Source organism: Medicago truncatula, chromosome 5 (assembly GCF_003473485.1).
Source record: "Medicago truncatula cultivar Jemalong A17 chromosome 5, MtrunA17r5.0-ANR, whole genome shotgun sequence".
NCBI classification, from domain to species: Eukaryota; Viridiplantae; Streptophyta; class Magnoliopsida; order Fabales; family Fabaceae; genus Medicago; species Medicago truncatula.
This window is the reverse complement of record NC_053046.1, coordinates 14,770,133-14,872,339: the sequence shown is the minus strand read 5'-3', so window position 1 is coordinate 14,872,339 and position 102,207 is coordinate 14,770,133. Positions and strand designations below refer to the sequence as shown.

The 102,207-nt window shown below is 33.3% G+C and overlaps 9 protein-coding genes and 2 long non-coding RNA genes across 20 annotated transcripts in view; 2 read left to right on the top strand and 9 right to left on the bottom strand.

Annotated features, from left to right (window-relative positions):
• LOC11413526 (uncharacterized) overlaps positions 1-1,215 on the bottom strand; it is a 2,261-nt gene extending 1,046 nt beyond the window's left edge. Inside the window, exons 1-4 of one of the 4 annotated variants that reach the window (XR_005646327.1) lie at positions 1,004-1,215; positions 796-895; positions 501-657; positions 1-31 (exon numbers count right to left, since the gene is read on the bottom strand). The exon at positions 1-31 is cut by the window's left edge and continues 29 nt beyond it. This is a non-coding gene — a long non-coding RNA (uncharacterized lncRNA). Of the gene's footprint in view, positions 32-500; positions 658-795 lie in introns of all 4 variants that reach the window. The other 3 variants (XR_005646328.1, XR_005646326.1, XR_003012531.2) reach the window with 3 other exon arrangements.
• A 1,856-nt stretch (positions 1,216-3,071) lies between these two features.
• Positions 3,072-8,182, bottom strand: LOC11405952 (spermidine synthase 1). The gene is made up of 9 exons (XM_003613198.4): positions 7,914-8,182; positions 6,319-6,395; positions 6,112-6,234; positions 5,362-5,466; positions 4,795-4,867; positions 4,625-4,696; positions 4,330-4,525; positions 3,680-3,806; positions 3,072-3,393 (listed from the first exon to the last, which is right to left on the bottom strand). The coding sequence occupies exons 1-9, from the start codon at positions 8,104-8,106 to the stop codon at positions 3,328-3,330; spliced, it is 1,032 nt and encodes a 343-aa protein (XP_003613246.1). The 5' UTR covers positions 8,107-8,182; the 3' UTR covers positions 3,072-3,327.
• Positions 8,183-16,730: 8,548 nt separating this feature from the next.
• On the top strand, positions 16,731-19,147 carry LOC11406349 (U-box domain-containing protein 19). The gene has a single exon (XM_003613196.4). It carries the CDS (start codon positions 16,818-16,820, stop codon positions 18,885-18,887), a length of 2,070 nt encoding a protein of 689 aa, XP_003613244.1. The 5' UTR covers positions 16,731-16,817; the 3' UTR covers positions 18,888-19,147.
• Positions 19,148-21,715: 2,568 nt separating this feature from the next.
• On the bottom strand, positions 21,716-29,515 carry LOC11405951 (RNA-binding protein 25). 4 transcript variants are annotated; one of them, XM_039834364.1, is made up of 9 exons: positions 28,892-29,030; positions 28,195-28,281; positions 27,925-28,086; positions 27,191-27,644; positions 26,809-26,961; positions 25,178-25,592; positions 24,376-25,041; positions 23,683-24,287; positions 21,716-22,467 (listed from the first exon to the last, which is right to left on the bottom strand). In XM_039834364.1, exons 4-9 carry the CDS (start codon positions 27,413-27,415, stop codon positions 22,216-22,218), a joined length of 2,316 nt encoding a protein of 771 aa, XP_039690298.1. In that variant the 5' UTR covers positions 27,416-27,644; positions 27,925-28,086; positions 28,195-28,281; positions 28,892-29,030; the 3' UTR covers positions 21,716-22,215. The 4 variants fall into 4 exon arrangements, with proteins under 4 accessions (XP_039690298.1, XP_003613243.2, XP_024640131.1 ...); XM_003613195.4 differs by lacking the exons at positions 27,925-28,086; positions 28,195-28,281 and having other exon boundaries at positions 27,191-27,447; positions 28,892-29,515; XM_024784363.2 differs by lacking the exon at positions 28,195-28,281 and having other exon boundaries at positions 27,191-27,972; positions 28,892-29,031.
• Positions 29,516-31,261: 1,746 nt separating this feature from the next.
• On the bottom strand, positions 31,262-37,454 carry LOC11406348 (deoxynucleoside triphosphate triphosphohydrolase SAMHD1 homolog). The gene is made up of 19 exons (XM_003613194.4): positions 37,247-37,454; positions 36,282-36,319; positions 36,142-36,164; positions 35,334-35,440; positions 35,190-35,241; positions 35,025-35,109; positions 34,367-34,457; positions 34,098-34,136; positions 33,922-33,980; positions 33,760-33,822; positions 33,496-33,551; positions 33,334-33,407; positions 33,151-33,243; positions 32,973-33,074; positions 32,730-32,810; positions 32,519-32,607; positions 32,406-32,421; positions 31,801-31,911; positions 31,262-31,696 (listed from the first exon to the last, which is right to left on the bottom strand). The coding sequence occupies exons 1-19, from the start codon at positions 37,361-37,363 to the stop codon at positions 31,565-31,567; spliced, it is 1,428 nt and encodes a 475-aa protein (XP_003613242.2). The 5' UTR covers positions 37,364-37,454; the 3' UTR covers positions 31,262-31,564.
• A 5,734-nt stretch (positions 37,455-43,188) lies between these two features.
• Positions 43,189-44,013, top strand: LOC112421908 (uncharacterized). The gene is made up of 2 exons (XR_003012298.2): positions 43,189-43,504; positions 43,624-44,013. It is a non-coding gene; the product is annotated as an uncharacterized lncRNA (long non-coding RNA).
• A 6,844-nt stretch (positions 44,014-50,857) lies between these two features.
• LOC112422042 (uncharacterized) lies at positions 50,858-51,439 on the bottom strand. The gene has a single exon (XM_024784759.1). The coding sequence runs from the start codon at positions 51,437-51,439 to the stop codon at positions 50,858-50,860; it is 582 nt and encodes a 193-aa protein (XP_024640527.1).
• A 7,575-nt stretch (positions 51,440-59,014) lies between these two features.
• On the bottom strand, positions 59,015-62,380 carry LOC11411989 (uncharacterized). Of its 2 annotated transcripts, none has more exons than XM_003613190.4 (4): positions 61,476-62,380; positions 60,306-60,512; positions 60,044-60,135; positions 59,015-59,926 (listed from the first exon to the last, which is right to left on the bottom strand). In XM_003613190.4, the coding sequence occupies exons 1-4, from the start codon at positions 62,232-62,234 to the stop codon at positions 59,269-59,271; spliced, it is 1,716 nt and encodes a 571-aa protein (XP_003613238.1). In that variant the 5' UTR covers positions 62,235-62,380; the 3' UTR covers positions 59,015-59,268. The 2 variants fall into 2 exon arrangements, with proteins under 2 accessions (XP_003613238.1, XP_024639148.1); XM_024783380.2 differs by having other exon boundaries at positions 60,306-60,515; positions 61,476-62,379.
• Positions 62,381-66,036: 3,656 nt separating this feature from the next.
• LOC11415684 (uncharacterized) lies at positions 66,037-69,633 on the bottom strand. Of its 2 annotated transcripts, XM_013598273.3 has the most exons (4): positions 69,380-69,633; positions 69,167-69,288; positions 68,171-68,210; positions 66,037-66,358 (listed from the first exon to the last, which is right to left on the bottom strand). In XM_013598273.3, the coding sequence occupies exons 1-3, from the start codon at positions 69,553-69,555 to the stop codon at positions 68,197-68,199; spliced, it is 312 nt and encodes a 103-aa protein (XP_013453727.1). In that variant the 5' UTR covers positions 69,556-69,633; the 3' UTR covers positions 66,037-66,358; positions 68,171-68,196. The 2 variants fall into 2 exon arrangements, with proteins under 2 accessions (XP_013453727.1, XP_013453726.1); XM_013598272.3 differs by lacking the exon at positions 68,171-68,210 and having other exon boundaries at positions 69,380-69,631.
• A 14,224-nt stretch (positions 69,634-83,857) lies between these two features.
• On the bottom strand, positions 83,858-88,095 carry LOC11410659 (uncharacterized). The gene is made up of 3 exons (XM_003613188.4): positions 87,897-88,095; positions 87,694-87,815; positions 83,858-84,199 (listed from the first exon to the last, which is right to left on the bottom strand). The coding sequence occupies exons 1-3, from the start codon at positions 88,049-88,051 to the stop codon at positions 84,180-84,182; spliced, it is 297 nt and encodes a 98-aa protein (XP_003613236.3). The 5' UTR covers positions 88,052-88,095; the 3' UTR covers positions 83,858-84,179.
• A 5,855-nt stretch (positions 88,096-93,950) lies between these two features.
• On the bottom strand, positions 93,951-96,892 carry LOC11410657 (polygalacturonase 1 beta-like protein 3). Of its 2 annotated transcripts, none has more exons than XM_003613186.4 (3): positions 96,742-96,892; positions 96,222-96,452; positions 93,951-96,107 (listed from the first exon to the last, which is right to left on the bottom strand). In XM_003613186.4, the coding sequence occupies exons 2-3, from the start codon at positions 96,276-96,278 to the stop codon at positions 94,272-94,274; spliced, it is 1,893 nt and encodes a 630-aa protein (XP_003613234.1). In that variant the 5' UTR covers positions 96,279-96,452; positions 96,742-96,892; the 3' UTR covers positions 93,951-94,271. The 2 variants fall into 2 exon arrangements, with proteins under 2 accessions (XP_003613234.1, XP_039690339.1); XM_039834405.1 differs by lacking the exon at positions 96,742-96,892 and adding an exon at positions 96,604-96,628.
• Between the last annotated feature and the right edge of the window lie 5,315 nt (positions 96,893-102,207).

The following is a 102,207-nucleotide window of genomic DNA, read 5'->3' as shown; positions in this document are numbered from 1 at the left end:
TGACCAAGATCACCAAACATTGCTTCTGAACCTGCAGAAGAAATGAATAACGTGTATATAATGTAGCTGATTCTTGTACTAATTACTAAAGGCTATTTCCATGCATCACATTTCTCATTTATATGCACAAGCATGCATGACTTATTTTCTAAAGAAAGCTATGGCTTTAAGAAGTTTTACACAAGTGCTTATCCCTATAGATGTGACTGAAACTCATTCACGTATGACACAATATCATACACGATACTAACACGTAGATGTCAACACATGTAACATGTTAGTGTCTGATATTAGCACATCTTAGACACGTCAGCACATGTACTGGTGTCGTATTGGTGCCTGACACCAACACATTGGACACCGGATACACCTTCAATCTAAAGTGTCAGCTCTGCGAAAAGATATGGACAGTATTGCAAACCGACTAATCAAATGTGTGAAGAAGCAAAGGTCATGTTCATTTTCATGGTACATAAAAAAGAAACTTCAAATAGTGTTACCAAGTAAATATGTCCATAAGTAAGTTAGCCAACTGCAGTACTCATGATTGGGAACCATTCAACCATGAATTGATTGCTCTCAGAACAACAATGAACCATAAACCAAGTATGCTGAATAAAGCTACAAAGACCACTATTGAAACAATAACCACTGTATCTGCAAACAACAACAGTAACAGATGAAAAAAAAATTAAATTATGGTGTGCAAAATTCTATCTTGTTCATTTCTGTAGTTTCCACAAGAAAAATAAATGTTAGCATTCTTGAGAAAATGAAGAATGAAAATATACTCACTTTGATAAATGCAGTTTATTTCACCCTGCAGTCCACTTAGGCTGACATCACTGCATTAAAGCAGCATTATGGTTATGAACTCAAACTCCACATGACATCACTGATGTGGGAAAAAAGTAAGTTAACAAGACTGCCAATTCTATATAGTAAGTTTGAATAAATAGCTTAATTAAGAACTTAGAGCTTGTTTGGATTGAATTATTTGAACCTGACATAAGCACTTGTGGGACTGTTTGAGAGAGTTTGTGGCATCAACTTATGACATGTTAAGGGGCTTTTCTTAGCTTATTTCCATACATAAGCTCTTAAAGATAGCTTACGTAAATAGCTTATATAAAAAATGGTTTTTATCTTACAGCTGTTATAGAAATACCCGTATACATAAGCTTGAGTTATCTTATAACCGTTATAGAAGTACCTTATACGTAAATACTTATGTTATAAGTGTTTAATTAAGTTGTTTATCCCAACAGGTTCTAAGTCATGTCCAATGTTTAACACTTGAACTTTGAACATTAACCTTGACTTTTAAAGACCAGCTCTTCTCTATATTTGTCAACATGATTTTCATCTCAAAAAGTTGTGTATTAGGTACTTGACATTGCTGGTGGATGATTTGGAAGCATATTCACATTTGCGTAGCTGCAATCAACGAGTATAGTGAAAATGTTCCTCCTATAGTTGAACCTTTAATGTACGAAGTTAGTACTATTAACAAATTGTAGCAACAAAACTTCAAATTAAAAGACATGTCATGTATCTGACACATGTTTGGTCTCTGATGCCAACACTTTTGATTGCATGTGTGTCTAATTTCTTAAATTAGTATCCCCGTCTTGGTTCCAATATCTAGTGTCCGTGTTAATGGTTTATACATATGGTCTCAACCAAAATAGAGTAAGAGAATTTTTGGATATTATAGTACCTCTTATAAAAATACTTGACTTGACTCGAGTTAGTCAGGTCCAAGTCCAACATAATTTTTGGATATTGATGATCTAGACAAAAGAAAAAGTTTATATTGTTTGAAAATAAAAACTATAGTCAACCAACGCAACTGGTAAGAGTCTGACTGAAATGTGACTTCTTAATACATACTCTTTCAAGTCTCATTCATAAGCAAAAAACATCTTTTTAAATTCATTGAATAACTAATGTATATGACTTATTTGATCCAATAGAATCACCTTTCTATGAATTTGTTTTAGGTGATACAATGAAAGTGACAATTGTTTCAATATTTAGTATAAAAAACTAATAAAATAAATTCAAATAAAAACATTAATAAGTACATTTCACTTATCAATAATATATAAAAAATATGGGAGAAATATTTATCACTGATACTTAACAAAACATGAGGAAAAAAATTCACAGGACAAAGTTTTTGGCATTTTATAATATTTTGACAGATTTTTAGTCTATTACTTTATCATTTGATCAAATATCAATTGTGGTCCTTTAAATTATATGATTATAACAAATCATTCTTTTAAGTTTTTTTTTTTTACAAATTGATCATTTAAGTCATAAATTATCTGCATCATTATCCTATTCATCATTATCCTATTCATCAAACTCTGTAAAAAAATGTACAAGTAAATGTTTAATTCCTCTAAAAAAATGTATATGCACATCTAAGATTATTTAATTCCTGTAAAAAAAACCTCAGATTATTTAAGTGTCATGCGCAAAGTTATGAGTTTAGTGACCTTATTTTATAAACTACACATGCATGCAAGCGCGCACATACGTGTATACTTTAACGTAAAAAAAATGTATCTATCATGGGTTATGTGTGTTTTTCAATGGGGAAATTTTTGAATGTACCTAAAAAGGAGTCAAGTGAGTCAGTGAAGAAGTTTGGAACAAAATTAATTTTGAAATGTTGAATACCTAGTGAGCATGCACTGCTGTTGATTAATGATTACTTGCATAATGGAAACCACTTGGTTGAGTATTTGACTCGGAAAACATATGATTTAACTGAACAACTAACTGAAGAAATAGATGTTTCAAATAGCCGACCATATATGTCGGATATTGATTATATTTGTCAACTTGTAACGAGAAAAAGGGTTGATGTTTGGTATAATTATGGATGGTGATAAGATCTTATATATCTAGTGCTCTTCATGGCTTCAAGTATAAGGTCAAAAAATCTTATAGCCTTGTACTAATTGTACGCAACAACTTTATATACACACTGATATAATATGTGTAAATTAATTTAGTTAAAATACTTGAACAATCAAAACATAATAGAGAATTTTAACTTCAAAAAATAGGTAAAGAGCAAGCATATGCATTAAACAAAAAGTTCCATATTGTCAATAATGTTTGAGATAAGTTCCTAAGAACTGAATCCATCAACTACAACTCATTTTCATGAAATAAAAGTTACACTTCAATGTCAACTTGAAGTACTACTTTATTCCACGTTCATTGACGGGGAGATGGATCGATTGACCAATAAAAGGATAAATAAACGACAACATCCATAAGCACCCTTTCAATCCCATGAAAATGTTCTCAATTTGATTTAGAAGCAATTGCTCTCTTGGCAAAAGATGGCAAACAGAAAGCTGCTGAATGGATCTGAAATGAAGAACCAAAATTGAAGAATTAATATTCGGAGAAGAAAAGGAGAAAACAAAAACACAGTTTGAGTGTTGGAGTTGAAAAGACCCACACACGAGCCAGGACCGGCCTAAGTCCTATGTCACTAAAGCCCTTGTTTTAGATTCTAAAAAATAACCATTATGTATCAGTGTTAGGGTTATCATCTTAAGAGTTTGTTTTAGGCCTCATTAGAGTTTGGTTTGGGCCAACGCTGAGGGAGTTTTGGGGTAAGGGAAAGCAAACATGTGTTCGAGCAGCCTACCTCAGAGTTGTAAAATTTCAATGGTCTTCCAGCATGCTGGCTATCATTCTCATCAATAGGATTCACCGGATGCTTGAAATCGACCGAAGGCCCCTCAGTTGAGCAAAGCATAAAACCAATCATCCCACTGAAACAAAAAATAAAAGCACCATCAACAAATAATTATATCCCTAATTGAAACACAATATTGCCAAATTGGCATGTAGAATACACAACCAACACAATTGGTCTACAAGAGGGTACCAAAAAAAAAAAAGATGAAATAAAATATGGAGTTGCCATTACGACTGATGATGATTTGATCAAGGCCATTTTGCAGTTTCAAATAAACCATTTACTGGAGGAATAAATCCAGGTGCAAAAATGTTACGACATGTAAATTGTGACCAGTGTTGTCAAATAACAGCTATAGTGCCACAATAGTATTGTAGCATAGTAATTTGAACAAATCACTATTATTCTGTGATATTCTATTTAGCACTATGTGTTGTCAAATAGCATCTATAGCATTGTCGCATAGAGGAATTTGAACAAACCGTTATTTTCCGCAATCTACTATCAACAACACTGTAATCTACGGAAACGATCACAGGTGTGTGTTTTGCAGAGTGTAAATGGGAAAGCGAAAATAAAATTATGAAAGAAAGTACCTTGGGTATGTAGGAACCGTGGTCCAGGCATAATTGACAGAGCCTTTGAATACTTGGCGACAATTCACTACGATGTCCTCGATGATATGCATATGAAGCCATATACTTTCTGCCTGAGTGCATACAACACCTCCTGGACGAAGAGCCCTTGCAACCGACTCAAAAAAGGGCTTTTCGAAAAGCTCTTGAGCAGGACCTAAACAATATAAAAACATAATATTAAAAAACAACAAAAAATGCATTATATAAACTGGAAAGACCGTAAAAATTATAAGGCGATTCAGATGTATCATACCGATAGGATCAGATGAATCCACAATAACTGCATCATAAGTTCCTTCTGGGGCTGCCTTCAAAAATGCAACTCCTATATCATTGAAAGACAAACCATCATTAGAAATGCCATCCCTAAACAGTGAAGTGGTAAAGAAACATCAAGAAACATGGAGAGTCGTGTTATCGTACCATCACCAATATGAAGTGTCACACGTGGATCTTCAAAACCTACTGCTATATCAGGGAAAAATTGTTTGGAGACCTGCAAAGAATGAAAACTTCAATTTTGATATTGAGCATATACTTCACTTTGTACTAGTTATCTTTGCGCAAAATAGATTCTAGGCCGAGTGATGAAGAGAAAAAGAACACAGCAATAACCAGTTTCAAAAAGAGATACCCACTCAACTTGAAGGAAAAAAAAAAAAAGTGGGGGGGAGAGAGGCAGACTAAGCGCTTGTTTGAATTGACTTATTTGAGTTTAACTACTAGCATAAGCCCTAATGAAACAATTTGGAAGAGTTTATGGACATGTCCAAAAACACATTATATCTTGTATGAAAACAATATCACTATATTTTATCTTTTCTTTCAAATAGCTTGTACATAAGCACATACATGATAAGCGTTTATGCTATAACTGTGTTAAATTAAGTTGTTTATCCAAACAGGGCCTAAGTAAGATGATAGTATGTCAATAGAATTACTTAGCTTTTGATAAGAGACAATGAAGGAACAGAGTTTAAGTGTACTTACATCGACAACCATCTTGTCTATTTCACAAATGTCTATCTTTTCAACTGAAGCATGGCGTGAAACTTCCCTCAGGACTCCCCCATCTCCTCCACCAATGACCAAAACCTAACAGAAAATAGAAGAAGTGAGGAAAAAAACAATTAACTCCGCAACTTGGAAAGCTACGCAAGGAATCGTCTAATATTTTCCTTGTAATGATCCAACATTCCATTCTCAAGATTGGTTCAAATAAGTCATCATATCTCAGAGTCAGATGCCTTCCTACTCTCCTCAACATATAAGATCCCAGTGTTGTCAAATAGCAAAAACAGCAGCGCTATAACGTAATGAAATTTTAATAAACCACTATTATTCTGTGGGACGTGATTTCGTACAGAGTGTTGTCAAATAACGGCTTTAGCACTGTAGCATAACAGGATTTGAAAAGACCGCTATTTTCCACAACCCGCGATAGACAACATTGTAACGTTCTTCACTCTTCTAAATAAACGTCAAAACAACTTAAACTTAAATAAATAATCTACTGCAGATAAACTTATGCTGCTATGTTGAATATAAAACAACTGTGCAGCAGGAGTCAGCATGGCGACGGGCACATTAACAATATGAGTAACCAAGAGATTCAATATAGACATATACACTGCCTTGCAATTATTGAAAATTTTGCCAAACTGCATAAGAAATTCAATAACAATAAAACCAAACTAGACATATACCAAATTCTTAAGAGGGATTCAAAGTATCAAATACCTTTTTGGGGTTTGGAATTGAGCAAAGAGGAAGATGAGTGATCATCTCTTGGTACGCACACTCATCCCTTTCCGTGAGCTGAATGACCCCATCCAAAACAAGAACCTTGCCATATGTTGCTGACTGCAAAATGAAAGCATACGTTGTAAATAGAACTAGGATTATGAAGGGGATTAAAATTTCAAATTTAACTGAGGCTACATGTACCTGGAAGACCATAACATTCTGATAATCAGATTTTCCTTGAAACAAAATCTTTTCCACCTTCAAGGAGTGAGCCTCCCCTGCAAATTACAGCAAAATTCAAATTCACGAGTACTTTTACAAAAGACAAAGTACATGCGTTTTCTTAGCTATTAAAAGCATGCAAGTGTTTCTAATAAGACATTTTTTGGTTTTGTAAAACTTGGTGCTATAAAGAACACCAAAATCTCAAAGATGTACTTCTGTTACCGCCAGCAGATGCATATTCAACCAAAACATAAACCACACTAAATGTTAGCAGCGAAAAATAAAATAAAATAAAATTATAATAATGAGAAAGCATGGGAACTGGGAAAGTTCAATCATCTAAGACAATGTTGTAATTAGTAAATTTCCATGAGAAAGAACCTACAACTGATCAAAGAGCTAATTGCTCCACCACTGAGCTACTTAAGAACAAAAGGTAATTGAATTTTCAGGGACAGTTTTGGAGGGGGGGTTCGGAGGGCTAAGTCTATATTTTGATATAAATATGTTATATTTTGAAAAACATTAAAAGGAAATGTGATTAATGATGGTTCAATCACACTTAATTGATTTTAAAAACATCTTATAGTGTCCGTAATTTTATTTTATTTTTTAAAAAAAAAGGTAAGTTCACCCCTACCCTCCTAAACATACCCTCAGAGTTCAATCCCTAACCCATGACTAATATGAGATTCAATGTTTCTCTCACAAGACATGGAACATCTTTCAGCTTTCAACCTCAAAAGTGACACTATACTATTAAATCCAATATTTAAGTAAAGACAGTAACAACTGGTCATTTAAATTGTTCAATTAGTGAAAATAAATTTGAGAAATGGACATCTATAAACCATCGGCTGTTCAAACTACAAAGCAAAAACAAACCAATCAAATTTCTACTATCTATCTACTGAGCCCTTGAAATCTCACACTGTGTTGTAAAATAGCGACTATGGCGGCACTGAAGCACTATAGAATACCAGAATTTTAGTAAAAAAATTGTCAAATAGCAGCACTATTATAACATAGCCGAATTTGAACAAACCACTGCTTTCCAAAATCCATGATTGACAACACCGGTCACATGAATATGTGTCCGAATATTACATACAATCAAGAAAATATATAAAATCTCAACTCAAAGCAAAAAACAACCAATCCATTTACAGCACAAATTAAATTAAAAAAATTAACATAAAAGGGTTTAGTTCTAGCTTCCCTAAATTCAAGACAAAAGGGCTATGAACCCCAAAACCTTAAAAAAAAAATAAAAAAAAATCATAACATAGATAACAGAACCTAAAAACACAATCATAATCAAAACAGAACCACAGAGAATTGATACTTTCATGATGACATACAGTAATAAGATTTTATCCAAACACAACTAACAGCTAACAATCAATTAAAAAACATAAAAACCATGACCCAACAAACAGCAAAAAACAACAATTAAACCTAAGTTTCATCAAAAGATAAAAATCCAATTTTTATTATGACAAATGAATAAGGGAGACAGAAAAATGGAATTTTTGAGAAAATGAACAAAAGGGTGATGAGAGAAAACGAACCAGGCCACATTGGGCTAATTTCAGAGAACCAGCCAGGAATAACAGAAGATAAACCATTTGGTTGAGGGTCTTTTGGAACAGTTTCAGAGAAACCGTTGTGAGGTAATTGATCTTCATCTTCTTCTTCTCTTTGCCTCTTCAAGGGAAAATCTGTGGACTCAAGAAGGGTGGTGTTTTCTGGTGCTGCCGCCATGTTTGTTTTGGTTTGGTTTGCAATGAAGTAGGGAAGTCACTTGATTCGTGTGGGTGTAAGTGTGCCCTTCTTTTCTATGCTTTTGTATTTATATATACTCACATTCACACACACCTCGAGATTCATTTCTTTTGAGTCATCATGTAAATTATAATAGTGTCATCATTATCAAGTTTAACCTTACATAATTTTCGTAACATAAAAAAAAATTAGGTCAAATGCATCTAAAAAGTCTTTTTTAAGTTTTTCGTTTTTCCTAAAGTGGTCTTCAAATTTCAAAAGTCTCAAACAAGTTCTTTTAGTTTTTGAATCGTTTCAAACAAGTCTTGTTGTAGATAACATAGTTGGTAATTGCTTCCTTGAACTCATCTTTGGTATCAAATCTGGCTCCTAACACCCACTTAAAATTAGTCATCTTTTTAGGCATGGCAAATGGTGGATAATGTTCTTTGTTGCTATCATCTGAATCAACACCATCATCCTCTAAAAGGACTTGTTTGAAACGATTCAAAAACTAAAAGGACTTGTTTGGGACTTTTGAAACTTAAAGGACCACTTTGAAAAAAATGAAAAACTTAAAGGACCTCTTTAGATGCATTTGACCAAAAAATTATCCTATAAGTTTAGTTGAGTTGGCATATTAATACCGAAGTATGTAAAAAAAATCATCGAAAATAAAAAATGTTTAATCATGTTCATAGAATCTAACTGAATTGATAATATCAAAATTATTAGATTAAACGTTAAACAACAATTATTTTTAAATATTAAACGACAATTATGTGTGTAAGCTTTAGTAATGTTTAACAATAGATGAAAAATAAAGTTTTTTTTTTGGTGCAATTTTTTTTTTGGTGGTGAAAAGAAAGGTTTATTTATTACTCATATTTTTCTTCGAAGGTTTATACTTTTTTTTTTTTTTTTTAAAGATTTGAAGGTCATGTGAATGTTCTCTTTGCCCACAAAAAGATTGTCCAAAAATTAAGTACACTTTCAATTTTTACATATAATAATAGTAGTTACTTATAGTCAAATAAAACATCATTGTCATATCCTCGTGAGTTTAACTCAGTTAGTAGGATAATGCATACTATATGTATGGTCTGAGGTTCAAACTCCGACCACCACAAAAAAAAAAAATCACTCCCCTCGCCCTAAATTTAAATTCTAAAAAAACATTAAAGATATATTTAATTATATTATCTAATTGATATTGTATCACTCAAAAGTTAGTAATATTCTATTTTACATTTATAAAAATGATAAATAAATCAAAATTTATTAGAATAATTTAAAAAATATAGTATTTTATCCCTCTCATTGATGATTTTAATATACGAGAAACAAAAAAATGTATTTTTTATTGTGAGGAGAAATATTTTATTTATACACATAACATATATACAAAGAATAAATAATTTTGTCAAAAAAAAAACAAAGAATAAATAATTTTCACTACCAAAAAAAAAGAATAAATAATTTTGGATTGACTTTTTATTTTCTAATTATTATACCATTTATTTAAACAGTAATGATGCACTATTTATCCCTGTAAATTTAGCTCAGTTAGTATGGACATTGCATAATATATGTTCGTGGGGTTTGAACCTCCCACACCTCATTTATTCATCTTAAAATGATGAATTTATATCTACTAGACTACTCGACAAAAAAACATTAATGATGCATTAATATTGTAAAGTGACATAATAAAACATAGAAATAACTTGTCAACAAAAAAAAACATAGAAATAAAAAAAAACATTAATGATACACTGGTATTGTAAAGTGACATATTATAAAACATAAATAATTTTTCAAAGTGATGTATAATAAAATACAGAGGGAGTACTTGATTGAAAAAAAATACGAAGGAAGTGTTATTGTATAGTGACATATAATAAAGCATAAATATTTTTTCAAAGTGATGTATAATAAAATACGAAGGGAGTACTTGACCGAGAAAAAAAAAGGAAGAATTTTAATTATAAAAATTAGTTTTTTTTAAAAGATAAAAAAGAGATATATAACTACCAACAAACTGTCTTCTTGACACCAAGCCACTTACGAACAACTTGCCATGGAGAACCGAAAAACTACAATCCAAAAACAAATTGTGCGACTGTTTTTTCGGTGGGTTTGAGCGTTTCTCCAAATCGTGTTGGTGCGTGTTCATCCACCATTCATGTAAGTCGTTTCATCTTCATAGCTGCTGTTAACGCCTCCATATACGGCAGGAGATGCGACTGTTTTTCGTTTTTGGAACTGGTTTCAAAACCCTCTTTAAGGGTTTGTTCGTTTGCTGATTTGGTTCTGTCAACAAGCTTGTTCAGTTCATCGGCTTGCTATCTGCCTCAAAAAATTTGGCAAGATCTGTTCGTTGATCCATATTTGTTGGTTTGGTTCGCTGGTTTTAAAAAAAAAAACGGTGTTGCTGCCTCCAGTGGCCGCACCGTTCTTCTGATGTCTTATAAGACTCGTTGTGCTGCCTTGATGATTCATCTGGATGTAGTTCAGATGTCTCTACGTAGCTGTCAGAGTTTGTTGTGCTCGAAAGGGTCGTGCTTGCTGTGTTTTGTTACAGGGGTTGTTGGTACATGAATCTTGTCCGTGTTAGCGGTCGGTTAAGAAACCATCCTCAAAAGATTGTCCTGATTTTACTCAGGCTTATCTCTGCTTCGTTTTGTTCCGTTTAATGTTTGCGGAATTTTATACATCAGCTTTTTTGCAATCTGGTTTTGAGTCCCGCGTTGGGCTTGTTGGTTTGCGCTTTTGGTATATATTTTTTTGCAAGACATTTGGGTTAATAGTTCGATTATGTCCAGTTCTTTGCTCTACCACTATTTGTTACTATACGATGTATTACCCTTTTAGGGATGATTTGTGGTTGTTGAGTCAGGTTTATGTCCCCTCATCATTGTGAATTTCTTTTTTATTTTAATATATTTTCTTTGCTGTATTCTCAGTGTATCGTCTACAACCTACAAATTGAAGGTGAGAGATAGGTAATTGCTGCTCCCGACAAACCTTATAATCTGAGAAAATATTATTGTTAACCATAGTCTCCATCATCACATGAAACCCTTCAACCGCTAGAACAAAAAGGGGGAAAGGGATCACGCTTAGGGGTGGGAATAGGTCAGGCCAGGCCAGGCTTTGATAGGTCTGAGCCTGGCCTACGAAAAAATTTACAAGCCTGAGCCTGGCCTGTGGCCTATTATAGGCCGTTTTTCTTGGCCTGGTCTGACCTATTTAAAAGTCTGGACTGACCTGAAAGCCTACTTACATGCCTACTTTATATTAAGGCCATCAAATAGTTCATTTGGCATACTAAATAAGCTAAACATGTCTTAAAGCCTACTTAAAAGCCTATTTAACTACAAGTAAATTTTAACTAGATTAAAGCCTACTTAAAAGTCTATAACAACAAAGCCTATTTAGGCACTAATAGATAGAGAAAAAGATGTTTATATTTTTAATGTATGCAATTATTTTAATATAAAAAATATTTTTTAATAAATAAGTATTAATAGGCCAGCCTATTAGATTTAACAGGCTTTTCTGGAAGCCTAAGCCTGACCTATTTAACTAAACAGCCTTTTTAAAAAGCCTAAGCCTAAGTCTATCTACTAAACAGGCCAGGCCAGGCCAGGCCAAAACAGGCCAGGGCGTAGGCCCCTGTAGGCCAGCCTGGCCTATTCCCAACCCTAATCACGCTGACGCAATCCCCGAGCCAAAGGGAACTCCTTAGTGGGACTGCCATTAACTAAAACAAAAGCAATGGTCCATTTCCTCCAAAGATTCGTAAACGACATTTACCCATAACATCATTCAAGTATTTCCAATCTATAGAATCATATGTCTTTTCAAAATCAACCTTAAATAATAATAACCCTAAACTAGATAATAATAATAACCCTTTTTCCATTTTTGTTTTGCCTCATTAATCGCCTCATCAGCAACTAGATTCCATCAAGAATCTGTCTACCTTTCACAAATGTTGATTGAGTGTCTGAGATGACACTACCAATAACACTTCGCAATCTATTAGCTAACAATTTCACCAGCACCTTATAAAAACTTCCCACCAAAGAAATAGGTCTAAACTCATTTAAAATATGCGGACTATCTTTTTTCAAACTGAGAGCAATGAAAGTACTATTTATACGTTTCAGAAGTTTGTCGTTTCAAAGAAAATCTGAAACAAACCTCATAATAGCTTCCTTCATATCAATCCAGAAATCCTTAATAAAATCAAAATTGACCTCATCCGATCCGAGACACTTAAAATTGTCCCAGTCCCAATCCGCAATTTTAACCTCTTCCAAACAAAAAAGCCTAATAAGATCTGCCCCCTCCCCATTAATGGAGTAGTAATTATCCTTAATTAAAAAATGTGTCAGTAAATGAGAAGTGTGAATGCATATAAACTGGCTTTGTCCTTGTGAACATAGCTCAGTTGATATGGACAATGTATAAAATATTCAAGGCCCGAGGTTCGAACCCCGACCACTAAAAAAAACTGGCTTTAACCTTGATCGACAAAAAATGTAGGATTTTTTTGGTATTATATGGGTCTTCGTATGCCCCTCTGATTTTGGATTAAAAAAGGAAAAAAGGTGAAAGTGAGAGTGGATTATAAGATGATATTGATTAGCTATGAAAATAGAATATAAGAGAGCTAGGTAGATTAGATTGAAACTACAAAGAATTCAATTGGAAATGATCTTAGAGCATGATTATCGGTGGTGTCTTTGCCGAAATGTACACTTTGTGTCAGTTTGGACATTGCTTAGACACTGCTAATTGATATTGTGGTGGTGGCAATTGTTTACTACGGTGCCATTCTCTTCCTTTTTCACCTTTTATCAATATTTTATTAGTTTAAAATACAAAATTGAAGTATATTGTAAGATTAGTGAGTCCTATTTTAAAGTTTTGGAAGAGTGGTATGAATATTTAAAAAATATAATTGAGTAGTTTTGTCATACCCCAATTTTTTATCTCCGAAAAATGACGCGACAGGTTTAAATAATTGAAAAGTATAAAGTAATATAAAATATTATGTGGGATCCATTTATACCATCTATATGGATGACATGGATGTGGGTGCTCAGTCATGGGGTAGACTCTAATTTGGTGACACAAATAGCGCATAATCTATACATATTTTTCTTTCTTATTAAACTCACTTTGTACCTTTTTTAAGCCAAAGAAGTCTAAGATGGTCACCAACACGGTGGCATTTAGCATGCACAAGTATAAAATTTGTGCACCATGCACAAGTTTTATTTCAACCACTAGATTAAGTAGGTGCATTGATTTTATTGTGGTCTATCCACATCATATCTTTTTTTCACTTTATCTTCAACCTTAGTATCATACTATCATCAACTTCATGAGAGATCCACCACCACCACTCACTTTAATCTTTAGACTTAGACACTTAACCTTATTATCAAAAGACATAAAGCTTAAACTTAGACATTTAAATGCATTCAGCTTCCAATTATAATTAAAAATCAATCGCTATAAGACAATACCCTGATCTGGAAATAAAAATAATTGAACGGGCCATTGATTTTCGCATAAGTGCCATGATTAAGGAAATTGAATGGGAGAATAAGGTCCTGATTTTTCGCAAATAAAAGTTGTTAAATGCCTTCCAAAAACAGTTAAAGCTTTACACCATACATGTTTGATGCTCGGGTACTGTCCACGACATTAATACCTAACAAGTTGTCAAGGACCTAGTGGAAATATATCTAGAAAATGAAAAAGAAACTAGCTAGATCTGGAAAATGAAAAATATAGATCGGACAATGAATACTGAGAAAATTTCAATTTGGAAATTCGGAAGATAGGAGATTATGGAGGAGAGTGTGGAAAAGGGCATGGTGTTGTTGATGGTGGGTGAGAGAGAATGGTTGGAGAAGATAGTGTAAAAAAAGATCTAGTGGTGAGAGTGTGTGATAATAGTGTGTTTTTTATTTCATCCAATGGTAGAAATAAACTTTTCCATGGTGCACAAGTTTTACGTTTGTGCACCCTAAATGCCATCCACAAACACAAATAAAATATAGGGTTAATAGTGTTTTTCACCCTTGTAATATATATCATTTCCGGTTTTCGCCCCTATAAAATTTTCGGTTTGATTTGCACCCTCGTAAAATTTTTATATTCCAGAAAACACCCCTAATAGGCCATTTTCAGAATATTTTTTCAAGAAATTTTTGTTTTTGAATGGCCTATTAAGGGTGTTTTTTGGAAAATAAAAATTTTACGAGGGTGAAAATCAAACTGAAAATTTTATAGGGGCGAAAACCGAAAATGACATATATTACAGGGGTGAAAAGCACTGTTAACCCTAAAATATATTTAGACACACACATTTATAAAATTTAAAGATAAAAGTAAAAAATAACGTGATTAATTTATTTTCCATTTAAATTTTTTTCATTTATTTATGTGTCTGAATATTTATAATTTGAGGTTGTGTCTATGTAAAAGTTTCTCCTAATAAACACTCATCGTATATTTTATATATATTAAGAAAGGGTGGTTGTATAATTAAGGGTTAAATATGCTTTTGGTCCCTATGAATATACCAACTTTTCGTTTTAGTCCCTCTAAAATTTTCCTTCAACTTTTAGTCCCTATATAATTTTCAATCACTACTTTTAGTCCCTATTTTCAAGTTAATTTTTGTATTTTTTAATGAAATTGTGCAGAAATGTGTAGAATATTGTAAAAAAAAATTCATGAAAAAAGTTAGAATTTTTTAACAAAACACAAATTAAATATGAATTTTTAACCGTAAACATTATAAAAATTCATATTATATTCTTGTTTTGTTGAAAGATTCTAACTTTTATAGGGAGAGATTCTTATAATATTATGAATTTTTCTGCAAAATTTTATTCAAAAATATGAATTTTTCGTATGAGTTTACTTTAAAAGATGGATCAAAAGTAGTGATTAAAAATTTTATAGGGACTAAAAGTTGAAGGAAAATTTTAGAGGGACTAAAACGAAAAATTGGTATATTTATAGAGACTAAAAATATATTTAACCCTATAATTAATGTATATCTTGTGCATAACAATTTATAAAAGTAGGAATCTAAATTTGTGGCAGCAAGTGACAGTGAATACAAGCAATATATTTGAAAAAACTAAGCACTTGCTTGAGGATTGTAGGACTGCCAACAAGAAGCAACAACAGCAAAACATGCAGTTTGGAAACCATAATGCGTGGAAGAAACCACAGCAACAACTGTTGTCACGCTGCAATCTGCAGAACAGGTCAACGACCAGCTGGAATGTTGGGCATAGGTGGAAGAAACCGTGGAAGATTTAAATGCAACATAGATGCTTCTTTTTCAGCTTTCACAAATAGGTTGGGTATAGAGATGTGCATCCGTGACAAAGAGGGACGTTTTGTATTCGCTAAAACAATGTGGTTCATCCCTATATATTTAGTAGATGTAGGAGAAGCATTTGGTTTGTATCATGCTATTCAGTGGATACATGATTTACGACTACCAAATGTTGATTTTGAAGTTGATTCGAAACAAGTAGCTAACTATGGATAGTAACATGCATTATTGTTCCCTTTATTTAACAAATTCTTGAGTTGAGTTTACTTGAAAACAGACGAATGAGGTTGTCCATGAATTAGTAAAAACATTCACTTTCTTAACTAGCTTTCATATACTTATACATTTTTTTTTTTCAATAAATGGACGTGCATGTATTAACTATTTGATTGTTAATGAAATGCTATAAACAAATTTTAATTTTTTTATTTTATAAATTATCTTTGCGCAAGTACTATGAAAGACATTTTTATGTTTTGAAAAGATCAAAGATCCAAAACATAACGGAACTCTTGTTTTTAGAAAGACTCGATACTTTCAAATTCATTTTTGTGTTTTAAAAAATATATTTTATTTATAGTGACAACATCCTTAAATAGAAACCAACTTTTTTCCCTTAAATATATGATCTTTTAAAATCATATTTTTATGTATGAAACTTCTGATAGTTTTAATGGATCTTTCGTTTATGAAATTTCTGATAGTTTGGTACGTAGGGGGCATGTGAAAGGTATTATTTTTGGAAATTCATATTTTAGGAGGGGAGTCCTTCTCTATGAGCTCAAGGTCAAATAGTCACTTGCCATTAATTTTTTATTAACTTAAAAACCAAACAATGATTCAACCAAAATGTACTTACTTACTATATTTGCCTAAAAAACTTGACTTAGTTTAATAAATCGAAAACCCAAATAATTTAGCCAACCCAAAGCCAAATTTTATTCATTTCCTCCAATCTCAACGTTGAATCTTAATAATTCCACGTTGTCATCATCAATGCATGTCGACACACACTTTCTTTCTCTGACTCTACGTACCTTCAAAAGCACCTTCCCTTTCCATATTTATCGTCCACGCGTCACTTTCTCAGCACCCACCTTTCACACGATCCAAAAATCACACGTGTCGCCATGTAAAAATCTCACACACTAAATCTTCATCAAATCATCTTCCAACACGTGTCCCTCCTTTTCCCTTCCTATAAATACCCGAAACCTACGTAACATGAAACAAACCAAAACCAAACATAGTACAAACTACAAAGTTTCAAAACACAAAAAATCCAAACACAAACCTTTTAACTATTTTCTTTTTGTCGTTTTCCATTTTCTACATGATCCTAACAGAAAACGGGTCGGGTCGTCGGATATTGAACTTTCCGGCGGTTCATCCATGTATAAACATTGCTTCCTCCACCCTTCTATCTTCCCTCATCAATCTCTCCGACAAGATTTCCAATTTCCAACACAAATTCTTCTCATCCAACAAACGAAATGCTAGAAAAGCCATTCGTTTGATTGGTCTTCTTCAACCTTTCCTCCATGAGATCTTAGAGAATCATTCAAATCTTCCGGCTCCGGTGACCCTTTGTTTTTCTGAGCTTCATGTTATCTTCCAGAAGCTTTTTTTCTTGATGGAAGATTTGACTTGTGAAGGTGGTAGGTTGTTTATGTTGATGGAGTCGGGTCGGGTTGCAACAATGTTTCGGGTCTTGTTTAGATCCGTTGCAAGTGCTCTTGATGTTTTGGATTTTGATTCTGTTGAGGTGGGTTTGGAAGGTAAAGAGGAGGTTTTGTTGGTGATGAAGCAAGTGAGGGAGGGGAGATTTAAATTTGAGGTTGATGATGAAGAGGTTGTGACGTGTGTTAAGAAGGTTTTGAACCTTTTTGAGAAAAGGGTTGCTCCAAAAAAGATTGATTTGAAGAGGGTTGTTGATTATATTGGGGTTTGTGAGTGGAATGAGATTAATAAAGAGGTGAAGTTTTTGGATGGTGAAATTGGGTTTGAGTGGTTGAATGAGGAAAAGGAAAAGGTGGGTTTTTTGAGTAGTTTGATGGGGTTTATGTGTTATTGTAGATGTGTGATGATTGAAATCGTGGATTGTGAAGAGGGTAAGAGTGGGAAGAAATTTGATGCAAGAAGGGAAAGTGAGATGATTTTGAGTTGTTTGAACTCCGATGATTTTCGATGTCCAATCTCTTTGGAATTGATGAGTGATCCTGTGACTATAGAAACAGGTCATACTTATGATCGATCATCAATTCTCAAATGGTTTAGAAGTGGAAATTCAACATGTCCAAAGACAGGTAAAAGTCTTGGCAGTATAGAATTGGTACCTAATTTGGTGCTAAGGAGGTTGATTCAGCAATATTGTAATGTCAATGGCATTCCTTTTGCTGATTCGAGTCGTCGGAGTCGGGACATTACTAGGACGGTGGAGCCGGGAAGTGTAGCGGCAGAGGGAGCAATGACACTCTTGGCTGGTTTTCTTTGTAGAAGTCTTGACAATGGAAATGTGGAACAGAAGAACCATGCTGCATTTGAGGTAAGGGTTCTTACAAAAACAAGCATTTTTAGTAGGTCTTGTTTTGTAGAATCTGGTTTAGTTCCTCTTTTGTTGTTGCTGTTGGCATCAAGTGATTCATCAGCACAAGAGAATGCTATTGCAGCTCTTTTAAACCTCTCAAAATACATCAAAAGTAGAAGTGAAATGGTTGAGAATTGGGGACTAGAAATGATTGTTGGTGTCTTAAACAAAGGGATAAATATTGAAGCAAAACAACATGCTGCAGCAGTCTTGTTTTACCTTGCTTCAAACCCTGAACATGCTAACTTAATAGGTGAAGAGCCAGAAGCAATTCCCTCATTGATCAGTCTCATCAAAGATGACAACAAACGAAGTGTAAAGAATGGTTTAGTTGCAATTTTCGGCCTCCTAAAAAACCATGAAAATCACAAGAGGATACTTGCTGCTCAAGCAATTCCTTTGTTAGTTAACATCTTAAAAGCATCTGAAAAAGAAGACCTTGTCACAGACTCACTAGCAATTCTAGCAACTCTTGCAGAGAAAAGTGATGGAACATCGGAAATCCTTCGTTTCGGAGCTTTGCATGTAGCTGTTGAAGTTATGAGTTCTTCTTCCACTACTTCAAGATTAGGGAAAGAACATTGTGTGTCATTGTTGCTTTCTCTATCAATAAATGGTGGAGAAAATGTGATTGCTCATTTAGTAAAGAGTTCTTCACTTATGGAATCTTTATATTCACAACTAAGTGAAGGAACTTCGAGAGCAAGCAAGAAAGCAAGTTCTCTCATAAGGGTCCTCCATGATTTTTATGAAAGGAGATCCTCTAACTACAGGACATCAGTTATTCCACGAGAAAGATTCATTCATGTATGGTAAATTTATTAAACCCAGTATATTTTTTCAACCTGGGTATTCTTTGATTTTTTTTAGTGATGTGAATTGTAGATATTGTATAAAATTTATTCACCTTTTGTTATTTGTACCTGATATTAGCTCATGTTTTAAAGAGCTAGTATTTTTATCAGCTTCTGTTTTTAATGATGAAGCTTGTACAAATTATTGTAATTTCTTTTGTATTATCAAATACAATTGTATGATCTCTATTAAATATTAATCAATATTAATATTCATCTTAATCTCTTCTTTGCTTGCATACATAGCAAAAGCTTTATTCTCTTTCTTTTCTCCTCTTATTTTCCCGTCCGTGTTACTGTAAAACCATTCCAGGACGAAATGACTCAGTTAAGTGGCTTGAATTGAGTTTGAAAAGCCTGAAATCTTTAATGTAATCAGTTAGTTATTGAGTTGTCATCATAAGAATAACGGCGTATCCAGAATTCGAAGTGTCATTTTTTATGAGTTGGACGTCGGGGAGATGGAATGGTAATCTTTATAGTAAATTAGAGTTGAATGTATATGTACTTTATCCTTTCAATAGCATTTACTATATGTTATACAAGGAAAAAGTTTTACAGTTTAGAACTGCATCTTGCTTGACTGCACCACCATATTGGAGGGTATACCATCTTTAGAGAGGTTATTTCAATCGACACAAGATTGAGGAATGAGGACCGTTCTATTCAAAATCAAACAAAACAGAAAGAACCAGTAGTCCAGAACAGTCATCAACAGATCAAAGATCTGACTATTCACATGCCAAAAATCACCACCGGATTCTCATCAATAAAGAAAACGGGGTTTTATCAAAGATAACCGATTGAATCTTGAAGAAATACATACTGTAAAAGGTATATGGATATGATTATGCAGCCATCTTATAGTTTAAGGCAGCCACATACAAAGAGATGTTTGTAAAAACATAAATCCAGCAGAAACAGAAAAGGGGTGGAACATACGAGTTCAACGACCAACAATTCATGATTCAGAACTCCAAGCAAGCTCTGTCAAAGCAAGCCCCGCCTCCACCATCTTTATTTCAAAGATAAGTTTCCTCCACATCTTGAGAACAAACATTTCAGCCTCTTCATCTAAAATGACCTGAAGACGCTCTATCATTTGAGATGCTTTCATGTGTTCTTGTGTGCATGAGACAATATAATCTGTCAATGTATTTTCTTCTTCACCTAAAAACTCTTTGATTTTCTTTGAAATCCACGGTCTCATTCTTTCATGTATTCGATGCTGAAAATGAAAACATCATATGTGAAAAAGTTAAAGCATAAAACTGCATTCTCTACTTTATAAACTACACAAGCCAGCATAATCAAAGCATGTACTGATAGCACAGCTAAAACATGCATAATGTTTTTTTGAGGAAAAACATGCATAATGTTAAAAAGTACTATATGGTAACATAATCCTAAGTTCTAACATACTTATCAATTGGCTGGTTTTGTTTTGGTGGCTTGGAAAGGTTTACCTACTAGGAGCTAACCAAAAAGGTCGAGTGAAGCGTCATAGAGTGTATTTGCCAGGACATTGGCTCTTAAAGTTATGGTGCATAAGTTATTTCCTTATGCACCGTGCATAAACACATCACAACCATCAGATTTCTTTTATTTTGAACAAAAATGGTTTTGGCTCACTTTGGGGGTGTAGGAAGCAATTATGTTGGGATTTATGCACGGTGCATAAGGATTTCCTTATGCACCATAACCACTCCCTTCAATGAGATTAGCGTCTAAAGGAGAAAATAGAAGACTCAAAACTTGCATACAATTGATAGGGTTCGGAGAAAGTTTTCTCTTATTATAGCTTTATATAGTTCTCTTATGTACTTTGAACCAAATTTTCCTAAATTGCATCCACTTTAATCCACGATTTTTATTTTTCACACTATTTAGTTATCATCTAATTTATTTTGTCAAGTAGTGTAATCTTTTTTTTTTTTTTTCAGTAGTCATTATATAATTTATTTTTTTGTCAAATAGTCTGCCTGGTAAATTCATCTTTTGAATCCCTCAAAAAAAAAAAAATCATCTTTTGAAGTTAATAAGTGGGTAACCAAAAACAAGTGGAGCATTTCCAACCCCATATATAATGCAATGTCCCTATCAATATAAACTTAGCTAAGCCAATGTCTAATTTTTTTCCTCACGATCATTCCTTTTTTTCACACGCTCTACTGAATATATATATCCAGTCAGAAAAATATTAGTTACGGTCGATGATACCAAGCTCAAATACTAATTTATAACAACTAAAGTGTAAAGCATGGCTAAAGAATAATCTCTCTATAATTTTCAAAGGATCTAACGAGGAGACTCCCACACAGTAAGTGTGGACAAGAGTGTGTTTGTCTCCTCTTAAATTATCTTGGTTGCACACTTGCACGTTTCAGATGTCATCCATATAGGATTGTCGTCAATTTTTAACTCACGTAACCGGTCTTTGAAAGATCCTGAAAACAAAATGCAAAAGAGACGTCTGTATTGAATTCCTTTGTCTAGATGAAAAAATATAATGACGTGATTTTCATAAAATTGTTTTAACTCATTTGGATACAACATTTATATCTCACGAAAAGTCCATTTGTTTTAGTTATTAAAGATACAAGCTTCTATTAAAAAGAAGTTAATCAAACAACATGAAGATTCTGTTGAAGAGGGAGCTTCCTTCACAAGAGAATTTTTTGTTTCACTTAATAATGTGGGGAAGTCTACAAAACACAGATACAAGATTACGTTCATTGGAAGCAGTACTTTACACAAAACATCTAACAAATTACAGCAAATTTATCCAACTTCACAAAATTTCAAGAAAAACTTTTTGGTACAGACAATGGGTGTTTTCATAGATTGGAACTTTTCACTAAACATACAAATATAACATTAACCGCATTCCTTTATTAGATGTTTCACGGTTTAGAACTAAATCTTGCTTGACTGCACCATATTGGAGGGTATACAATCTTTAGAGAGGCTATTTCATAATGCAAGATTGAGAACTGTTCTCTTCAAAACCAAACGAAACAGAAAGAGCCGGAAGTCCATGACAGTCATCAACAGATAAAAGATCTGACTATTCACATGACAAAAATTACCACCAGATTCTCATTAATAAAGAAAACGGGGTTTTATCAAAGATAACTACTTGAATCTTGAAGCAATACATACTGTAAAAGGTAGATGCTTATGCAGCCATCTTATATTTTAAGGCAGCCACATGTGAAGAGATGTTTGTAGAAACATAAATCCAGCAGAAAAGGAAAAGGGTGGAACATACAAATACAACGACCAACAATTCATGATTTGGACTTCGAAGCAAGCCCTGTCTCTACCTTCTTTATTTCAAAGATAAGCATCCTCCACATCTTGAGAACAAACATTTCAGCCTCTTCATCTAAAATGACCTGAAGACGCTCTAGCATTTGAGATGCTTGCACGTGTTCTTGTGTACTTGAGACAATATAATCTGTCAATGTATTTTCTTCTTCCCCTAAAAACTCTTTAATTTTCTTTGAAATCCACGGTCTCATTCGTTGATGTAATTGATGCTGAAAAAAATAACATCATAAGATGAAAAAGTTGAAGCATAAAACTGCATTCTCTATTTTTTACACTACACAAGCCAACATATTCAAAACCTTACACAACTAATGTAATTCTTCAATCTTTATGTCCAAAACCTTACACAACTATAATAATAGCCCCATAACAACGAGGTACTCGGTGGTGTATTTAAATGGCTTAGTTCTTCCCCCTTGATAGCAAGCTTTTAAGGGAGTGTTACTTAAGTTCTTATCTACTTATCAATGAACTGGTTTGTTTGGCTGGGAAAGGGTTACCTACAGAAGAGCAAACCAAAAAGGCCGAGTGAAGAGTGCATTCGCCGGGACATCAGTTCTTAGAGGCAGTGCTATGATAGTGAGCAGGGACTAGGGTATTGTGAGGTGCATCAAGTTGTATGGGATGCTTGGTTAAGTGGCTTGATTCTTCCACCTTAATAGTTGATTTTATGGGAGGTCCCCAAGATCTTACATACTTATCAAATAGTTAATCCCTCAGACTGAGTGCCAAATTTAAAAACAAACAATAAAAATGTCCCAAAATGAGTGTCATTTTCAGTTTTTATAATCACTCTCAAATCATTCTATCCCACTTTGTGTTTATGATAATGGTGAATACACCAAAGCTTAGTATGGTTAATTAGGTAAATTGTTATTCTTTCTTTCATTTATAATCTTTCACCTTACATTAAATTGTGTGAAATAGCCTAGTGTGACACCATTAATAAGGACTGAGGGAGTATTGAATTATACAAATATGGCTCATTACGCCAAACAAAAGATAATAGACATCGACATTTTAATTACTTCAAGACCAAAAGTATTGAAACCCAGGTAGCAGTCGATCCTAAAAACACCAGTGAGGACGGTGAAACGTAGCAAGAGTGAGAGACAAAGTGAGAGAAGGGAAGCAGTAATATTATATTTGTGTTTTATAATTGCAAAATTTATCAAATACCCCAACCAAAAGTCCCTAAAATTAAAATTATTAAGTTTTATTTTTGGAATGCTATATCATTTTACATACGGTGTGGTGTTATCTCGACAATACAGCTGCTATTTCAGCCACTACACAAAACTGCTACCCTACTGCGTGTCGTGGTCAGAGGCCTGCTCTGCTACGCCATTCTAGTGTGCTATTGACTACACTATCAAGACAAAATGATTACTAAATTCAAAATCCACAGTTAAAAAACCAAGTACCTTGTCGTACGCTGCCCAGTCTATCTCATATGAGAACAACTCCTCCTTGGTCTTTGGTATCATATCAATCAACTGTTTTGCATCCAAGAGCCTCCTGCTGTTATCATAAGTCTTGTGTTTCTCCAACCCATGATCTCGATCCCTGTCACGGTCAGAATTTCTCTCCCTGTGTTCATCTCTGTGGTTAGTGCCGTCTTCATCACTCCTATCCCTGTCCCGGTGGTTGGACTTCTCATTTGAATGCCTACTTCTATCCCGTTCTCCATCCAGCCTCTCTTCCTTGAAATTGGTACTAGATATACGCTTTGCAAACTCTGCAGCTGCAGCCAAATTGGGTGGTGTTGGCCCAGAAGGAGTAGATTCAACAGCCTGCAACTCTTCTGTTGAGTAATCAATTGGAACCAAAGGCCTCAGTTTTTTATCCTTGTGTGCATCATCGTCTTCATCTTCATGGAAAACAGAAGGGACAGTTGTTCTTTTTCCAGAGCCAACCAGACCAAATCCCAACTTCTTCAAAGGAGCATTTCCACTTGACTGGGTATCAGTTGTGGCTACAGATGCCATGGTGGATTCATCGTGGGTAGTATTTAGTACATTAGCATCACCTGTCACATAAAGCATGAACCCCATTAGTAACGAGAAAGAGAAAGAAAATCACAGATTTGGAGTAATTACAAAAATTGCCAATACGACCTTCATGATTAAAATCAGCTACAGTGTCTTGTACAGCAACAATATTGTTCATTTCATTAGTAATCTCTCTGGTAGCCATAGTTTCGTCCCTGCCATTTACAATATGCTCTGTCAACAGCTTCAATGCATCTCTCTGCCGCTTCAGTTGTTGATCCTCCTCAGTTCTCTTCTTGGCCTCGGCAATTTCCTCCTCTTCTTTTTGTTTGTCAGCCAGGTCATCTTCCTTTTCTCGCAGCCTCTTATTTCTCTTCTCCTCTATCGCATTTCTACGCCACCTCTTCCTAGAATCCCCATCATCATCCTCTTCATCATAAAGTATTTCCTTTCTTCGTTTGCGTTCTCTGTCCTTCTCCTTCTCTTTTTCATATTGACGTTCTTTTTCTTTCTCTCTTTCTCTATACTCCCATTCCTTCAATTGTAATTCAAACTGACGCTCAACTTCCTCAATCCTCCGTTTTTGTTCCCTCTCTTTCCGAATACGATCCCGCTCAGCTTCTCTTTCATATCTCTCAAGTACTCTTTCCTTTTCTCGTTTCAGTTCCCGTTCCCTGTCTCTCTCCCTGCTTTTCCTGTCATGCCTTCTATCAGGGGTTTCGGGTCTATCATGTTCACTGGTTGGTTTCTTATCACCGTTTGTCTCTCTCTCATTTTTCTCTTCACCCGATTCTACAGAATTTGAAAAGCAAAGCAGATTAATAATAATTTTAATAATTAAAAAGTATCCTGATAATAGAATATAGCCCTGCTGAGAACCACTCTCAACTGATAATAGAGATAGCAACCAAAGTGTTTCACCCCTTACCATTCTTTGTATCCACATCAGAGTCTCCTTCTCTTGTTTTAGTAGGTTGTTCGGAAGTTGAATCCACAGAACCATCACCAGTTGGCAGTGGAGGTGGTGGAGGCAAAGGTCTTGAGTTCAGCCTCTCCTCTATCATCTGCTTGATTTTTTCTAAAGCATCTCGATCAACTTCCCTATCTTCATCTGTAACAATCCCAAAAGTTGCCACATCATGGGTTTTCTTGTTCACTGAATCATTACCCTCCTCCTTATTTGAGTGCTCCACATCAGGCTTTGCTTCCTCATTTACATCAGAAGTTTTCGCAACTTGATCTTTTCCAACTTCTGCTGCCTGAGTTTCCTTTTCCTTTGAATTGTCAGTTTTCTTTTGTACATACCGCTCCAGATAGTTTCTCATAGCTTCATCTACATTGATCTGTCAACAAAACATCGAAGATAAAATGGCTAAAAGCCTCAAATGCAAAACCAATGAAAAGGAAATATTTGTGCCAAATGGTTATTAGTATGAGAATATTGTGCCTCATTCACAGAAATTTAATACATTTTTTTACCAGGAATATCGTTGATGCATTTACAAATGCCCAAAATGATCTGAAAGTGTGATCGAATTATTATATGATCATATATCATGGTATTGTTTCAAAAAATTAGTTTCAAATATATATTAAAATATGAACCTAGCCCTCTAAATCCTCCCCCCAAACAGACTCTTGGAGTCATCAAAACTTCAAACTGTTCCTACTCCCAAAAAAACAACACCAAAAACTGAGTAACACATAGAAAAAGCAAAAGTTGGCATTAGAAGATATAAAAAATCTTGCCAGCATCTTATTGTAATTTAATATCTTAGATTATCCTATAGAATTAGATTTATTATCTTAAAATAATTTAGATTCTCTATTAAGGTTAGTTTCAATATTTCGTTGTTGCTATCATGATTCGTTTCCCAACTTAATTAGGCATTGGAGTCTTGCATTAGTATAAATATTGGTTAGTGGTTATTCTTTTCGTATAAAACCATAATCAACCGTCATATTAAAACATATTCATAATTCACATTCTTGGTTCTTTCATTTCTCTGTTGACCTAAACCCTAGAAGGAATGCAAACTTATATGCAAAACGAGCAAAAAGACCATCAAGAAAATAATGAATTTAATAAAAAAGTCAGAAAGTAATAAATTAAATAAAAATGTCAGAAAATAATGATGACTAGTTTATACCGAAATTTAATACTAGAATGACTTGGACTCATGACAAATGAAGGTTTTATATATCTTCTCTATACAAACCCTCACATCTTTGGTAATGAGGGGGAGGGGGGAAGGGAATTGGGCAGGAGTGTGAAACATATACTATAATGTCAAGTAGATGTCAAGAAACAACGACATGGACACAAATGAGTACCAAACTTTTTATTCGTGCATCAGTAGCAAACTTAATTATCAAGAAATTCAATCACATTGATTTTCAAATTCATTAAAATAACTCAGATCCTTGACTAAAAGTATAGTTGTTTCCAAAAGCATATATCATGTTCAAACCCTTAACCTCACAATATAATTAAAAGGTAGACTTATATGCCATGTAACATCAAATACAAATAAAAAGTAGTCGGAGATGAAGACATACCACTAATTCTTGGCCATCAATATTCAATTTGGTAAGGAGACGTAAAGCACGGAGAACCCCTTCAGCAGTATCGAACTCATAAAACCCAAAACTTTTAGGCGTCCCACTCGATAAATCCTGAGGTCTTTTCCAGCTCTTGATATTCCCACACAACTTAAAAGAAAATAACAGAATAAGAACACTATAAATATACCAAAACATACCAATTGTCTAGTAGTTACAATAAGAGGCTAAAAAGACAATAAATGACTAAAAAGACAATAAGAACACTATTGATGGCTAAAAAGACAATAAATGACTAAAAAGACAATAAGAACACTATTGATGGCTAAAAAGACAACAAATGACAAAAAATTCAAAGATATCAAACTTAGAAATTTACTTTAAGGAGAGAAAGCATGAACTCATTCTCCACGGTTGGTGCAATCTTGCCAATGTAAACAGTGGTATGTTGCTTCTCAGCTGGAGTAACACTAGGAGGAACCACAGGTCTGACAACAGGAGGAATAATAGGGCGAATTGAAGGGATCCCTGCAACAGGCGGGCGTGATACTGGAAGTACATTGATTGCTCCAGGAAGGCGAGGAGGATATACAGGACGAACCATGGTTCCATAAGGAGGTGGATAACGAGGAATTCCTGTACATGGCAGAAAACATCTATGCAAATATATTAGAGCAGATCATGAACGAGTGTACACAGTAAACAAATAAAATATATACAACAGTGAAGATATATACAGAAAATATGTGACGAACAATGGAATGCTGTTACCACACATCAAAAGCATAACAGAGATGGCAGCACAGCTAATAATCACCAGCTGAAATGACAACCTGAAGAAAACAATAAAAAATACTATCGAGTTTGAAATTCACGGATGTCCAGAAAGTGCTTACCTTTGACTGACAATTTGAAACATAGCAGGCTTCTCAAACCCTCCCATCCACCAATGGAAAATAGTAACTTTCATAATCTCATGCATACATGATTTACTAAGAAGGGAATTCTAGTTGAATTATAAGTTCTTTTCTATATATATGAACCCTTGTTGCAGCATAAAAAATGGAATGAAACTGCATTTGAGAGAAGAGAGAATTGAAAAGATTGCAATACCTCATGACAAAAGGCCAACGTGCATTCAGTTGCAAACATGGTCGGCTTCTGGAATTCATAAAGCCATTCAAGGTAAAGTAGTATCCTTATAACTAGCAGAAAGTGGCCAACTAAAATGAACATGACACAACCATACATTATGTAGATCGACGATAGAACAACCTGTTTTTATTTATTTGAATTAACTTTCGATTACCAAGATCACTCTTCGTTTCGAAATCATCATTTTAGTAAAAAGACAATCAATAAACTAGGCAGATATATGCATACCAAAAATGAGTTGTAGGAGGGAGGGTGGGTGTGTCTTTAACCAATATGGAAGCCTTCCAACCTTTTGTCATCGAATTGAACAAGAAACTGTAGGAGAATTGAGAAACAATCCCGTCATCGATACCCTATCTAACCATCAATAACTATTTTTCTAAATCTCTCCTAACTCATCCAAATTGAAACCCCTCACCATTACAAAACAGAACACAGTAGTTATCAATACAAAACTAAGAGTATGTTTGGATTGACTTATTTGAGCTTATCTACTGACCTACGTTGTTAAGATTGTTTGGGAGAACTTGTCAAAACAACTTATGACATTGGCCATAACCTGTTTTCAATTTTCAGCTTATTTTAAATAAGCTTTCCATGATAACTTATAACAACAGCTTATAGCTTATACAAAACAATTTAACTTTATTTTATCTTTTGCTATAAAAATAGATTATACATGAACACTTATCTTATCATGATATTAAGCGTTTAAGCTACAAATAAACTGTTTATCCAAACAAGGTCTAAATAGGTGTTCTTTTCGCACTACTAAACACTGTCAACAACAAATCTTCACAAAATTCACAGCACCAATATAAATATACAATCAACAATCAAAGAATAAGCATTAATTTAAATGAATGCATAATTTCACACTCAAGAAATCACAAAAACAATGAAATAAAACAAACGAATGACCCACCTGCAGGGTTAATAGTTCCTTGAGGATGCATAGCATAACCATTCGGCATCGGAGCAAAAGGTCTCATTGCAGGATTACTCCCGGGAATTTGATACGACATCATAGGTTGCATCTGCGGCATCGGAACCGGAACCTGCACCGAACCGGATACACCAGGAGGTTGATTAGGGTTTTGATAACCACCAGGTGGATTCGGCAGAGGAGTGAACTGCGGTAATTGAGCACCAAGCGGTCGGAAGGACGGTGCAGAAGGAGGAAGAACACCGGGAATTTGCGGCGGAGCATATAAAGTAGGCGGTGGAGGTAGCGACTGTGGATTGGGATTAAGGTTTGTAACGATGGGGACTGGTGATGGTGTTGAAGATTGTGATTGCGATTGGGATGATTGGGGAATTGGATCGGGTGGATTGAGGATTGGGTTAGGAGGAGAAGGTTCTGAATTGGTTTGAGGATTGGGTTGTAGGGTTGCGGGAGAAGATGAATCCGCCATTGTTGAAGATGAATGAGTTTTTTTGAAGAGGGTTAAGAAATTTGAAGAGTGAGAGGTGAATTAGGTATTTTGGTTTGAGATGGTTCGTTCGTTGTGTTTGGGTGACCTAGATTGAGTTTGATTGCGTACGTGTGTACTATTGTATAGGGTTCGTAAGTAACTATGGTACTGGGCATGTTATTTTTAAATTAAAAAATATGGGCGTGGATTTTAATTCATAAAACAAAATAAAATTTTATTTTTTTGTTACCACTGAAAGTGACAGATTATCACTTTTTTCCACAAATTATTATTATCTTAATTTTTTTTCTGGATATTTCATTATTTTAAAACAAATTTGTTTTTAAGAATAGTATATTGGAGTTGTTATTAAAAAAAAAAAATTAGTATATTTGTTATATTATTGATGAAAGATAAACAAAATTTGTTACTATTTAAAAGTCACAAACATTTTGTACGTATAATTTTAATCAAAATCAAAATTTTATAAAAAAATAGTGTTTTCAAATTTACATGTGTTAGCGCAATATGTGTCAATCTTTTTGCTTTGTTTATTGTGGTAATATTTGTGAATTATAAACAATGTTTTATATGAAATTTTAATTTTGATTAAAAGTATAGAAATTAGATGTTTGTGACTTTCAAATGATAACAACACAATAAACCATCTTGTTAAAAATAAAAAAAACAATAAACCATGTTTATCTTTTTAATGACACCAATAATATCTTCATAAATATAATACAAATTCTTATATTTTTTAATAATACCGACGATATACCATTATTATGGGAAAAATTGTTTAAGAGTATAATTGTAATAATAATAAAGTCATCCCAAAATCCATTATTTCTTAGCGTTTAGACGGGCATGTCGTGCTCGTCTATTCGCTTTATTTTATTGCGTTAATATGTATAAATTATGAACAATAACTTTTATAAAATTTTGATTAAAATTATAGGTATATATAATTTATATTTTATATGTTCATATTGTAACAAATTATACTTATCTTTTTCATATAATACTAATAATATAAAGAATATAATCTAAATTTCTATATTTTTGAATGATACCAACAAAATAATATTATTTTACAGTCAAATTTATTTAAAAGTACAATTGAAAGTGAAAAAGACAATTATTTTTTTGACAAAAAAGTGAAAAAGACAATTAAAAACCGTGTATTCTCTTTATTTCAAAAAAAAAAAAAAAAACCATGTATTCTCTTTAATTACAATATAGATATTGATTTGGAATATAGATTTCTTTAAAGATAAAATTATAGCCATGAGATATAACATGTAAGAAAAAGAAATTGAAAGGATCATCTCAAAATATTATTGTTCAAAAAATACGTCAATTTTTTAATAATCAAACAATTATTCCCTTAAAAAAAGTCAAATATTTATGATTGACTAAAATACATATGAATTAAATCTTCTAAACAAATCATACAACACAAGAAGAAGAAGAATAAGACACTTTTTTTTTATAAAGAAGAAAGAATATACAAGACTAAAGCATATGATTGAATGTATATATACTTACTCTTATCAGTACAATGCAGATTTTTTTTGAAGGAATGCATAAATGTTTATTCTTACTTTTTTTTTTTAAATAGTCTAATGCGCTCACATTTTAAATATGAAAAAACGATGGTTAGAATCCCAACCCAACATATTTTATTATGAATGAATTCCAACATAAATAAAAATGGTTTAACCAAGAAGTTCCATCAAATTTGATAAGTAATATTGGGGTACTAAAACATCTACAGAGTCAAATTAATTAAGCCCCAACGTACCATCTACAGAGTCAAATGAAAAAATTGGGGTACTAGAACATAACCTTTGAGACTATTCTTCTACATTAGTAAGTAATATCATCATCCATTTTATACGAATCATATGTTGCTAACAAAAATTCCAACAACCCAAGAAATACACATAAATTTGGTCACTATTGAGTACCAAGTAGTATCTTTCATTTTATATACTACATTTTCCCCTAAATATACCCCTCATTTGACTAAATAACAAGAGTTAAGAAACCGGCAGTCTTTTCACCAAAAGCAAAAAGAAACAACTAGTAGACTAGATGGGTTCTGTGACGTATGAACCATCCACTGCGTTATTACATATGGTAAAGATTATTTTGGCCAACTAGTTGATATCTAGTATCTACATGTTAAAGTCAGTAGGGTGGGTCTCATGCGTAAGACGCTGCTTCTTCTTAGGAGTTTCGTGCACTTGTGCTTCCCTTCCAAATGTCTTGAGCTGATAATTTGCAAAGGCAGCAGAAACAGCTTCCACCTATGATTATGTAAAAAAAATCAGTGCATGGGCATAGTGTGCATATATTCAAAATTTCCAAATTATGAAAATACTTTTTTGGTTGTTGTTTCTTTGTCACTAACCAGTTCAGGCTTCTTGCTGTACACTCTCACTATGATGTCTTCGTAGAATGCTGGCAACAAATGACTGATTCGCTCATTTTCGATTGGAAATTTTTCTTTACTCCCGTAGTCCTGACACAATAATATAATGCAGTTGAACTCTCAGTCATGTAAACTATAACAAGAAAACTAAATAATTTTGGGAAACAATAATTGAACAATCATAAAAGGTAGAAGCCATAAAGATGTATTTGACTAATTTGGAATATGATGACTTGATGACAGCTATTTCAAGAAGGCAAATTGGTACACACGGAAATTTTCAAAGGCATTATAAAATACGTATTTCACAATGACAGGTAGTCTCCACTCTCAATAATATCCGTTACCTAACCAAAATAACATTTAACTACTTTCATCTGCTTTTTGCACAATATGGTACTTTATCAGAAATAACATTTGCCGTTAGTTGCCATGTTCATACACTAACTTGCAATATAACTTCTTGAAGACAATCAAGATTTCAGATAACTACAGTTCATAGCTAAGAAATGTAATTGCTATTTATTAATCAAAATAATAAAATAAACAAAGGAAAAACTAAAAAATATAAGTGAATTTAGTACCTTGAAAAATTTAATTCTGGATCAGGAAATGCATGCAAAAAGAAGAAAGATGTGTCAGCCTACTGTTAGCAGTCAACAAATGATTAGGAACAGTTAAGTTCTTCAACATGCACCTTTCAAGAGGGTTTTCCATTCCACGTGTTAAATCAATTTTAACGTTGCTCACAGCGACATCATCTTCTTTCAAATTGGTCCCATTGATCTGTTTAGAAAAAAATGACATTGAGATAGAATGAGTATCTCAATCAGTCCCCAGAAAAGAAGATAGGCAGGCATGTACATATGCTGAATGAAAAGGACACTTATTACTATAGTTTTTTCAACCTGGGAACAGACAATGTCTTGGGGTGTGATGCTTTTGAAGTTGTCTAGTTTTTCCTTTGGAACAGAAAATTCATTGCATAACTACAAAATGGAGTAAATGTTTGTGTCAATTTGTCAGCACATGGTATTTATGTATATCATTACTGTTTGCACAAATATTAAATTCTCTCTACCTATCAGAAATAGTGTCACCAAAATAAGAATAGGTCAAAAATTTATCAGTTACTTCACTGTATGGCTGACCTGGTATAGATCCCTTCTGCGAATGCGTAGAACCAACTTTCTGGATTCCTCCAGTTCATGATTGGAAGAACATTCAATTGTTTTGAGAACTGAGTCGTCTAACTGAAATATAAGAGTGTCAGTTCCATAATGCCAAATGAAAATTTCCAACATCAAAAGCCTGCAATTTACTCAAGACCTTCCAAAATTCAGATGGTTGATGAATTGAGGATGCAATATGAAGATATGGATCTGCTTTCACCAGTGCATCCAGAACCATCAACTCAATTGCCTGACAAAGGAAACAAGAAAAATTAGTGTTTTCTCTCTGAACACAAATATAATTTGTTTTGCCATTAATAAATTTGTTGAAATCGCTCACCTTTACTTTTGCATGTGTGTAGACTGTTCTATGCAAATCAGCACGGGTTGCAAATAACTTGTGAGTTGTCAGATCTGACCAACATGTCAAACAATGATAATGTACTATAATTTACGGTCTTCCGCACTAACAATGATAGCAAAGTTTTTAGTAAGCACTAACAATCTGTAGAGCGATAACAAATTTCGTCATCCATAACTTGCATGGTCTCCATCAATCTGAAAAGTCAATAAAAAATTAAAATCAAGTTATGATTAATTTCCAACCTCATTGGAAAAAAAAAGTTATGGAATGAAGTATGTTCTATATTTCAATAAGAAGCAAAAATATTGCTGCACTGCTGTACAATTGTGTTGTCACAACTCACAAACTGTCAGAACACCCAACCCAACAAAATAATGCGACCTAGATAATAAAAATGAACACCTCTCTGGCTGAAAGTTGCACCCTAGGCCACAAGCACGTGAATCACGAACAATGTAGTCAAATCTGCAAATTCTTGAATTTGTTATGGTTCTATGATCACGAGATTCGGTATCAATAACAGTGGCACATCAGGAGGAAAAAAGGTGAAAAGTATCAACTTACTTGTCAACGTCAATTCCATTGCGACCGTTTGCAACAATATCATATAAGAACTTCTTCTCCTGTTATGTAGGAGAAAATTTTGAAGCAAATCAGTATAATAACATTGTTAAAGAAAGTGGTATGGCATAAATGAAGTTATTAAAAGAAATTAAATTTTGGACAATTAGATGACAGACTCTTTGGGGAGGATGGACAGAGCTAGAAGTGATCATTTCCTGCAAAATGAATTGAAATTATCAAAGCTCTTTGTCCACAAACTGAAATCAGGAACTCGGTCACTAGTTCTTATTCTTAAGAAACATCAAAATAAAATAAAATGGAATATGGATATGGAACAAAATAAAAGTTGCGACCAAACTTAAAGGTAATCATCAAGAATATCAAGGAAATTCAGTTTGAAAAAACGCAGAAAAATTGAAGATTTAATTGATAATTTGAGTCTAACCTTCACTTTTTTGAGGAGTTGAGAATCCAAATCAATATTGTGTTCATCAACAATGTAATCTATCATTTTCTCAGACATTTCCTCATGAGACCTGAGGGTATAAATAAGAATATATCAAAACGGTGAATTCTACACAATCAAATGATTGTAGTTTGGCAAAACTCTAATCAATACCAAAAATCATAACAGAGTAATACATTGTTGAGGAAGAGTTGTTGTGGAAGAGTCTTATCTATCTAGTAAAGTATGAAACACAATAGGCAAGAGTGGAAATTCCAATTGTTTTATGACTTGATTGGAAAGTTTCAAAAAGATATTAAGAGTTATAAGTTATAACCAATACCAGAGATAACATTTGGGTACAGTACACAAGTAACCTTTGTATTCCATCATGAAAGTGATCTTTCAATTTAATAACTAATGAAAAATTAATGAGGAAGAGTAAAGAACCCAATAATATCATGTGGTGCGCCAATGTGATATTCTAAGAAGTATAAAGTTTTAAACTATACTCAGTGTTTGTTTTTTTGATGAATACATTTTAAGAAAATAATGAAAAACATATATATTTGTTTCATTTAAAACGAAAAAATGAAAAAAGTATTATTAAAAGCAGAAAATCAACATGTACTTTCTTTTAGCATTACACTAAAATTACCAAGTGGGGCCATTAAGAACCAGGGGAAGGAACCCGCGCTCAAAAGTGTGGCTGAAGGGCCCATGACCAACATCATGCAGTAATCCTGGACACAGATGACAAAGGATAAAGTAGTGGAATTAGAACAGTTAAAACAGAACTAATTTGGTAGAAGATGGCAATTACCAGCAAGTTTAACTGCCAATACGTCAAATCGATCAATACCAAGCTCAGGGCCCTGAAAGGATGGCAAGACCGCATGACTGCTTAGCACTATAATCTCACAACTGATAGAGCATTTATATAAGACCATTTAAAAAGTATATATACCTGGTATTTTTTAATGATATCAATAGCTTTCCCAGCCAGGCAATAAACACCTAGTGAATGCTCAAAACGAGAATGGACAGCCCCAGGGTAAACCATGTGACTTAGGCCTGGATTACATAAGTGACAAGGTTAAGTCTGTTTAAAATGAGATTGATTATATTACTTCAAAAAAATGTAACCAATATCTCTACTTTTATCACATTGCATTTTTGGATATAAACTGACAAAATTTCACATTAACTCACATGCTAAATAAACACCAGTAACAATTTAATATTGGAAAAAAGAGGAACAGAAACCTGCTTTATAATATGACATCAAATAGTAAAAAGAGATTTGTTATATCTATCCTAATGGTTTGCTACTTTACGATTTTCACGCATACAGTCAAGTCAATCTAACCACAAACGGCAATGTAGCATATTTATAATATTAGAAAGAAGCTAAGGGAAGCTAAGAAGTTGAATATGAAGTGTGCATGATAATAAATCATGTGGTAACATGCTAGAAACACACCAATTTATTGTTACAAATTAAGAGACACGAGACTCATTACAAATATAATGCAAGAAGCATGCATTTGCAAGAGGCTGACTCTACAACCCAAATCTGTGATCTCCTATCTACAAGAGTGAAGACAACTCGAAACCGTGAACTTTTGATTGCATGCAAGATAGGCTTACTGCAATTTTTCATGATAAAATCATTCCAATAAACATGCAACAACAACATATCCAGTTATTTTTCCAATCCTATATTCCCCTATTAGATTTTATTACTATTCAACAAGTATTAATTGTTCACTCACCGAGCTGCTTCAAATCACGGAGTCTGCATAATGAACAAAGTCATGTAAAGGGTGAAAAAAATAATGTCAGAGTGCATTAAATGTAATTATTAGCCTCATTTTTTTTTGCATTGAAACTATTTTTGGTAAGGCATACTTGCCTTTGAAATTGTTCTGTGTCAACAAACTTCAAAAAGATCTGCAACAAACAAAAGATTTCCAAGTTCCATCAAAGCCAACACAATTAGCAGTAACACAAATAAAACTCTTAATGCACTTTAGATCAAAAGAAAGTACCATACCTATTTGATATTTTTAACCATTACATTATATTACAAAAGAATCATATAATTGTGTTTTATACTAAAATGCATCCCTAACTGATTCAAAGAGTATATATATCACATTATATTACAAAAGAATCATATAATTATGTTTTATACTAAAATGCATCCCTAACTGACTCAAAGAGTATATATCAGAATCAATATTTCAAATCCAGAACAGAATCGGACAATTCAACTTTTGAACTGTGAACCGGCACGATCGATGTTTCAGTTATTTGAGCGATTCTATAGCAATTTCGTTTTGGTTCGGTTCGAGCAAATTAAAACAGTTTTTACATCACTCGGAGATCTCATACTACCTTTTCTTCCAATCTCTCTCGTTAATGCTAGTACAAGATTTGAACCGTTTAATAACATTAATCAGAAATAGAATGTTTATCTACACTAATTTTCCTTCTAACCTCTCTCGCTAACGCTAGTTCAAAATTTGAATGAATTAATCTATTTAATTAAATCCTCAACAATTTCCGTGTAAATCGGTAATCAACTATTCCAAAGCAGTTCCACATTTTCCTTCACTGTTTATAACGGTAACAAAAAGCAAAATCCACGAACATTACGCATATACAAATTCTCACAGAATCTACTTTTTTTTTGGATAATCACAGAATCTACTTCAATCTACCGTAAATCAACAGTTCAAGACTTCATGCAACAATTTCTATTGTAAAGTCTAAACAGAAACAACATCGTAATCGAGAACAGAGAAAGGAATCAAAGTCGAAATGCATTAGAAAGAAAGTTTAAACGAAGAAGCGAGAAACGGAAAAAGCGGTTACAGGCTCGAGGAAGATGTTGCCGTGAACGTTATCACGGATATGCTTGAGGAATTTCCGTTCGAGAGAGACGGAATCGTTCAATGAAGCAGGGATCGCCATGGAAGAATCGGTGATCATCGAGTGAAGTGGAAGAATGCAGTGAAATCTAGTTTCGGTTAGGGTTTGGAGAAGAGAAGAAGAAAGGAAGAGAAACTGAAGAGAAGTTGAAAAATGAGAGAAACAAAAAAGTGAAGAGGGAGAGTTGGTTTTTATACTGTTTTTCGTACATGGAGAATTTTTTGAAGTGACCGGTGATAAATGTGGAGAGATGCCGCCAAAATGAAATTCGCTCACACGAGTATTAGGCGCGTGCACACCCATTTGATATTTTGGAATGAGTTGTGTTATTTGAACATCGATATATGTGACAACTTTCGTGAAAACCAAAATTTTACAAAAGAAATGAGGTAGTGGCACAAAAACCAAAGCAATAGAGAGAGAAAGTAAAAAGATCATGTGTGAGTATGAGAGAGAAAGTTGTAAAAAATGGTTGTTCAAATATCATTTCTCTTTTGAAATTGGATCAGTTTGTTTCAGATTTTTTTTTTATTAAAAAAATATTTTGACTCTAAAATGAAAAGCTACTAAGATTAGCCTTTTTTCATAATTTTTTTTTTCAAAAACAAAGAGGTAACATGTAAATTTGTCTAGGTGAAAAAGCATAAATTTGTTTTTGGGTGTCAGATTAGTTCTTCTGAAGTCATTTGAGTCATCTCTACTAATCTATTTTATTTCTTTCTTCCTTAAGGCTCCCGCGTGTATCATTTCTTGTCTAGGTGAAAAATGGGAAAGGCGGTTTGAGGGTCAGGAAGATTAGCTAGGGAGATTAATTTTTCATTACTTGGTAAATAGCATTGGAAGTTGAAGGAGAAAAAAAGTTGTTTATGGTATAGAGTTTTATCTCTGGTTTATGGTGAGGAAGGAGTACTATTTGTAAGGGGGGAAGAGTCGCCTCAGTTTGGTGAAAGAATTTAATCAACATTATAAGTGGGTGGGTGAGCGAGAGGGAAGTTGGTTTACAAATACTTTACGATGTAGGGTGGGAGATGGCACATTCACTTTATTTGGGTGGGATCTTTGGTTGGATGGAGGGGCTTTGAAGTTCTTGTGTTAGCCGCCTTTTTGACCTTGTTGTTAACAAATTGGCTACTGTTTCAGATATGTTCTCTTTAGGTAGGGGAGGGCTTGAAAATGGCAATGGAGGTTGTTAGCTTGGGAGGAGAATCTTGCGAGGGGGTGTTGTGTGCCTTTACATTCTATTATTTTGCAGGCAAATGTGAGTGACATGTGAATTTGGCAACTCCATGTATCTTCAAAATACAATTTTACTAGTGTTTACAACTATCTGACATTGTTGGATGATGATAACAATAATGAAGACACCGTTTTTCTCGGTACAAGGAGGTACCTCTTAAAGTTTGTTGAAAATTTTGTTTATTGTGATCTGTCCCTAGTCGCCTAATTGTGCCATTTAAGTTGTATCTACCGACAACAATAAGACATTAGTGCAAGATGCAGGAAAGAGGCATCACAACATTAGATTTTTTGGGTGTTTGTTATCGAAGAAAGCTATAAAGGTCAACCATGAACACACTCATACCTAAAAATTTGACATTAAACACTAAGTATTAGCTAACAATACACATAACGGGTTTGACAAATTGTAAATGTTTGTAAATTAAGAGACAATTTCTATTCTCAGAGCTTTTGTAGGAGGTCTGCCATTCCTCTTTTTTTTTTTTTATGGGCAAAATGGGATAAAAGTTAAACTTGGTGGGTTGGGGGTCATGAGAATTAGGGAGTTTAATAATGCGTTGTTAGGAAAATGGTGTTGAAGGTTGTTGGTTGAGAAGGAGAGCTTGTGGTGTAAGGTGTTGTCGGCTCGGTATGGTGTGGAAGGCGGCCATGTGTTGGATGGAGGTTGTGATGCCTCTTCCTGGTGGCGTGTTGTCACTGCTTTACGTAGGGAGGGTGGTTTAGTGACCATGTTAGTCGAGTGGTGGGGAATGGGAAGGGAACAATGTTTTGGTCAGATGTGTGGATTGGTGGAGTATCTTTTATGGATAGGTTTAGCAAACTATTTGATTTGTTGATGCTAAAGGAGGTGTTTGTGTTTGAGGCGAGTCAGTTAGGATGGGGGGAGGATAGAGAGGTTTGAAAGTGGAGAAGGGGGCTGTTTGCGTGGGAGGAGGAGATGGTGGGGGAATTATGTTTACTTCTTCAAAATGTGATTTTACAAGTTGACAGAGACGACAAGTGGCTTTGGACTTTGGAATCGAGCAAGCATTTCACTGTTCGGAGTGCTTACAGAGTTCTTGTTCATCAGCGTCATCAAGCTACTACGATTTCTTTGAAGTTTCTTTGGCATAAGGATGTCCCTCTAAAGGTTGTTCTTTTCGCTTGACGTTTGTTTCGTGACAGGTTGCCAACTAAGGATACTTGTTCCGTCGTGGAGTTATAGCTTCTGATGCTTATTTGTGTGTTGGTGGTTGTGGGGCGGTGGAAACTTCCCCCATTTATTTTTACATTGTCATTTTTTTTGGGCGGTCCTTCTTGGTGTACCCGCGGATCATTTCAATCAGTTTGGTCATGTTGGTGTAACTGTTCTAAGGTACGACACTCCATTATGCTCTTGATTTGGTATGCTACGGTGTGGGAAATATGGAAGGAAAGAAACAACAGGATATTCAATGGCAAAGTTTGTTTGACCCATCAGTTAGTTGATAAGATTAAGTCTCTTTCTTTTGTGTGGTTGAAGGCGAAAATCGCAAATCTATCCTTCAATTACCATGCTTGGTGGCTTAGTTCATTCACTATGTTGGGCATCAGTTAATGTTTTCTTTCTCTGTGTACTTTTTTTCGGTTTTACTGTTTTTTTTCTTTGTACATATGTCTGTGACTCTGTATCTTTCCATGTATACCTTTTACTAGGGAGAACTCTTTGATTGGATAATATAATTTCATTTTAGCCTTTAAAAAAAAAACTGAAAAGCCTAAAACTATATTTATTTGAACATTTAATTTGGTATACAAAACAAAATTAGAATTTATATATAAAAAAATATATAAATGTATTTTATCATTTTACATTTATCAAATAGTTCAATAGTTAAATTTACTTAATACTTCCAGCTGAATAATAACCTAGCTAAACAACTTTTTAACAAAAAATTAGTTTATGAACTTTCAGCTTGTATAAATAAGTAAAAACGAAAAAACTAATCAGCTAGTTAAGGCAAACAATGCTTGATATTATAGCTCCAACTTCATTATTCTAAACAATAACAAAATGACAAAAATCTTTATAGCTTTCTTTAATAATTTTCATTTTTTTATATAAATTAATAATTTTCAATTTAATCTTTATAACATTATTAATTTATTATATACATGCATTATATGGTTTTAAAAATATACATTTAAATGTCATTTTCAAAGTTTTTTTTTTTTTAATACGAGCATCTCTCACTTTAGTTGGTAGAAAATATTTTTTTTAAACGACAGAAAATATTTTTTACTAACAGTTATTAAAATTATTCTCTAAACAAATATTAAAATCATTCTCCCATTCTAGTCACGCCTATATTTATTTTTCCATGCATTGTTTTTTTTATAAGAATTATTATAATAATTGATAATGAAAAATACTATAGTTTGTGATTCATAAATCAATTATTTTTATGGAAACGAAATTTCATTTAGCAACAAAATCATCTGCAACAAAAAAGCAAGATTACTTCATCGACCCAAACACTATCCGAAGAACAAAAATAATGAACAATCATATCAGCACTACGTTTATTATGACACAGTGAAAAAGAACAAAAGCGGGAATTAAGACAATTATAATCATCGAGCACTATAACAATAAGATTGATTATTTTTAAAGGAAAATTATATGGTGAAGTCATGAGAATTATTTTTTTTGATGAAGTTAACATTATAACATCAAAAATGTAATGAGTAACACCTCACTGTTTATATAATGACATCAAAAGTTCAGTCCTCATAGTATCATCAACTCATCATATTAACAAAACTACACTTAATCTAATTTTATCCTACCTTATTATAAGTGTAACACCTCACAAATTGTAATACTTAAGACTATCACATAATATCATCAACTCTGTTTGCATGTTAAAGATTCCAACAATAAAATTGTATAAGTCCAAGATATTGCAATCAGATGAATTACATTGATCATTAATCAGAAATCTAAAATTTAAAAATGAATCAAACATTAAGATCAAAATTAATTTTTTCAAAAAAGTCAGTTTCTTCAAGAGAATCACCTCAAATATCACCTGAAAAATCTCCATGTGCAGAGCAAACTGAATCAATAGCCTTACACCCAAAGTCTTACTAATATCAAATATTACATGTGTGTTCAGTGTTAAATTGTACTCATCCATTACGGTCCAAGCCTTACGAACAATATCATCTACAAGAAATTGTTTTCAATCAAAATAAAACTTGTTAAGAGCAGCCCAAGTACCACATCATAAAGAAAGAACTAATGAGATGGCATCAAATAATGAATGAGAATGTACTTGTTCAAACCAAGGTACAAAAGGAAGGAAAGAAACCAGTAATCAAACATCCAAAGGAGAGTGAAACCTCACACTTTTCGCCGTAGTGCAACATTTGAAGATGTGGTGATCCATAAATTAAATATAATACTTGTTTTTCTTTAGAGAAAATATAATACTTGTTAGTAGATTGTTTATCATAAAAAATTTACAAACATTTTATGTAAAATATTTTATAAAATTGTTTAAAAGTCAACTTGTACAAGTATTAGTAAAAAAGAAAGTATTACACACGTTACTATTGCAATAATTACATATAATCAACAATGTTACTATAGTTTTCAAAAAACAATGATACAATAACGTTTTAAAATAAACGAGCTATGTAGTACATTTTTTTTCCATTGAAATTCTAGTACATAATTGATAATTTATACTACAATTTTTCTTGAGCAAATGTCTATATCCTACACGGCAATTGCATACACTAGTTTTAAGTATAACACAATTGATTTTTTCATGATGAGGGGATTGTTAAAAACAGAGTATATCTTTTCCATTAGCAAGATGAATTTTGAGTCTCGAGAGAGGTCCTAAAATGGAAGGGAAGACTCAATCTCATAGTGGTCCATATGATTAGAAAGGACCAAAATTAGCATTGGTATCCATTCCATTATGTATCATTCAAGAATTCAAAGATATTTTTTTCAGCCAAACAATATTTCAAAGATATCCTATTCTTACCATCGATTACTTTATCCAAATATTTTATTCGATTCTTCTAACCAAATTCAGTACTCTTTGGTGAATTATGACCCCCCATGATTGCGATGCTAACCTAATATATATGTTTGACCATGTTGCTTCATTTGTTTACGGCTTCAAAACTATACCACAATCCACTAACTGCTCTCTTCAAAACGACTAATTTCTTGGTTTTTTTACGTTGACCCATTTCAGAAGAAAACAAGAAAACGACCCATTTTTTCGCCAAATAGTGAAATGAATCAGCTTTTTCCCTGCAATCCCGAGGTGATTGGCTGCCTGTTCCCATCTCCATTCAGCCAATTTTCTGTCAAGTTGTTTTAGTTGAACAACCATTGTCCGTTGAAAGTTGATTGGTTAGGACACAACACAGTGAATAGTGGTACTATTTTATATCATCCATTGATTTGTTAGGGTTACTTTTTAAACATTTTTACAAATATACCCTCGTAAAAAATTGTGAAGAATTAAATACACACATTATTAAAAGGCTAAACATTAAATAATGGTAGAAATGTCTTTTAATCAATAACATGTGATATTCTTTTATAAATAGGATCAAATTTTGTTTTGAAAGAATGTGTTTATTACAAGTGTCTAGTTCCATATTTATTCAGGCACTCAAGGTGTCAACTCAATTTAAAGACACTGAGCTGCCAGTCAGAATGAAAGTTGGGAAGCTCGCTGACATTGTGATGGGGATCATGACTTTGGGCAGCAACTCCCAGGCTTTGGGGAGTGAGGCTCAAGTGGATGGTAATGCCTAACAAAATTTGGAGGAAAGAGTCAGGAAGGGGGTTGATCTGCTATGGCAGAACAGACACCCACATTTCCAGTATGGTGTTGGATGGAAGTTTGCAACCCCACTTTTTTTTGCCCATGCTGAAGGCAGAACCTCCTGCTTGGAGGTAGGAATCAAAATGTAAGAAAATTTTATCAATTAGAGTTTTTCATGTTTAAATATTTTAGCAATGTCTAGATATAGAGTAATTAATTAGTAATTCATTTATTGATGTTGAACATAAATCCCTTTGATTTAAGAGCATATGGTGGTGTGTTGCCCGCAAAGACAAGAAAGGTGAATTTTAAGGCTAAGCATTCTCATGCACAGAAACATAGCATTTTCAAACCTGGTGGAAAATTGAATGGCAAAGGCTTAATGGAGCTTATGGGAAAACTCTGTGGATACAAATGGGAAAGTGAAAATGTTGATAGGTAAAATAATTGACAACACTTTTCTGATGGACGAGATCTATCAATTCAAGTGGTCATTAGATCCGACAGAGAAGAAGATGCAGGCGGGTCTTTTCTTTACAGTTGAACGGTAGAAATAAACCAAATAATACTATTTGATACAATAGTAATATGTAATGTTGGTGATGCTTTAAACTTCCATGTATGATGCCGACTTGACTTGCTCTTAATCCTCGACATCGTCTTGCAAATTTACCATATATGTTTGCAATTACATAAGCTTGATACAATTGTTGGAAAAAACAACAAAGCATAGGAAAAAAACATTTTCCTGTGGATACAAATGGGAAAGTGAAAATGTTGATAGGTAAAAAAATTGACAACACTTTCCTGATGGATGAGATCTATCAATTCAGGTGGTCATTAGATCCGACAGAGAAGAAGATGCAGGCGGGTCTTTTCTTTACAGTTGAACGGTAGAAATAAACTAAATAATACTATTTGATACAATAGTAATATGTAATGTTGGTGATGCTTTAAACTTCCATGTATGATGCCGACTTGACTTGCTCTTAATCCTCGACATCGTCTTGCAAATTTACTATATATGTTTGCAATTACATAAGCTTGATACAATTGATGGAAAAAACAACAAAGCATAGGAAAAAAACAATTTCATGTGGATACAAATGGGAAAGTGAAAATGTTGATAGGTAAAAAAATTGACAACACTTTCCCGATGGATGAGATCTATCAATTCAGATGGTCATTAGATCCGACAGAGAATAAGATGCAGGCGGGTCTTTTCTTTACAGTTGAACGGTAGAAATAAACCAAATAATACTATTTGATACAATAGTAATATGTAATGTTTGTGATACTTTAAACTTCCATGTATGATGCCGACTTGACTTACTCTTAATCCTCGGCATCGTCTTGCAAATTTACTATATATGTTTGCAATTACATAAGCTTGATACAATTGATGGAAAAAACAACAAAGCATAGGAAAAAACATTTTCCTGTGGATACAAATGGGAAAGTGAAAATGTTGATAGATAAAAAAATTGACAACACTTCCCTGATGGATGAGATCTATCAATTCAGGTGGTCATTAGATCCAACAGAGAATAAGATGCAGGCGGGTCTTTTCTTTACAGTTGAACGGTAGAAATAAACCAAATAATACTATTTGATACAATAATAATATGTAATGTTGGTGATGCTTTAAACTTCCATGTATGATGCCGACTTGAGTTGCTTTTAATCCTCGGCATCGTCTTGCAAATTTACTATATATGTTTGCAATTACATAAGCTTGATACAATTGATGGAAAAAATAACAAAGCATAGTCTTTGATCTGTCTCAATTCAGGGAATTAAAGCACATATTTTATAACCTTGTTGTGTATGATGTAACTTGAATAGGCCTGTGATGCCATGCCAATTTGATCAGTCCCAAGTCAGGGAAGCATGTGTATGTTGTTGGAATGAAGTGTGTTGCACGATGGCTGTACCTTGAAGATAAGACACGGTACAGATTAGACTAATTTATCTTTAACAAAGTCAGATTACGATAACGAAAATATAGTATTTAGAAGTTTGAAACTATAACATAGATATGTAATTATCTGATACACATCTCAAATTTCTTTAACAAAGGCTTATATTGTGTGTTCCGTCTACGCAGATCTATTGAAAAAACATAAAAACTTTAATTGGATTAAAAGAAAAAAAAGAAAAAAAAAGACAATATTTGATTGGATCTAACAAAATAAGTACAGTTTCGATTGGATCTAATGAAGAAAAAAAAAACTATGTGCAAATCAAAAATATAACTTGAATAAAATATTACAGATAAACATGAGTTTGGTATCGATCTAAGAAAAAAAAACATAAAATTTGAATAGATCCAAGTAAAAAGCATACCTTTTGATTAGATTGTTGTGTTATGTATGAGCAGATCTGAGAAAGAAAAAAAACACATAATTCATGTAAAATTTGGAAAAACATAAGCTTTTGTTCTGAGAAAGATTGTTGTGTTATTGTTGAATCTTGACTCAACACTCTTTTGAGTCAAACAATTGATATATCTTCTTTTGAGTTTGTGATGCTATTGGTTTGGTATTACTTCTTGTTTACTTCTGTGAAAAGACTCAAGTGCAAACGTCAGTAGATCACAATTCGTAAAGTTAGTGTTTATTCCATAAGGTTTGTTATCATTAAAATATCTATCAAAAAGATTTTTGTTTCAACATTTCTTACTTTTTGAATAATTCAGTATGCTTTTAAAAATTAATTTTGAATAAATATATTTAGGTAAAATATGAATTAATATAAGATGTTCATATAATTTATATTTGAATACATTTGTGTTGAAAAAGGCATTTGAGATTGAATATACATTTGGAAACAAAAGTTTTAAATTTCAGCGTCAAGGTAGAATTCATTCCAAAAACAAAATTAATTATAATTGGTAAAACACAAACATGTCAAAATTAGTTTAACATGCCTTTAAATTACCTTTGTCTCTCACAAAATTGAATGAAGAGTAGTGATATTTGTACATCCATTTCATATAACTTTGATGACAACTTTGTTTTTATCTCTTCTTATTGGTCAAAAACAATGGAGAGAGAAAAAGTAAGAGAGGAAAAGAACATCATGTGAATATGTAAGAGAAAGTTGTCCAAAAGTTGTCACAAAATGGTTGTACAAATATCATTTCTCTTGAATGAAACATTCACTAAATAACAGATCCTTTAGCATACAGATATGGTGACATCAAGTGACATTATATTGATACGATGACATCAAGTCACGACGACACTTTTGAATGACAATTTTATGGTCAACGTCAGAGCATAAATGTTCTTGTAGATATTTATGACATTGTGTCATATATTTCACTTTGTCCAACAAGTTGGGTGGTACTGCATTATCACCCTCTCTTTTCTATTTTTTTTTTATGTAAAAAATAATATAAAATTATAATATGATTTTAAACAATAAATTTGAGGTGTATTGTGTGGTTAGGTGAGACTCTATTTAGAGTTTTAGATAAGTGGTATGTCCTGGATCCTCTCCATTGATTTTTTTTTCAAGTTTTCTCTATTTTTAATCTCCATCGTTAAAATACAACAAACCACTTTTTATTACTCCCTCCGTCCCTAATTATAGGGCCCTTTTGAAAAAATAACGGGAATTAAGAAAGTGGATATTTGTATTAAATATGTTTGTAATTAGTATTGTTTTTACAATTTTATCCTTTAAGAGATAGATGATTTATGTTTTCAACATGTTATTTATTGATGATTGAAGAAAAAGATGTATAATTAATAGGGGCATGTATGTAAAGAAATAATTAATGTAGTTGGAAATAGCAAAGGGGTCTTATAAAAAGGGACAAAAAAAAATTCTCAAAAGGGTCTTATAATTAGGGACGGAGGGAGTATAATTTAATTCTCACTTTCTCTCTCATGTTTGATGGTTGAGATTTCACTTGAGAAAACTTAAGAGAATTTTCAATGGAGAAATTCTAACATGTGGTATGAATATTTAGAAAATATAGTTTAGTAGTTTAAATAATTGAAAAGTGTAAAATAATATAATGTATTTAGTATGACCCATTTATACCACCCATATGAATGGTATGGTCTGGGTGCTCTAAGGGACATTGTTCCCTTGGAGAAGAGCCATATTGATTGGAATTGAAAGCGTTACATATCTTGTCTTTATGTAGAAAACAAAAAGCACGGTTCTTTAAGAAAAATTGAAAATAAAAATGTTTATTTGAGATGCATCATGCATATTAATACGACTGCTATTAATTTCATTTTTACTGAATACTCCTTCCGATCCTATTTATAAGAAAAATTTGATTTTTTAAATTCATTGAGTAATTAATATATTTGATATAAAATATAGACCAAATACATTATTCAGGCAATGAATCAAAAAATAAAGATAAAGATAATACATTATGAATTGAATAATTCAAATGAAATCAACTATAAAAAATAAAGATAAAAATAAAGTAATAATAATACATTATTTGTACCCAAAATAAAAATAAAGATAATACATTATGAATTGAATAATTCAAATGAAATCAACTATAAAAAACTCAAAGTGGCTCGTGACATTCAAGCTACTGACATTTACTATGACATTCAAGGATTCTATAAGTGTAAGTGACCGAGGATTCTATAACTTTAAACTTGGTATTATAATCAAATTCAATTATTTCATTAGGAATTGTTCAAAGTAAATATTTTGTAGGTGAGTATGTAAATAAAAAGTTTTCCCAAAAAAAAACAGTGTAAATAAAAAGTAGACAACAAAGAGTTTAATAATAAACGTAAATTCATTATGTAAAAAAAAACCCTAAATTCAAATATATATGATTTTTTATTTATTAATAATCTGTATAATATGTGATATACACAATATAATATGTGAAAGTTTTATACTCTTTCAACCAGACAATCGTGATTTAATTCTTCAACCAAAAAATAGATATAATTTGATCAAGTATATACCAAAAATTCAATTTACGAAAATCTCCATCAATAAAAAGCCCGAAATAAACCAATAATCAAGAATTATTTTTTACGCTCACGTTGATTGGAAAACATCACGTTGTGAAGTTGTTTAGAATGCAAATTTACAAAATAATGTTTTAAATATTTTTATTTACTACCTTTTATATGGATGCATCATATTTTGCATATAACATTTCATAATCACTCCCTAAAAAAAATCATAATCACTATCATGCATAAATTAGGATTTTTGTCAAAAAGAACGTTAGGATTAGAATGTCAGTTATAATTAGGAACAAATTTGCTATTTGGTGCGACAAGCAGTAAGCACACCGCGAATTGCACGAATGCATGACTGTCCCCACTCCCCACCATCCAATTTTCTTTTTGTAATTTTTATATTATTTTTTTATATTAACATTAAAAATTTAAAATAAATAAATATATGTCGTGAAAAGGCCATGGCCAATCCTTCAAACGAATTCCAGCTTTGGGTTTCAAGTTATATTCCTGGCCTTGACAATGATAGCTCACTTTTTTCAGCAGGAGATTAGACAATACAAAAATAAAATTAAATAAAATAAAAATGGAATTGAGAGTCGAGAATTGAGAAGCTAACAAGTGGAAGAGATGAGGGATAAGGCTTGTGAACATCTCCACTTGATTGAGAATTATACGGAAACTAATCTTGAATGAAATTGAAATCGTTGATGTGGACATGTCACCGAGAGAGAATTGGAGATTGGGATCGAAGATTGGTTGGTTTCCGGTGATCGGAGTTTCATGCAACGTTGAACAAAGAAGTTTTTATTTTTATTATTATTATTATTATTATTTTTTTTGCATCGATGTTAAGTCTAGAGTTGCAGTAGTTGGACAACACAAGTCTAAAGTTAATTTCGACATTTTGTATGAAAAGAGTGAGGACCTCAGTTGCCAACGCATTCGCGGGATACACACGATGATTTTTGTCGTGCAATTGAGCATTTTTCAATTAGGAATTGCTCAATTATTTCATTAGGAATTGCTCAAAATAAATATTTTGATAATAATATTTTATAGATTAGTATGTAAATAACAAGTAGACAACAAACAACAAACAAGAACAACAACCAAACCTTATTCCATTAAGTGGGGTCGGCTACATGGATCAAATGACGCCATAGTATTCTATCAAAAATCATATTTGGATCCAACTCATTAACCTCTAAATCTTTTCTAATGGTTTCTCGAATGGTTTTCTTAGGTCTTCCTCTACCTCTTTTAACCCGACTCTCCTTCATTTGATCTACTTCTCTTTTAACAAGTAGACACCAAAGAGTTTAATAATAAACGCAAATTCATATATTGTAAGAAAAAACATAAATTCAAATCTATATAATATTTTTTTATCTTTCAAAAAAATATTCTATATAATATTTTTTTTATTAATAATCTATATAATATGTGTTTTTTTACGCAATATATATTATGTGATATAAGAATCAACAAAATGGAATTTTAAATAATTTTGCAATCACAATATGATATGTGATATAATTTTGCTATAAATAAAAAATTCATACAGAATATTTTTTCTGAAGAAATTAAATCTCATATAGAATATTTTAAACTCAAATATTCTGAATATTTTATTTAAAAAACAATTTATGAACTAAATATTGAGAATATTTTATATAATTGTCATCAAATATTTATAGATTTTGTAAAATAATTCCAATCAGAAATCATGAATTTAATTATAAAATAACTAATATTCTCGGACTAAATAATGATATTATGTGTATAAAATATTTTCAATTTCAAATTTCAATTTTTTTTTCTATTTCCCTTTTATTGAAATAAGTGATTTTCACATCTATTTTGTGATTTCATCGTCTTAGTACGACATTGTTTTGTTCGCCGTATTTGTGTAACATTGTTTGTCTTTCTTGTTTCGTTCATGTATTTGTTCGTTTTAGATTGTCAGATCAACTTCGATCCATCGCATATCAAATCAATGACTTTGAAGTTGTCAACGATGCAGATCCGGAGACATGAGTATTCCGGAGACTTAAATATAGTTATATGTGTAGGTTTTAGTATTTTGCCGTTTTATGCTATTAACATGGATGCTATGAGTTTTTTCACAGATTCATCCTTTTTGTTTTTAGCGAATTTTTATTGTATCGTTGTACTCTAACAATTTGAATGAATGAATATCGTTTATTTTTGTCAATTTTTTTGTTGGTTAAGTAGCATAGTGGCTAGAAGTATGTAAAAAAGAAGAAGGAATTCTCACTTTTTTTTTTAACTATTTCAAATAAATGAGTGGATCAGTATACAACAGGTTTTGGCGTGAGAATGGTTTTTGGGAAAAAGCTCAAATGCAACAACAGTATAATACATTTTAATAAATCTCAAATAAATCTTGCCAAACAATAAATAAATCTCAAATAAATATATGTTATAATTAAATCAGAATGGAAGTCCAAACATAAAATAAAAAAATAAACATGAACACATAAAAAAGTATCGAACTAAGTCATGGACGCATTTCATTCGACGCGCCTACATGTTAAACCTTGTGATAAAGTCCCTGCATGGGTTGCATTGTTGAAGACAAACTTGAGAGGGTAGCAAACAACCTTCAAAGACTTATGGTCATGAGAACGGAGTAAATTGTTCTTGAACCTAATCGAAGTGGAAATATTGAGTCCAAATTCCACGATTCCATGTTCATCGCGGCTCAGAACAATGTCGTTCGCCACACTAGCATCCAAAGGCTTGTTTACTACCGAAGGTTTCATGTTAATCACTTGGGTGGCGCTCTTATCGGTGAAAAATATTGGCAAAGTTGATTTGTCTAGAACAATGTCCTTGTAAAATAACTCAAAGGATGTTGCTTCGTAATAGACTCGCATGCCGTGGTTAGGGTTTTTGGTGGAGAGCAAAATATTCCAATCGGCAGTGAGTTCTGCGGTGTTTACTGTTAGCGAGTTGATTGAGGCCGAGTAGACTTCGAAGGTAGGAGGGAGGTTGGCATCATGAAGGTTGATGGATAAAACCACGACAATGATGAGAACGGCGAGGACAACAAGGGTGATCAAGGGAGCGATGACTCTGCAGCAGCCAGACATTGTTCGATTGAGTTGGAGGTGATGCTATGCTCACTGCTTGCCTCACTACTATGCTCTTCTATATCTATCTATATATAGACAAACCTAGCAAATTAAGCACTTGCTTCGGCCCAACAATTTTTTTTAAATAATTTGATCTTTTTTATAACTTCCTGTATTATTTGATCCTAATTTATTTTATTTTTTAGGAAATTTGATCCTATTTTATTGTTTTACACTAATTTTTCTTTCATGTCAAATCAATATATATATATTTTTTAACTTCCTAATATGATTTCATCCTATTTTATATTTTTTAGGAAATTTGATCCTATTTTATTGTTTTACACAAATTTTTCATTCATGCCAAATCAATATATAATTTTTAACTTCCTAATATGATTTGATCCTATTTTATTGTTTTACACTAATTTTTCTTTCATATCATATCGAATCAATCAAGTTAATTCTATTTTTTTTCTGGCTCGAACGATAGTAAATTTTAAGCATATTTTATTTTGCTACTAAGTTTTTGAGCATAATCTATTTTAAAGTTGTCTTCTTTTTTTTTTTTTTTGGTTTAATTGTAAATTTGGCCTCTTAACTTTTTAAAACTTGCAATTTTGATCTCAAACAAAAAAAAAAAACAATTTTGGCTCTTAACTTTGCAAAAGGTGCTGAGAAGACACTACATATCTAAAAATAGAGGGTTAAAATTGCTGTTTTTTAAATATAAAGGGTCAAAAGTGCATCTGATAGAAATATTTATAATATTTTCTAGGCTTATGAATGAACATGGGAACCTTAGAAATATGGTAGGGAGGATTATCATGATAAGGCAAAAAATTACTAATCCAAGTGGTGTTCAATTCAACCTAATGAGAAATGTAGCTGAGCATCTGTTATGATTGATTCTACAAGACTAATTGATACATCAAGAATAGCAGCTTCAAAAAATACACCACAAAACAAAACTAAAAAAAAATACCCTCGGACTGTATTTTGATGATCGAGTATCTCACAACTATTATTCCAAACACAATACACACTCAAGTTGAAAATAGTTCATCATCGTTTGAACAAAGTATCAAGGGTTCTTAACCTTTATTCTTAACTTCCGAGCAATCTGTGCTGCTTTAGGATGGCTAGGCCTTTTATTACTATGGTATTGTTCTACCTCAACCCAGTTCATAACTTTAAGTATAAGTGATTGAGGGACTTTACGAACATCCCCTTTTGACGCTTCCTTTGTTTTTTTCAAACCAGCTTCCAAAGCCTTCTCGATGAATTCCATAAACCAATTCCCAGCTTCTGTTTCAATCTGTTTTCCCAACTTAATTGGTGTTGCTTAAGCTGCAAGATACTGGTTTCTTATTCTCATCATTTTCAACAATAGGTTCTGAGATAGAACTTTTCTTCTCCGAAATCTCCTTTTGATTTGTACTTGAAATCTCCTTTTCCTTTATAAACACGCCTTCTTTTTGACATGTTTGATTCAGTAAAGTTTCCTGATTGGTCTGTGGAATTTTGCATTACCTCGTGTAAAACAAGTGGTTGTTCTTCAACTTGTTTATCTGATTTTGAAGCCAATACTGAAGCTGAAGTCTCTGCTTGCATTGACATCATTCCACTAACTGCTTGTACAGTATCAGTATGGAATTCCAGAAACCGTTCAAAACAGGTATCAGGTGCATCATCTCGAACTGATTTTGCTAAATTAGAAAACATAAGAAAAAACCAAAAATAATGTTAATTATTTGCTATCTAACTCTAGTAGCTAAAACATATATAAAAAGTGAAAATCTAGACAAAAAATAGAATTAAAATGGAGTTTATGCTTAAGGGGTCAAACTACTGTCTCAGTGGCTGAAGCATCTCTTAATGCTTGAAGGACAATCTTTTGAGCCACTTCTCTTTGCTGCACAGCTTCCTGTCATACAACATAAATACTCATGTTATATGATTATTATAGACAAACAAGGTTTTGAATAAAGTTCAGCGATCGTGATATGTCAGACAACCCTAATTAAAGTCGCGTTTGACCGAGAGGGTTTAGGAAAAAAGTTCAGCGACTGTGATATGACAGCAATATCACGCGACCCCAGTAGAGGTTGTATCGGCCTCATTAAACATCAATTCTCAGCAATATCAAAGATGCTATCATAACTTAAAAATTTAGGACTTATTCAAATGCCTAATTACTAGGATGCAACAACAGTAAAATGTAGCGCATACTACTTCTAGAACATCTATATCTGATGCAAGTGGGAATGATAGAGTCCAGACTTAATCATACTTAGAAACAATTATCATTATCTTTGATTCTGAATGATGGTATTGTAGTGAATGTCATGTAACTCAATTTTGGGTTGGTAATGGTATCCTTGCCTATTAATGAATAGTTTTTTACCTTCCAATAAAATAGCAATAATTAGAGATAAGATCAATCTTTAGCTTTAACAAAAATGTACCTTTCCCAAGGAGCTCAATTTTGCTGGTAAATTCATTGGGAGGCTAAGATTGTTGCATCAAAAGCTGAATCAGTAGTAGATTTTTGTTGAGAGGTGACACCTGAGTCCTCTTTTTGAGCATCTCCGCCAATAACACCAATAAAACTCGCTACTCTTGCATGTCACCACGTGCTGGCGGAGTACCACCTCTCTTTCCCTTCCTTCTATTTTGCACAATTAACCAAATTACAAACAAATTCAGAAAATTTATTTACAATAAATAGTCTAACATGTAATCAAAAGATGCGATATTGCAATCTATATTATACACTATGCAGAATTGCGCTCAAAGTCAAATACAGCTAATACAACCTAAATAACAATCCTAAGTTACAATTGTTTAGCCGAACAAACTTTACAAATCACAATTGCAATGAAATATAGTTGATACAACCTCAATTACACTCATTTTGAGGCTGGAAAGACATCAATTACAGTCCTTTAGTCATTCAAACATAACAAATTGCAATCAATGTTAAATCCAGCTTATGCAACCTTAATTACAATCATTGTCCGCCAAACATAATACATCATAATTACTGTCAAATACAGCTCATTACAATCTTTCTATCACGAAAACATAATGAATCACATTTACAGTCAAATACCGTGGATTGTGGATACAAACTCAATTACACTCATTTTCGGTATGTAATGACATCAAAAATCAAAATGTTTTCAACTCACATTACAGCAGGGGCTTCTTTTTTTTTTTGTTTGTAAAACTTCACCTAAAATACTAAACATCAGTAATCAATTGCCACACAAAAAACCAAACAAGAAGGAAACGAAGTACTTACATTTGACTTGAAGGGACTTGCAGGTATCCTATTCTCTCTTTCCGAAACACTTCTACTTCTTGTAATCTTCCCATTAGAAGAACCAACAACACAACTTTTCCTAACCCAGGACTTTCGCCTTTTGCATCAGTCATTTTACCAAAAAGCCCTCCACGCACGGGACATCTAACTTGTGTTCCATCTTTTCCAATCCCACCATTATTCCTCCATCTAACAGGTGCACACTACTGATCAAAATTCAAATTAACTGGTTTAAAAATCATTGGAGAAGACGAAAGAACATGTACAGACAATGGCTTGAAATCCTTGAAATCTTGATTAAAAGTGAATCATATACAAATGAAAAAACATCACTCCTCCCTCTTACCTTCCTCTAATTTCTCAACTTCCTTGAAATCCTCAAATAAAAGTGAATCAAGTATTGATGATTTACGCAATCCTTTTAGCCAGCTGAAAGTACAAACCAGGGCTTCCACCGTTTGAGGTGTGAGGAAACTACGGTATTCATCAATGATTCGTCCTCTAGTACTAAAAGTAAACTTGCATGCCATGAAAGTCTTTTACTATCTATGCAAGGACTTAAAGATGACTTTAGTTTACCTTCCATCATTTTAAAATATCAAAGTCAATCGACGGAATCTCTAAAGATTCTTCCAAAAACTTTTCTAGATCAGACACGTGTGTAGAGGATGAAACAGTGCACTGTAAAAACCGATTGCTACCATAGCGATCTTCCTTGTGATCACCTAAATCAAATCAATTTGATTGTTAATCACTTTGGAACCCTTCCCCCACATCACTACACTCCACGAGTTGCCAACAAATCTTTTAATTTCTTTGCCTCAAGTGAACTGAAATTATCAAAATTTGAATTTGTACCTAGGGTCTAAGACTTAAGAATTCAACAACAACATGTTCAACAGCTCAAGTTTATTTAGTATTTGTCATATTTTATTTTCATCTTTTCAACCATGTCCTATATACCCTTACAAGAACACACTTTATTTGTCTTTACCTATATTTCAAAGACCTCTAACATATACATATTTTAGCCACATAGGAGGAACCATATATTGTATAACTTTCATGTTAGATCCTAACATAAGATATAACAAAAATAAGTAGGCTAAGAAAAGGTAAAAGGAGGACGGGACCTATCTGCTACATAGATCAGAGCCATATGCAATGAACTTGTGTTTTTGCTTCAAGTAATTCTTCTTCTCAATGCGATACCGAGCTCTAAAAAATTTCAACTAAGTAGTAGTGTGGACAAATCGATGGCATATCTCTCTAACATAAATGTCATTTCATGCGAGTTTGTCTTGACCAGAGTAATAGTTGTCAGAGACAAACAGAACTGACATTTATGTTAGAAAGAATGTGCACCTATTTTGTCCAAGCTTACTGTCTCAAAAAGTTGAATTGCAAGATTTTGAGAACCACGCTGATGATAAAGAGAAACAAGCTGAAGAAAAAGCACACATTCAGTATATAACTGCAAATGTATTCGGTTAGGCATCAACATTGTTGAAGAATTAGAGCAGATAACTCTATGTCTTCATTTTCCCTTGTTTGTTTTATACCAAGTTAAGATCTAACATGAAGTCATTCCAGACACATATTGGTTTTCACAGCCTTCAGTGCTAGGTCGTAACATAGTAGTCGTTTTCCCACTCATTTTGATATAAGTGGAACCTGAATCTGGAGAAAAAGATAATAGAGTTACAAGCAAAGCCCCAAAATTGAATCTCAAATAAGTGGAATATGAAAATTGCAACAAGCAAGCATGTTATTATCCAAAGAAATTTATCATCACTTACAATGATTAGTATGCAAAGCAAATTTTTATAAATTGTCATTAAACTAGCTATAGCAACAATAACTTAGCTTGATGAACAAAACAATATAATGATCATCAATTACATACAAAATAGACAAGTCTTAGTATAAACCACAGAATCAACTTTGTATGTTCTATTACTTAACAACCAAAAATTGAGACAAATCTTAAATTGGTAATCTTACCATTATGTTTATATGTCAGATCAAAACAATGATAAAATATGAGTATGGTTTGATGCATTAGTCAACCGACGCATTCTCCCTTTTAATGCAAACAACTGCAGCTATTGCAATAAGTGCTGCAACTTACAAGATACATCAAAACTTCATTAGATAAATTTCCCTTTACTTGTTCAATTATAAAAAAGTAAAATAAGAAAAGTGTATTATTGCATTGCAATGGCTTTAATTCCACATAGTTTATTCTTTCTCTTGTCTCTCACTCTCATGTTACCCTCATATCATCAAAACACAGAGAAACTGACCCATCATATTATCAAATGATCTAATCAATACAAAAATATACTTGATGCTCAACCAAAGCTTTTCATTAGGCTTGTATAAAATAACAGAGATATGGATAAAAGTTACGTTACAACTTAGATGATCTAATCAACACATAAGTAAGAAAGAAATAATCCATATCCAAACCTAAGACCACCTTGCATAATGATAGGAAAATTATAACAACCAAACCTCTACTAAATTTTCTGTATAAGCATTAACAATGGTTTCTTTTGCAGCAGAAATGCTACTGCTTAGTTAGTATAAACTTTATCAATCACCTCCTTCAACTAAACTTGTTGTTAAAGAAAGTATAAACACAAATGAGAGCTTTATCAAGACTCTTCTTTTTCTCTTATGTTTGTTAATATTTATAGTCACAAATTAGGTTAAGATATTTGTTAGACCAGAGGAAGATGTCAAAACTTGTGATTAGGTGCAACAACAAATTGTACTCCTCTACTGCTGCTTGCAGGACTGTGGAACTGATCCCAAAACTGAAAGGTTGGTAATTTCAGAAAATGGAAAATGGAAAAAGCAAGTGGAAAGTGAATTTGGATGATCCTCAAGACAGAAGGACCTTTGGTGCTAATGTTTTTTTTTTTTTTTTAAAGGAATGTTTTGTTATTTATTTATATTTTCATCATTTAGCAAAATTTGTGTAAAGGCATGCAAGACAGCCTTGTTCTTGTTATAATTTGTTCTTTTTTTGCTTTTGATTTTGAATTTATTATTTTTGTTTCCAAGTTGTAATTAGATTAACAAGTTATACTGAAATGAATTATAGCCTCTAACCCGATTTTTGTTCCAGTCACAGGCTTACCAAACAGCTTAAATGAATATTTTTAGTGCATAGAATTGAAAAATATATACATGTTTAAGAACAGTTCGTAGTGTACACTATCTAAATTTTATCATCTGAAGAGAGCACATGTTTATAAGACAGTGGCAAACAAACACAGACTACTGTGAACCTTAGTTTAAGTCCATTTAAAACGAGTTTGATTATATTATTTCAAAAAATGTAACCAATATTTTATAAACGGACATAATTTTACATTAACTCACATTCCAATTTCCAAATAAACAGTGATAATAATTTAATATTGGAAAAAATAAGAAGAAAAGAAACCTGCTTAATGATTTACATTCATTCAGCAAAGTCAATCAAACAGGGAAAAGGTTGATGTTAGCAGATTGTTAATATTTAGAAAGAGACCAAGGCAAGCTAAAAAGTTGAATAAGAAGTGTGTATAATAAAACATGCTGATAACATGCAAGATAGTTCCCTTATTAGGTTTGATTTCTATTCAGCGAGTAATAATCGTGTGCTCACAAAGCTGCTACAAATCACGAAGTCTGGATAATAAAGTCATGTAAAGAATAAAAACAATGTCAGAGTGCGTTATAAACAAAGTGTAATTCAATTCCCATTTAAATTTTCCATTTTCATTGATAAGGCAATTGAATAATGAGAACACATAAGGAAAAACAGTACTAATCCTAGTGTTATTCAATTGAACCTGATGAGAAAGGCAGCAAGCATTCCTGATCATTGCTTGTACAAGACGACTTATTGATGCATCAAGAATAACGACTTTTATCACATGCATGCCATTGCCTAACAGAAGGGGCTGCATATGATTTTGCTATGACAGATGATTTTATAATTGGTTTACATGCCTAAGCTCTTATAGTTATTCCAATATTCTATCTATTTTTTTATGTGTATTTCCATCCACAGCACCAGAACTGCTACACCAAAACCCAATTAAGCCATCTGAATCATTCCATATGTCATCCCACTTTGATGTTCATGTCACTTAATCATTGATAAATTTCCATTGAACTTAACCCACACCAAACAGTAATATTAGTATATTGCACAAAAGCAACATTACAAATCTAGTCCTCACGTGGAAAACAAGAAAGCACTGTTCTTTGAGAAAAATTGACAAAAAATTGTTTATTTGAGATGCTCATTGTAGATAAACAATGAATATGAATATCACTGATATTAGTTCAATCCTAACCAAATAATACATTTGAGTTGAATAATACAAATAAAATCAACTATGAAAAACTCAAAGTGGCTCGTGACATTTAAGCTAATGACATTTACTATGATTGATTTCTCACAACTGTTATTCCAAACACAATACACACTCAACTTAAAAATCATTTGAACAACGTATCAAGGGTTCTTAATCTTTATTCTCAACTTCCGAGCAATCTGTGCTGCTTTAGGATGGCTAGGCCTCTTATTACTATGGTATTGTTCTACCTCAACCCAGTTCATAACTTTAAGTATAAGTGATTGAGGGACTTTACGAACATCCCCTTTTGACTCTTCCTTTGTTTTTTTCAAACCAGCTTCCAAAGCCTTCTCGATGAATTCCATAAACCAATTCCCAGCTTCTGTTTCAATCTGTTTTCCCAACTTGACTGTGTTGCTTAAGCTGCAAGATACTGGTTTCTTGTTCTCATCATTTTCAACAATTGGTTCCAAGGTAGAACCTTTCTTCTCCAAAATCTCCTTTTGATTAGTACTTGATGACTTCAGCAGCTTTCCCATTTTTCCTTTATAAACACACCTTCGTTTTGACACATTTGATTCGGTAGAGTTTCCTGATTGGTCTATGGAATTTTGCATAACCTCGTGTAAAACATGTGGTTGTTCTTCTTCAACTTGTTTATCTGATTTTGAAGCCAAATCTGAAGCTGAAGTAGCTGCTTGCATTGACATCATCGCACTAACTGCTTGGACAATATCATTATGGAATTCCAGAAACCGTTCAAAACATGTAGCAGGTGCATCAGCTCGAGCTGATTTGGCTAAATTAGAAAACATCCTAAAAGAAAAAGTTGAAAAATACAGTTATTTAGTTGCTAGTCTACACTAGTTGCTGATGCAATATATAAAAGTGCAAAGCTAGTACCCAAAAATAGAATTGAATAAGGATACATACTTAAGGGATCGAACTACTGTCTCGGTGGCTGAAGCATCTCTTAATGCTTGAAGGGCAATCTTTTGAGCTACTTCTCGTTGCTGCACAGCTTCCTGTCATGCAACACAAAATATATATTATATGATTATTGTACACACATTAAAGGATTTAAACAAAATTAAGGGACCATAAATATGGCTGTGATATCACACTACCAGAAGTTTAGGACTTGAATAGTAATAAGTTGAAGTAAGTTTAATCTTTAGCTTTTACAAAAATGTACCTTTCCCAAGGAGCCGAGTCTTGCTGGTAAATTCATGGGTAGACTAAGATTGTTAGAATCATCAAAAGCTGAATTAGTTGTAGAATGAGATTTCTGTTGAGAGGTGACACTTGAGTCCTCTTTTTGAGTAACTCCGTCAATAACACCAACAGAAGTCGTCACTCTTGCATGTCTTAACCGTGGTGGCGGAGTACCGCCTCTCTTTTCCTGCTATTTTGCACAATAATCAAAATAACAAATTCAGAAATTTATCAACAATAAATAGTCAATATGTAATTAAAAGATGTCATATTACAATCGTAGATACTAGGCAGAATAGCAGTCAAATACATCAGATACAACGTCAAATACAATTGTCTAGTCGCACAAACATAACATATCACAATTGCAATCAAGCCAAATACAGCTGATACAACCTAAATTATAATCGTCTGGCTGCACAAACATAAAAAATCGTAATTGCAATCAAGCCAAATACAGCTGATACAACCTAAATTATAATAGTTTAGCCGCACAAACATAACAAATCATAATGGTAATCAAGTCCAATACAGCTGATACAGCCTAAATTATAATCGTTTAGTCGCACAAACATAACAAATCACAATTGTAATCAAGTCAAATACAGTTGATACAACCTCAATCACACTCATTTTCAGGCTGGAAAGACATGAATTACAATCATTCAATCGCCCAAACTAATCACAATTGCACTCAAAGTCAAACCCAGCTGATACCTTTGTAACACCAACACAGACACGGAGACTACACTGACAATCTGACACTAACACTTCGACACAGGTAAAGGCGTAAAAAGCTAACATTTGTCGGTGCTACAGAGAGGCTGATACAGCCTCAATTTCGCATGAACATAATAAATACATAACATGTCGACTAATCTGACACTACCACGTCGACACAAGTATAGCTAACATGTGTTGGAGCTACAAAGAGGCTGATACAACCTAAATTTCGCGTAAACATAACAAATACACAATTATAGTCAAACTCAAATACAACTAATGCAACCTAAATTACACACATTTTAAGGCTGCAAAAACATCAAAAGGGTACCTTTCTGTAAAAAAACTAGCTTAAAATACTAAACATTAGTAATCAATTACCACACAAAAAATCAAAGAATCAAAGATGAATGAACAATGTACCTACATTTGACCTAAATGGACTTGCAGGTATCCTATTCTCTCTTTCCGAAACACTTCTACTTCTTGTAATCTTCCCATTAGAAGAACCAAAAGCACAACTTTTCCTAAGCAACCCAGGACTTTCACCTTTTGCATCATTCATTTTACCAAAAAGCCCTCCACTCACAGAACACCTAACAGGAGTCCCAATTCCACCATTACTCCTCCCTCTAACCGGTGTACACTGATCAAAATCCAAATTAACCGGTTTAAAAACCATCGGCGAAGACGGAAAAAAATCACCACCATCACCATCACCATCATCATCATTCTTCTTCTTCCTCCCAGTACCCCAAGAGCCTCTAACAGAACTAGGCTTACATGTTTGAGCCTGGGCTTGGGTCTGGGCTTTTTCCCTTAGGCCCATTAAAGGTTCAGGTGTACCAATGAAAGGGTGTCTACCAGGTAAGGGTTTAGCACCCTTAAGAACCGGAACAGGTGAACCGGGTTCTAATCTATCAACATATATAAACTGACCCAACTGCATTTTATTACTGAGAACAAAATCATGTTGATCAGAAGGAAGAGTAACGTATATGGAATGCGAAGAATCGGAGACTTTGATGTAAAAGCCTTGTTTTGGGAAGAGACTCTTTTCGTCGAGATCGGCGGGGACGATGTCGGTGACTTGTAAGAGTGAATTACGATGCTCGCTTGTTGGTTTCACGCCGGTGTTTAAACCGTTTAAGAGTTTTACCAGAATTCCAGGTGCGAGCGTTGCCATTGTTTGAAAAAAAAATTATGAGATTTTGGGGAATTTTTTGTGTTACTATTTTTAGGGTTTTCAAGAATTGAGTGTGAAAAAGAAAGAAGAGGTTGGTGAAGAAGATGAAGTGAGTGAGATTGTTTGTTGGTAACGGTAATGTAGGGGTGATATTGTAATATTGGTTATTTTGAATTAAGAACGTTGAGACCAACGGTCATATTAACTTATTAAGCTGGGGATGTCACTGTGGGTGTGATGTAACAAAAGATAAAAAATAAAATGAAATTGTTATAAAAGTTAAGTTAATTTGTTGCATTTGATACCCTGAGAATTTTTTATTAGAAAATAAATTTAATTTTCCACGCAAAAAAAAAAAATATTGAAGTTTTATTTTTTCGTTTTTACTATTTTTTTTTTATACTTTCTACATTTTTCTTTAATGGAGCTAACATGTAAATGATTAACAATGTTTTTTCATAAAATATTTTTTTATTTTAATTATAATTATAGATTGTACATATAGATGTTTTCCTTCAAAAAAAAAAAAAGTACATATAGATGTTTGAAATTTTCATACTATAACATACTATTTATTTTTAATAAAACCAACAATATATCAAATTTCTTCCAACAACAAACAATAAATCAAATATTAAATATAATATAAATTCTTTTTTTTTCAATAACACCAACAATATAATATCATTGTATACAAGTTTATATAACGGTATAATTGGAAGAATATTCTTTCAAAAAAAAATTGGAAGATAAATAAGAAAAACAATTCACTTTGCATCAAAAAGAAAAAGCAATTCACTCTTACAACTACATCGGAAATTAGGTAAAATTTTGTTTGCTTGTAAAAAAAAAAAAAAAAATTAGTTCAAACAAATGGTAATATTAACTAACTCTGCCAAAAAAATTGCTAACTAGATTTTGTGGTAAATGACTCCCTCTAATATTGATAGAGAAGAGGGGTAATTGTCCCGTGAACTTTGCTCAGTTGGTATGGACAATATATAATATATGTAAGATATGAGGTTTGAACCCCGGACGTCATCATAAAAAAAGAGAAGATGGGTAATTTGGGATGATCTAGAGCTCAAGAACGAATATTATCAATAAGAGGAGCATAAGGATAAATAAGTATTTTTGATAAAGCCCAATGTCGTTTAAGAATCTAACTCGCAAATTATGTCTCTAAAATCAAGATAACAAGTAATCTATAATCCATATTAAATAGGACGAGCTCAACGAGTCCCTCTAATATTGATATTTTTTATGGGATTCAAAGATAAACTCTTTGGACAGTTTTTTGAAAGAGATTTAAGTTTAGAAGTGACTTTAAAATCATCAAAAGTTAAAAAAAAAATATTGAAAGTTGAGCTTATGAATCAAACTGGCAACAAATTTCATTCTGATCACGATGACAGCATCAAATTTTAACTCCTTTAAAAAAAAAAAAAAAAACATCAAATTTTAACATATATTTGGACACAAGTTGAATATTTTTTTTCTTGCATCCAAAGATAGTTTCACATGAGTTTTTCAAAGTAAAAACATTATTGGTACTCTTTCTTACTCCCTCATCTTCGCCTATGCCTTGTTGGTGGCCGTTTATTCAACGACAATCAACGTGACTGTTTGGGAATAAAAAAATTAGTGTTTGTCTACATTTGCAAGGAGAAAGTTGTTAGGCTTTTTGGTTCATAAGCTAAGAAGCGTGACAATGATTTATTCAATGTGACTATTTGACAAGGTAAAATTTGCAGGTGTGCCTCATAGAGTCCTGATAGAGGGGACCCTATATGAAAGAAAATTTGGCAGCTCAATGTAACTATACAGTGATGGTATGTTCTAAATTTGCTTCAGTTCTATAATATAGAGAATCAAAAGTCTTCATGTTTATCGGAAGACGAATATGTGTAAAGATGTTCTTGCAAATATGAGATGTGCTTTCAATATAGAGGAAGTGATTCTTATGCATCCTCACAATGAGATACTCATGTTCTTGATAATAATTATAATGAGATGTTTCATATCTTATCTTCACTCAAAACTTTAAATTATTAAATATATAGAGCCTCAAACAAGAGTACATTGTTCAACATATGCTTTTTCGTCCAATATAAACTTTCTCACTAACATTTAATATGGGAGTGTGAAATGAAAAACCTCTCAATAATTTATGGTCATCACTATGAGTAAACATGGAGCGTAATATGTCTTCAAATAACTTTTTTTCTTCTTCTCAATATTAGGTAGTCTAATGTTCAAGTTTGAATACTAAGTAAGATGATATTTCGGCTTATCAACTCTAATGTTAGGGACATTGGTAGGTACACACACATTTTAATCTAAAACTACCTAATATATCTACAACGTTTACTGACATAAGCGTTGAAGTGTCTTTATAGATATAATCTTCTGATCTCAAAAGAAGAATGTTGATGAAGATCTTTCGCTCAAAGGTCATTTAACACCACTATCCAGAGATCTTAGGTGCATAAGGATCAAAGCTAAAACTGGAACAAGGAATAAACAAGTGAAAAAGAGAATTTGTGATTATCCTCGGTAAGAACGATTAGTTGGGTTTTTATCAGTTAGCAAAATTTGTGTAAAGGCATGCAAGATAGCCTTGTTCGAATTTGTTCTTTTTCCATGTGTTTGTCTGTTTTTGAATCTTTCCTTTTTATTTCTATGTTGAAATTTTATTTTTGTTGTAATTAGATTAACAAGTTGTACTCTGACCCGATTTGTTGCAAAACAAATTGCATACAATTTCTTGTAAAAAAAAGTTACATGCAAAATTTTCACCAATAATTAACCAAATCATGGACAAATAATATCCCAAGTCTTTCGTAATATGTAATTAATAATTCTTTTTATGTTTTTTTACCATGCTATCAAAACAAAGTTTTCACCATTGTTTAATAATGACTATTCTCTATCGAAGAATTTATAGGACATACAAGATGAGTTCTTCCCTTTTAACCTATTTCTTTTCCAAACATATGAGTTAAAGATCAAACCCCTAAATGCAAGAGCTAGAGATCAAACCTCCAACCACTTACTAAAAGGAACCAAGTTCCACACCTTCAAAATTTATTTTAGTGAAAATTTATTTTAAGTGAATTATATTTAAATACAATCATGTAATAGTAAACTGAACAATAAATTTAAATTTTTTTAACAATAAAGTGAGTTGAACAATAAACTTTATTAGTGTTGAAATCATATTTAAATCAAAAGCTACATGTCATAAGTTCAAGTCAGAATCAATTCTATAGGCAAAAACAATTTCAATCGACATCACTTAAACATGATAAAATCAATCAATTTTATGTGTCTGAAATTTTACCTATTCCCATCCCACTTTGAAACCAAAGACAGAAATATTGAAAAATAGATGCCTGCTTAAGAGCAGTTTTATGTCTATACATGTCTGGGTAAATATTAGCATCTGAAGCGGATACATGTTTATTTATACTTTTAGAACAACCGCGAGACTGTTAAATACTCAGCAGTCTGCCTCCACACACATGAAAAACATCAAATATATTATCTAGCAAGTAAAGTATAAAACAAAATAGGCAAGAGTTGAAATTCTAATTGTTTTTAGATTACATTGGAAAAAATTTAAACAAAAAGTTAGGGTTATAAACAGAGTTTAAAAAACTGAAATGGTCGTCGACCAAAAATCTTAGCAACACTGATCCGGGATCATGATGAGGTTCGGTACGTACCATGCAAAAGAATTGTGTCAAAACTTGAGAGGTCACATAAATTGGACTGTGAAATTCATAATTAATAGATCATATCACATGATAAAAACTTTATCTGAAGATTCATTCAAAATAAAATCACTTCAAAACTAGTATACATTTTACATGAAAAATTTCCCAAACTGAAGGGTTAACCATCAGGAAAATACTGAATTCAAACAAACAAAAAAGACTTGGTAAATGTAAACAAGACGACTGCCACCTGAGAGTCTAAGTAGATAAATAAAATGAATCAAATTACATTATTGATCGCAGTACCTACAAGAAACAAGTATTGAAACAACCTGCACCTAACAGTATCTGGATGGCCTAGAAGCAAGATATCATTATCGGAATGTTATAAAGGTGTTGCAAAACCTGTCACAAAATCACAAGTAAATGTCAGGATTATTGTGTACTGAAGAATTTTTTTAGGTATCTAACAAGTGTTTTGGTAGCACTAATTTTTATCATTAAGTTCTGCAATCAATATTACTGCCAATTGGGTAGGGGTTCCAATCACAAGGGTACTATAAAATTAGTACACCCAACACAAGCATATATATATATATATATATATATATATATATATATATATATATATATATATATATATATATATATATATATATATATGCTAATGAATAGAGAAGCACAATATTATAAATGAGAACTTCGAGATGCAAGAATCCTATCAGCATATAGTTGATGATTTAAGTTAAGTAGTATGATGATTGGATGCATAAACTAAAAATATTACAAGGAAACAACTTTTGCAATCATCTAAAGAAAAAAAGAAATCAGATAAGAAAAGAAAAGGCATAGTAACTACTACCTATACTACCTTTGTCCCTAGATGTAATACCTCATTGAGCAAAACACAAGAATTAAGAAAAGTAGTTAGTACATTTTAAATTTGACAATAATGTACAATCTCTTTCCAAATCTATCCTTTAATTATTAAAGAGAGAAAAGGTTGTTCTTTTAATTTTCTCCATTTAATTGGGGGTATTTTTGTGAAAAAATAACTAATGCATTTTGTAATTTAAAGAGGGTCTTGTGGGAAGGGTCTTACGTATAGGGATAGAGCTAACTAACAATAAACCAATAACAAACTTCAAACAGAAATAAGTAGACAAATACAGCTTAATCTACTTTATCAATAAACTCTATCCATATCTATTAACTATATGCCAGATTTTTCCAGCCCAGGTTAATGTATCATAGCCAATCAATAATCCTAATTAAATCCCTTTTCAAGCATTGGTTTCAAAATAAAAGAAGAGTTTTGTGTTGTCAGCAGTCTTGCTGCCAAACCTTTTCCATCATACCATTAAAACAGGTCGGCCCTTGCAGGTCACAGCCCTCTCTGCCTAATGAGTAATGCCTATACACATGGTCACGGGTCGCATTTATAACAATGTTTACTGTATCTATCACTCTTGTTTGTTGTTTTATTTTTTGTTTCTAAAATTGTGAAACTTAGGTGGTGAGGTAATGTTATGTGCCTTCACATGAAGCACATTCTCTGTGATTGTTGGGTTCTCTGTAAACTGTTCAAATTAAGAAGGACCTTTAACTCATTATTTCATGTTCAAATTAATTGTACCATCATACTTCTATTTAAAGTTTAGAAACATAATTTTCGAAGGATCTTATACTCCTGTTATGATCACACAATTATAATCTTTTAACTCCCTTTTGACCCTAAATAGGATCTCGATTTTGAAAAACTTGGTTGGCGGAGTTTTAAAAAGAGCTTACAGGAGCAGTTAATAAGAATCACTTTTTTCCCTTTTCACAAATGCACAAAAAGATCCCAGAGCCCCGACCATTAGTCGGACATCAACATTATGCCAAAGTGTTGATATGGATCTTCCCACCAGCATCGGCACAGGCAATATAGCACCACCCGCCACAGCTTTGCCATTTCGTTTAGCAAGTTAATGTCCCTCAATTCCCATCTGTTTTTCGCATCATCATTAAAATCTATGCATATACTAAATTAGATTGAACCCCTATTAAGTCTTTCAGGCTAAATTTTCTACTTTTTTGTCACTACATTTGCCTATTCTTGTCAGGAACACAGCATGAAGATGGTATTTCAAATGTTCCTGGGTCCTCCCCCATACATAAAATAGTCTTAAACTTATCCTATTAAGGAAGTAAAAGTTGAAAGTGAAAACTTGCCTGCCTATGTATTTGAAACATTGTTTTTAAGTCACATCCGCTGTAATTGAATCAAATGGACACTTAAAATCAGTAATTAGGAACCATATTACCAACTACATTTGCCAATGAAATTGGGTGAATGAATAGTGGTGAAATGGTTACAAACAAATTGACCAGAAAATAAATGTGAGATGAAAATACAATAGTGAAATGTCAAATATCATTACCACTAAACTTTTCCCTGACATGAGAAACTAGAAGCCTTGTGACAAACAATGAAATTGAAAATGACTATTATACTTGAAATAAACTCAACAACAATTATGCTCAAATGATCACTATAACACCATAGAGTATCATTACGCCTATTCTCTAACACGTGTCTCTGAAGTTGTTATTGTTACTCTACACATTAACAGATACAGACATGCAAACAACCAATAATCTAGGCAGGGAAAGGACATAACTCATAACATAGGTCCAATAACAAGTTACAATCCTATTCACTAACAATCAGAGTTATTACTAATTACAGTCTCATTAAAGCTAAAAATATAATTAAAATGATGCAAAACATTTTTTTTTTGAAGAAGCTAAACTATCCCGCCCAAATTGGCAAAAATGATACAAAACATAATGTGGTACTATCGCCCCCTAGTTAGTTTTTATCATCTCAGACAATGTGGTTTTCAAATAAAATGAGAAAGAGTAGTTCTTAAAAAATATAAAAGTAAACCCTGATTTAGTTCTTAAGCATCATTGTCTCTCCAACTCAAACCCTAAAGTATATGTCTCAATCCATTTGTCGAATCTGTCTCATTAGTCCTACTGTTATATATCGACATAACACTAAAAGTATCATGACGGATAAACGTCTTAACTTGAATGTTATAGCATAAGCGCCTATCATATATAAGTGCTAATACTAATAGATAAGCACAAATAAGTCAATCCAAACAGACCCTACGCAACGACTTGAGCTACTGCATTGGAAGTTAAAGAGAATAATAGTACCTTCAGAAAGAACACCCCAGGTGTTATTATGCAAAGACAGCAGAGAAGTGAACAATGCAGAAGCAGTGACACTATGCAACGGCGTCAATGAGACCTGTGTACCAGCCAATTGCACCGGAAACCTAAAATACAACCATCATAATATAATTATTATTCAATTCAATTCATATACATTTAAATGAAATGATAGAAAATATATAAATTCTGATTTACCTTATGGAGTAGGAGAGTAAGCGTTTTTGTGGGGAAGCTTGAAAAGAAGAAGAAGAAGAAGAAGCAGAGGAATTGAATTTACAGGAGTTTGAAGAAGAAGAAGATCGACGAGATAATAGGGTTTTAGAAGAAGATGAAGCTATTTGGAAACATTTCCGACTACAGTTCGACGCCATTTCGTGTTCTCACTCAGAATGTTACTGAACTAGGAAGGACGCGCAGACAGAAGAAGGTGCTTGCCTCATGGGCCGGATCTTTTTACCCACAACAAATATGGGCTTTCAAGAATTGAGCAAATAGTCACTTTGGTCCCTCACTCTGCACCTCGCTGTCACATAGGTCTCTGACTCATGATTAAATGCAAGTCTCTGACTCTACACTTCCGTTATCACTTTAGTCTCTGACGTTAAAAAAATATGTTAAGTGATGATGTGGCGCATATGAGGTGTCACAAGGACCAAAGTGATAGTAGAAAATGGTCACTTTAGTCCCTGAATCAAAAATCAATATTCCCAAATTGAATTTCAAATTCCTAAATCCCTAAATGTCATCTAATCCTCTCTTTTGTTCAAAATTAATCTTCCATTAAACACAACTTATTGTTAGGTCCCTGACTGTGCATATTTACTATCAGTTAGGTCCCTGACAATGAATTAGCAAATCCATTAGCATCTATTACTCTTGATTATTGTTATATTCACATGATAATTCATATCTCTACCCCGTAGGTCTGAGCATACATTAATCAAGATCTCAAGATATATTCAAATGATAATTCATTTCAGTTGAATTTCTTTTAACATAATTTCTAACTTAAAATTTGTTCTACTTAGTAGGTACTAGTGCTACATCTAACATAAGTTGTTTATCTTTCCAATTTTATTATCAAATTTCTCACTTTAATTTTTACTTTCATGAGAAGCTAAAGCAACTAAAGCATAAGTTCTTTCAAGTAAATTAATAGCATGAATATGATATTTGATACTATTAAATCAACGCCTTTTTGTACAAATCCGAATGTCATTGTCTATGCACAATGTCTTAAACTATGGTAATAATAATCACAACAGACAACTTCAAGCATGTGTATTTTAGTAAGTGAATTTATGCATTAGTTATTCAAATCTCTCCACCAAAAATTGGATATTGTTGTTGAAAGACACATCAAAAATCAAGCTATGACTTTAAAATACTTACATGGATTATAATATACACATCGTTCATAATTCATTTCTCTATATATGTAATCCTGATGTCATTATATACTAAAGGGATAAAGAAGTAAAAGAACCACAACACTATGACACTACTATAAAACTCCAAACCTTAGCTCAACATACCATTGCCTCAAGATCAACTTTCAAGTCAAAAAAATCCATAATAGTCAGAGACTTTAGTGAAATTTCGTGTTTACTGTCAGAGACCAAACTAATAGTAAGTATGCACAATCAGGGACCTAACAGCAGATTGGTGTTTAATGGAAGATTGATTTTGAACAAAAGAAATAACTAGATGACATTTAAGGATTTAAGATTTAGGGATTTAGCGAATTGATATTCAATTTGGGCATATTGATTTTTGGTTCAGGGACCAAAGTGACCATTTTCTACTTTTACTTTGGTCCCTATGACACCTCATATGCGTCACATCATCACTTAACAAATTTTTTTAACGTTAGGTGTAACACCCCGTTACCCAAAAGGAATAAAATAGCATATAAACATCAGAGTATTACACCAAACGGGCATGCTACATCGCAACATCGAAATTCTTAAATAGAAAATAAAACTATTTAATTCAACAACAGTCTTAACTTCAAATTAATGCAGCGGAAAGTTTTGCATTTTCAATAGCAACAACAATATTTTAATCTCCAACAACATCTTGGCATTAAGCCTAAACAACAAAAGTTAGCCAATGAAAGGGCACATCAGCGAGTTCCAAAATTTGATACATGGAAGGGAAAACAACAATGAAATAATAAAATGACTCCCAACCCACGTATCAGAGCCCTAGACACGACTCTTGAGCCACCACCGACTACTCAGGATCACCTGCAAGTTACCCATAGGAAGGGCAACATTTTCAAGCAGAAGGGGTGAGATTCACAACAATAAATATAGATATTAAAATCATCAAATGAATCTAACACCCTATAACTTCAACATGTTCACTTGCAAATATTATAATTATTCACAATCACAACAATACCATCATAATCATCCACTTAACAAGTAGTATACAATGTATATAATATCATCAGCATCAACAATACACCAAGACCACAATGAATACACACATATAAGAATGTATATCAAACATCAACATCATCATTACATCAAGACTCATGCAAATGACATGACCACTGCTAAGACACCATCTTAGACTTCTGAATGAGATGCAATTATGCATGTGGTACCAATCAGGACCGAGGCCCTCACCGCTTTTGAATGGTTAAAGCATTCATCAGGACCGAAGCCCTCACCGCTGTTGAGCAACTAGTACTCCAGGACCGAAGCCCTCACCGCTGTTTTTATGCATATGCAATGGACCTACTTGTGTATATCTACATACAACTGACCATGCAATGCAACTCCATGTGACTCCACTTAACTAACATGTATGATTAACAATTAAACATACAATGCATTCATCATCATCAATCAGCATCAAGTCCAGCAATTCAATCAATCAAATAGTGCATGATTATATAACTATGCTTAAATCCAACAACATCATGATACTACCACTCATGCACGAAAACAACACTCAGGAACTGAGTAGCTCGCCTCGCGAGCACATCTGCTCGCCATGGCGAGTTCATAAAAACACTAGCTCGCCATGGCGAGTTCAAGGCGAACTCGAGGCGAGTGAAAAACAGATGCTCTCGGGAAAAAGTGACATTTTCCCACTCAAACTCCAATTCTAAGTTCCCTATTCATCTTTTTAACCTAAAACTTCCACCATTCATCTTTAAAATCATCTAGGTACCTTAAACCACTCCCAAAACATCTTATAACAACTTTTCAAAAATCACATTTTGTTTGGGCTTACTCGCCATGGCGAGTTGGACTGCTCGCGAGGCGAGTAGTGACATTGCTCACTCGCGAGGCGAGACATGAATGCTCGCGAGGCGAGCGATGAACGTCAGTACGGCCAGAAAACTGGTTTTTCCCCAAAATCCCATTTTTCTTCCAATCACTCCCCAAATCAGTTTACAGATGTAAATTAACTTCCTGTATGCAACTGGAACCTATTTCTAACATCAATTCATGATTACAACATCAAAAACTACAATTTCATCATAAAACCCAAAATCCCCAATTTCCACCAAAACCTGTTAAACTCAAAATCAGACTTTAATTTCTACACTATTGAAGTAAACCCCACCCTTACCTTAGTTCAGAATGAAAAATGCACAGCAAAAAGGGTTCCTCTGGTTCTTCTCTCTTGCTCCTGGTTTTCTCTTCCTTGGCTTGGTTTCACGTAAAACTGTTTCTGACTCTCACTTCCTATTTTCTTAACTTCCCACTTAAGAGTAACTCCCTCCTAATTGCACTTAACTCCTCCAAATTCCTAATAACTCCAATTAATTCCCCAAACACCAAAATAATTAATATTTCATACTTATTTTTAATTATTATTAAATAAACCATATGGTAAAATAATGTACCACATAAAACATCCAAAAATCACATATATATAAATATATGCATAAACTCCACATAAATCACCAAACATCATACATAATAATACATATATATATATATATATATACTCCACATAATAAAATTAATTAAATAACTAGGGCGTTACAACTCTCCCCAAATCACAGAATTTCGTCCTCGAAATCTTACCTCAAGCAAACAACTCCGGATACGACTCCCGCATCTTACTCTCCAGCTCCCAAGTCAAACTTTCACCAGTCGCTCCACCCCAAACGACTCTCACAAGAGGTATCTCTTTACCCCTCAAGGACTTCACCTTCCTGTCATCAATCCTCAACGGCACAGTCTCAACAGTCAAGTTGTCCCTAACCTGCACATCATCATCTCTCGGAATCACATGAGAAGGATCCGCAACATACTTCCGAAGCTGAGAAACATGAAACACATCGTGCAAGTTCGAAAGATGTGGTGGCAAACCAACTCTATATGCCACTGTACCAATTCTCTCTGAAATCTGATACGGACCAATAAACTTAGGAGTCAACTTTCTCGACTTCAAAGCACGTCCAACACCCGTCAAAGGAGTGACCCTCAGAAAAACATGATCACCCTCCTGAAACTCAAGATCCTTTCTTCGCTTGTCATGGTAACTCTTCTGTCGACTCTGCGAAGCTTTCATCTTTTCTCTTATCAACCTGACTTTCTCAGTAGTCTCATGCACCAAATCCGGTCCCAACACAACACTTTCACCCGACTCAAACCAGCATAAAGGAGTCCTACACCTCCGGCCATACAAGGCTTCGAACGGTGCCATACCAATACTCGAGTGATAGCTGTTGTTATAAGTAAACTCAATCAAAGGCAAGTGACTATCCCAAGCTCCACCTTGCTCAAGCACACACACTCTCAACAAATCTTCCAATGATTGAATTGTCCTCTCCGACTGACCATCTGTTTGAGGATGATAAGCCGAACTCAACTTCAACTTTGAACCCAAAGCGTCCTGTAAACTTTTCCAGAACCTAGAAGTGAACCTCGGATCTCTATCTGACACAATGCTAGACGGAACACCATGAAGCTTCACCACACTGTGAATATAAATCTCTGCTAACTGCGCTACCGGATAACTGATATTAATAGGAATGAAATGTGCCGACTTCGTCAACCGGTCGACAACTACCCAAATGGCATCATGTCCTTTCGAAGTGTTCGGTAAACTCGTTACAAAATCCATGGAGATACTGTCCCACTTCCACTCCGGTACATCTAACGGTGTCAACAACCCTGCAGGCTTCTGATGCTCAACCTTGGACTTCTGACAAATCAAACAGGCATAAACAAACTGAGCAACATCTCTTTTCAAACCGGACCACCAAAACAGTTTCTTCAAATCATGATACATTTTTGTAGCCCCCGGGTGAATACTCAACCTACTCTTGTGACTCTCCTCAAGAATCAACTTCTTCAACTCTTCATTGTCAGGAATACAAACTCTACCTCTGAACCTCAGCACCCCCTGATCATCAACTTTGAAATCACTATCCTCAGTGTCATTACCAGAAGTCATCAAATCAACAAATTTCAAATCTTCTTTCTGAGCTTCTCGGATACTGTTCAAGAAATCACTATCAATTTTCAACATTCCCAACTGTATACTCTGGGGTGACAATTCACAGACAAGACTCATATCTCTGAACTGTTCTAACAACTCAAACTCTTTCACCATCAAAGCAGACATGTGCAACGTTTTCCTACTCAAAGCATCAGCAACCACATTGGCCTTACCAGGATGGTAATTCAAGCCAAAATCAAAATCCTTCAGTAACTCTAACCACCTCCTCTGCCTCATGTTCAGTTCCTTCTGGTCAAATAAATACTTCAAACTTTTATGATCACTGAACACCTCAAATCTGGAACCGTACAAATAATGCCTCCAAATTTTCAAAACAAACACCACTGCAGCTAACTCCAGGTCATGTGTAGGATAATTCTTCTCATGAATACGCAACTGCCTAGAAGCATACGCTACCACCCTACCATCTTGCATCAGAACACCACCTAAGCCCAGCTTAGATGCATCACAATACACAACAAACGGTTCTTCTGGTTTAGGCAAAATCAAAACAGGAGCAGTTGTCAATCTTCGCTTCAATTCATTGAAACTACTCTCACACTGAGCATCCCACACAAAAGACTTACCCTTACAGGTCAACTGTGTCAACGGAAGAGCCAACTTCGAAAACCCTTCTATGAACCTGCGGTAATAACCAGCCAAACCCAGAAAACTTCTAATCTCAGTTACCGACTTCGGAGTCTCCCATTGTGATACCGCATCAACCTTTGAAGGATCCACTGCAATACCACTACCAGAAATAATGTGACCCAGGAAACTTACTTCATTTAACCAGAACTCACATTTTGACAACTTAGCATACAACCTCTTTTCCTTCAACACTTGCAACACTATTCTCAGATGCTCTGCGTGTTCCTCCTCATTCTTGGAATAAATTAAGATATCATCAATAAATACCACCACAAACTTATCCAGAAAAGCATGGAAAATTCGGTTCATGTACTCCATAAAAACACCAGGCGCATTAGTAACACCGAAAGGCATCACTTTGTACTCGTAATGACCATAACGTGTCCTAAAGGCCGTCTTCTGCATATCCTCATCCTTTACCTTTATCTGATGATAACCAGACCTCAAATCAATCTTACTGAAAATCTTGGCACCAACCAACTGATCCATCAAGTCGTCAATTCTAGGAAGCGGATACCTGTTCTTGATCGTAACTTTGTTCAACTGACGGTAATCTATGCAAAGTCTCATACTACCATCCTTCTTCTTTACCAACAACACCGGTGCTCCCCAAGGTGAAACACTGGGTCTTACAAACTTCTTATCTAATAGGTCCTCCAACTGTTTCTTCAACTCAGCCAACTCAGAAGCTGACATACGGTACGGTGCCATCGACACCGGCTTAGTTCCTGGAACAAGATCAATTGAGAACTCAACCTCCCTCTCTGGTGGCACATCAGGAATCTCATCAGGGAATACTTCTGGAAATTCATTCACTACAGGTAAACCATCAACCACAGCTTGATTTTCTAACGACAATTGTGCCATTAAAGAATACATCAGGATACCATCACGTTCAAACTGTTTCATCTGTTTCGTAGACAGAAGCTCAACCTCACCTTCTTCTTCAACAGAAGAGAAATGTACCGTCTTACTAAAGCAGTTGATATGAACCCGATTATATTCTAACCAATTCATACCAAAGATAACATCCATACCCGTCAACGGAAGACAAACTAAATCAATCACAAAATCTCTACCAAACATAGATATAGGACACCGCAGACAAACAAGAGAAGTGGTTACTGAACCCTTAGCTGGAGTTTCAACAACCATTTCCCCTTTCATATCAGACACATCTAAACCCAACTTATATGCACATTCAATAGCAATAAAACAATGAGTAGCACCAGTATCAATAATAGCAATTAAAGGAGTACTATTAAAGAAACAAGTACCTCTGATAAGTCGGTCCTCATTAGGAGTCTGCGTACCAGTCAAAGCAAACACTTTCCCACCAATTCTAGTCTTCCTCGGCTCAGGACACTGTGAACTAATATGACCTTCCCCATTGCAGTTGTAACAGACAATGTCCCCACGCTTGCATTCAGCCAAACTGTGACCCTTCTGACCACACCTGAAGCACTTCCTATCATCTCTCCCACAGACATTACTCTTGTGGCCTTTCTCACCACACTTGTAACAAACAATCTCAGCTGGAGCATCTCTCCTCTTGGGCCTCCTATCATCACCCATCCTCTGCTTTCCTTTGTCAGTAGGAGCACTGTAAGGCTTAGGACGATTCTGTTGTCCCTTACCCCTCCTCTCACTCATAATCTTATAATGAGCTTTGGTGTCTTCTTCATAGATTCTGCACCTATTAACCAACTCAGAGAAGACTCTGATCTGCTGATACCCAATAGCCCTTTTGATGTCAGCCCTCAACCCATTCTCAAACTTGATACACTTGGAGAACTCAGCTGTCTCCGCACTGTAATGAGGGTAGAATGTGGCAAGCTCCACAAACTTTGCAGCATACTCTGTGACAGACATGTCACCCTGTTTCAACTCCAGAAATTCAATCTCCTTCTTACCTCTGACATCTTCTGGAAAATACCTGCCTAGGAACTCCTTCCTGAACATGGTCCAGGTAACCACAACATCACCCTGTTCCAACACAGGCAGCAAACTCACCCACCAATCATCAGCCTCCTCAGCTAGCATGTGCGTCCCAAACCGCACCTTTTGAACCTCGGAACACTGCATGACCCTGAAAATCCTTTCAATTTCCTTCAGCCACTTCTGTGCACCGTCAGGATCATACCTACCCTTGAAAGTTGGTGGATGATTCCTCAGGAAAGTCTCAAGCATCCTGGTTCCATCACCACCAGTTTCAGCCTTAGGTTGCTGTTGAACAGCTTGAGCTACAGCCTCAAGCGCAGCAACAAGAGCAGCATCACTACTTCCAGTCATCTCGAGGTTCTACACGACAAACAACAACTCAGAACAACAACAAAAAGCAACAACAAAGTTGACACTCTATCCTAGGTGGCTCAACAAGACTCTACTACTCGGCCGGACGGACCAACCTGCTCTGATACCAAATTGTAACACCCCGTTACCCAAAAGGAATAAAATAGCATATAAACATCAGAGTATTACACCAAACGGGCATGCTACATCGCAACATCGAAATTCTTAAATAGAAAATAAAACTATTTAATTCAACAACAGTCTTAACTTCAAATTAATGCAGCGGAAAGTTTTGCATTTTCAATAGCAACAACAATATTTTAATCTCCAACAACATCTTGGCATTAAGCCTAAACAACAAAAGTTAGCCAATGAAAGGGCACATCAGCGAGTTCCAAAATTTGATACATGGAAGGGAAAACAACAATGAAATAATAAAATGACTCCCAACCCACGTATCAGAGCCCTAGACACGACTCTTGAGCCACCACCGACTACTCAGGATCACCTGCAAGTTACCCATAGGAAGGGCAACATTTTCAAGCAGAAGGGGTGAGATTCACAACAATAAATATAGATATTAAAATCATCAAATGAATCTAACACCCTATAACTTCAACATGTTCACTTGCAAATATTATAATTATTCACAATCACAACAATACCATCATAATCATCCACTTAACAAGTAGTATACAATGTATATAATATCATCAGCATCAACAATACACCAAGACCACAATGAATACACACATATAAGAATGTATATCAAACATCAACATCATCATTACATCAAGACTCATGCAAATGACATGACCACTGCTAAGACACCATCTTAGACTTCTGAATGAGATGCAATTATGCATGCGGTACCAATCAGGACCGAGGCCCTCACCGCTTTTGAATGGTTAAAGCATTCATCAGGACCGAAGCCCTCACCGCTGTTGAGCAACTAGTACTCCAGGACCGAAGCCCTCACCGCTGTTTTTATGCATATGCAATGGACCTACTTGTGTATATCTACATACAACTGACCATGCAATGCAACTCCATGTGACTCCACTTAACTAACATGTATGATTAACAATTAAACATACAATGCATTCATCATCATCAATCAGCATCAAGTCCAGCAATTCAATCAATCAAATAGTGCATGATTATATAACTATGCTTAAATCCAACAACATCATGATACTACCACTCATGCACGAAAACAACACTCAGGAACTGAGTAGCTCGCCTCGCGAGCACATCTGCTCGCCATGGCGAGTTCATAAAAACACTAGCTCGCCATGGCGAGTTCAAGGCGAACTCGAGGCGAGTGAAAAACAGATGCTCTCGGGAAAAAGTGACATTTTCCCACTCAAACTCCAATTCTAAGTTCCCTATTCATCTTTTTAACCTAAAACTTCCACCATTCATCTTTAAAATCATCTAGGTACCTTAAACCACTCCCAAAACATCTTATAACAACTTTTCAAAAATCACATTTTGTTTGGGCTTACTCGCCATGGCGAGTTGGACTGCTCGCGAGGCGAGTAGTGACATTGCTCACTCGCGAGGCGAGACATGAATGCTCGCGAGGCGAGCGATGAACGTCAGTACGGCCAGAAAACTGGTTTTTCCCCAAAATCCCATTTTTCTTCCAATCACTCCCCAAATCAGTTTACAGATGTAAATTAACTTCCTGTATGCAACTGGAACCTATTTCTAACATCAATTCATGATTACAACATCAAAAACTACAATTTCATCATAAAACCCAAAATCCCCAATTTCCACCAAAACCTGTTAAACTCAAAATCAGACTTTAATTTCTACACTATTGAAGTAAACCCCACCCTTACCTTAGTTCAGAATGAAAAATGCACAGCAAAAAGGGTTCCTCTGGTTCTTCTCTCTTGCTCCTGGTTTTCTCTTCCTTGGCTTGGTTTCACGTAAAACTGTTTCTGACTCTCACTTCCTATTTTCTTAACTTCCCACTTAAGAGTAACTCCCTCCTAATTGCACTTAACTCCTCCAAATTCCTAATAACTCCAATTAATTCCCCAAACACCAAAATAATTAATATTTCATACTTATTTTTAATTATTATTAAATAAACCATATGGTAAAATAATGTACCACATAAAACATCCAAAAATCACATATATATAAATATATGCATAAACTCCACATAAATCACCAAACATCATACATAATAATACATATATATATATATATATATATACTCCACATAATAAAATTAATTAAATAACTAGGGCGTTACATTAGGAACTAAAGTGATAACGGAAGTGCAGAGTCAGGGACTTATTTGTGTTTAGGGAGTTGCAGAATCAGGGACTAAAGTGATTATTTGCTCTTCAAGAATTATGTGCATTTTTTTAACCGGTATCATATTTGTGCAACTGTAGAGATTAATCTCTCAAAGCGAATGGATAAAACTATAGATGATGGTAGAGCATTTAAGATTTAAATCTACGCATCTCCATTAGTGTCGTATTGTAATTGTAACTAGTATTACTATTATTTAATTTGTAAATTTTGAAATATCAATGTCTAATTTGTAATGTTTGTTATTTTTTATTTTTTGTATCCCTTAAAAAGTTATTATTTTTATTTTTTTCTTTATAGAGAAGTTTAATATTATATATGTGGGTTAGGTGGTCCACGATAATTAAAATCTATATGAAACTTCAACCATGATTGATGTTGATTTTCAAACGCAAGTTTACGATCTTCTTTTTTATACTACCATCTAACAATGTCAATGACTGACATTGATTGTCAAACGCACAAGTTTACGATCTTCTTTTTTATACTGTTAGTTTAGTGAATTTAATTTTTTTTTTTTTTTGGGGATTTGAACCTCAAACTTTGTATATTTTCTGCATTGTTCATACCAACTGAGTTAAGCTCACGAGGACGGTGAATATAGTATCAATGCATAAGCAATTGAGGAGATAAATTATGTTTGTATAAGATATTTCCACTTTAGATAAGATACAACTAGATTTAATTAACAATTGTAAATGAACTGAATTTGTTATGTAGCATATGCAATGCATATATGTTCCATTTCAATCCTAATCACTAATGATCGTGTCCATAATATTTAGTTTCGCCTTCAACTTGTATCATTCTTTTGCCATATTTTCTCCAACTTGTGCGGTAATTAGAATCGACAATCTAGGAATTCTAACCACACCCTAACAAAAGAAAACGACAAGTTTTAAACATAAACAACATATTATGAACACTAACAATGGTATTAGGATGAAAATTTGACATAGGAATATAACAATTATTAGAAACACAAGAACATGCATATGAAACACAAGAACATAGCAACCATTTAAAAATGATTTTTTTTATTTTTAGAAATAGAAATATAAGTAGAAAAGACAATCCAAGTCGGTAAAGCAAAACATCAAGTCGGGTTTTGAAACGAAAGATAACCATCTTAGGTATCTTTGATTTCTCTTCCATTCTCCTTTGTTTCTAATTTTATTTATGATTGTTTCTGAGTTTTTTTTTTTTTTTTTATATAAAATTGATGGTTATTTATGAGGATGAGATCTAGTTTATGGTGGCCAAGGGTTTGTGTGATGATTAAAGGTTAAAGAAGATGCATGAAGTAACAAAAAAAAAAAGGATGGTGGAGTGCAAGACTCTCATCTGTTGGTTCCAACTCTTCCCTCTATCTTTTGTTGTGATTTTTTCATTCAAATTTATACTCAAAACTAGGTTAAGTTCCTCTTTAGAAGATGTCAAAACTTGTGGTTGGGTGCAACAAAATTATGTACCTTTGTTGTTTTTTGTTTGTTGAAGGATGTACCTTTGTTGTTTCTTTTAGGACTGCGAAGGTGGTCTCAAAATTGAACAGAAAAACGGAGATGCATGTGATGTTTTAAGCTAAAAATGGAATAAGGAAAAACCAAGCGGAAAAGAGAAATTGAGATTTTCCTCAATAAGAACGATATGTTGGGTTTTTGTCATGCAAAATAGCCTTACTATAATTTGTTCTTTTTGCTTTTGTGTTTTTCTGTTTTTAATGTTTTCTTTTTATTTTCAATTTGTAATATTATTTTTGTTGTAATTTGATTTTTTACTAAATTTATTTTATTAAAATAATTTTAGTTAAAAGTAAATTGATTGTGAAGTGATTTATATTTCAAATTGAAAGCTATAAATCCTAAAGAGAGAAGAAATCTCGCAAAGGAGAAAAAGTCGCCCATAAATTCCATACCTATAAAATTCAATAAATAAGATGTTTTTGAAGCTCAAAGAAAATATCACATCTTGATCTATACTTGTCTAAATAAGATGTTTTTATACATTTTAAAAGCTAATAGAAATATCTACAAGACTACAACTCTATTGTTTATAGAAAAATCATATTCAACTTTTAACGTAGTAGAGACTTTACTACACAGATTGAAGGTGTGATGTTTCATTTGTTGATTTGGTTATCTACTTCTGATGGCAATATCTTGAGTTTTTTTTTTTTTTTTTGGCAAACAATATTTGAGTTATAAATATTATTGAGATAAAAATTAAGTAATTTGAAAGCTAATAACCTTTAAAAAAAAACTTATGAATGCGATGAATATAAATAGACTTGTTTCAAGTGTCATATCATTACTCAGAGTCAATTATATAGTTATCTTGAATAATGATCTAAGAAAACTAATCATTGAGACTAATCCAAATTATAAGACAAAAAAATGAAGACATATTGAATACGATGTTGTTCAAAAGAACATTTTCACTTTTTTAACTTTTTTTTATTTTTTTATTATTAATGATCATTTTTCAATATTTTTTAAAGGATTCAAGTTTGATATCTTAAAGACAAAGTTAAACTCTTACCACCAAATTAAAATGTACATCCTAACTTTTAGACCCATTTTGAATATATATCTTCATTTATCATTAACTCTTTTTTTTTTCCTCTCGTTCTATATTGCAAGTGCGAAAAGAAAAACTACATGGAGCTTCAAATGCTTGTTCTTTTTATCTATATAAAAGTTACACGGAGCTTCTCAATTCTAACAATACTTTGTTAATTATCTAAAACTACAGATTTTTAGAGACGCTAATGAGAAGAAAAGATGACGAATGCTTTTGCAGCTCCAATTATACTAGAGATGGTGGCATGGCTTGAAGGATGTAAAAGTCACTAGCGCTATGAATATTGATAAGAATTTGATTTTAAGAACATGTTAGAAATTAGAATCGTTGCCAATTTTTGTGCCTCGAGAAAATATTAGCTTATGCTAAAATTTTCATATAGTTGTGATAAATATATAGATATGCTTACTTAGAAGTTTGATGTTGCAACTTAAAAAGAGGTGCACCTCTTTCTATGAAGAATGTTGAATGGTACCAAAGGAACTAGCCTGGTGCTATCATTTTTCCCCAACTCCGTCAATGTTCTTATTTTTGGTTCTAAAGAGTATAGAGGCGAAATTCTCACACTAAGTACCAAGAAATGAGGAACTACGTGTTCAAACCTACGTTCCAACAAATCATAATCTCAATGTAATCTTATCATTTGAGTTGTAATTGCAGGACCCATCCATTATGCTCAACTAAATATTACAAATGGCTAGTGAAATGTACAAATGGAAAATAAATATTGTACCTTACAAACTTCAGTTTGAATTGAATGGTTTAATTATAAGCCTACTTGATGTAATCGGTGGTTTCAGCAAGTAAGATTGAAATTTGAATACTGGATTTCCATTTTCTTTTGGCTAACGTAACGTGATTGTCAGTAAAGACCAGGTAAAACACAATGGAGACAATGATTTCATTTCATCTTTGAATCGAAATTTTACAGATGTTATGATTTTCTTAGAATAGTTCAGTTGGTTGAAGTTAACTTCAGTGTTGAGGTAGAAAATGATTCACATTAGGTGTGTTAACGAACCTAAGCAACAAACTTCAAGCTAAATCAAACATCCCATAATTCATAATCCCGTACACATGTATGTGTGTCTGTCCCAGAATAAGTCATCTCCATTTCTTCAATTGCTATAGATTTGAAAAATATAAAAATGACAGTTTAAGATTATATGGAGAGAAGACATTGAGAAAATTTGTTTGTTTACTGCGGCACAACTCTCGGTAAACCACATCAATCATATATGTTCACCGATTAGAATAAAAAACATGGTGAGCATGAAGTTCGGTATGCACCATGCAAAAGCAATGGGAGAGGCAATATAGTTTTGGACTAGATAATCATAACCAATAGGAGATCCGAGATCATATATAACATGATAACAAATTTAACTGAAGATTCATGAAAAATATTGCTTGAAAAGCCGATATACATTTTACATGAAAAATTTCCCAAATTGAAGGGTTAGCCATCAGGAAAAACGGGAAGTTCAAACAGAAAACACCTTGTAAATGTAAACAAGATGATTGCACCTGACAGTCTCAGTAACTAAGAAATTAATCAAATTACATTATTAATCACAACACCTACTAGAAACAAGTATTGAAACAAAACCTGCACCTAATAGCATCTGGATAGCCTAAAATCAAAAATATCAGCGGTATGCTATAGGGGTGTTGCAAAACCTGCGACAAAATGAAAGCAAATGTCAAGGTTATTGTGTGTTAAAGAAAACTTAGGTATCCATCGTATGTTTTGGTAGCAGTAATTTTTATCATTTGGTTCTGCAATCAATATTACTGCCAAATCGATAGGGGTACCAATCCCAGGGGTAGTTTCATTTAGTACACCCACCACAAACATGACAAAGCAATATGCTAATGACTAGAGAAGCACATTAAATAAAGACATTTGCATCCTTCAAAATCAAAACGCAAGAATCCTATCAAATTATATTGATGAGAAAAAATAATCAATGAGAAAAGGCAGCATAACTATTAAACAAAACAGTTAAACAAAACAAAAACTCAAACAAAACCATGTAAACAAAAAATTGACCTTAAGTTACTTTCTCAATAAAATCTATCCACATCTAATCAAACTCCATGCCAGATTAACCCAGCTCAGTCCAATGTTGCATAGCCAAACAACAATCATAGTGAAATCCTTTTCCTAGGTGTTTAGTTTTAGAAAATAAGAAGAGCTATGTGAAACCTGTTCACCTACACTACAGTGCTAGTGCCATGCCTTTTCCATCATACAAGCCAAACTCATCTTCCTTTTGGCCTAGATGTAAATTAAAGAACCTAAAAAGTGAGACACGAACCTCTCTTCAGCCAAGTCCTTATTTAATATTTCAAAGAAAAATTAGTATAAAACATATCACAAGATTATTTTCTCGATCCATTCGAATAAGTAGAAATCACATTTTCTGTTTTGGATTTTTCGACAATGCAGATTAGAGATGGCACCACTGTTATAAAAAGAGAGTACACTAGTAGTAGTATCCTATGAGTTTGACCGGTTCATCCAAACCCGCTTTCACATCAGATCAAAAAGTTTCTAGATCAGGTTATATCGCAAAGTGAAATTATAATGTCTTGTATTGAAGAGCGTATAAAACTTCAGAGAAAAAGAGCTAATAAAATTTGGACCTAGTTCATTTGACCTACTTACATCCTTCCCCCACCCAACCAGACAACCAGCCCCCTTTCGTCTCACCCATCTGCCCTAACTTACAAAACTGCAAAACTCATGGTTGAGCACTGTTATGTGCCTTCACATAAAGTATCTCTCTGATCTTCGGGTTCTCTGTAAACTGTATTATTCCTTTTTCCTTAATTTTTCTTTTCATAATTATCAATAACTACTAATCAAATTTGAATTTGACTCATTATTTAATTTTAAAATTGATTATATTATATATATATATATATATATATATATATATATATATATATATATAACAGGATCTTTTACACTCATGTTATGATTTTTAAATTTTATGATTGTTTTAGCTCCGTTTTGATCCTAAATAGAAACTCAAATTTGCAAAACTCAGTTGGCATAGTTTTCAAAAGTTGAAGCAGGAGCAGCTATAAGAAATTTTAAGATCTTTGAAAGTGAAAACTTGCCTGACTACGTATTTGAAACTTTGTTTTTAGGGCACATCCGTTGTAATTGAATCAAATGGACACTTAACATTAGTAATTAGAAACAAAATTACCAACTAAGTTTGCAAACGAAGTTGGGTGAATTTGCCAATGAAATTGGGTGAATAGTGGTGAAATGGTTACAAACAAATTGACCAGAAAATAAACGTGAGACAATAATACTACAATTAAATCTCAAAGATCATTACCACTTAGATTTTCTCCACCATGAGAAACTAGAATCCTTGTGACAAACTATGATATTGCAAATGAATATTGTACTTGAAGAAAATCCAATAACGATTATGCCCGAATGATCACTATACTATGTTATGACCGAAATAGCAGATCAAATAACAGTGCAAAGTACAATTACATTCACACCTATTTTTTATACATGTTTCCAATGTTATTGCTATTCGGCTATTCCACACATCAATAGATGCTGCCATGCAGACAACCAATAATCTATCCAGGGAAAGGACATAACATCAGACAATAACAAGTTCCAATCCTACTCACTAACAAACTAAAAAAAAGATTTATTACAGCCATATTGAAGGAATTTTTTTTATAAATGACAGAAAACATGATATATGGTAATATGGCCTCTTCTTTATTTATTTATCATACAAAAACTGTGGTTTTCAAGACAACAGAAATGGTGCTAACAGTTGAAATGAAAGGACAGAGAGTAGTTTTTTAAACAAAAGTGTAAACCCTCGATTTAGTCCTTCAAGTATCACACTCTCTCAAACTTAATCCCTGGTATGTTTGGATTGGTGGTATAGGATAAAATTGAGTTGAATGAAATGTAATAGGATTACATTCATTTTTTAAAATCTAACTAGACTATTCTATTTCGTTCTACTTCATTCCACCATATACCACCAATCCAAATATACCGTGAAGTATATATCCCAAACCTTTTGTCAAATCTATCTTGTTAGTCTTGTTGTTACATATTAACAAAGCATATGGGTATGTTTGGATGGAGTGTTTAGGAGGAAAGGGTTTTGGGGGTAAATCTATATTTTGATATATGTTTCAGATTTTTAAAATATTGAAAAAATAACATGATGATGATTATATAACATTTTTTTATCAGTTATATAACATTTCAATCACACTTAACTTTTTAAAAAACATTTTATAGCTTCCTTAATTTAGAAAAGAAAAGTAAGCCCTCCTCCCCTCGAAAATCGTGCATCCAAACATTCCTAAGACTAAAGTGACCGACTTGACAAAACCGTATACCTACATATAAAATGCTAGTTATTTCCATAAACTTAAGGGAATAAGTAGAACATTCAGTGACAAAACCCTAGATTAGCTATTGAACAGGAGCAACCAACAATCAAATACAGTTCTTGAAAATTTCTAGTCTTTAATGTCATGTCCAAGCATCTAAATCTAAATGGTAGACTGTCCCATTTACATATCTATTAAGTGTAAAGTTTTAAATTAAACGTAACAAACTTACTTTAGAAATCCATGTACAAATGTATTTGAACACTAGTCCTGTAATAGTGACTTTGTTTGCCATGGATTTATACTTCGTTTACTGCAATATGTACAACTATCTTATTAATTTTCACCAAACACTTAAAGAGCTTATGGACATTTCCTATGAAGCACGGACACTCCTCGGATTAGGCGTGTCCCGGTGTTGGACACGTGTTGCGTCCGACATGACACCGACACATATAATTACACTAAATTATGTGCTTTTCTCAAATTATATTCTTCCCATGTGAGCTTTAGTTTGCTTCAATAGATTCCTTCCTGATATTAAAATTTAGCTCTCACTCTCTAACAATAGAATCATATCAATCATGGTAGGTCTATCCTTAATAGGTAATAACTTCAGAAATATATTCTTCTCACGAGGTTATAACTTACTTTTACCAGCCAGCTTATAGTGTTTTTTTACAAGTAAATTCAAGTAGCTTATAGCTTATCCTTAATAAGTAATTAAATTGCAGGGAAATGAAGCGAAACAGTGAATGAAGAAGGAATAAAAATACCTTCAGAAAGAACGCCCCAGGTATTATTATGCAAAGACAAGAGAGAAGTGAATAATGCAGAAGCAGTGACACTATGCAATGGTGTCAATGATACCTGTGTACCAGCTAACTGCACCGGTAACCTAAAATGCAATCATAGTAATTATCATTCAATTCAATTTCAATTTCAATTCAGATAAAAAAATTGAGTGAATATTAATTACCAGGAATAAGAGCGTTTTTGTGGTGAAGCTTGAAAAGCAGAGGCGTTAAATTTATTGGCATTTGCAGAAGAAGAAGAAGGAGATCGGCGAGAAAATAAGGTTTTGGCGGAAGATGAAGCTATTCCGAGAGATTTTCTAGCACAGTTCGACGCCATTTCGTGTTCTCGCTACTCCGTCAGTGGCACGAAGGGAAAGAGTCACCTAAGAAAGAAGCGGGTTTTGCCTTATGGGCTGGATCTTTCTACCCACAATATAACTGGGCCTTGTCATATCCTATATTTTATCGTTTCTTTTCCCACCCTATGATTTTTTTCTGCGCCCTATGCAATTTGGATTTTAGAATCCGAACTATATAAAAACCCTATAAAACCTCTAAAAACACGTTGAAATATTTTGGATTTTAGAATTTAAACAGAGCGCACGAGAACCTAATAGGGTGGGAAAAGTAATGACTTTTTTTTCACAAATTTATCCCTTCTATATTTAAAATTTGGACACAATTTGTTTGGATTTTAAAATCCACACGCTTCGATTATACATGCATAGGTCATGTTAAGAGAGACGTGATATAGTAATAAACAATTATAGTTTGTCTTAATCCACTAAATCCTATCATCCAATCCTAATGTCGGTGTTCTTGAAGCAACAAATTCATATTGTGCGTCCATCACATACTCTTTCATTACCTTCCATGCATAATGTGAGTTAGAATGAGAGTTCTTTAAGATCGTATAGAAATGATACATTCACAAGGAAATAGAAATGAATACATGCAAAGAACATTATTAGAGCATCTCCAATCTGTTGAGACTTGAGAGTATTAACCAATAATAATCATAATAGATTACTTGGGCTACAAGTAATAATAGAGATAGGAACTTATAACTGCTTTCAAGTTAGTTAGAGACCAGTTAGTTTATTAGTTGCCTGTTGAAATAAAGATACAAATTTATCATATGTGCTATATCAAAGTGTGTATAAATAATAAAGGTAAAATTACATTTTTAATCCCTTAACTTAATTTCAGGTAACAGTTTGGTCCTTTATCTTTTTTTTCATTTCAATTTGGTCATTTTTGTCCATTTTCATATGAATTTTTAAGCTTAAAATTCATGATTTTATTTTCTTATGGTTTTTCAATCTTCAAATCTATGATCCTCGTCTATGTTTGCATAAGAATATTAGATTTGAAGCTTGAAAATGTATATAAAACTGGATAAAAAGAACCAAATTGAAATGAAAAAAAGATAAAGGACCAAACTGTTACCTGAAATTAAGTTAAGGGACTAAAAGTGTAATTTTGCCAATAATAAAACAAGTAGTGCAAGTGTAATTCAATTGTGAATATTCAACTAGAAATAACAATACTCTCTCTCTCTCTCTCTCTCTCTCTCTCTCTCTCTCTCTCTCTCTCTCTCTCTCTCTCTCTCTCTCTCTCTCTCTCTCTCTCTCTCTCTCTCTCTCTCTCTCTCTCTCTCTCTCTCTCTCTCTCTCTCTCTCTCTCTCTCTCTCTCTCTCTCTCTCTCTCTCTCTCTCTCTCTCTCTCTCTCTCTCTCTCTCTCTCTCTCTCTCTCTCTCACACTCAGATTAATCGTTCTTTTTACCTTCTCTCATAACATACGCGGAGTGTGGGTGATTGAGCAAAGTGAAGTGAATTGTTTATGGTGTTCTCCAACACAATCGTCACATATATAGTAAGGTCTAACGAAAATACCATATTTGGTATGAACCCGAGCATATCTAGCAAGTGATTTATGTGAGAGACGAAAATCAGACTTCACTCTAAATTATATACTATAAAATAAAAATAAAAATAAAGGATAATGTTTTTAATTTGAAAACATATATACTTAATAAATTTAGAAGACCACAACAGCAAACGGTATGTTTCATGAATCTCGCCCTTGTTGCACCTAATCACAATATTAAAAGATATCTTGTCCATGAAAATAATATATAGCATCTTTGGAAACAAGTGAGTCCAAATCCTTTCAATAAAATAAAATATTAGTCAACATGAATCTAGCTTTATTAACTAAATCATTTGTCAAAAAAAAAAACACCAACTAAATCTTGTTAATTCAAAACAAAATTGAGGGTATATTTTGTTACAAGGGATTGAGCTTTTCATTTCTAGTCTCTAGAGCAGCATATCATTTCATTTATGAATGGAATTGCAAACTCTTCAAATAAGTGCAAAAGAGCTCCATTAACCATAGTTTATTTATTGAGTTATATTTTTCTTTTTTTATTAAAGTGCGTTGAATTTTGCTTGCTATTTTATCTAACTTAACGGTCCCAAACATATATTAACGGCCAATTTGAAAAGAAAAATTTAGATTTAATTACTGCTTTCAAATCATCATCCTAATCAAACATACAACGACTTTCTGTCATGCACCGATATTTTGTAAAATCATGCACCGTTATTATATATCCACTTTATGGATCTAAATTATAATCATGGTACGTACCGTTGTGCTTTCGCTTTCACACCGTTGCTAATGCACATTGCATTGAATTAGTGATCCTAATTCAAAGTTAAAACTACTACACCAGTCACACTCAAATCATAAGCTTAATTTAAATACATAGGGTAGGGGTTGCAAGGGAAAACATACATTTGTTTGGAATAATCAATTAATATATTTATATAATTATGAACTAACGGTTCTTTCAAAAAAATATTACTCATTGTCGGATCAATAAGCCATATAAGTAAACCCAAATTATGAGATGACCTTCTACCAGCATCGAATAGAATCATTGCATAATTGGATTATATGACAGCTTGTGATAAACAAATGTCATGTTAGGTAATAACGGCACGTATAATCCTTCACATTATTGCCAATGAGAATCACTAAAATCTCACTCACTCTTATTCGTTAAATTTAAGAGAAATTCACTAAATTTGACTCATTCCAAGTAAATTTAAAGTGAGCTATATTAATTTTCATCAGTAAAAATGTATGTGTGAGGTAAGTATTTTTTTTCTTTGTCGTAGTAGCGCTCACACATTTTAAATTTTGAGAATTGATGTGTTCTAGTTCGAACTTCGACTTTTGTATATATTATGCATTGTCCCTAGCAACTGAGTTAAGCTCACGGGACACTCTAGTAGCTATACTAAGCACATAAAATGAGAAGAGAGGTGTTATAGATATTTTCTCTAACACACTTTGTTGTTGCATGAAACTCATGTGACTTTTTATACTTTAAAAATGAATCACACATAAAGTAGTACATGAATAAGCACTTAATCACTTCAACTTTTTACATAATCAATTCATTTAAAATCAAACTATCAACACATAAACAAACATAATCTTGAAAGAAAATATGTATGTACTCTTGGTCAGCCGTCGCTTTTTGTCCAAGTTCATCAAGATCGCTTTTTGGACGGCCGGTCTGGTTTAGATTACCTTAAACAATTACACCATGGTTCACAATTAATGTTGTTCATCGTTCACATATCACATGTTTTCATATGTATCGATATATCTTTGCGAACATAGGGGCCCTAGCCACAAGTTTTTTGTGATAAAATCGTTACATAAATTGTTGAAATAGTGTATACTCTCGTTATATCGTTATAAGTACCAAACAAACACATGGGAAAGTTGGAATCTTACAAGTTTAATAATTCCAAAATTTTGGGATGTCATCAATATTGTGAACCAATCATTTTTTTATTGCAGTAATTAAATTACTTGTGAACCAATCATTTCTTTTATTGCAGTAATTAAATAACAATTCTCTTTCTTTTAATCTTTGTAATTCTTAATATGTATTTTGAAAAATTAAATAACATTTATTTTATAATAAATAGGATATATGATTTAAAATTTTATGGCGGACCTTAAAATACGTCACTCCCTCAGCATATTTTAAAGTGTGTTTTTTCATAACAGTTTTTGTTATTTTTTAATTGTTGTTTTCAAATTTCATATAGTATTTAATATTGTTTTTTTAAATTGTTCCTAATTATATTCGATGGAGAAAAATAGGTGAGTTGAGATGATAAATAATTAAAAGTAATAGGTTTAAATATGAAAATAGTCCCTGCAAATATCTGACATTTTGGTTTTAGTCACTGTAAAAATATTTTTTTGGTTTTAGTCCCTGCAAATATAAAAATTTGGTTTTGATCCTTGGTATTTTGTTTTAGTCCTTGTAAAATTGATTCATATTGGATTTGGTCCTTGTAATATGTAGAATATTTGATTTTAGTCCCTCAAAATGAGGACTAAAATAAATATTATAGGGACCAATTTCAATATGAAATGATTTTACAAGGATTAAAACAAAATACTAAGGACCAAAACCAAATATTCTATATTTGCAGTGACTAAAACCAATTTTTTTTATAGGGACTAAAACCAAAACGCCAGATATTTGGAGGGACCGTTTCCATATTTAAGCCAAAGTAATATAGTCATTCATTTATAGTCATTCCTAATTATCAACAAAGAATAACTTGTTTCGATGTGGCGTTATAAATAATGATTCTTGTCTGTGTGCTAGTGGGTGTTGCTCTCTGGAAACTGTCACTCATTTATTTTTACATTGTTGTTTTTTTGAGTCTGTTTAGCCTTGTATTCTTCGATGGGTTGGTATTTTTTCGGTCCTCCCGTTATATGCAACAAATCATTTCAATGAGTTCAGCTCTGGTGGTGGTGGCTCTAAGCTGCGGCAATCTATTTTGCATGTTATTTGGTTTGCTATCGTGTAGGAAATATGAAAAGAAAGAAATAACAGAATTTTAACGATAAATAATGCTCAATTATGCAATTAGTGGACAAAATTAAATTACTTTCCTTCTTGTGGTTGAAGGCAAAATTTGTTCATTTTTCCTTCAATTATCATGGCTGGTGGCTTAGTCCCCTTGCATTGTTGGGCTATGGCTGGTTGTTATTTCTTTCGCTTAGGTTTTTTTGTTGTTTTTTCCAATTTCCGTTTTGTAATTATTGTTCAGACTTTTCTGTTTCTTCCTTGTTACATTTTGTGCTAGAAATGACATTTTGATTTGGTAATATATTCTATTTTGGCCTCTTAAAAAAAAGTAATATAGTAGAAAAAAGATGAAACACTTGACAAAAAAAGAAAATATAGATGAAACGGTTGAGAAAATAGATGAAACAAATTCAATAACATCATTAATTAATTTGTGCAAACTTACTTATCATAAATTACAATCTCCACGTTTCCAAAAGGAAAACTAGGAAGCAAATTAAAACATGAGCTCTTAAATTGAAGTAGAGATACTACAATTCCAGGGTCCCTACAATATGTTGAAGAATGTTTGGCTTCCCCCTTTAGAACTTTAAAAAAACGATTTAAATAAAAAATTATATCATAGTTTATAGCTTTTCATACAAAAAACCAAACCTGTTTCATGATAAATACTTTGTACTCGTGCTACTATATGGTATTGACAGTTCAATACTAGAATGAACTTATAGTTTACAAAATCATGACATGTGTAATTAAGTCTGTGATGTTACAAACTTACAATAAGCTTGTCTATTTAAATAGTAAGTTTGAGTCATTCATAAACTAAAAATATACTAAACAAACAATGTAATATTGTTAAAGGAGGAAAAGTTTAAAAAAGAGTGATTAGACAATTTGTTGAATGAGAACAAAATTCGCAATTTCACCTCTACTATTTTTGAGTTAATCTTAGAACTGAAGACAATGCAGATAGACCTTACACTTATTATTATTTATATAAATATGATTGATCTCTTACTCTTATTTGGACATTGGGCAACAATATCTGTCCCGTGAACTTTGTCACACCAATACAAGAGCATGTTTTGGGTGGTTTAAGGACCACCTCATCCTTTAAGTTCACATGGCTTTGTATATTTGTGGAAAATCCAATTCCGTGTCCCTCTAATTGTTCTCCCCCTACTAAAATTTATCATCATATATGCATATCATGTCTTTTTTTTGTCTCTTCATGAAATGAAATTTTTGTTCTTGCGTGTTCTAACCAATACCATCGAATCACTTAATAATTGAAACAAAAAAACAAACACAAAACAGTGACAAGTGACAAGTTTAATTAACTTGATGATTCATTGCTTTGCATTGTTCTCAACTTGATTCATTGCTTCCCATTATTAGGGAAACAAGCAAACCATAAACACTTACAATTAATAATAATCTTATAATATAAATATATTATAATATACCATACCTTAATTTTTCTATCAAACTAAAAATTGAAAAATAAAAAATGACATTACTTAAACTTAAAATTCAAAAGAGTTCTTCTAACTGCTGGTTTTTTTAGCAGCAAAAAAGAACCAGTTTTGATTTTTATCTATTGCACCATTCAATTTTTTCTCATTCTTCCCAAGCTTCTTAATCAGCAACTGTCCATGACAAATCATTCTCAAAAATCCAATGACAAACCTCAATCCGACCCGGACCCGACCCAAGAGACATAAAAGCACCATGAGTTGGACTCCAATCAGAAGTATCCAAATGACAAACAGCAACCCCTTGATTGATCTTATCTTTACTCTTCGGGTCAAGTAGCTCCGCTTGATAAACCCGAACCTTAGGAACCGAGTGACAATAATAAAGCAAATACGGAAACAAACTCTGATGACACGAAACAGACCGGGTCACTTTCCCGCCATTAATCCCATTAACCCGACCCACCATAACATCCTTCTTCGACCCATTTACATTCTCAGTAGTCCGAACCACCACATTTCGACCCAAAACCGAAGTTGCAAAGTCGATCATATCCTCAATAGACCCAACACATCTTTTTGTCTCACCTTTAGCCGGAACTCTCTCACAATCACCCAATGAATCCCTCATCATCTTTTCCATTGAACCATTATCCGAAGCCTTGAATAGCCCCTTCATCTCATCAATCTTGGATGTAGAAAACGGTAATTTCGCAAGAATACTCCGGGGTAAAAACGACCTTTTAGGTAATTTATCTCTAATATCAGGCATAGGCATTACCGTACCTTCTTTCAACATTTTCTCTCTAAAAAACTTACCAGGCTCAACCCATTTTTTTACCAAACTACCACTCGCAGCATTTTTGTTCACTTTCACAGAAGCACTTAAACTCGAACTCACGTTTGTGTACTTTGCAAAAGAAACACCTTCCTTCGAATACTCTTTGAAATCATTTTTAACACCATAGCCTTTAAAACCAACCTTTGTTTCACCGGTTGATGTTTTAGCATAGCTTGTGAATGTATCAGTTCCATCATTGAAAGATTTTCCATAGTTATCAAAACCAATTTTCGCAGCATTTGCGGTTTTTGCATAGCTAGTAAAAGAATCAGCACCAACGTTGGATTTTTCACGGTAAGTTGAAAACGTTTGAGTTGCACCGTTACCACCGTTAGCATAGTTAGAGAAACTGTTTGTCGGGTTATTCATATCTACGCCGTAACTTTTGAAACTGTCGTTACCGGCGTTTGAGGTTTCGGCGTAGTTTGAAAAACCCGATCCAGCAGTGTTGGAGCTTGTTCCGTAGCTGGTGAATTCTTCAGTGGGGCCATTACCGTTTTTACCGTAGGAAGTGAAAGATTGTTGACCGCTGTTACCGTTTTCTGTGTAAGAGTTGAAGGATTGTGTTCTTCCGTTGGCGCTATCGGAGTAAGAAGTGAAAACTTCGTTTGGAACGTTGGTTTCAGTTGTGTATGTTTTGAACTCGCCGCCGCCGCCGGTGGCTCCGGCGCCGTAAGTGTGGAAGCTTTGATCGGCGACGTTGGCGTTGGTAGCGTAGCTGGTGAAGGTTTCTTTATGGCCGGCGGAGTTTCGGCTGTAGCGACGGAAATCGTTCACCAGAACGTTTTCACCGTCGGAGTAGTTTTTGAACGAGTCAAATCCACCGGGTCGATCCGTTCCGTAGTTGGTGAAGTTCTTGTCTCTGTAAATGGCGAAATTTACATCATCTCCGTGCTTTTCGAGACTCTGGGCTACTTCCGGCAAGCAGAGTAGGTTCGCGGCTGAGCAAAATTCCGGCAGGCGCGTGGATAACACGTTGCCGGAAGCTAGCTTCGCGAACGTCGCTGCTTCCACGGTGGATAGCGGTGAAGCCTTGGAAAACAGAAATGACGGTTTCGGTAAACCGTTGCGGATCTCTTTGTCCCAATACCGATTCAGAAATGCTTTTGGTGTGAACGGATTTTTGTCTCCGGCGACATCATCTCCGGCGGAAATAACCTGCATTGATGAAAATTGATTAAAACCCATTTTAGATATCACAATGGTTAATATAAAACAATTGAAAAAATTGAAACTTTGAACAATGAGAATAATAAAAAAAAAAAATCTTACAGTGATAGATGAGAAGAGGAAAAAGAAACAGATAAGGTTGAGTGGTTTGTTCATCATATTAATGTTGTTTTGTTTGAAAGAGTGAGAAAGATGAAAGAAGGTTGAGAATGTTGGTTGATTTTTAAGTTGTGGATGAAATTTATATAAAGAGGAGTGAGAATAAGAATGTGTGTATGTGATTGTAGATTGGGTCTTCACTCTTCAATCTTCATCCTTTCATGTGAAAATTTCCTGCAAATTACAAGTACAAAAAAATTAAATTAATTTGTGATATGATTAACTAAATTATTGATTAATTAAATTATTGTTGGTTGATTAAATAATGTGGGCTAAGAACCAAATGAAAAACAAATCATGTAAAACAAAGATTAAGTGAACTAACACAAGTGAGAAACTAATGTTAGAAGAAACAAACAAGTAGAATAAGTCAATAGAGATAAAAAAAAAAAAAAAGTTGGAAGAAAAATATTGGTGAGCATTGAATATTTAGAGCATAGAATTGAATAGAGAATGAATTAACCTTGATATATGCTGGACAGTTTGTTTGCATGAACGATACGTATGAGGGTAACATATATTTATAGCACTTGAAAGTTGAAAATTTAATTTCACGCGTTTTCTAGTTTCTCAATGCAATGCTACACAGTGAAAAATTAATGGGATTCAGCTCAACATGGACATATATTTTCTGTTTTCTTATTTTTTCCTTGATAGTAACTGAATGTGAATTGATTTATAGATGTAGATTTTTTTTAGCAGTGAATTGATTTTTTTTCCTTTAAAAATAAAATAATTTATTAAGAAAATGTACTAATACGGTTATGCCACATCACTACAGTCAACTATTGACTAGAGTCTGTCATGATAAAGAAAATAACTAACTATTGGCTCGAGCAGTCTCTAAAAAGGAAAAAATATTTAGTTGATAATTAGGATGAAATAGATAGAATAGACTAGACAATCATTTTTTTTCTTAAAATTTCGTATAGAAAAAATCTTTCTATGTTATTTTTTTTATGAAAATAACTTTTTTGTTTTATTTTTTCTGACAAAATATTTTTTAATTTATTATTCAGTACTAATAAGATGTTTTTTTTTGAGGGAGATATGATAAGATATTCTTTTTTCCAATTTATTATTGAAAAACTATAATTCAAAATTTTTATTTTTTGTGGTTACAAACTATAATTCGAATTATATCAAAACATTTAACATAAAAGACAAAAATGTTAATATTTTAAATTTCAAAAATTATTAAGAAATTATAATGTACTAAACGCTAAATTAGATTAAGGGTCTTGTTAACCAGTGCCTTCGGGACACTGGTTAAAGAATCTATAAATATAATTTATGTCTTGAAAATATAAACTGTCACTTTTTATCAAGTAATAATTACATTAATTTTTAATAAAAACTTACTTTTTTTGGTGCTTAACCAATGTTCCGGGGGCACTGATTAACATTCTCCTTAGATTAAACTAGTAAATTATTAAGTTGATCGTTGTCTTTGTAACACACTCTCAAACTAGACTTTGATTGTATTGATATCTCAAAAGAGTCTCTGTCTTTGTTAAGCGTTTCTCAATTGAGCCCCTCTATTAGTATAGTTCATCTAACATTGTTAACAGTGATGATGTGGCACCTTAACTTCGTGTGTTTGAGTATTTTGTCGAAATAGTCCAACTTTATCCATTTAGTCTCAAATCAGTCCATGTCTTTATTCAATTTCTATCAAAATAGTTTGTCCATGAATGAATACCAACTCAAAATCAGTGCAACATTCGACCACCTAAAACCCCAAAACATTGTTTAATTAGACTAGAAACAATGTTTTTATGCGATTCTTGATCAAATTCCAGCCATCATCATTTAATTAATTAGTCATACATGAACAAGTTTAGGTTTGAGAGATTTAGTGATTTAGGGTTCTTCTATAGGGAAGTTTAGAAATACAGGAACTTGAGAAATAAACATAAATGATAAAAAAAATAAGATTAAGATTAAGATTAGTGAGGGAAAGAAAGACCTTTGGTAAAAGCATACATTAAATTGAGAATGTGTTACAAATACACGTACTATTTTTTTATTGATGTGTATAAAAAATTTAATGTCATACAATGCACAATATTTTTATTGATGTCATATGGTTAAATAATATTAAATATTAAATTTTTTATAAAACTATAAAGTTACACATTATGACTTCTTTAAAGTTGTTTATTTGCTAAGCCAATGAATAATTTTTTAAAGCATATACATATGTGATTACTTGCTTAGTATTTTTACTATTTTTAATCTATAAAATTTAAAAATATTACAAGTTAATTCGAAGAAAAATATATGTAATTATAAAACTAGCTAAAAAATGAGCAAGTTAACGTGCCTGTATTGACACTAGTATTTTATAAAAAAACAAAAGTAGATTAACAAGACGTACTCTCGTACATGATCAATAATAACCATGAACATCAGCGATGATTTATTATATGTTTTTTTTATTTAATTATGATAAAAATAAAACGTGTCACAAGGACATTTGTTAGTGTTTTTCTATACTATATATAAAAGGAAGGCATGATTTTGATTAGTTTTTTCACTTCGAATTATACTTATTGGTATACTATTAAAGATTTTTTTTTTTTTTTTATGGCCGAAGTTCGAACCCCAAACTTTGCATATATTATGCATTGTTCTTACCAAGTGAGCTCACTAAGACATTAAGAAATTTGTTTAGTAACATTTCACTAAACAAATTTAAAAAAAATGTTTTTGTTTGTGGTGGTCGGGTTTGAACCCCGTACCTAGCATATTTTATGCATTGTCCATACTACTAGCTGAGCTAAGCTCACGAAGATTAAAAAATTTTATTTAGTAAAATGTTATATTGTTGGTGTCATTAAAAAATATAAGAATTAATATTATATTAGCTATATTGTTGGTATTATAGAAAAAGATATAAACACAATTTGTTACAATGTAAAATATCTACATACCTATTATTTTAATCAAAATTAAATAACTTTAATCAAAATCAAAATTTCATAAATATTATTAATTATTATTTATACGAATTAGCGCAGTAAAAAAAGTAGACACTCGCATACATCGATAAGTTTAGGTATTCAAATACAATTTTTTTAGTTCAAATTTGTTTATAAAATTTTCAAATAGTTTAGAAAGTTAGTGATAATTAAACCAAAAATAAAACTAAGGAATATGATACTCTAGGGAGTGCCGCTCTACTAGGTTTCGGAGCTTCCGCCACCATCCTTGTGAGAGGTTTGTTTTTGGTTCGATTGGGGCTGCTTGATTTGAACGTATTGTTAAGCCTTATGCCAATTTGTGATATGTTCGGTAAGAAAATTCTTCCATGAACATGTTTATTTTGCCTTTTTGTGCAATTTGATGAACGGTAATATTTTGTTAAATCTAAGAGATAAAGGTGTTGTTGTCAAGTTGGTGAATTAATGTCATATATTGGGTTGAATCATTGTTGTTCCAATTGTTTTGTCATTTGTATTGTTATGGTGAGACTTCAAAGGTCAACTATGGATCGTTGGGATCTATAGGATGGCCGAGGAAAATGAGTCTTATAGGATGGAACTGTCGAGGCCTAAGGAACCTAAGCGTAGTTTTTAAACTATAATACCTAGTCCGCTATTTTAAGTCGGATGTTCTATTTTTAAGTGAGACTTTAGTCCACGCTAATAAAACAGAAGAATTTTGTTATTTGCTTGGTTTTGATAATGGTTTAGTTGTTAGTAGTAATGGTTGGAGTGGTGGCTTAGCACTCTTTTGGCGCAGCTCTTTTAATTGTTTTATGCTGAATTATTCTTCTAATCATATTAATGTTGAGGTTGTCTATCCTTCTAGATGTAAATGGCAGCTCGGTTTTTACGGTTACCTCGAAGGAGATAGAAGGCGCGCATCATGGGATTTTTTGAGACAATAATTACAATGTGTTTCAATTCCTTGGTGTATACTAGGTGACTTTAATGATATTTTAGATGCTTCTGAAAAAAGTGGAGGTTCAGTTCGGCCACGATGGTTGATCAATGGTTTTTGCCAAGCTGATTTTGATGCAAGTTTAATTGATATTTATATGGAAGGTTATCCTTTTACTCGATTCAAAAGTTTGGGTACCTCGAGAGTATTAGAAGAAAGATTGGATCGAGCTATTGCTAATAATGAATGGTTACGTCCTTTTCCTAGTGCAAAAGTATAGAATTTAGTAGCACTTGCTTCTAATCACTATTGATCCTACTTACTAAGGAACCAACTCAAAATTTGGTGCAGCCCATGAGTAACTTTAAATTTGAGAATGCATGGTGCATTGAACCATGTATTCGTGATGTTGTAACTTATAGGGGTTTGACTACATGTTTACCTATTGTTGAAAAGTTAGAGAATTGTGCCAATGATTTGTGTTCGTGGAAGAAAGCAAATTAAAATTATTCGTGATGTTGTAACTGATAGTTAGGGTTTGACTTCAGGTTTACCTATTGTAGAAAAGTTAGAGAATTGTGCCGATGATTTGTGTTCGTGGAAGAAAGCAAATTAAAATGATATCAAGCGGGAGTTGGAGAGTTGTAAGCGCATCAGAGCGGTGTTATAATCAAGGTGCAACAACGAATCCTGTTCAATTAACAAATATGAGGAAGCGAATGACATAATTGATGGTCCAAGAGGATAAATACGAGAGGCAGCGAGCTAATACTCATTGGTATAAGGATGACGACCTTAATACTAAATTTTTTCATGCTTTGGCCACTACTCAAATGTAAATCAGATTCTTTCTTTAAAAAATGATATTGGTGATAAAATTTCTTACGAGCATGGCATGTGATAGGTAGCAAAAGGCTACTTTGAGAATAAATTTTTGTTTATAATAGTGTCTGCGCGCTGGTTATTGATGCTATTGAGACTGTAATTACAAGTGATGATAATAATTTTTTAATTGCGCCTTTCAGCCTCAAGAATTCAAGGATGTTATGTTCTCAATGCATCCAGATAAATGTCCTGGTCCGGATGGATTTGATCCTGAATTTTTTCAACATTTTTGGTCTATTTGTAGCTCTGACATTTTTGAGGAGTGATGTGTGTGGCTCAACAATAATCAATTCCATCCCTCACTTAATTCCACAAATATTACACTTATTTCGAATGCGGATGAGAAGAAGTCAATGTGGGACTGGCGTCCAATTGCGCCGTGTAATGTGTTGTATAAATTGCTCGCAAAAGTGTTGGCTAACAGGCTAAAACACATCCTCCATAAATGTATTTATGATAGCCAATTTGCTTTTGTTCCAGGCCGGTCAATTCTTGACAATGCCATAATTGCAATTGAAGCGGTTCATCATATGTTGCACATAAGCTAGACATTAGCAAGGCTTACGACCGAATTGACCGGCCATGCTTAAAAGATGTCATGGTAAAAATTGGATTTACCGATCAATTGATTCGATGGATTTTGATTTGTGTGAAGACGGTTGACTACTCTATTATTATTAATAAAAAATATGGTGGGTCCGATCATACCTAATCAAGTGATGAATAATATTTTAGGAACCTATGAAGTTACTTTTGGGTAGGCTATTAGCTTACCCAAGTCCAAAGTGTACTATAACAACCGTGTGGAAACAACACTAAGAGAATCCATCACCAATACTCTAGGTGTCATGCTGTTTTGGGGACAAGAAAATATCTTGGTCTTCCTTCGATTATGGGGCGCAGTAAGGAAGCAACTTTTGGCTTTATCAAGGATCGGATATGACATAAGATTAATAGTTAAAGCAACAAATGCTTATCTAAACCAGGAAGAGAAGTTATGATAAAATCGGTACTCCAACCTATCCTTTCTTATTTTATGATCATATATCTCCATCCTAATAAATTTATTGATGGCATAAAAAAAATGATAAATGCTTTTTGGTGGGGTCATGGCGGTTCAATGAGAAAAGACATGCACTGGTTGTCTTGGAAACAT

Bases quoted from the DNA above. Each gene is read 5' to 3' on its own strand.
- LOC11405952 (XM_003613198.4), bottom strand. From the start codon at position 8,106: ATGGCGGCAGCACCAGAAAACACCACCCTTCTTGAGTCCACAGATTTT. The intron at 4,868-5,361 runs GTAAGTACACTT...CATTCTTTGCAG, and splicing joins TAGACAAGATGGTTGTCGAT to GTCTCCAAACAATTTTTCCC. The intron at 3,394-3,679 runs GTAGGCTGCTCG...TCTTCATTTCAG, and splicing joins TGAAATTTTACAACTCTGAG to ATCCATTCAGCAGCTTTCTG.
- LOC11406349 (XM_003613196.4), top strand. From the start codon at position 16,818: ATGATCCTAACAGAAAACGGGTCGGGTCGTCGGATATTGAACTTTCCG.
- LOC11405951 (XM_003613195.4), bottom strand. From the start codon at position 29,381: ATGGCGGATTCATCTTCTCCCGCAACCCTACAACCCAATCCTCAAACC. The intron at 27,448-28,891 runs GTGGGTCATTCG...TGCCATGTACAG, and splicing joins AGGAACTATTAACCCTGCAG to GAATTCCTCGTTATCCACCT. The intron at 25,042-25,177 runs GTAAGGGGTGAA...CAAATTCTGTAG, and splicing joins TGATGTGGATACAAAGAATG to AATCGGGTGAAGAGAAAAAT.
- LOC11406348 (XM_003613194.4), bottom strand. From the start codon at position 37,363: ATGATCACCGATTCTTCCATGGCGATCCCTGCTTCATTGAACGATTCC. The intron at 36,320-37,246 runs GTAACCGCTTTT...TGTTTGTTGCAG, and splicing joins GCAACATCTTCCTCGAGCCT to ATCTTTTTGAAGTTTGTTGA. The intron at 33,981-34,097 runs GTCTGTCATCTA...CCTACATAACAG, and splicing joins CTGTCCATCCTCCCCAAAGA to GAGAAGAAGTTCTTATATGA.
- LOC112422042 (XM_024784759.1), bottom strand. From the start codon at position 51,439: ATGTCTGGCTGCTGCAGAGTCATCGCTCCCTTGATCACCCTTGTTGTC.
- LOC11411989 (XM_024783380.2), bottom strand. From the start codon at position 62,234: ATGGCAACGCTCGCACCTGGAATTCTGGTAAAACTCTTAAACGGTTTA. The intron at 60,136-60,305 runs GTACATTTTTGT...GTTGCATGACAG, and splicing joins GACTCGGCTCCTTGGGAAAG to GAAGCTGTGCAGCAACGAGA. The intron at 59,927-60,043 runs GTATGTATCCTT...TTTTTCTTTTAG, and splicing joins ACAGTAGTTCGATCCCTTAA to GATGTTTTCTAATTTAGCCA.
- LOC11415684 (XM_013598272.3), bottom strand. From the start codon at position 69,555: ATGGCGTCGAACTGTAGTCGGAAATGTTTCCAAATAGCTTCATCTTCT. The intron at 69,289-69,379 runs GTAAATCAGAAT...GTTGTATTTTAG, and splicing joins TTACTCTCCTACTCCATAAG to GTTTCCGGTGCAATTGGCTG. The intron at 66,359-69,166 runs GTACTATTATTC...ATTTTGTGACAG, and splicing joins CTGGGGTGTTCTTTCTGAAG to GTTTTGCAACACCTTTATAA.
- LOC11410659 (XM_003613188.4), bottom strand. From the start codon at position 88,051: ATGGCGTCGAACTGTGCTAGAAAATCTCTCGGAATAGCTTCATCTTCC. The intron at 87,816-87,896 runs GTAATTAATATT...ATTGCATTTTAG, and splicing joins CAAAAACGCTCTTATTCCTG to GTTACCGGTGCAGTTAGCTG. The intron at 84,200-87,693 runs GTATTTTTATTC...ATTTTGTCGCAG, and splicing joins CTGGGGCGTTCTTTCTGAAG to GTTTTGCAACACCCCTATAG.
- LOC11410657 (XM_003613186.4), bottom strand. From the start codon at position 96,278: ATGATGAACAAACCACTCAACCTTATCTGTTTCTTTTTCCTCTTCTCA. The intron at 96,108-96,221 runs GTAAGATTTTTT...TCATCAATGCAG, and splicing joins TCCTCTTCTCATCTATCACT to GTTATTTCCGCCGGAGATGA.